Source organism: Arvicanthis niloticus, chromosome 7, assembly GCF_011762505.2.
Source record: "Arvicanthis niloticus isolate mArvNil1 chromosome 7, mArvNil1.pat.X, whole genome shotgun sequence".
Classification (NCBI taxonomy): domain Eukaryota; kingdom Metazoa; phylum Chordata; class Mammalia; order Rodentia; family Muridae; genus Arvicanthis; species Arvicanthis niloticus.
The window spans coordinates 24,558,151-24,702,329 of record NC_047664.1 but is presented as its reverse complement, the minus strand read 5'-3'; positions in this window follow the sequence as shown (position 1 = coordinate 24,702,329).

Here is a 144,179-nt window from a genome sequence, read left to right as displayed (position 1 = left end):
GGTGGGAGAGTGGTAAAAAAAAAAAAATCAAAGAATGTGGTGATAAAAATTCAATCGATAAATTATAAACTGACATTAGAAAAATAAATGACTCATTTATAGCTCTACACACATGCACATACATACACACACACACACACACACACACACACACACACACACACACTGAAGCAAGTATATAGTTACAAATATACATGGGCAAATCCGTAATAGATTACTAACTTAAAATTAACTTTCACACTAATTTGAAGGTAGATTTCAAAATGTTATTAGTACTGTTAATTTAGTTTTTCTGAATAAGGTCTTGTTACGTAGACTAGGCTGTGTTTGCCTTTGTGGTGATCTTCCTGAATCAGCCTTCCTCAGCTGGGACCACAAACTTGCACACCTATGTCTGGATTAGATTAACTATTATATGCACTATTAATTTTTTGTTTCCTTTCTTGCACAGAAATTTTACCCATGAGTCTCTCTCAATAAATAAATAAATAAATAAATACATACATAAATACATACATAAATAAATAAAGTGCATGGGAGAATTGTATAGGTTATATTCTAAGACTATACAAGTTTATATAAGGAATTTGAGCATTCGTGGATTTGAGCATCCAGATAGAGCACTAGGACTCATCTTTTGTGACTACCAAGGGGCAAGTCTACTTATTTTTATAGTCTCATTGTCTCGTTTGACTTTTAGTCACTTTGTCCTATTAGAATCATTTATATCTAAACACATGAAAAATGTTAATGCCCACAATATGATCATGTTTGGTTCCTCTAAAGAGGAGAAGGCCAATAAAATGAGCACCTGGAACATGACATGGTAACGTAAACTTCCTAACAGCAAAGATAAAAAATTAAGATAATAGATACAAGTTTTATAGAGTAAGGAAAACATTTGTGCTTAATTTCATAAAACAAAAATATGTGCCTAAGGAGAACTGACTTCATATTTGTGATCTGAATAGGAAAGGGAATAGAAATAAACTGTCCTTATCCAATCTGCTGTTCTTCCACTAATGCTTCATGGTAGTAGTGCCAATGGATCAAAACAATTGAGTGTCATTCAATTATTTCCTCCAAGATTATTATGTACAATCACAAAACCTGTGAAACAGAATTACTCAGACAATGGCACAGTAAATAATTGAAGGCTATTTTATGTGGTTTCCTCTATTTATAATTTAACATTGTAGTCACCTGTTATTGAAAGTACACTAAGAATGATTAGCTCCTAGCTAGCATGTGTGTTCAGTTTCTTGAATACAGACAGTTATTGTGACAAACTGAACGCAGGCACTGTACCAAGCTCTGTGAGAATACTTCCAATTTTCCCTCCCAGCATCAAATTTTATCTTTGACCTCCTATTGCCACCCTGATCTGCTTAGTGCAACTCATACCTCAGTAAACAAGTCTTAAGTATCTTCATGTTATTTTCATCCCAGTTGAAAGGACTAATAAAATATGGAAGGGAGGGTTTTTCCCCCAAATTTAAGACTACCTAGAAATGGGATTGGAGGGGACAGAATCAAATCTGAAGCTCCAAATACAAGATAGCATGTGGCAAAAGTATACATTTCAAGCAAAATCTACAAGATAGGGAGGAATTTAAACACGGACAGGATGGGTTTGGGCATTAAAAGGTGAATGAGATTGGGAAGGAAGGTAAAGTTTTTGACAAGATGACAATGATAAGAATGACCAGTTCTACAGATAGATAGATTAGATAGATTGAAAGATAGATAGATAGATAGATAGATAGATAGATAGATAGATAGATAGATACATACATACATACATACATAGTTACATAGATAGAGGTAGAAGAAGAGATACACACACACACACACACACACACACACACACACACACACACACATCAAATGTGCTTCAGTGCCAAGGGCTCATTGGGCATTTTATAGGGACAGAATCCTTCCCTGGTCTCTTGCAGCTTTCGGTCCATCTTAATGTTGGAGGAATGAGGAAAGCCCAGCTTATAGCGTGTGTGTGTGTGTGTGGGGGGCAATATTCATATAGGGAGACCTATCAAGGGATGCTTTTACTGGCACTTGGAATCAATGAGTTGTTGACAGAACTCTTTTTTTAGAGCTGGAATCTTGGCAGTTTCACAGGCCTTGCAGTACTGTCCCCAGGAAGCCTGGCAAAGGGCACAAGAATCTTGTTCCAGTTTATTCAGAACAGCAGTTGATTGAGTCTCACATAAACCAGACATCAAATACAAGTCTGAAGATTCATCTGACATTGTCTGACTCATTCCCAAATTTCAACGTTTAAAGGTATCTTTTCCCCTTGGGAAAGAGTTAGTTGGGAAGAGGCTCTGTAAGAGTGTATGTATCAATTCTCTATTATGTTTTCACCAAGTACTTTCACATGGTGGAAGGAGTTGTAGATTTAACAGAAACAAGATTAGTTTAAAGAAAGATAAAACCCCTTGTTTGCTGTTATTGAAAACAAAACAACAGCCAGATTGCATGATACTAATATGTTTTATTTAAAATTATTTTTAAATCTTGTGATTACAACGCCCACTTTTACACAGTCTTAGATTGATTCCTTTAGCTTGCATAATCTGTAAGAAGAAATGAAATGCATCAGAGAAAGTCTGACACTCTAAAAACAAGTACACGGACTCTGTACAAATAACCACAGCAGAATAAGTGATCCATTAAAAGAAATCAAGGGAAATTGTGAAGGGTAAAATTACAAATTCAACACAGTTCTCTGTGATTTCACAAAGAAAAGCAACTGTGCCTTTCGAGGAGTTCAGGGGCTTCTCTGCAGCACAGTGTGAGCTGACACACTTTCTGCATACTTTGACATACAACTGATGTTAGCGTGAAAAGCGGTATGCAGGAAACGCTTATTAAAAATGGGTGGAGACACGATTAAATAAAAGTGGGGCCTAGCAGAAAAATATTCTTTATGGAAGCCCAGATTGATTGTAGCAGAGACACTTTTGGAGCTTAATTCTTTTTGTTCTTTAGAGCAGGAGGTGGGCATAGCATTTCTGCAGAGAAGAAAATGGGAGGAAAAGGGCCTCATCCCCGGATCACCAACCTTTGTTCCTATATCTGCAGAAGTATCACAGTCATGTGCAAAGCTAACATTAGGGGAATTGTGTACATGGTAAAACATGCTACTCCTTATTTCTGAAACTGTTTTTTTTTTTAAATTATTACAAATGTGTACTTTTTTTTCCTTTTCTTTTCTCCACTTAAATTCCGTGAGTGGGACTTAACCAGCCAGTTTCCCTGGTTGTTCTTTTATACATAAGAGCAGATAAGAGAAATTCCTTTGTTCTTATTTATATTTTAATTTTCCTGTCTTTTTAGGTGCCATGTGGTCACAATTTGTTTATTAAAAAAAAAAAACACATGCTTATCTTTATTTGAAATTGTAGAGAAAGTAAATTTCAAAAGTTGTAAATAAAAGCATAGGATTCCCCCAAAGACTAGATTCAAATGAATCTAAAGAGGTGGGTTCTCGAGTAAAGCTGAATCAAGAATAAATTGTCAACTCTGGTGAAAAGTTACCAATCCTGAAGCTCTGTTATAGATTCCTGAGTGAAGTAGCTCAGAATGTCCAGGCAAAGGTGAAAGGGTAGAGATGTTTCCTATTTTCCCAAGGCTTTTCCTTCATTGCATTGTAGGGTCCAGGAGCAAGCTCTCAGCATAAGCTTACTGTTCACCAATCACTTGCTAATAACTGGAGCTGAAAGAGGGCTCTGCCCTAATGCTATTATGTTCAGGAGCCATGATTGATTGTGTTATAGTATGTTTTTGAAACCTAATTACTGTCTGAGTGAGTATCTGTATTCATTAATCTTTAGTCCTGTAAATAAGTAAAATTGACTAAATAACTGGATTTCTCTAATGATGGCTTAGGTTATCTTTGAACCACTGCCTTGCCCTACCCTCTTCAGAGCAGCAAATTATTTTCTTAATGGTAATTGCTCCCCAGTTTTGAAATCAATTTGTAAAAGTCGGCTTATAAAACAATTTTCTGTGTTGCCCTGTAGTTGCTTGGTCCCTGTTCTGTGTTTGTGGTATAATGAGTGTATCCTGTGCAGGGCTCACATCTACTGTGCTCACCCGTGACCTCCATGGTGCACAGGGTCACATCACTTAAAAAGAGTAGAGGCCGGAGACGGTTTGGTTCTGCTTTCACCTTACTGAACTCTACTTCATTCTCGCCCAAATGGAAAGAGTTTCATTTAGCACAGCCTAAGCCATGTGTTCCAGACAAGGCAGTAATTATCACAAAGACAATTTTCATTTCTATTTCTTAATAACCAACACAGCATAGCTAAGGTATGGGATTTAATGATGCATTTTTTTTTTATTCTCTGCTTCCCTTCCCACCTAGCTACCATTTTATTACGCATTAGAATTGTTCCTTAGAAAGCCAGCTTGAGGATTATGTAATGCTCATAAACTCCAAGGGATTTCTACTTCCTGCCAAAATCAAGTAAAATTGAGCAGATGTGCTCTAGTCTCAGAAAAGTTCAAATAATAAAATGGACACAAAAGAAATGATATTTTGGCACAGTGACATAGGCAGCGAAGAACAATGACCCTTGAGATACAGGGTCAGATGAGCTCAGTTCTATTGCTATCAGAGCCTCAGGAAAATCTCACAGTGGTGACTTGGAGAGAGAACACTGTAGGATGAGGCAGCCAGTGATCACAGAACAGATGCCCCAAAAGAAATAGATATACAAAGAGAATTCTAGTGTCCTGTGCAGGGTCCACTTTGAGTATCCAGTTAAAAATAAATCGAAATGTCTGCTTATCAGGAAGATAAAAGGTATTTGGTAGAAACCAGCAGTGCAGGATACTGAAACCTGGTCATAAACCTGTGAATATGGATGCCTGGAATAGGATGATCAGGAAATTATCTAGGTCATGGGGACTTTTGAGCTGAAATGTGAGAGATGATAAGGTAGACCATTGTTGAAGTGAATAAAGAAAATTCCAGCTAAATAACTGCCAGGTAATAGGGCCTTAAGGTGGGTCAGAATGAAGACATTTCTAGAACTGTCTAGGGTCCCACTTGATAAGCATGCAGTAAGAGAGGAGAAGCTAGGCATAATGCAGAGAGGAGCTAGAGTCACACACAGGAACTTGAAATTTCTCAGGCTTTGGACATCCTTCTGAACACAAGGGAAAATACTGAAGTGTTTTCAGTCTGTATGTGAGATGGCCTGGTTCACTTTAAAACACAGAGGTCACCTTGTTGTGATCTGCAGAATGGAGTGTTAGGAGCAAGCAAGGAGGATAGGACATACCTAGATGTAAAGATGAGCAGTGTTGGAAAGGTGAAGGCGGTGACAAGATGAGGGACAAGGAACAGCTGGATTAGGCATATACTTTAGATGCAGAACTGACAGGTCTTGTGTGAAAGCTGAACATGAGAAGGACCTAGCAAACAATGAAGATGGGCTATGGCCCAGTTTGACCTGAGCCCAAGGTTCTTTGCATTGAGTGTTGTCATTAACATGGTGGACACTCACTATGAATGGCATATGTCACTCGTGGTTGGAACATAAGAAAGTGCACAACCATAGACGCTGTTGTCAAAGACACTGGCAGTGGATATACAAAAACAAAGAGTCTAGGGACAAAGTGAGCTTGGGTCAAGAAGTACAGAGTTAGGTCAATGGTATTTGGCAAAGAAGGAGATAGTGTTCTATGAAGGAGGTGGAGTCAAAGGCCCGGAGGTAGGGGTTCACATAGTTGTTAGGGAATAATAGACAAAATAGATGTAGCACATGAGTAAACTATGCAGAGAGTGAAGTTTGAAAAGAGGGTTGTGGGTGGAGCTGAATAGCTAACTAGATTGACTATTTGTGGTATAAAAGTTTTAAATGGAAATTCTCAAACCAATTTATCCTCATCATGGTGTTATTGATTCACATTAGAGAATTAATGTCATATATTACATTCCTCATAGCATCATTTTAAGTAGAAGTTGGGGGTAGCACCATTCATTGGCAAGCATATAGACAAAGTCTGTATTTTCTTACCTCTGACATCTTTTTCTATCTCTGTTCCTTTACATTTGACTCTAAGTAGAAACGCACTATGGGTCTTGACTGTGGGGATTCATCTGCTATCTATGATAGCTGGAACTTTCCTTAGACTTATGGGAACATACAGATTTTGCAAACAGTATTATCCTTAGCCATCGATAATTTTTTTTTTTCTGAAAACTTGTAGTCAACTCCCTCTACCAAAGGGAAACAAAGTTGAGAGACTTGTAAATTGGGCCCTGTAAATCCAAGCCTCTATGTATCCATCCCTGTGGATATAGGGAGGGTCCACTGGGAGAATCTGCTGGAATCTCAGTAGTTGGTGCTGAATCCTAAGGGTGTTACTGCCAATCTTAGGTCCTAACCTCAGGACTGGCTGGCTGATAAGCAGTTTATGAGCTCAGTTGCAAATTGCTTCCAACTGAATCTTATATACTGAAATATTCACCTCTGAGCTTCCAGCTGGGCAGTGAAAGGAAATGAGTCATTTCTGAAAATGTAACAACTGAATCAAGTTCTGCTGCTTTTTTTTTTTCAGCCCAGACTCCAAGCTGTATTCAAATGAAGGAAAATTGGTATCAACATACTTTATCACCACCGTTACTCGCATCAATCTCCTAGTAGACTGAGCTTGTCTAGGCTCTAAATTAGTTTTAAGTTATGAATCATTGGTGCAGTGTGCTATTATTCACACTCTACCTGTACACACACACACACATACACACACACACACACTCACACACACACACACACACACACACACTTCTCAATTCTTGGACAAAGTGCTCCATCCAGTCAAATGATTCCTCCTTCGGTGGGAAAAAGTCAGAACATTTAAGAAAGATTCATAGATTGAAAAATTAGCTTCTGTTTTGAGCCCCATGAACAACATTATTAGTTTTATATAAAATATTTGAACACATGAGTAAAAGGAATGTTTCCACAGATTTTTGCATTTCATATGCAACAGTTCCATTCCCCTGTAAGTGATACATTTTTTCCATCGTACTAGTGACAATATGCAAAGTTCTGACATTTGATTCAGACTATAAGCTCAAGAAGGTCATTATACATTTAGTCCATTATGTAATACAAACTTCTGTTTGCTGGTCATTGTTACACACCATCTAAATCCCTTTATTTAAAAAAAAAAAAAAAAAAGTCTTAAAAAGGACAAAGTCAGAAACCAGGTGCCCAGATCACTTAAACTAGTCTTTTACTAGGCCTTGACCTTGCCATGGGGTTTTCTGCCTCTGCAAAATTGCTGAACCACCTTTTGTCTTTCTCTACTGAGTTCTGTTCCTTCAACATGGCACTGGCAGTTCTTTCAGAAAGTCCCACTTAACTGAATTGACCTAACCTGATGGCCTCCTCTTTAGAGATCACTCCTTTGGCTTCTTGCTGCTTTGGGTTACTAATTATACTCATGTTCATCTGTCCAGCCTTTTAACTAGATGTAGGTAGGTAATGACAAATGATGTTGAGGCAGATGGTATCTACCTCAGAATCTCTAGTCTTCCAGCTCCTATCTGGGAGTTCCTTGTTCCCTTTCCTACATCTGTTAACCTCTGTCCTTCTTGTTCCTTTTCTCATATCTGTTAACATTTGTTGTTCTTTTATCCTTTGGCAAAACAACAGTACTAAGATCCTGTCTGGGGCCTATGACTTCCAGAGCCCTGAGCTTTTGACCAGGCTTTCAGTACTAGGTCTGAATTCTTATATGTGGAGCAGGCTCAAATCCAATCAGAAAGCGATTGGTTACACCAGTAACTCTGTGCTGCTATTGCACTCATGGCTCTATTTTCCCTAGCTCATTACTATCCGTGTGCATGACTGGCTTCAGGATCATTGGGGCCACTTCTCTCTGAGGAGAGGTCTGTATAGCATTTCCCCAAACTATGATGTCTAGTCATCAGGGCAAAAGTTTTACATAATTTTCAACTTTATTTTCTATGTCTTGCTACTAAAATATGTTGTGTTTTTCAATTTAAGATTTTACTACCCGACTCTGATGCCAATAGCCTATGCTGTCTTAAGAGGCTTCTTGGAGTCTCCCTGACCAATGAGTCATAGGGAAGTGTCCTATGTCTGGTACTGAAAAAATGAAAAAATTTCATTTAATAACTCACGTCTACTAGGGGAATCATTTTCTATGCATTCAGGGTATCTGTGGTTTTAATTATATTTTCAATTATCTTACAAAATAGTGGCTTTCTGGAGTTGGCTTTATGTATTCTTAGTTTTCATTAACCAACCTCATCCCTTCTGTTAACTGTTGAGGGAAACAATATATTCCTTTTCAATAATCATTAAGTATCTATAGACTTTCAACTGGATGCCAGATTCTACCCAAGATACAGTAGAGTACAGAACAGCACATGTCCACTCTCTCAAAGACCGTACATTCTAGTGACTAAATAAGTTAACAAATTAGTTAACAAATAATCAATCAGGATATTTAGACTATGATAAGGTAGGTTAAAAGTTGAGAAGAATTTTAAGAAAGCCAACAGACTACAGAGAGAGACTGAGAGAGAGAGAGAGAGAGAGAGAGAGAGAGGGGTAAGAATGTCGCTAGAGATGTTTGCAAGGATGTCAGGTGGCAGCATTTGAGCTCAGGTCTACTTATGACAATTTCAGGAAATCTGGGAGAGAAGTGCTGTATGCAGACTGAATGAGGACCGCTCACACTGTGCTCAGTGTGCATTACAGCGGAAGAGCTTAAGTGAAGTCTGCAGAGAGAATGGGCAACAATAAGTGAAAGATACATTTTGAGGTGGACATACACGGCTCAGAGTATGAATGGCTGTTTGCTCTTGCTTTTACTATTTTGGGAAAAGGGTACAATACAGGGTACGAATCTTAATTGTTAAGGTATATGGACATATAAATTTTCTTCCTAAAATACAAAAGGTTTCTGATTTCTTTTCCTCTTTACAAATTAGATGTTGTATTGTGTCCAATATCAATCTATTATGAATAAAGGTATTCTAAACATCCCTGTGCATGCCTTTGTACTCAGTTGGAACATCTAACCAGGAGTTCATTTGTTAGGATTACTTAACAGATGTCACACAACAGTTTTTTAAAGCGATGGTATTGATCTATACTCTTCCTAAAAATGCAGAAGGGTTATAATTTCTTCATTCTTTACAAACACTTGCTATTATCATTCTTTTTCACTTCAGCCATTCTGTTAGGTATATATGTGTGTAGTTTTCACTGTGGAAATATTGAGGGAGTAGAAGGGGTTTTAATATATTTTTAATACATTCCTACATCTTAGGACCTGTCTTCTAGTAGAATTCACCATTAGGTTATTGATTATACAGTTTGATTTTAAAACTTCAGATTTCAGGCTTCCTGGCTTCCATTTCTAAATTCCAACATTACATTATTTTCCCTGTAAGAGTAAGGACTCAAGTACTTTGGCATGACATCATAAGCTCATTGTCTTTTGAGAATGCAGTATTTCATCTTTTATAGGGTGACCCTATTCCAGGATCGAAGGGAAATTAGAAAACAGGACTTAGAACTTGAAAGAGAAAATTTGAGTGAGCCTCCAGTTTAATGCAGTTTCCGTTCTTGTAGCCAAAAGGCTGTGTAGTCAATACACAGAAGGAGTAGCACGGGTGGGGGAGTGGAGACCGTTGGTCTCATTACACACTTCCTATACCACTGCATCAGGGTGTCTAGGATTTTTGCCCTCGTGATGAAATTAAGGGTGTTATCTTCATTTCCTGTTTTGGAAAATAGTTTGACTTACCAAAAAAAAAAAAAAAGGTTAATTGCATATTGTTTTGGTGAATTAGGTTGATAATTTTTCATATCATAATTAAGCTAATTAGAATTCTATTATATTCCGACAGCTTTAATGAGGTCTTCGACTTGGCAAGGAACCTGTGAGACCAAAAACCATTGCCATTTGTTAAAAGATGGAGAAACCCCGATGACAAGCAGAGTTTCAATTGCATTTCAGTTAATAAGATTTATTCGTTAAGCTGATTATATTGTGTTGCCTCAAGTCTGACAAACTTCTAAAGTTGTCCACTATGTCTCTGTTGCTCTTTCCACTCCTGCCTCCGTCCCTCCTTAGAGATCAGTCTCTGTTTCCAACCAGGGCTCCTGCTCCTCAGCTTGGTTGGAATGCTCATCTGGTTGTGATAGAGCCTGCGGGTTCGGCCAGCAGTTCTTAAAATAGCTTCTTGGCTTATTAAAAAAAAAAAAAAAAAAAAAAAAAAAAGACATTTGGGCAGCTCAGGGTTTGCTCTCCAGCTGCTTCTGGCAACTTGCTTTGGGGGGCACTGTTGCTCCAGTTTGGGAGTTCCAGCCGGGTTCTAGTGAGTGATAGCTCTCTTGCGCAATCTCAGATCTGCACCCCCTGTCAAGTAATCATTACAAATGTTTCACATAGGAGCAAGCTGGCACTAAGCAAAGGTCTGCGTTTTAAAAGAAGCATGGGCCCGAGGGGTGGGGACCACTCTGTCCTGACCATGGCAACATTTTCCCCTTTGACAGTGTAATTAAGTGCTAATTAACTAAATGAGTGTAAATGTTGAAGGTTGAGATAAATATCTACGTCTTCTTAATCTATTTTTCCCTCGAATATTTGATAAAGGAAATTTGGATTTAATGGAGGATATCTGTCATTTTTTTTTTTTTTTTAAGATGGCAAATCTGTTTAGAAGGAACTCGGATACACCAGTTTTAATTTCTACAGGACAAGTTAACAACATATGAATATAGGAGAGGTGCCATAAAATGTGGATGTGATGCTGCAATAATTATGGCAAGGGGGCTTAGTGAAACTACCTTTTGGAAACATCTGCTTTCTGGTTTTTTTCATATCCTGCAGATGTTGCTGAACTGATGAAAAATACTGACAGGAGAATACATTAGGCCATGAAGTCATTTCAATGAATAAAGCAAAGACTAGCTCTTAACTTTCTAAAAAATCTACTTAGAAAAGAACTCTGCTTCCAGAACAGGGAGAGATTACGCCAATAATTGAGAGGGGCCCAGGGCCCTTTAAAAGTGTCAATAGTGATCTGTTCTTGCCAAAGGGGAGACGAGATGCTTTGTGGGGGAGCAGCCAGGGTAATAAATGGGAATCTTTGTAATTCAGGCACTTTCCCATTACCTTCCATGGTGTGATTAGAAGTGAGGCCGAGGAACAGCCGTGGGAAGCCCTTTTGCTTAGCAGTGGAGCAAAAAGCTGCTGAGTTTTGCCCCAACTGCTTTGCCTATCTTGCTAGCCTCTGAGACTGAGCCCTGAGACAGACAGACAGCTCTTGGGTTGGAGCAAATATCTTGGAAAGGAGGTGCTATTTGTGGTCCAGGACAGTCAAAACCCTTCCCAGACAGGAAGTAGCAAGTCAGGCATATAGATGCTGAACTGCCTGGAAAGCAAGGGTTGAGCCTGGGAAACTGCATTTGATGGGGTTCAGTTGCATATGAGATTAAAACCCTGAAATAAATGCAAAAGAACTATTTTGGCCTATACCCTATTTGGCAGGAGGATTAGGAGCCTGAAATAGTCCTCGGGCTGCCTGGGAACTCTGAATCACTCCCATCAGTGATATCACTACTTTGAGTCACAGCATCATGTGTTTAGAAGGCCCCAATTAAAATGTACAAGTATTTTTTTTTTTTTTTTTTTTTTTTTGGGTAACCAACCTGGCAGAGAAGAAGGACATACTTGTATAAATGAACTTGTAAGAGAAGAAAGAAAGAAAGAAAGAAAGAAAGAAAGAAAGAAAGAAAGAAAGAAAGAAAGCCAAAACAGAAACAGCCAACACTTTTTTCTGGTTCTTCTCTGAGTTGACCTTTGATCGCTCACAGCTAGTAGTATCATTTTTTTTTTCTTCTGAGGTGAAAGGACAAATCTGTGCCATATCTCAGGAAAGACCTTGTATTGTCTGTTCTATGGGGCCTGGAGGTCCCTGGAGAGGGATTCTCTCCTGGCCACACAATCCTTCCACTTTAGCCACGATGTATGGGTGACAACAGCAGCCACCTCTCTCCTGCTCTACCGTTTGCCCTGGCACTGGTGCATGGCATATTTCTAACTGGCATTATATAAAGGCTTTGTTTCATCTTTCCTCCTACCCAACCCTTCTTAACTATGCACCTGGCTAATTTCTGATTGTGATTTATCAACTACATTTCTAAATGCAGATTGTCAGGTTAAACTCAATATGACCAGTTCTTGCTCCTTTGGGGGGAATCTTGGCCCTAATGCAGAGTGGTATTTAAAGGCTATTTAGTCTCATTGGCAATATCATCATAATAACTTTTAACATCCATGCCTCTTTCAGTATGAGTGACATAACTCCTCGGCTGTTTTAGTCACTGATCATCTCTTCTTTGGCTAAGAGCAAGTGTGGAATCTGTTGGTCCTCCCAGTGATAATGACATGAGTGAGCAACAAAGTAGGAGGCTGAGGCTATAGGGGAAGAAATAGATGCCCACAGAAACTAAAGCAATTTATTTAAGATCATGCAGCCAGTGAAACTAGAATTCCACTTATTGTAGAACTTTTGCTCAGGACTTTTACTGCACGTATCGAGCAATCCCCTAGTACTACAATAACATTGTAAGAACCTAACTAAGATGAGTCACACAACGGAAATGTCCTTGTGAGGCCCTGTAGATGTGCCAAGAACAGGACAAAGTGGGGAAAATGGAGGTACACAAGGAGGGATGAAACCGGGAGATGAAGTTAGGACTGATTTACCCTTTAAAAAGTGGTTTGAAAAATACCAATAGGTATTTTGTTATGAAATGGGTGCCACAGCTCTGGAAGCTGTGATAAATATTTAAATGTAGTTATACATTTTTTAATTAAAGTGTTATCAGAGCACTTGACGTGCGTCATCAATTCCTAAGACAGAAAGCAGATATCCTGTAAGCATTTTACGAACATTAAACATAAAGCCAACTCTCTTCTACCCAGTGGATCAAATATTGGGCCTCCCTCATGCTAGCAAGTGCTCTACTACAGAGCCATTGTGACTAAAAACACTTGTGAGGACACAGTCTACAGACAAGCCTGAGAGGGTAGGTCGATAGGACACAGGAGACAGCTGAGAACTGTTCAGATTTTAGAAAGAGGTCTAGAAGTCATATTTATTCTGCCATGCAGTTATTGAATCTAAAAATTTAATCATGAAATCCAGTAGGCTTGAAGGTTCTGTAAGCGGTAAGCTGGTCAGATTTCTAAAAGCAAGATGGGACTGAGAGAGGTCATAGGGAATACGATGGGAGGTTGAAGGAGAACAGGCTTCCGGCTAATTAGTCATAGCTGTGTGACCCTGGCCACATCACCATGCCGTCTGTATTTTTTTCCTTCCCCAACAAAACAAGTTGAATGAATTAAATTTTTCTTATAGATCAAAGTTTAATCATTTAGTAAATAATAGTTGTAAGGTATAAAAAGAAAAAAATGGATTATATAATGTTGGAAAAGCTTGGAGAACTGATTGGTTTGGCAACAAATGGGCTGTTTGTTAAATATCACCAGGGAGAAAGGTGGATAGCCCTTAAGGACTGACTATAACTGATATGCCTTGTGGATACCAGCATGACAAGGGCATTTCATATTACTTGCTACATACACAGTGGCCAACTGTGCAGGGGTGAACAGCCATTTCTTACAAAAAAAAAAAAATTACCTTGGCAAATTACATTCTGATTTGACTACCTCAATTTGACTCTGAAAGGTACCAATATTAAACTGAAAATTAAATTAGCCAGCCAATGGGACGCTTTGAAATAATGTGGAACTTTTGCAAAGCATGACAAACCTCTGTTCAGCTGATCCCACTGACTGATAGGGCACTGACGTGCCTTGCCCCCGGGGTGTGTCTGCATTCCTATGAGAATGAAACAAAATAAGTGAGAAGCTTCATCCAGGAGAGACAGCGGAAAGTTCAGGCCTGTCTCACCCTGAAATTATAAATCTGTCCTCCGGCAAAGCTCAGCTTTTCCTTCCTGTCTGTAATGTATTTGATGGCTCAAGAAATGTGCGTTGGTGCAAAAAAGGTCAGTACCAGAATCTTTCAAACTCTTTTTGCTGATCAAGAAGCCATGGAACTCTGACTTTTGGGTCTGTGGGGCCCAGCAGCTTGCCAGCTAGGACTAGTTTCCCTTTTCTCTCTGGAGATTTTCCCACTCTTTGTGATTTGTCTTCCTAGAGGGATAGAAACAAACCTCATTTCTTCTTTTTCTTTCTTTCTTTCTTTTTTTTTTCTTAATTCTTTAAAATGTGCATGATATTTTGCCTACTTCCATGTCTGTGTGCCATGTACATGCCTGGTGCCAATAGAGGCCAGAAGAGGTTGTTAGAGACCCCAGAACTCAGGTCTTCTGGAAGACCAGTGGTACTCTTATCCACTGAGATATCTCTCCAGCCACTAAACCCCACTTACTATTTTCTTGTGCTTTCTAACTGTTGTGCGTGGAGATGCTTTACAGAAATGGGTGAAGTGAATGATAATCAGTAAAAGATAAAACAAAGCACAAGCCTCTTCTAGGCAAAGCCAGGCCACCCGGCTCCCTGCTGTCACTTTTTGTATCTGTCACCTCTCTTTCAGCCTCCCAAAGTTCCTAGTATCAATTGACTGAGGAGTCACCATCCTTCAGTTTCTCTCTTCTGTTTTGCCCCTTGAGATAAATCTGTCACTGTAGAACCTGGTCCTGTAGGCTTAGATTTTTCAAAACCTACTTTAATAAGGGTTCTTAAATGCTTTAACTTTCCTTCTAGCCCACCATCCAGCAGAGATAGTGGAAAGGAAAGGTTAGTAGGGCAAAGTGAGGAGTGTGGACCTCTTTAGACATAGTTCCTTGGAGCGATTCCAAATTTTGTTGTCAGGATATTAGCAGTTCAGTTCACATGAATCAGCAGTGGTAGCTCCATCCACTCACAAATACCATCCATGAATCAGCAATGGCAGTTCAATTCAGTAGAAACTGCAAAGCTTTGCCAATTGGCCTGAGTCAGTAGAAGTTGCAAGAAGCTACCAGAATATCACAAGAAGTCCTTTGGTGCATTATTCTCTATGATGTCATGACAAACGATGATCGGTGAAGAAGGGTAGGTGAACCAATGACACAGCGTCATCAGCAAAGACCAGCAAAGAGTGGCAAGGCAAATCAATGCCAGAGTGTCTTTCACTGTTGGGTTATATTTATAGCCAAACATCACGTGTCCTCTCAAACATGTCCTCCAGAAAAACATCGCATGCCCTTTCATCAGGCACCCTCCAGCAGTAAAACATTCTCTCATAAAACAGTTTCCAGAACAACATCACATAACACAACTCAGTCTCCAAAGAAACCAGAAATTTCCATTTCAAGGACCATTCTTAGCGATAACAGACAAAAGCAATGCAGAGCCAAATGTGTTAGTACACGCCTATAATTCCAAAACTTAGGGGGACTTTGGAGGAAGTATTATTGTGACTTTAAGGCTGGGATTGGCTACACAATGAAAACCTGTTGTTATAAGCAGACAAACGAAAGAAAAAGAGGGGGGAAAGTAACAGCTGGTTCCATTGTGACAGGTTCCAGTGATGTAACTTCCTCTGCATCTCCTGCCTCCTGAGCTACCCACTGAGCCTCATGCGGTCATTGGATACCTGGCCTTGTCTACATAGATTCATTGTATAGATTCATAGAAAAGGCAATTTGTCAGAGGAATGATGACTCAAAGAGCCATACATCTTACTATTATAAAAGAATCAGTAGGAAAATGATGGACTATGAACCAAAGTGTTTAAAAAGTTGTTTTGTTTCAAAAAACTAAGCTTTATGGAGATACAGTCAACCCTATTCATGTATTCTCTCCTTCAGGTGACCATAGCGTGTTGAAGTATTATGACATACAGTGCTCGCCCTGAAGTAGAAGGTCTGGACCTTCATAGGAATCATTTACTGATCAATGTTTCAGAAGATACCACCATGAAAGAGCATATCACAACAGGAAAACAAAACAAAACTATTGCTCTGTTTCTGTCCTCATTGAAAATTCCCACAGGGACAGCTCAGTTCAGCTCTTCCTACTGTTCATACAAACAACTCAAGGGAAGGGTTGAATTTGTGCCTGTAGACTTGCTATCTTCCCTAGGGGGATGAAGAGAAGACTGATGGAGATCCTAAAATCTCTGCTTGTTTCACAATGAGTCATCTGCTTAGCTGTACCAGCTTATCTGAAGTGGAGGCTTGCAGCACAGTTAGCTCCTGTTTTTGTAATCTTTACACTTTCTTCTGAGTCTAGAATGCTCCTTTGCATTCACTTCTTCTCTCTGCTGTCTCTCTCTCTCTCTCTTTTTTTTTTTAAAGACAAGGTCTCTCAGGGTACTCCTAGCTTTCTTGCAAGTTGTTATGAGGATGAGACAGATCCACCTGCCTCTATCTCCTGAGCACTAAGATAAAGGTGTGGACCACCACGTCCAGCTTGTAGTCTTGTAGAGATGCCCAGAAGAGACTCTGTAGCCTCCTGAAAGCTATGAAGAAACCTCCAAAAATGAAGATTCCAGGAGTCATCAGTCCAATTGGGTAGGGTATTCTCTGATGCTTTTAAGTTATCTCAACACAGAAAAAATACTCTATGCATACAAGTTTCAGGTAGGAAATTTCTCTCTTGGTGTTTCCTTCTTAGGGCTTCTGTCCCCTAACCCCACCTGGAGTCATAATCTCTTTAGGATATTTTTTCCTTATTTTTACTGTTTACTATGCATTTTCTAGTAGAACTGATATCACTCTAAGAGTGTCCCAGTACACATCACTGTGAAAGCAAAACCCAAATAACCAGGGTATGACGAGCTGACACATTTAGATATCTTTTCAGCTTTGGGGTATTTGAAGAATACCTAAGAATTGTTGGACAATAAACACGAGACCCCAATTATAAGTAAAATTGGGGGTAATGATTCATGATTGTACTTTTTTAAAAAAACACAACTGTATTTCCTTTTGAATTATCAGATTAGTAGAAACACTAAAGTGATGTTACATTTCAGTAAGGTATTTAGAATAGAGAAGCAAAAAAAACAAACAGAGGGAGAGAGGAAAAGAAAGACACCTGTGGGATGGTCCTGAGAAAGTTCATCTTTCTTTTGGAAATGGTTTCCAAGATTGAATAAGAATTAAACGAAATATTAAAAGTGGATGGACCTTGAAAAGTAGATCATGCCCCTGCAGGTGAGCTTGTTTATTTAACTACCTGGTGATTTTTGGTTTGCCTTTTGGTTTACTTCCGTGCAAAAGGTAATGTCCCTTTGCTAAAACACCTGAGCTTTGCCTCTCTTTTGTCCCATGCTTCCTTATGGACCACTTCCAAACAGAAGGAGGTGTTATTAGCTGGGTGCATAACAGACAAAGACATACAAGGGAGACTCGAGATCTTAGGCTAACAGCAGTCCAGTGCACACAATCTTAGGTAAAAATTTATTTTGAGCCTTGACTGATGCATATGAAATTCTTATATCATAAAGGGCAACACAATGTACCCCAAAATAGGCCCCTGGAGACCTTTGGTCTCATGTTGATACAATTATGTTTTTAATTAATTTCAGTGACCTTCACAGATCCTTTCTATAAGGGAGCCCATAAGGAAGATTGAGACAGAAGAGGGGAAATGTGGGTGCTATAGCAAAGGGAAATTAACTTTCTCAAGGAAATAAATTCAAAGACAAAATCAAAATTACCAGGTCAGCTAATATTCAGGTTATTGAGGACTTGTTGGAGCGAGCATGTAATGAACAAGTTCAGGGTTGGTAGGTTAGCTTAGCAGGTAAAGGAACTTGATACCACGATTGATGACCTGGGTTTAATCAAGGAAACTCACATGGTAGCAGGAATGAACTGATTCTCTAATCTCCACATATGATACCATGACATATACACAGGTCCCTCCATCCTACTAAATAAATAAATACACAAGTAAATGCAAATTTAAACACTTTTTAAAAGAACGAGTTCGGGAAGTGGTTTTGTTTGAATTGTCACTCAAAGGAAATAGATGGTTAGGCTTTATGCTTTCTTATCAATTTATCCTGTGATGGATAGCTGTGCTTGGTTTTACTGTGCATATAATCCAAGAAGGCGATTCTAATTTGCTCAGCAATATCCAACAATTCTTTTTTGAAAAGTCAGCAGTGGTGGAGAAATAGCCTTTGAATACTGTTTTTGAATTATTGTAGATTTTTGAAAAGTGATAAAGAGACTATTTGCAGAGAAAACACTAGCCCAGGAAGAGAGCCCCAGCTTCTGCCTGTTTTGTTTTGAAAGTGGCTTTCAGTTCAGCATGACTAGCAAGATAACCAGGCAAATGATTCATCAGCCTTGTAACTCAGCAGGTGCGTAGTTGTGCATTCCAGCTAAGCAACCATTCATGGCTCACTTCAAGCTGTGACTTTCTCCATGTGGCAAGAACAGGAGAGGAAGGCTAGGCACTCAGTCTTCCTCTTATCTATGCATCCCACATCTTTCCATTCGGTTCTACTCAGGACATCTTTATTAAACACTCATTCTTGGCTAACAGATTATCCTGGCTGCTGGTGGGAGTGAGAGAGCAGGTGTGTAAAAAACGAATAAATGGAAAAAAGAGATTATTCCTGACTCAAGGAATTTTATATAATTACAACGTCTAGTTTTACCTCATAAGAAAATAAAACAAACAAAAAAACTTCGACTAAAGACATATCTAAAAATCAAAAACACAGGATATAACAGTAAATGAAAAGAAATAAATTATCTGAATTAAAATTGTATTCAGTAATTATGTAGGAATAAATGTATACATAAAATTGACTTGCATGCTCACAATATTAAAAAGATACACGTTCAAATGTCAATCCTAGATATCTTTGAATATAGAAGTATTGCTAAACATTTTCTTTATTTATAAAATTTTGCTTCTTTTATTTTTCTTGAAACGAACAAAGTTTACTTTCAACAGGAGAAGTATTTCAAACTTATCAGAGAAATGAGTGGGGGCAGCGTCTATAGACCATCTCTCTACAGGAGAGAAACTTCCCTCATAGAAAGAGTTTTCTCAGAGTTCCAGGGCATAAAGCAATGTACAAATAGGCAAAGAAAACTTAAAGTTTGTCTTTCTGTTTTCTTTCTGTTTGTGTTTCTGTTGTCTTGGACAGACTGTGAACAATGCATTTTCTTTATCAAAATGTTTCCTAATGTATCTAAACATGCAGCTAGTTAGTGAATCTATGTGTACCTAGTAACAACTTTGGCACACCAGATAGGAGGCAAATTTGCCTCTGATCCCTATGGTTAAATGCAAAGTAATCCCCAGATTTGTGGAATTTTTCTACGGTTCTCTTACCCTTAGATGTCAGCTACTTATCAATCTTTAGTAACAAAATGGTAAAAGAGGGGGAGTTTTGGATTTTGACCTGGTATTATTTGTAAAGAATAATAAAGTACTTGTGTGATTTGGAGAGTGTCTGAAAAAAAAAAAAAAAAAAAAAAAAAAACCCTCACGGTCCGAACTTTGGTTTCTTTTGTGCTCTTTGTGAAAATTTGTAAAGAGGTTGCATTTGAAACCTTTATCATTTGGGGGCTGCACCAAGGTATTTGCTGAGCCGTTGTTTAGTTATGTTACATTGAAGTTCGGTTTGCTTAGCACAGTGCTCATTCACTTACTGTTTTGCATAGCCTGTTTGGGGGGAGGAGGGGCTTAATTTTTGTTTTATTTTGGTTTCATCTTTATTTCCATGTTTGAGATGTGAAAGCCATTTGAAAGCATGAGATGGGAAATACCAGCTAAAACTAAATAAAGGATATCTGCTGTTCGAGGAAGGCATCCATACTGTTTGGGTGACAGATTTATTACAGAATAAAGATTATGGTTCTTAAAAAAAACTTGTCTTCCTGTATTTGAATTTGAGAGCTCTGCATTATGCTTTGTGTATATATAAGAAATAGTTTTATAAAAAACATCAAGTTGATCATGTTATAAACATGAACACTTAACAAACCAAAATACACTATGCAATCTCACTGGCCCCTAGGGAGACAAAATCCACTTACTAAGAGTACACTCAGAATTAATGAAACCATTTTTATGTGTCATTTTGTATATTAGTCTGTGTTGATAATGACTGGTTAGAGGTTGAAACTTTGGTGGCAAATGCAATAAACCAGCTAGAGATTCACCTGCATGAGGATCCTCTGGGCTCCAAAAGCAAGAAACAAATGCTCTCTCTGACCCAACATGATTGTCTCTAGAAGAATTTTAACAGAGGTATCCAGTATGCTTAGTTCATGGTAAAGAGTGGTCTTATGGGGAATAATATCAGAAAATGTTCCCATTCCTACAATAAGGGTTGCTTACTCTACACTATAAGGTACTTAACGCTGCTTAATGTTGCAGCATCCCAGAATATGTAAGGAAAGGAATCTGTCCATTAGTGATACCCACTAGGACCAAAGCTCTCAGCATGATCTGAATGACTTCTGTACATGAGTCATTCTGTCAAGCTTGGATTACCATAGCTACTATACTTGTGAATCAATATCAACTATCTCAGAACTGAACTTCATGCAGCATCTACTTAAGCCAAGCCAAGCTAAGCTGAAGGAACACTAAACAACTATTCAAGCATTCATTCTAACAAAAGTTCTAAAAAAAAATATTTTAAATGGTAGAAACACACCTGCACAACCACTTCTAGACATAGATCAACAGCCCAAACCAGTACTTTGTCAAAAACAACAGCTTGAGCCAAAGCCAAATCTGAAGTAGAAGCCAGAAGCAGAATAAAAAAATTATTGCCAGAGATCAGAGTTAGTCCCAGAGGAAGAGCCAAAACAGTCTTCATAAGTAGAGAAGGCAGGAAAGTGACCAGGAACCACAGAGGAACTTCAAACTGCAAGACACCTTTCTAGGAGCTGGGAAACAAATATTAGACACAACAGAAGAAACCACAGCATTAAGAGAATACACCTGGAATACAGGTGTCTTCTCAAGGGAGTTCTGAGGATATAACTTGATATCATGAACAACCAGCCATGGTTGTTCATGATACTTCAAAGTATCATGAAGAAAATGATACTTCAATCATATGACAACTTCGAACATCCATGCCTGATGAGGTAACTTGGAAGAAGCTGGGGAAGAGTTGTCATCTGTAAGGATTTCTGTGAAGAAGGGGGAGCAGCCACTATCCTGGACTTAGTTCCTGTTTGCTGTCTCACCAATCAATGTTCCAGGAACTATTTTAGATCTAATGCTCTGTATAGCAGATCTACTTAAGTTGCAGGACCTCTCACTCTCTATCACACTTTTCCCTTCACAAGGTTGACTTCTACATCACCCACACAGAAATGCTGAATAGAAAACAGTCTGACACACTAGAGGTTAAAAATTAAAGGAATCAAATAAAAAGATCAAAGAAATGTAATACATAGATGTAGCATATTGGGGGTTAAAGAGAAGGTAGAATTTTCATATCTAATTATACTGACAAATTTCTAATATATATAGATGTCAGAAAATGAAAAATATCTGTGATATTGTAAGAACATGAAATCTATAAATTATGCTTATAAAACTCCTTAGTAAAAGCATATATAATATTGTCAATGCAACCTTAACAGAAAAGTTTCCATCTCTGGGAAAAATTAGGTCCTTGCCAGTACAAGAAGCATACAGAATATATATTCAGGACTAGAAAAGACACTGTTCTCATTATTTTATATTTAGGATGCTAAATATACTAAGCAAAGTATATTAAAAGTTTCTAGAGAGGAATATGAAGTCACATATATAGTCAGGCCTATAAAAATAACAATTTAAAAGAAAATTTAAACCCAGGAAAGGCTTGTAATAATGTACTTCAATTTCTGAAGTCTACAACTATAAAACCAGACTAATATACCCAGCAAAGCTATCTGTCACCATTGAAGGAGAAGAAAAACATTCCATGATAAATGCAGACTAGAAGAATTTATGAACATGATCATTACACTACTTTTACAAATAATACTGAAGAAATTTTCAGACTGAAGAGAATAATAAACACGTAAACCAGAGTATATATAAAAAAATAACAAATTCCAGAAGAGCAGATAGGCAAATGAAGATTAAGAAAAGATCATCCTTCCAGTATGTTCCTCTGCCCTGGTATATTAGCGTGTCTGACTTTTTCAACATCCCACAATCTGCAGGTCTCCCAGGAGATCTGTTATAGCCAGGATCACAGGTTTCCCAGGAGATCTGCTCCAACCAAGGGATAGAGGAGGCAGGTCCCAGATAGAGACATCCAGGCCAGTTATCATCAGAGATAACCAGCTTGTGAGAGGCAAGCCCAAGATCATAAGCAACAGAAGGCAATATATTTTAGCACCATCAGAACCCAATTCCTACCATAGCAAGCCCTGAATACCCCAACACAACAGAAAAGCATGATGCTGACCTAAAATCTCATCCCATGAAGATAATAGAGATCTTGAAGGAGTATATAAATAACTCATTTAAAGAAATGCAGGAAAACATAGTTAAACAGGTAGAAGCCCTTAAAGAAGAAACAAATAAATCTCCTTAAAAATGCAGGAAAACACAATCAAACTGGTAAAGGAATTGAACAAAGCAGCCCAAGATCTAAAAATGGGAGTAGAAACAATAAAGAAATCACAAATGGAAGCAACCCTGGAAATGGAAAACTTAGGAAAGAGGTCAGGAGCTTTAGTTGCAAGCATCACCAACAGAATACAAGAAATACAAGAGAGAATCTCAGATGTAGAAGACCCATAAAAGATACTGATACAATGGTTTAAGAAAATACAAAGCATAAAAAACTCCTAACGTAAAACATCCAGAAAATCCAGGAAACAATGAAAAGACCAAACCTAAGAATAATAGGAATAGAAGAGAGCAAAGATTTTCAGCTTAAAGGACCAGAAATCATCTTCAACAAAATCATAGAAGAAAATTACCCCAACCCAAAGAAAGAGATGGCCATAAATGTACAAAGAAGCATGTAGAACACTAAATAAATTAGACCAGAAAAGAAAATCCTCTCATCAAGCAATAATCAAAACACTAAATGCACAGAACAAAGAAAGAATATTAAAACAGGTAATTGGAAAAGGCCAAGTAACATATAAAGGCAGACCTATTAAAATTACACCAGACTTCTCAATAGACTCTAAAAGCCAGAAGATCTAGGATAGACTTTATACAGACCATAAGAGAGCACAAATGACAGCCCAGGATACTATACCCAGCATAGTATAGATGGAGAAACAAAGACATTTCATGGCAAAGCCAAATTTAAACAATATCTTTCTACTAATCCAATAATACAGAGGATTCTAGAAGAAAAACTCCAACACAAGGAGGGTACTTACACTAAATAAAAAACTAGAAATTAATCATCTCACAACAAACCCAAAAAGAAACAGTCACCCACTTAATTCCATCCCCAACAACAAACATAACAGGAACTAACAATCATCTGTCTTTTTAATATCCCTCAACATCAATGGATTCAATACCCTAATAAAAAGATGTAAGTTAACAGACTTGATCCAGCTATATACAAAAACAGACCTCAATGACAAAGATGGACACTACCTCAGAGTAAAACACAGGAAAAAGTTTCCCAAGCAAATGGTCCCAAGGGACAAGCTGGAGTGGCCATTCTAATATTCAAAAAAAAGTTAATTTTTTAGTTAACAAGTAAGATGGGAAGGACACTTTATATTCAGTAAAGGAAAAATATACCAAGAGGAAGTCTCAATTATAAACATCTATGCCCCAAATGCAAGGCACCCATATTCATAACAGAAATTTTACTAAATTTTAAAACACACATTGAATGTCACACAGAAATACTGAGAGACTTCAATACCCACTCTCATCAACAGACAGGTCATTGAAAGAGAAACTAAACAAAGACACAGTGAAACTAATAGAAGTTATGAACCAAATGGATTTAACACATATATATGTTATATTATACACACACATATATAACATATATATATATATAAAATATTTCACCATAAAACAAAAGAATATACCTTCTTCTCAGCACCTCATGGTACTTTCTCCAAGATTGATAATACATGCCTCAACAGATGCAAAAAGATTGAAATAATCCCATGTACCCTATCAGATCACCAAGACTATGTTTAGACTTCAATAAGTCCATTGACTCCATTGCTGGTGAGACTGCAAACTGGTACAACCACTTGAAATAAATCTGGCAGTTCCTCAGAAAATTGGAAATAGATCTAACTGAAGGCCCAGATATACCACTCTTGGTTATATACCCAAAAGATGCCCCACCATACCACAGGAACATATGCTCCATTATGTTTATAGCAGCCTCATTTGTAATAGCCAGAAGCTGGAAACAACCCAGATATCTCTCAAACTAAAAATGGATAAAGAAAATGTAGTTCATTTACACAATGAAATAGTATTCAGCTATTTAGAAGGAAGACAACGTGAGTTTTGTAGTCAAATGGATGAAACTAGAAAATATTATCCTGAGTGAGGTAACCCAGACTCAAAGTACATGTATTGTATATATTCACTAATAAGTGGATATTAGCCAAAAAGTACAGAATACCTAGGATACAACCCACAGAAACTCAAGAAGGTTAGTAAGAGAAGGGCCCAAGTGAGGATGCTTCAATCCTACTTGGGAGGGAGAATAATCCCTCCAATAGTTTCTAGAAATCATGGAAGGCAGAGGATGGAGGGAGCTGAATGGAAGAGGGGAAGGGGAGAAGAAAAGGGGAACATGATTAAGTATGGGGTCAGGGAACAGGAGAGAATCCCTGAGACCCAGCTAAACGAATAGAAATATGTATGCAACCTTGGAATGTGGGAGGTGTGGGAGGTGGGAGGTGGGAGGTGGGAGGTGGGAGGTGGGAGGTGGGAGGTGGGAGGTGGGAGGTGGGAGGTGGTGGGAGGTGGTGGGAGGTGGTGGGTGGTGGTGGGAGGTGGTGGGAGGTGGTGGGAGGTGGTGGGAGGTGGTGGGAGGTGGTGGGAGGTGGTGGGTGGTGGTGGGAGGTGGTGGGAGGTGGTGGGAGGTGGTGGGAGGTGGTGGGAGGTGGTGGGAGGTGGTGGGAGGTGGGAGGTGGGAGAATCTCTAGAAATTAACAGAGACCTGGGAGGTGAGAGACTCTCAGGACTCAATAGGAGTAGATGAAATGCCCAACAGTGGGGAGAGAGAACTTGAAGAGTCCACTTTCAGTAGATATAAAGGGCCTCAAGTGGAGGGATGGGATTGCCAACACACACTCAAAATATCTGACCCAGAACTGTCCCTGTCTAAGAGAACTGCAGAGATAAAATTGGAGAAGAGACTGAGGGAAAGGTGGTTCACTGACTGGCCCAAATTGGGTTATATTTCATGGAGAGACACCAAGGCCTGACCCTATTACTGTTGCTATGGTGTGCTTACAGACAAGAGTCAAGCATGGCAGTCCTCTGAGAGGCTCAATCAGCAGTGGACTGAGACAAACACAGGTTCTTACAGCCAACCACTGGACTGAAGTCGCAGATCCCTAGGGTTGAATTAAGGAAAGGGAGGAAGAAGATGAAGAGGAGGACAACCCCATAGGAGGACCAGCAGTCTCAACTAACCAAGACCCCTGGCAGCTCCGAGGAACTGAGCCACCAACCAGGCAGCATATAGGAGATGTTCCAAGGCCCCTGACACATATACAGCAAAGCACTGCCAGGTCTGGCCTCAATGGGACAGGATGTACCTAATATTGAGAGACCCAGTGAGTGGGAAGGCCTTGTGGGGGAGAAGCATCCTTTCTGAGATTGAGAAGAGGAGAAATCGGATGAGGAATTGTGGGAGGGAAGACAGGGAGAGGAAGCAATGGCTGGATGAAGAAGAAGGAGGAGGAGGAGGAGGAGGAGGAGGAGGAGGAGGAGGAGGAGGAGGAGGAGGAGGAGGAGGAAGAGGAGGAGGAGGAGGAGGAGAAAGAAAGAAAGAAAGAAAGAAAGAAAGAAAGAAAGAAAGAAAGAAAGAAAGAAAGAAAGAGAGAGAGACTGATCAGATCCCGGGTGGCAGCTCTGCCCCCAATCTCACAGAACCCAGAGGAAGCAGGCCTCCCAGGAGCTCAAACCCTGGCAGTATCTTAGGTAAGGAGACAGCAACACCTGCCCCAAACAGGAAGTAACTGGGACCCACTAGGAGCCAGGAAGTCACTCCTGGCCCAGAGCACCTAGCAGATCTGGGGAACCTGATCTAACCCCAGTAGTAATACCCACCCCACACAGTTCTGATACAACCAAGACAGGCTCCACTCAGAGACAGGGCAGGTAGCACTGAGGAGATCCAGATGGCGAAAGGCAAGCACAAGAACATAAGCATCAGTAACCATGGCAATTGGCATGATTAGAACCTAGTTTTCCCACAAAAAAAAGACCTGAAAGTTCCCCATATCACTAGGAAAGTAAGATTCAGATTTAAAATCACTTCTAATAATGATGATAGAGGACTTTAAGAAGGACATAAATAACACTCTCAAAGAATTTGAGGAGAACACAGGTAAACAGGTAGAAGCCCTTAAAGAGGAAACACAAAAATCCCTTAAAGAATTACAAGAGAACAAACCAAACAGGTGAAGGAATTGAACAAAGCCATCCAGGATCTAAAAATGGAAGTAGAAACAATAAAGAAATCACAAAGGGAGACTACCCTGAAGATAGAAAACCTAGGAAAGAAATAAGGAGTCATAGACGCAAGCATCACCAACAGAACACAAGATATAGAAGAGAGAATCTCAGGTGCAGAAGATACCATAAAAAATATTGACACAACTGTCAAAAGGAACGCCAAATGCACAAAGTTCTTAACACAAACATCCAGGAAATCCAGGACACAGTGAAAAGACGAAACTTAAGGATAATAGGTATAGATGAGAGTGAAGATTCCCAACTTAAAGGGCCAATAAATATCTTCAACAAAATTACAGAAGAAAACTTCCCTAAAGAACAAGATGCCCATAAACATACAAGAAGCCTATAGAATGCCAAATAGACTAGACCAAAAAAGAAATACCTCCTGTCACATAATAATCAAAATACCATGTGCACAAAACAAAGAAAGAATATTAAATGCATAAGGGGAAAAGGCAAAGTAACATGTAAAGGCAGACCTAAAAGAATTACACCAGACTTCTCACCAGATACTATAAAAGCTAGAAGATCCTGGACAGATGTCATACAGACCCTAAGAGAACAAAAATACCAGCCCAGGCTACTATACCCAGCAAAACTGTCAATTACCATAGATGGAGAAACCAAGATATTCCACTACAAAACCAAATTTACACAATATCTTTCCACAAACCATTACAAAGGATAATAGCAGGAAAGGTCCAATATAAGGAGGAAAATTATACCCTAGAAAGAGCAACAAAGTAATCCTCTTTCAACAAATCCAAAAGAAGATAGCCACACAAAGATAATTCAACCTCTAATAACAAAAAAAAAAAAAAAAAAAAAAAAAAAAAAAAAAAAAAAAAAAAAAAAAAAAAAAACCAGGAAGCAGCAATCACTGTTCCTTAATATCTCTTAACATTATGGACTCAATTCCTCAATTAAAAGACATAGGCTAATTGACTGGATACGTAAATAGGACCCAGCATTTTGCTGCATACAGGAAACCCACCTCAGTCACAAAGACAGACTTTACCTTAGAATAAAAGGCTGGAAAACAATTTTTCAAGCAAATAGTCCTAAGAAACAAGCTGGAGTAGCCATTCTAAAATCTCCAGCCTGAAAACACAAAGGGAGGGACTCATGGCTCCACCTGTATAAGCAGTTGAGGGTGGTCTTGCCAGGCATCAGTGGAAGTGGATGGCCTTGGTGCCTGAAAATTTGGATTCCCTAGTGTTGGGGAGTTTGAGAGCAGGGAGGCAGGAATGGGAGGATTGTGGGAGCACACCCTCATAGAAACTTCCAGAATTATATGGATTAGACATGACAGAGGCAGGCTGCCAGAAGACTAGATTCCAGAATTCAAACAAAAAATTTTCTTGGTTTTCAAACAAAAAATTATCTTGATACTAAAATTTGTTTTGAGAATTGTATATTGCAGAATACACAGCCTTGGTGTCTCTACTCATCAAGCAAGCTGAGCAGACCTGCTTGAACCTCTTATGTCCTGGAATTCCATCTGGATGCAGTGAAAACAAGGTGTCAGAGGCTTATCAATTTACTCTTCCCTCTGCTCCTCTTCTAATATCTCAACGCCCATAATCAGCTCAAGGAAGTTAATGAAGAGTCAGCGCCCCTATTCCCTGGGCTTGGGGACTGAGGTGGTTAATATTGTGCTGTCTTTCTAGGGAAAGGTAGTGGTTTTGTTGGAACAAGGAGGAATAGCTACGATTTATTGCATAGCCATAACCTATTGGTAGAAATAAGTATAATTGTTATTAAGATGAAGTTACGATTTCTTAAGTGTCACAAAATTTACTTTGATTTCAAATTTAAGGTTTTCATTGGTACGAGCTTCTTATTAATGTAAAAGTGCGATGAATATTGTTACTATCATAGGCATTGTGCTTGTATAACACATTTAGGCATACAAGGCTTAGACCCAGTCCTTCTTTAACTTTTCTAACTGATTTGAGCCTGTGAGTTAAGGGCCTATAGCAACTTCATGGCTTTGAGTTTATTGTTAGGGTGTTTTCTATGTTTTATTTAGAAATAGCTGAGAGGAGTTAACAGACAACAGTCCAGATAGCCTTACATGGATAGTTGGTTTTCAAAACATCAGAAATCCACAGAATTGACATGACAAACATTTCTGTATTAATGTTCATTTTGATTAGAGACCTGTCTGCTCCTGAAAGCTTCCTATCTTGGATTCTAAGAAGAAATTGAGCATCTTTGGAGTTACTCCAGTTGTGGTGAGACAGCCACTAGGCAAGAATTGCCTCTTGTCATCTACAGACAAATCACTGTCCAGAAAAGGACACACTTGCAGAATAGTCGACTGATTGTATCTGCCAAGATAATGTAATCAGCCCTTAATAATTCTGCATCACCAAGTCCTTCAGATGATCCTGGGCCAGATGGCTGAAGATCAGATGCTCCAACGTTTTGTAGTATAGGTACTGTCCAGGTGTTCAGCGGTTTCTATAAATTGGCTAAGTTTTAGAAGCTATGCTTTGTGCTTCCCATAATTTCAGTTAACTCAGTCATTCTAGATTTCTTATGGGGTTGACAACTTGAAGTCTCATAGCCAATCCTGGCTATTTACTTTGAGAGAAAAGATTTGAGAGGATGGTTTTCAGCTGACATTCTTTCTAAAGCCAACAAAAAAGCCAGGTTCAGAACTAAGTCTTTTAGTTAGGAGGGATGACAGAGGTTCTGGTTAGTCAACAAAATGAAGGACTGGGTATTAGGTCTATCTTTTAACCTTACAGATACAAATTGGTGTAGTTATGCTCTAATTGTATTTTGAGAGAAAAGTTATATTTTAACAGGAAGGGTGATATGCAGGAGGAGCTAAGGTGGAAGTAGTAAAGAGAGAAATAGGAGGAGTAAGGAGAGGAGGAGGAGGAGAAGAGGAGGAGCTAGGTGCCTAGAGAAAGAGAGGGTGGGGCCATGGGGAACATGGAGGCGGATGTTCCTGTGTCTCCACCAGTCAAAGATAGTTGATATATCTAAGTTGGGTATTGGGTTACAGTTTTAATTGTATGGGCCTCTTGTTGCTGACCATTAACAAACTTATAAAGCCTTTGATTAACATTTTAAAAATTGTATAAAAGCAAAAAGGAGAAGGGGGATGAAATAGGGGTTCTCTGGGGAGGGGAAATGGGGAAAGGGGATGACATCTGAAATGTAAATAAAATATCCAATAAAAATTAAATAGAAATAAATGACATCTATAGAACATTCTATTCCAAAGCACAAAAACCATACCTTCTCAGGAGCCATGGATCCATAGAGATGAAACAGCATACTATTGAATGATGAATGGGCCAATGAAGATATATGAGAAATAAAAGAATCCTGTAATAAAATGGTAATAAAAATGTAAATATCAAATCCTATGGTTCACAACAAAATCATTCTGTTGGTGGAAGATTACAGCTCTAAATGTCTACAATAATAAATCTGAAAGATCTCAATTGTACAATTTAAGGATACACCACTGTACCTTAGAAGAACAAAAGTGGCCACTGATGGACTATAGAAACTGTATTGTGGAAGCCAAGTTAATAAATTAATTTGTTTTTGACTGTTTGAAGGTGTCAGATCCTTTGGAACTGAAGTTATAGACACTTGTGAGCCACAATGTGGTTGCTGGAAATTGAACCTGGTCCTCTGGAAGAGCAGCCAGTGCTCTTAACTGCTAAGACATCTCTCTATCCCAATAAATTCTTTTTTAATGAGTATCCATTTTATTAGTTCTGTTCTCCTGGAGAATCCTAACTAATACAGAACATTAATACTAAGAAGCAGTAAGCCTGAAGGTTGATTTGCAGGAAGAACATGGAAAAGTTCAAAACTTTGAGCTTGAAAAGACTTTGAAGTGGCATGCAGAGTTTAACAGGCAATTCTTATAGGGCTCTGAGGTACGTGTGGAGTTTATAGGTCTGGTTCATGCAAAAAATATTGAGTGAATTAACATAATCACAGAAAAGCAAATGCTGCTGTTCTTCCTCATGTGTAGATGATTCTTTCTTCCAAATTCTAATGTTGTGTATTAATATGAAATAGTTCTGGATGAAGAGAAACTAGAAGCAGTGCATTGGGAGGGGCATGACAGAAGGGATAGGAGAGTAGGCAATATGAAAGGGAGAAGGAAATAAATACTTGGTTTAAGTGAGAAAAATATGGGAAGATAGAAGAAACGGGGGAAGTATGGAAGAGTTAGTTAAAAGAAAGGGATATAAAAAGCCATATTGAAACTTACTATTTTGTAACCAAACTAAACATAGTTTATTTGAAAATGGCTTAAGGGGACTGGAGAAATGGGTCAGTGGGTCAGTGGTTAAGAGCATGTGTTACTCTTGTAGAGGACCTGGTTTCAGCACCCATGTGGCGCCTCACAATCATTTGTAGTTCTAGTTCCAAAGTATTCACTGTTCTCTTTTGACATCTGTGGGTGCCAGACACACACATGGTGGTGATGCTCATACATACGTGCAGGCAAAGCATTCATGCACATACAATCAAACCAGTAAATAAATATAAAAATCTAAAACAATCTGAAGGGAAATACGCTGCGTATCTGGAAAAAAACTGCTTCTAGAGGTCAGAGATTATTAAACACCCCCTCATGCAATAATAAGTTTACTCATATCATGTTGTTGTTCTGGGAGATCCAGGATGCTCTGCTGCCCCAACAATACAGCTTCCTGCAGTCTTCTTGGTTGCCCCCCAGAAGATGATAAGACCCTCTTGCTGAAGACATCACACACCTCGTTAGCATGAAGATAGAGAACCAAGCTAGAGGTGATCTGGAAGATTAGTTCTCCCCTGCTAGCTATCTTTCATAGTCCCCAAAGGTGCTGTTCAGGAAATAGCATTAATGGCTATACCCAGTTAGGTTTTCTACAAATTTCAAGACAAGGAAAAACATGTATGTATTTTTGTGCAATAGTGGTACTATGGTTGTGGCTGTAAATCACTGCTCTTGATTAAAGGTCTGCTTCACAGGAGGAAACTTATGCTTGTTTCTATAAACCTGATCAGAAATTCATGGCAGTGTGGTCTGGGGGAAATCATAGGGTCTAACAGTGATCTGAATATTGCTGTCAAGCTAAATTAACATAGTGTTAAACCTTCCAAGTATTTATTTGGAGCCGTATACTACTATTTCAGATTTAAACACAGAAGATTCTTGTCAGTGGCGAATGTAGACTCATGGCTGCTTATTAACAAGAATAAGTGACAGATGAGTTCTCAACACAAACCAAGATACTTGTTCATACCCTTTAAGGATCTTGGAACATTGCTGAATTGGGACCTGAAAGAATTTAAGATCTGCAAGATAGGGGAAGAACTACAAAACACCATCTTCTGGGCAAGATGTAACCATTCCAACAACTCACAGAAACTATCAGTGTATGCACCAGCTCTGTACAAGAATGGGCCAGTCAACAGTTGAGCATGGATGAAGGAGGGCCTCACTAACTTTCATCCCTTGATGCTTCATCCCTTGGTACTTGATACTAAAAGATTCAAGGAGCTATGCAATCATTACCTTCAATCATGTACCTATTGGTGACCCCAGCAGACTCCATGTATAGCTCTAAGTTAATTCTTATACAACAAAACTATCTAGCTTTAGAATGCATATGGATATCAAATTAATAAACAATAGAGCTGTGATAGTTGATTTGTCCTAGCTGGGGCTGGGTATCTCTCATATAAATTGAAAAGGACAGAACTAACCACAGCACTAAGATCGGTACAATCTGCCCTTGTCATTCTACTGAGGTGGTTTGGTGCACTTGGATCTCACTAAGCATTAATCACCCTGATGAAGGGATGTGGCTGAAGATGCTTGAATAGTCCACTGCCCAGATGGGAAGCATCAAGGCTTGCCTATGTTCCCCTTGGTTTTCTAGTTTTTGTGGCCCCTGCAACTGTTTCTAGGTACTCTTCAAATGTCCTGTCACATCTCTTGTGAATTTTATGAGCTATTCCTTTCTTTGATTAGTTAAGATTTTTTTTTTGTATTTATTTGTTGGGGTGGAGCCCAACTTTTATGTGCACATGGGGAAGTCAGTCTTTCCTCTGCTGGGGTCAAATTCTTGCAAGCTGACTTGGTACACACCTTTACCAGATGAGCCATCTCACTGATGTTCTTCCTGTCTTATAGGTTGTTCTTATTGTGGTTCTTTTCCTTCACATGGTCTCATAGGGCAGCTTCTACTCTATCATGTTACTTAGAAATTCAAATAATCGATCTCAAAAGCCTACTCATTTGCATGTGGTCACTGGTAAGTAAGCAATATGTATACTACTTAGACTAGTGCCTATCATCAGTTTTGGAGTGACAGATAGTGATACTCTCCCCCAAAATGATTTTCCCAAATCTCTGCCTCACTGTCTCTCTCTGCAGAAATTCAACACTATACCAATAAAGTAAAAAAAAAAAAAAAAATACTAGACTGGTTGTTTTGGTTCTTCCAAGCTATCTGGAATTATGTTAGCCTTCAGATATCTGCTTATTTTGAAAAAAAAAAAAACTAAGCCAGGACAATATTGTCATAATAAAATAGGGGACTAATACATGTACATGAGGCACATATATACACTCCGGCAAAAAACATACACATAAAATAAATCTTTTTTAAAATAGCAGACTAACATCCGGGACTTGTCTCATTTTTTTAAAGTAATAGTTTTAATAAAAATTTCAGAAGTATGAAATAAATCAGCAAACATATTTTTTTTACTGTTTTATAAATAAAAACCTCCGCTCTCTATGACTAGCTACAGATGAGATGACCTCTCAAAAAAAGTTAAGATGCTCTGGATGTAGAGCTGGTGAGTTGGCCTGGGTGGGTATCTTCTGGAAATAATGTACATACCTTTCTCACTTTCTAGATAGCTGCTGGAACTATATGGCTGCATTCAACTTAAAGACTCTGGGGTATGCTTAATAAAAAGTCTATATTTAATATTTTTGTTCAACTTGACTTATAGCAGAACACATTTTTTTAAGAACATGCATCCATCAAATGTTAATTTAAGGTTAAAGAATAGCAAGGAGGAGGCGTGATTATCAAATCATTTAAATTCAAATCTATGACAGGGACTTACAGAGTCTCATAGAAAAAAATATATTTGATCTCTTTGATACTTTTTGTTGCTATGTGTTACTTTGATTTCTTGAGAAATGAGTGAATAACTTTTTAATGGTAGCTTTACATATGATAAGAGTTTTATTTTATGGAAATATAAAGATGATCAACTTTTAGAAAAGACTTCCCGGAGCACAGCTCTAGGAGGTCTCTGGTATGTACTGAAGCACTTGCTGTATGGGTGTCAGCAGTTTTTCTTGGACTTGAAGTTCTAACTTTCACCTCATCAGTCATTTCAAAACTGACAAGGAAGTTATAACTAAGATGGGGAAAAAAGAAACAAAACGAGTTGACCTAGGAGAAAACAACTGCTGTTAAGTTCTATTATTAGCATGAGCAGCTGTTTCTCCTCCAGCAAATGCTCTGGTGACCAAGGCCTCACACTTCTCTTTTCCCAAACACAATAGTAGACAACTTGAGAAATTTCCCATGTAGCCTTACAGTCCATGGCTTGAAAGTAATGCTTTTGTGAACACATTTCAACAGGCACTGAATCTTCTTATTTGATTCTAGGCTTCTACAATGAGTGTTCGGTTTAGCTCAGTCCATCACCATTTGGGTTACTTTTAGAACTATCTAGTTAGGGCTAAAGAAGCCATGATACTTTTCTGGGAAATACAACAACTTAGTATATTTGTATTATTTTGTTGAGCTGAACTACTGTGGTCAAGGCAGAGGATTTTAAACTTAGAAAACATGTGCTTTTTTGGTTGAATATCCATATAGGAGTGATAAACATTTCTTTCCCTTCAAGCACTATTTATGTACTTCTTGAGAAACATGATTGATCACACACAAGCTGGGAGGTAATGATACACTTATGTGAGACCCACACAGAGTAACCCACAAGGAGAAATACCATATCACAATGATCAAGAGTGAGTTCATCGGAGTGTTCTTTTTCCTCCAGGGGAGAATATGTCTTTTAATAACTGAATAATTCATCTATTTTGATTTTTCAGACTAGATTATGATGTGATGTTACTGTAGTAGTTCGGGAAATCAAGTTTGATTTTGTAATATAGTCAAATGAGTACTTTAGAGTGCCATGTCTGCGATCAATAAGGAAGCTGTAACTACATTTACTGTCAGATGATGATATTGATGTAAAAACATAATGGTTGAAATTATAAAATCAATTTCATAATTTAATCAGAAATGTTTATTGATACTGTTAAAGTTGAATTCAATAGCTTCTAGTATGTAGTTAATTTCCTACCTGTCAGAAAAATGTATTGAAATGCTCTTTCTTGAAAATGGAGTTAATTCAGAAGAGAAAGCAGTAAACTTTCATGCTAAGAGAGAGAAGAAATTGTTCTCCAGTTCTTGTTGAAATTAAATACTGTAATCTTTACACACACACACACACACACACACACACACACACACAGTAAAAATGCCCTCTGGCCCCCAATTGGTGGGATAACTGCCCAAGAAATGGCTGAAGAGAGAGAGCTTAATGCCCACTGCAATGTCTTTCTGAAATGACAGTTTATAAATGAATAGAGAGGTTACACTCCAAAGACTGGGAACTTTGATGCTTTTATTCTTCCATATGCTATTAGTTTTGATCTGTTTTTCCACATTATATTGAAATTATCTTAACTGAAACAAAAGTTACTTAAGGGAATGTCTAGGTGTGACTTCTAAGTTTGTAATAAAGCTTTTGTGAATTTTGAGAGCCTGTCTGGATTATAAGAGCTAAAGACCAAACTTTATGGCTTAGTAATTAATTGTGTGTCTGTGTGTTGTGGTAGTAACATAAATTCTAAATTCTGAATGGTTATTCAGAAATTCTCAATTTTCCTATTGTGTAGCGTAGTGACATTTTCTTATAAGAGCATTGAAAGAATTTCAGTAGCTGGCTAAACTATTTTCTGGGTCATTTGCTTGCTATCCTGTCACAGCCTCTACTTTGGAAGTCAAACTTGCATTTTAACTGCCCTTCAAATGGGCCAAGCTCTTTATTTGGCCATCATATAATTTTCCATTATATCACTAACCTGGCACTCATGCCATATGCTGCCCTTTACTTGCATGTTCTTTTTTGGCATGTTGTGTTTCCCAAAGGAAAGTATTGGATCCCCAAAGGCTGGTATTGTGTCAAATATCCCCCAGAACATTAAGCAATTAGATAGCTGCACACCATACCATAGCTGTCCAGTGTCTGATCAACTGAATGCTTCAAAAATTCTCAAGTTTAGAAATCTAGATGCATCATTTTGAATGCAAGCATCTTGGACTTTGATGCATGTTCCTTTAAATTAAATCTTAAGTGGAATTACAGAACTTTTGGAAATTTTCTCATTGTACAAGGGGCATTAAAGTTCAGATAATTCTCAGTATAATAGACATTAATGATCCTTCAATAGAGGAATGGATACAGAAAATGTGGCACATTTACACAATTGAGTACTACTCAGCTATTAAAAAAATAATTTCATGAAATTGTTAGGCAAATGGATGGAACTGGAAAATATCATCCTGAGTGAGGTAACCCAATAACAAAAGAACACACATGGTATGCACTCACTGATAAGTGGATATTAGCCCAAAAGCTCACAATACCTAAGATACAATGTATAGACCACATGAAGCTCAGGAAGAAGAATGAAGATCAAAATATGGGTGCTTTGATTCCTCTTAAAAGGAGTATCAAAATATTCAACCAGAGCTGCCATGGTCAAATCCTCCAGCCTGGGAACAAAAAGGGAGATACTCATGGCTCCACCTGTATAGGTAGTTGAGGATGGCCTTGTCAGGCATCAGTGGAAGTGGAGGGCCTTGGTCCCTGAACGTTCGAACTCCCTAGTGTTGGGGAATTTTAAAGCAGGGAGGAATGGGTGGATGGTGGGGGCACACCCTCATAAAACTAGGAGGAGGAGGGATGGGATAAGAGGTTTGGGGAAATGGGAGAGGGGATAACATTGAAAGGTAAATAAACAAAATATCCATTTAAAAAAACAGATAATGGCTCTGGCAATTGTACTTGAGCAGTCAAAAGTTTTTGTGAACAATTTATTATGGGGATTTCATATAATCCTCAAGGACAAGGTATTGTGGAAAAGGCCAATGAAACTTTAAAAAGATTGGTGAGACATGCTGTTGCTGAGACAAAGAATGATGCCAACTTATGAGCTTGTTGAGTGCCCTGACAAGGGTGACTGGGTAGCTGTATTGGACATTGACCCACCTTTGCTTGATTATATCCGAGATAGGACAAGCTGCCTTGTCTCAAGTTTTTAGACCTTGTGGAACAGAGAATCAAAAAGAGAAATTATAATGTCTCTTGTATTCTTCTTAAAAGTGACCAGCTATTAGGACTCAACCATGTACTAGTCTAGAAATCAATTCAATACTGGAAATAACAGTCTACTTTTGGAAGACTTGATCTGGACATTTTCAGAGACATATTTGGAAGTTAGCTGTAGCTCACTATGATGTTACGATAGCAAGAGATAAAGCTGGGACAGGATCTGGATTGCAAACAAGGGTTAGTACATGTTTTAAGGCTCTTTTAATTGTCAAGCTAAGATTGGTTTTGTCTCTTCTACAGCATTTATTGTAAGTTATACTGACTGTATAATTTCCAATTGTGTTAGTGTATTGAAACCTGGCATGTATGTTACTGGGGTCTATCAACCAGCTTTTGTCTTACTGCCCTGAGTATTAGAAAATCTTGATTCTCTGAAAAAAAGCTTGCAAGTGCTAGAAGAAGTGAGTCAGACTTTAAGCAGAAGTAAGAGGGTAGCAGGCCTGGTTATTGCTGGTATAACAGCTTTAATTTCATTAATTTCTAGCACTACTGTTTCTGCAATAGCATTGACACAAGGAGTTAAGACAACTATTTTTGTTAACCATCTAGCAAAAAAAAATGTTACTAATGTATTGAGTATACAAAAGGATTTATATAGGTATCTAGAATAACAGATGATGCTCTATAACCTATTCAAATTATCTGAAGGAGGTTCAGGGTTCAAGAGTTAGGAGCCATTCCAAGTGTCATGACAAATATCATTGGAGTAGTGTTACTTTTGAAATTCACAATGATTGTCATTATAATTAGAAAAAAGCTTAAAGACACCTGTAAGATATTTGGCATAATCCTAATACCTCTATGGGTGTGTTAACTTTGCATAGAAAGATTATGAACATAAAGAATGTTGCTCTGTTGAGCTTTGATATGGCAGATAATGTCAATAAAATTATCCATGGCCTGAGGTCAGTATTTCCATTTTGTCAAACCTTGGGTATGTCATACATAGCTTGATCAGGCTAGCCCTTCTTGTCCTTGGAATACTTTTGTGTTAAAGTTTGTCTCTAACTACATACAACACAAAGCCCATTGTGTTAAAGCTTGTCTCTAACTACATCAACAGGCTGGTAGCCAAAGTACATGACTTGAAACTGATAATGAACCCCCAGACAGAGTTATTAATTTAACAGGCAGGCAAGTCAAAGATGGGTAAGATTCTGCACAGAGCCTTACCAACCTAAGACAGAAGTGCATTGCTTTTGATAATGCATATTCCATGATGGGTAAGGAAGGCATTATTATCAGAATGACCTAAGACAGGCTCAGTCTTGTTAATGAAATAAAAAAGGGGGAGAGGTGGAGAGCCTTTGGGGCTGCTTGGCAAGAATCTGACATGGGCCAAGGACAAGGAAGTAGGCTTCAGGCAGGAATCTGACATTAGGCTAGAACAAAGAAGTAATTTCAGGTAGGAACCTAAATCTTAGGCTACGACAAAGAAGTAATCTCAAGCAGGAATCTAAATATTAGGTTAGAACAAAGAAGTACTTTCAGACAGGAATCTAAATTTTAGACTAGAACAAGGAAGTAGGCTTCAGACATGAAAATGACCTTGGGCAAGGACAAGGAAGTAGGCTCAGATACTTTGGTCATCCTGATAAGCCTTTAGAAACAGTGATCACAGGAGTGTTCATGTAATTGGGTTTAATGCCTTGCTTTTTCTTTGACTATTTGTGTTTATTGTATTGCTTGTTCCTGGACTATTTGCATCTATTGTATTGCTAGAACTGACCTTAATACATGCATGTAATCAAAATGGTATAAAAGCATAAAGGAAGAGTGGGTATAGGGTAGGGGGTTTTAGAGAGGGGGAATGGGATGACATCTGTTTTGTAAATAAATAAAATATCTAATTAAAAATATATCTTTAAAAAAAAAAGAAAAAATAGAGATCATTGAATTCCTGGCCTCTTGAAACATACCCATTTGTCATTTTACTGTACCATTTTGATTCCTAGGAAGTGAATTTGTATCTGATAAGGATAGAAAGAGGAATAAAGTTGCTTTAAAATGAAAAAAAAAATCCTTTGAGGAGAAAGGAATGCTCCAGAAGTATTGAGAATTGATGTCAGAATACATAAAAGTTCTTATTTAAGTTTATAAGCATTAATTTAGAGCTTTGGGTATGTATCCTTCCTATAAGAGAATTCAGCATTTAACTACTTAAAAACATATACAGTTGATAGCTAGCCATTCTAGTTGTTGTTTTACCCCTAAACTTGAGTGGGTTTTGCTTTCATAACCTCCTTCCCCTTTCAGTAGGGTTGCTCAAGGACCACTCTGAGCCTTCCCCTAATGCCTGACCTTTGTCATTTCTGATGTTTTGACTATATACAAAGTATTTAAATCCAAGTTACTTTGTATCAACTGTTTATAAAAGAAACTATTTGTTTAAGGATGAAAATATCAATATGTAAGGAATTATAAGCCCTCATTTAAAGCCAACATGAATCTACCTACAGGTCCCAAAAAGACTCAAAAGACAAATCCAGTTCTCTCAGAAACCTTCTGATATGTGTCTATAAAAGGAAATAGTTAATCATATGATTTAAGATGACCAAATCAATATGATGTGTCATTGATTCACACAAAGACTGTCAAAGCATGTTTGGTGATAATATCCACTCTTCATTTAATGGTCATCATGTGTTAAACTTTTGATAAGTATATTTTCTCGCATCTATGGAACCTTTAATAACTAAAGAGACTGTAATGATAAAGGTCCATGCACACATCAACTATAGTTCAGTTGTGCCTTTGTTATGATTTACATCCAGCATCATTGGAAAGCAGAATACAGATGATTTTGCATGACTTTTCTCAAGAAACAACACTCTGCTTAAACATGTAGTGAGCCTGCAACTAAATTTGCCTTGAAGAAAGGATGGGACAATGGGACACCCATGGCTCTGTTTAGAGAGTTCCTTTCTATCTGGGTCAACTCCTGACTTCACTAATTTCCTCCACCTTCAGTTAATACAGTTAAAATAAAAAAACACCTACTGTGAGATGCTTAGTTTTAAAAGGGCTGTCATTTTTTTAAAATGCACCTAGGCTTATGGCTTGAATGTGAAAAGCCCCCATAGATTTGTGTATTTGAGTGCTTAGTGGTATTGTTTTGAGGGTTTGTTAAACTCTTTTGAAATAGAACCTAGATAGAGGAAGTAGGTCACTGGGACACAAGCTTAGAGTACCCACAAGTACCCCTGGCTGTGGTCTAGATTCCCCTCTTCTGGACAGATGGAGACAAGGCTAACACATTTCCCACTTCTCCACCACTATAATGCCATGCCTTTACAAGCATGAAACCATGAGAGAAAGTGAATCTGTCTTCCATTGTGTCTTGTCATGTCACTGTGACAAGGAAAGCAACTAGTACATAGATCAAATTTTGACTCACTGTCTAGAGAGACAATTGTCCTTTCTATCTTCTCTAAAGACCACTTATATGTGATGACTAAAGGAATTTTCCACAGCCTGCATTTTGAAGTATTAAAAAGAAATAATTGGTGTCCTCACTCTTAATTATGATACTACAATGGACTACATAGTAGTGTCCCTCAGTTTTATAATATGTACTTAGATATAGTGGTAATTTGATATCTTCATTAACATTAAGGAATATGCTTCATTAAGCACTTAGTACAACACAAAGAGAAACAAATTAGTTTTTAACATCTGTCTACATTCTTAAATTGTTTTCCTTAATACCCAGAAAAGCAAAGCTTACAGTCTGCGGTAACTAGAATGGAGGTATAGCTCATGCTGCCACCTGCCTCATCCTGAAGAGTTCCCCTCCTCAACTCGGGATTTCAAGTCAAGTACAGCAGGGCTCCAGCTTTGTAGCAGAATAGAATTTCAGGAAAAAATACAATAAACTGGAGTTTATGAAAACATTTTATATAAAATTATTTGTTTTCTAACCACATGCTTGATTTCTAGTGCTTAATATTTTCTCCTTTTTAAAATGTGTGTGTTTGTGTGTGTTTGTGTGTGTGTGTGATAGTCTGTTTGCATGTGTGTATGAAGATCACATGTATGAAGTGCCATGAAAGCCAGAAGAGGGCATCAGATCCCCCAGAAAAAGAAGTTACAGGTGCTTGTGAATGGTCACTTGGGGGTGCTGGCTACTGAACCTGGGTCCTCTGCAGTAGTAGCAAACAATTTTAACAATAAAGCATCCCTCAAGTCCCTTGCTTAATGTTTTCCATTCTTTGTATAGTCTAGATATTAATCATCAGTGAATTTATAGTTTGCAGTGTTTCCTTCACTCTGTAGCCTTTCACTTAGCTTAGCACTTTCGCCTTCTTCTGCTTCTCCTCCTCCTGCTACTAGTACTCCTCCTCCGCCTCCTCCTCCTCCTCCTTCTTCCTCCTCCTCCTCCTCCTTCTTCTCTCTCTCTCTCCTCCTTCTCCTGCTTCTCGCTCCCTCACCCCCTTCTTTTTTCTCCTCCTGCTCCGCCTTCGTCTTGCTCCTCCTCCTCCTCCTCCTCCTCCTCTTCCTTCTCTCTCCTCCTCCTCCTCCTCCTTCTCTTGTTCCTTCTCCTCTTCTTGTTCCTCTTCCTCTTCCTCTTCCGCTTTCTCTTTCTCTTCCTCTTCTTCGACAGGGACTCATGTTGCTAAAGCTGGCCCCAAATTTGCTGAGAACTCCTGATCCTCCTGGTTCTACTGCTAACTACAGCTGAGAACTACTGCCATGGATCTTCTTTATTTCCTTTAAAACTTTTACTGACTATCCCAAATCTGAGTGATCCCTGAGGACTTTTGGGAAAGAGATTTAAAGAGAGACCCAGGGCTTTATGTTACTCTCATTAACATTGAACAGTGAAGGTGTCTTTGCCCTTATTTAACATTTATATAGCATGGAGATCAGCCCTCAGCTTTGCATGCACTAAACAAACCTTCTTCTAATTTAGTATGTCTCTCTTTATCCAGGAAAGCAGTGGGTGATATTGAACACTTAGCAAAAACCCAAATATATTTCTTTTTTTTTTTTTTTTTAGGTTTTCTTCTTTTAAAAAAAAATTATTTTATTTACATTATACTTACATTTCACATTTTATCCCCTTACCCCATTCCCCCCTACACCCAGGAACCCCTTATTCCACCCCCTCCTCCTGCTTCTATGAGGGTGTACCCCCATCTGCCCCCCAATCACACCTCCCCAACCTCGAATACCTTCCTGATTGGTGTTCAGCCTTCATGGGACCAAGGATTTGCTCTTCCACCTATGCCCTACAAGGGTATCCTCCCTTACATATATAGCTGGAGTCATGGGTCCCTCCATATGTGCTTCCAGGCTGGTGGTTTAGATCCTGGGGAGCTCTGATTGGTTGGTATTGTTTCTCTCCTCTTGGTGCCAGCAACCCTTTCAGCTCCTTCAGTCTTCTAATTCTCCTTTAGGAACCCTTGATCAGATCAATGGTTAGCTGTGAGCATCTGCTTCTGGATATGTCAGACTCTGGTAGGCCTCTAAGGAGATAGCTATATCAGGCTCCTGTCAGCATGCACTTCCTGACATCCATATTAGCATCTATCTTTGGTGCCTGCACCTGGGATGGATACAAAGGTAGAATGGTCTCCAGAGACCACCTGCTTGAGTTTCTGTCCCACACTGTGTCTTCAAATTTGCTCCCTTGAGTATTATGTTACTCCTTCTAAGTAGGACCAATGCATCCACACTTGGTCTTCCTTATTCATGAGCTTCATGTGGTCTGTTAGTTGAATTTTGGCTATTTCAAGCTTTTGGGCTAATATCCGCTTATCAGTGAGTAAATACCATGTGTATTCTTTTGTGATTGGGTTACCTCACTCAGGATAATATTTTCTAGTGCCATCTATTTACCTAAGAATTTCTCAAATTCATTATTTTTAATAGCTGAGTAATACTCCATTGTGTAAATATACCACAACTTTTTGTATTCATTCCTCTGTTGAAGGACATCTAGGTTCTTTACAGCTTCTGGCTATTATAAATAAGGCTGCTATGAACATAGTGGAGCATATGTCCTTGTTATATGTTGGAGCATCTTCTGGGTATATGCCCAGGAGTGGTATAGCTGGGTCCTCAGGTAGTGCTATGTGCAATTCTCTGAGGAACCACCAGACTGATTTCCAGAGTGGTTGTACCAACTTGCAATCCCACCAGCAATGGAGGAGTGTTCTCTTTCTCCACATCCTTGCCAGCATGAATTGAGTTTTTTATCTTAGCCATTCTGACTGCTGTGAGGTGGTATCTCAGGGTTGTTTTGATTTGCATTTCCCTGATGACTAAGGATGTTGAGCATTTCTTAAGGTGCTTCTCGGCCATTCTAATTTCCTCAGTTGAGAATTCTTTGTTTAGCTTTGTACCCATTTTTAATAGGGTTATTTGGTTGTCTGGAGTCTAGTTTCTTGAGTTCTTTGTATATATTGGATATTAACCTTCTATTGGATGTAGGATTGGTAATGATCTTTTCCCAATCTTTCCATCTTCTGAGATCTTCAATTACTTTCTTCAGAGACTTGAAGTTCTTGTCATACAGATCTTTCACTTGCTTGGTTAGATTCGCTCCAAGATATTTTATATTATTTGTAACTATTGTGAAGGGTGTCATTTCCCTAATTTCTTTCTCAGCCTGTTTATCCTTTGAGTAGAGGAAGGCTACTGATTTATTTGAGTTGATTTTATATCCAGCCACTTTGCTGAAGTTGTTTATCAGGTTTAGGAGTTCTCTGGTGGAAGTTTTAGGGTCACTTAAGTATACTATCATATTGTCTGCAAATAGTGAAATTTTGACTTCTTCTTTTCCCATTTGTATCCCTTTGACTTCCTTTTGTTGTCTAATTGCTCTGGGTACAAGGGATTATTTCAATCTGTTTATATCAGTTGAGGCCTGTTTTGTGACCAATTATGTGGTCTATTTTGAAGAAGGTATCATGAAGTGCTGAGAAAAAGGTATATTCTTTTGTTTTAGGATGAAATGTTCTATAGATATCAGTTAAAATCCATTTGGTTCATAACTTCTGTTAGTTTCATTGTGTCTCTGGTTAGTTTCTGTTTCTATGATCTGTCCATTGCAGAGTGAGGTGTTGAAATCTCCCACTATTGTTGTTTGAGGTGCAATGTATGCTTTGAGCTTTAGTAAAGTTTCTTTTATGTATGTGGGTGTCCTTGCATTTGGGGCATAGATGTTCAGAATTTAGTTCATCTTGGTACATTTTTCCTTTGACTAGTATGAAGTGTCCTTCCTTATCTTTTTTGATTACTTTTGGTTGAAAATCAATTTTATTTGATATTAGAATTGCTACTCCAGCTTGTTTCTTGGGGCCATTTGCTTGGAAGATTGTTTTCCATCCTTTTACTCTGAGGTAGTGTCTGTCTTTGTCACAGAGGTGCGTTTCCTGTATGCAGCAAAATGCTGGGTCCTGTTTATGTATCCAGTCTGTTAGTCTATGTCTTTTTATTGGAGAATTGAGTCCATTGATATTAAGAGATATTTAGGAAAAATGATTGTTGCTTCCTGTTATTTTGTTATTAGAGTTGGAATTGTGTTTGTATAACTATCTTCTTTTGGAGTTGTTTGAAGACTTTTTTCTTGCTTTTTCTAGGTTGTAGTTTCCCTGGAGTTTTCCATCCATTATCCCTTGAAGTGCTGGATTTGTGGGAAGATATTGTGTAAATTTGGATTTGTCATGGAATATCTTGGTTTCTCCATCAATAGTGATTGAGAGTTTTGCTGGGTATAGTAGTCTGGGCTGGCATTTGTGTTCTCTTAGTGTCTATATGATATCAGTCCAGGATCTTCTGGCTTTTATAGTCTCTGGTGAGAAGTCTGGTGTAATTCTTATAGGTCTGCCTCTATAGGTTACTTTGCCTTTTTCCCTTACTGCTTTTAGTATTTTTTCTTTGTTTTGTATATTTGATGTTTTGATTATTATGTGACGGGAGCTATTTTTTTCTGGTCTATTCTATTTGGGGTTCTGTAGGCTTCTTGTATATTTAAGGACATCTCTTTCTTTAGGTTAGGGAAGTGACTTTAATTCTGAATCCTGCTTTTCCGTTATGATGTGGTGTTCAGGACTTGCTGTGGTAAAAGAACTGGGTTCTGGTGATGCCAAGTAACTTTGGTTTCTGTTGTTTACATTCTTGCGCTTGTTTTTCGACATCTGATTAGCTCTAGTGCTACCTGCACTCACTGGTTCTGACTGGAGCCTGCCTTTCTAGTTATCTTGCTTGTGTCAGAACTCCCCAGGGTCCAGGTGTCTCTGTGATCCTGTGATCCTGAGCTCCAGCTGCTCTGGGTACAGTGGCTCCTCTAGGATATCTCAGGATATGGTGTCTCCATGATAGCAGACCAGCTAGCTGTCTGCTTCTCTAAATGTCTCAGGATATGGTGTCTGCTGCTCTGAGTTCAGTGGCTCCTCTAGGATGCCTTGGGATGTGGTGTCCCCTGCACTGCTGCTCTGAGGTCAGTGGCCTCTCTAGGATGTCTCAGGATGCAGTTTCCAGAGGGGAGCAGACCAGCTGGAGGTCTGCTCCAACCACAGGGATCTGGGCGAGGGGCAGAAGAGGAGTGGTTTTCCACAGGGGTGGGGGTTTTGTGCCTGGTGGCCCCTGTGGGCTCCCTGCTCCCAGATGTAGCTCTGGGTTGTAGGGCGGTGGGCGACTGATCTCATCTGCTGCTCTGAGGTCACTGGACTCTCTAGGATGTCTCGGGGTGCAGTTTCCAGAGGGGAGCAGACCAGCTTGGTGTCTGCTCCAGCCACAGGGATCCCAGCGAGGGGTAGAAGGGCCCAAATATATTTCAAATGCTAATTGGTGTTGGCAAACTTCCATTCATACAGAGGATACTGCCCTTTGCAGGTGTTAAATAATTTGCCCAAATCTATACAGCAAATGAGTTAAATATTTCAAATTAAACCATGTCTCTTTAAGTTTTAGTGTCTAACAAAATTTTGCAGGGGTCCTAAAAACTGTTGAGGGGTAATCAGGTCTTTGTTCATTATTGCTTGGCAGCTTTTTACCTACACACTTTCTCCTAGTCTCTCCTTTAGCTATAGGTCAAGCAGTTCATATCCAGAGTTTGAATGTTCAAAATTCACAATGCACATTCCATAAATACTAGGTGATGTATAAATGAAATATATTCACAGTGATGAAGACATATCCTAACTGTGCTCACCAACCTCTCTCAAATCTCCCTGGGGACAGTCCTGGGCTCCAGTGAACTAGGGACCGATTCTGAAGTATAAGCAGATTCCTGGCTTCTAAAATCTCTCTTCTCTTGCCTTCCATATATTTGGGTGGATAAAAAGAGTTCGGTGAAGAATTGGAAATGAGAACAGTTTACCTGGCACAGCCTAATTTCCCGAGCAGAGATAGCTGACCTATTTCAGTAAGATTTTTTAAGTGTGTGTCGAAAGTTGAGATATCAAAATTATGTCACCACTAGCAGCCTAACTATCTAACTAGTACTTACTTCTTGAAGGATATTCATTTGCCAAGTTAGAAACTATAGCTTGAAAGAGATGAGGCAGGAGCTGGGGACATGCCGCTGATGGCAGCGTGTTTATCTAGCATACATACAGTCATGATTTTTTTCTATTACCAAATAAATGGGCATGGTGGTACAAGCAGGTAATACCTGTACTGGGGATGTACGTGTAGCAGGATCAGAAGTTCAAAGTTATGTTGCTGGCTATGTAACAAATTAGAGGCCAGTTTGATTTATGGGAAACTGTTTTAATGACAACAACAATGGCAAAATTAAGTAGATTCCTCAGGACCTCATATCTAGTGTGGGGTAAGCCTCACCTTCTCTACAAGACTTAAAGCAATTCAACCTCAGGGCTTATGCTATGAATCAGTCCCACCCTGATTGCCATCAAGAGCCTTACAGCATTAAGTCAGTTAGTAATGTCCACAATTTAACTGAAGAGCAAAGTGTGTGTGTGTGTGGGGGGGGGGGGCGGGGGAGATATGCATGACAAGTATTGGATGGAGAAGGAAAAGCAAATGCCTTTTCAGGATGCACACATCATCTTTCACCTTTCATGAAGGACTATCAATACATCTTTATCATTTCCATAGATACTGAGCTGAAAACTTCTAAGTGCTGCCTTTCATGCAGCTGTGAAGTAAACAAAGCTTCAGTGATAGACTTGAGAACAGCCTGGTGCTGGTTGTTAAACTCGATGTGGTTGACAAGGTCAAGAAGCCCAATGGAGTCAGCTTCCATATCCTTCCACTTTAAGAATATTCAAATGGAGAATCAATTTTCCATTGGATAGTTAAGGAAATTATGTCTTTTTAAGTTTTTTTTTTTTCTATAAGATGAAGGAAACACAAAGAGACAGGGTAGGTTTTTCATCTGTTCTTGAAACTTCATCACTTAAGCCTCAAAGTTAAACTGGCAGAAGAGTGAAATCAAACAAGCTTGGACAGTCTCTGTAGTCCGTTTCACCATTGTTACTTTTGATTCATCCTGCTTTCAACTTCTAGTTCTATATCTCTGTTGTCCAATTCTCTGTTTTTCAAATTTGGCCAAAGATTTAAAGATTGCTTTGGTTTTTTTTTTTTTAATGTATTTATATATATGTGTGCACAGTGTACATGTGTATTTGTGTCTGTGTGCATATGTCTCTCTCTCTCAGTGTGTGTGTGTGTGTGTGTGTGTGTGTGTGTGTGTGTGTGTGTAATGCAAATGTTTGTATGCCAGGGTGTGCCTATGGAAGTTAGAGGACAACCTCAGGTTTTGGGCCCTGACCTATTTAACATATAGTGTTTCGTTGATATTTTGCTGCATTTTACAGCAAACCTCCATGGATCCTCCTGTTTCTCTCTCCTTCTCCCCACAGGAGTACAGGGATTACAGATGCTTGTTTAACATGCCCAGTTTTTATGTGGGTTCTGGAGATTTAAGCTTGGGTCCTCATACCTTGATTTTACCTACTGAGACATCTCCCTAGGCCTGCCTTGGCTCTTTTAAGTTTCATCTATTCACTCAATACTAAAATGTTCCCAGCTTCTAAGTTTTGGAAGAAAATTCTGTAGACTAGATTTATGATATTTTACTCTCTCCCCCGATACTCTTTCCCCATTTTAGCTCAAGATGGAAGAGAGAGAGTATTGTATTCTGTACTCTGTGTTTTGCAAACAACACTAGCCTTATGAGACCTTGTGCCTTACAGGTTCCCATTAAGTTCTGCCTTCCCTCCCAGATGCTATAGCATTTGTCACAAGCAGAACAAATGACTACATTTTCCCGACTCAATTAACAATGTGAAAAAGGCTCAGCCAGAGGCTAGTGCCTTTATCTTCGCCCTCTGAAGCTGAGCTCACTCTTTGCTGATGGTGATATTTGGAACTTGATGGGACACCAGATGTGCCAGCAGCCTTTCCTTAATGTGGAACTCCTATGATCTGAAAGCTGAGTGGCTGTATTTGCATAGGAAACTGTTCACTATGGCAGTGCTGGGAATATTAAGTGGGTAAGTTCCAGGGAGCTCTGGAGAGTTGAGTCCTTAGCAATGATTTAGGAAGACCTGTTGCAAGCAACTCTAGTTAAATTAGCAATCCGCGCAGTAGATAGCCTTGATATGGGCCTTAAGAGTATCTCTAAAGCCAGCTAGAACTTATGGCTCTGCATTTCCCCGAGTGCTCTAGAGATGGATAAAAAGAGGATGAAGATTCTACCCTAAGGGAACTTACATTCTAGTTATATCAGACGCACACATAAGAACATTCTAAGGTGACATATGAGCAAGGTGAGAGCATGAGGCAGATTGTTGTATAAGCACTGAAGGGAACTAGCAAGATGAAGAAATGTCTTTCTATACATTAAGTTGAATACAACAGAGACATCATTATTTGTTATAACACTGTAATCATAATTTTCAAGGCTGAAAATAAGCCAAAGGTTACATTTCTAATAATAGTCCATTAAAATGCACAAATGGAAATCGACTGTGCCACATTTGTTGGGGAATTAGATGGTTTCTTTTTCCATAAACCCTCTGCATGGTTTGTGCCTGTTGTAGTTTATTATTTTGGACAGCTTCTAAGTGATTAGTGACAAAATTTGTCTTGTCTTCTACATTTGCCAGCTACCCCATTCTCACCAGGACCCTTTATTTTGTAAAAATAATCTAAAATGATGAAAAGAAATATTCAGATGGAATGTGTGTGGTCCACCTGATCATATTTAAAAATATCACATGATCTGAAACTCTCGGCTCTCATGAATCATCTAGCTGCAGCTTACTGTGCTATACTCTAGAACTGTCTCCTTCACAAGCATCACTGGTCTAGGAAGACACAAAAGCACATGGATCATAAACCAATATAGACAAAAAAAATGAGGTACAGTGTAAAACACTGCTCAGGCTCACCAACCATCAAGGAGAGGAAGGATTTGAAAACAGCAGGTAACAAGTCACAAAAGCTGCAGGAATGTCAAGCCTTGGCTAAAGAATCTGACTCTAAAGAAATGACGATGACAGACTACTTTATTTTTCTCTTAAGACCCAGATTATAATATCTTGATTAGGGTATCTGAATGAAGCCCAAGTCAACACTGTGTCACAAGATTACAGTAGTTACTGTGAGGGATAGCAAGAAGAAAAGATAGAGTTGAAATAGAACTGATGAAAATGAACTAAACGGATAAGCTTAATCTTTTAAAGATATTTTTCAGGTGGATTGGATAAACTCTACAATGTTTCCAAACCTGTAGATAAATCTTCTGGTCAATCCTGGTGTCACCGATTACCCTTAAGATTGGTCCTCCACCTCCGTCGTGAAAATATTTCATGGATGCTTTATTTTCTCTTGAAAAGGAGACATGCCTAGGCTTTGGAATTCAGGCTTTCTCATTCCCAGCTCAGAGTGAAGTGTGGTATGTTTGGATTAAACCTTTACTATGGAGATGTTTGAGAATAAAGCTGCAGGGTCTTTTTTTTTTTTTTTTTAATTATGTTTAAAATCACTGGCTGCATGTTGATTGTCTTTCATTCTGTCTGTTCCCTTTGTTTGAATTTATCAAACAGTCACTCTGGAATTATTTCTAACAATTGGGATGACTTCATTTGTATTTGTTTTTCTTTTCTATTAATACATGACAAACTGTGAAATTTGCCATTTGACCATAACCAGGCCATGAAATTTGTCATCTCTCTCTGTAATTTACATGGAGCCTTGGCTCTAGATACATTTCAGTCAGGATGATTGCTTTCTGTCTGATGCAGAGAACAGAACAAAGGAGGAGTGCACACAGTCCGGAACACAAGCAGTTCGGAACAGACATCAGGAGGGATTTCCATGCCTCCACTCTTTTACCGCTGCAAACCCCACTGGACCGCACTGACTGTTGTCCAAGGAAGAAGCTGATGGGATAAGCCAAGGCCCTGATGCCCAATCTGAGAAACAGTGTAATAACATTCTGGAAGAGATTGCTTAAAAGCAGAGATGTTCTGACAAATGGGAAAGGGTTGGATAAATGTGGTGGGAAATATATTGCATAATATTGGTAGTCCTTTGGATATAGTGTCAAACACAAACAGTACAAGAGCTTAAAGTTTGTTTGCAGGCTATTGTTCAAAGAACCACGAATTTCCCCCTTTTCTTTCCACTGCCTCTTCTTGAAAATTGAATTCAAATTAAGTTTTTCTATTTGAGATTCACACACACACACACAAAATGTCTTTTGAACAATGTGTGGTTAAAGTTAGAGTGGGCATTTTTTCAGGAAAGATCCTGCATCTGTTTCTAATGACCTTCTTTCTTATAAAGAGGAGGGAAAGCTTTCCTGCCCTTAGCTTAAAGAATCTCCCTGCCCTGTGCTCCAACAAAAGGAAGAGCTAAGCCTCCCTACACCGTGCTCCCACATCACAGCCTCCCTACCCTGTGTTCCCACAGCAGAGCCTCCCGGTCAAGAACAGGACTCCATTGACCTGTGACTGATTTGCCGAATGTCTGTGGGCTGTGGTGTCTGAGAAGTAAAGTAAAAATTATGACAATAACTAACTGCACACTTTAGAGGAGGGTCACAGAGTATATTATTTTACTGCAGATATGACTTTGCTGGGGTAAAAAAATTTTTTGAACAATAAATGTGACAGTACTTGGGAACAGACATAAGGCTAAAAGGGAAGGGGGTGAGAAGGAGATACCCAAGCCATGGCTGACTACTGAGTGGTCCTATTTCTTCCTGAGCAGAAGGGAAGTTGAATTAGGAAGTCATAGAAGCTGGTAGATTTCACACAGCTGCTTGGTCTTCTGGAGACTGAAAAGAGAGATATAGGCTCTGTTAGAATGTAATCTGTCCTTTCCACCATCTGAGGCCCTCTGGTTTCCTGGTGTGCAGAGTGATGGGCTGAAAATGGACTTACACTTCTAGGACTGGCATCACATGGGAGCTGGTTAAAGACAACCGAGCTGGGCCAGTTGGTTATCTTTGCCTGTATCGAGTAAGGTTTTCACGGACAGCAGGAAACCTCAGTGGCACGTTTAGTAATCATTTTATGGCCTCTTTCACGTTGAATTCTTCATAAACATGTTAGCTTTTGATTTTCTCAAGTCACTCATTACTCCATAAACCACCTGCTTCTGCTGCATTTTAACCTCGCCTTATCTTGCAAAACCCGACTTAAATAAATAGTTGGTTCTCATAATTAGGTAGAAAACAGAGATTAAAAACAAGGAAGAGCACACTGCAAATGTTTTCATTACACACCACTCGCTGTTCAAACACTGATGCTTCCGGCTGCAGCTTTTCTAGCCACACATGCTTTCTTCTTGCTACTTTTGCTCTTCTTACTGCATTTTTGTGTGTTTGTTTCTGGTCATTGTTGCTGATGTGTTTCCTTTCATTTTATTTTCCAGAGTCTTGTGTAGCTGGAATGGGCTGGAACTCAGTGGGCAGTCCAGGGTGACCAGAAACTCTCCTTTTTCTGTTTTGTTTTTTTTTTTTTTTTTTTTTTTTACGTGTGTGTGTGTGTGTTTAGAGACATGGGTACATGGCATATATGTGGAAGTCATCAGGCAATTTGTGGAAGTCCTCTTTCTCCTTCACATGGTGAAGATCTGGAGATCAAATTCAGGGCCTCAGGAGTAGCAGCAAGTGTCTTACTTGCTGAGCAATCTTGCTATCTAACCCTGACAGTGAACTTTTAATCTTTCTGCCTCAGCTAGAATTACAGGTATGTGCCCAGAAAAATCTTTTGCTTAATAGTATTTTAATAAACATAATAATTGTGGGTATATATGTTACAATGTAATATTTCAACTCATGTATCTATCATCTCTCTTTTTTTATTTTTGAGAATAATGGTTGTTAGAATTTTGGAAGCATAGGGAGTTTAGTTAGGTAGGAGGAGTAGCTTCTAATATTCTATACTATAATGAGATAACTAAAGTGGACAAAAATTAATTGTATATTTGAAAATAGCTGCTATAGAGAATGTTTTGATTATTTGTGCTGTGAAACAAACCATGCTAAACAAGAGTCCCAGTATTGGGCTACATGCTAATACTCCTTAGACCATTTTGAATATATCTATACATTTTTACACAGTTGAGTTTGAATTTTGTACTGAAATATCAATACATTTATAATCTTTATCATGTTTCTTATAACATACCTTATTCAGCAGCAAAATTTTTGATAACTTTATATTATCCCATTAGGCAAATACATCCATGTTGCCTTAAGATGCCCATGATTAAACTTTTGATTTCCACTTATTTTTATGGTCATCCTATAACAAGCATGTTTATTTATATGTATTGGTAAACATTTCTGACTCTTTTGTAGAAAAAAAATTCCACAGAGTCATTCATTATTTAGGGAGCTATGCTCCTTATATTATTTAGGGGTGTGGCTTTGACATAGATTAAGAGATTTCAGAGTGTTGTTCTTGGAGTCCTCAGGCAGCTATATGTGACTTCTTACTACTGCCTTCTTCTCCTGGCTGCCATGATGCCATGGAAAAGGACAGAGGGTGATTTATGACTAAAGAAAAACATGAGTTCAATTTTGCTGATGAACACAACAGTACCCAATATCCCAGTGAGGCAATGATGGGGTTCCTATGGGTTGTAATTATCAAAGTGAGATAGTCAAGTGAGGAGGATCTCAGAAAGTGATAGTATGCCGACACCTACATACTCATTATTTAAGGAATTATTGTACAAAGTAGTCTAAGAAAATGTCAGAAGGCCACAGAAGAATTTATGTATGTATGTATGTATTTATTTATTTATTTATTTATTTTAAATTATGCTTGCCCCAGAATCCTTCACAGGCTTGCAGTTCCTGATAGCTCCACCTGCTGTTCTTCAGATCTGGAAGAACATAAATAGCTTTTGGTTCAACTTTTTTTTTTTTTTTTTTTTTTTGAGGTTTCTAACCCACCTTTAATCATTTAGATTCCCGGATAAAAGACATATATAACCTTTATATTTACAATAAGCCTTAATCAGCATTAAAGCTCATCAAATATCTACCCTCTATGCTATTAAAATCCTTTTTAAGAAAAAATTGATAACCCCAAGTTATTACTATGTTTCATCTGGGCTTCTTAACTCCGATTGGCCAGGTCCATGCTTTCTTTTTATTTTTAATTGGGTATTTTATTTATTTACATTTCAGATGTTCTCCTCTTTCCCCGTTGCCCTCATAACCCCCCTATCTTATCCCTCCTCCTCCTTTTTGCTTTTATACCATTTTGATTTCATGCAAGTATTAAGGTCAGTTCTAGGTTGAAGAACTAGCAATACAATAGATGCAAATAGTCACAGAACAAGCAAGACAATAAATACCAATAGTCAAAGAACAAGCAAGGCAGTAAACAGAGACCCTGATCACTCCCGTGATCACTATTTCTAATGGTTCAACTTTTAAGTTGCTCAGACTATAGTATTTTACTATGGCCACCCCAGGATGCTAAAAGTTTTTAAAACATCTCCCACATGTAATCCTAGAGTTTGGGCTAAGCAAGCTTTCTATACATTAACTATTAAAACTCTTAAAGTACTGTCAACTTATATACATTTTAATTAACTATTAATTGATCCATTTTGGAATTGAGTTTTGTGCAGAATGAAAACTAGTATCTGTTTTCATTCCTCTAAATGTAGTGATCCAATTTTCACCGAACCATTTGTTGGAGATGCTGTCTTTTAATCAAAAGTACATGGTTTGTACCTTTATTAAATTAGATAACTGTAGTTGTGTGAATTTCTATCTGGCACCTCAGTTTCATTCATTGGTTTCTATGTTTGTTTTGGTATTTGCACATGCTGTTTTTATTACTACAGTACTTTTTTATAGTAATTTGAAGTTAAGTGTGGTGGTACTCCATGCCCAAAGTGCTCCTTTCATTAAGGAATGATTTCGCTTTCCTCAGATTTCTGTTGATCCACATACAGTTTTTGGATTAATTTTTCTACTGTGAAGAACGATCATAGAATTTTGATTGAGATTGCACTGAATTTGTAGATTGGTTTTGGGAGGCTGGCTGTAATCACAAAATTAAGTCTGTAGATCCATTTGCATGTAAAGTATTTTCATCTCCTAGTGTCTTGTTCAATTTCTTTCTCCATATGGTAAAGTTTTCATTGTAAAGATCTTTCATTAATTTTTCTGGTTAGTTTTATTCCCAGGTATTCATTGTATGTGAGGTGTGTGTGTGTGTGTGTGTGTGTGTGTGTGTGTGTGTGTGCATGTGAGTGTGTGTGGAGTAAATAGGATTACTTCCTTGAATTCATTTTCAGTCACTGGTATATAGGAAAGCTACTCATTTCTGTGAATGTTGTATCCTTCCACTTTGCTAAATGTTCATTAGCTCTAACGGTTTTCAGTGGAGGCTTTAGTGTCCCATATAGAATCAACATTTATGTTGAGGGATACCTTGATAATTTTCCTAATTGTAACTCCTTTATTTCCTTTTCTTCTCTGTTTTCTTTCTGTAGGTAAAACCTAAAGAACTAAATATAGTCCTTCAATAGAGTAGTAGAGTGTAAACTCTGTTCTTATTCATGATCTGACTGAGAATTCTATGAGGGTTTCTCCAGTCAGTATGAAATTAGCTGTAAGTTTTCTGTAAATTATATTGAATATAATATAATTTCTATATGACTATACCCATGTATTTTGAGGCTAATTAGGGCTGTGTCTTGTCCTGAAGGTAAGATTGCCTCTTCACTTCACTCCTCTGTAGGTTATCCCTTCCTTGTTCTTGATATTGTTGTTATTTTTAATAACATTAATGTGTGTATTACCAGCATACAAAAAGGTGTTGTGGGAATATGTAGATAGTATCTATCTATCTATCTATCTATCTATCTATCTATCTATCTATCCACCTATCCATCCATCTATCCATCCATCCACCTACCCACATATGTATGTATGTATGTATGTATGTATGTATGTATGTATGTATCTATCTATCTATCTATCTATCTATCTACCTGTCTGTCTGTCTATCTATCTATCTTCTATCTTGTATACGTAATATACATATACAATATATTATATATATAATGTTAGTGTAAGAGCAAATTTGTACCACCATCATCATTTTTAGGATCTTTTCTCTGTCTCTGTCTCTGTCTCTGTCTCTCTCACTCTGTGTGTGTGTATGTGCGTGTGTGTGTGCGCGCGCTCTCACATGCATGTGCATGTGCACCACTTGAGATGGATTCCAATTTGGTCCTGTCACTGGACCTCCTTTTCCTCAGGCTCTTCTCCATTTTTGATCCTGCAGTTCTTTCAGACAGGAACAATTATGGGTCAGAAAATTTGACTGTGGGATGGCAACCCCATCCTTCCACTTGATGCCCTGTCTTTCTAGTGGAGGTGGACTCTACAAGTTCCCTCTTCCCACTGTAGGCCATTTCATCTAAGTTAATCCTGAGAATCTCTCACCTTTCAGGTCTCTGGTACATTCTAGAGGATTTCCCCCACCTCCTACTTACTGAAGTTGCCTGTTTCCTTTCTTTCTGCTGGCCCTCAGGGCTTCAGTCCTGCCTCCCCCCACAAAAAAACAAAAAACAAAACAAAACAAAAAAACAAAAAAAAAACCTGATCATGTTCTCTTTCCCTCCCTGTCCTCCTTCCCACCCATGTCCCTTTCTCCCTCTGTCCCTACCGTGATTGCTTTCTTCTCCCTCCCAAGTGAGACTGAGACATACTCATTTGGGCCCTTTGGCTTGTTAACCTTCTTGAGTTCTGTGGATTGTATCCTGGGTATTCTGTACCTTTTTTGGCTAATATCCACCTAATAGTGAGTACATACAATGCATGTGTTTTTAGGTCTGAGTTACCTCATTCAGGATGATATTTTCTAGTTCTATCCATTTGCTTGCAAAACTTAGGATGTCCTCATTCTTAATAGCTGACTAGTATTCCATTGTGTAAATGAACCACATTTTCTGTATCCATTCTTCTGCTGTGGGACATCTGGGTTGTTTCCAGCTTCTGGCTATCACAAATAAGACCACTATAATCATAACAGAACATGTGCCCCTGTGGCATGGTGGGGAATCTTATTTTAATAAGGGTTCTTAAATGAATGACCCTCCCTTCTAGCCAACCATCCACCAGAGACAGTGGAAAGAAATAGGAAAAAGAGGAATGTGAACCTCTTTAGAAATAGTTTTTTGGGGGGCAGTTTCAATTTTTGTTGTCAGGATATCCACAGTTCAGTTTACATAATTATCAGCTGTAACTCCATTCACTCACAACCATCATTCACAAATCAGCAATGGCAGTTCAGTCCAGAAGAAACAGCAAGGCTTTGCCAATTGGCCTGAGTCTGTGGAAGCAGCAAGGAGACTCCAGAATATGACAAGAAGTTCTTTGGTGCATTTCTGCCTATGAAGTCTTGACAAGTGATGACCAGCAAAGAATGGCAAGGTGAACAAATGCCACAGCAATGTCCACTGTCTGTTGGGTTAAACGTATGCCTCTTCCAAACATCATGTGTTCTTTCAACGGTTCTAGAAAAAAAAAAATGTGTCCCTTTTCCAGGCAACTTCCATAAAAACCTACCACATATCTGTTCTCATCAAGATATCTTCTCATAAGACAGTTTCCAGAAAAACATCACATAACACAGTTGAGTCTCTAAAACAACAACAACATCAACAAGAACAACAGTTGTTGGCTCCTTTCCAGCTGGTCCAGGCCAGAGGAGAGAGGTCCCAGCTCCGCTGAGCTCTCCAGGGCTGAGTGGGATGGTGAGTGTCAAAGGCCCAAAAGAAACACACTGAGCTGGGAGTCCTGTCGAAGCAGAAACTCCACTTTATTGCATCAGCCTCTCATTTATATAAACTTGGAGCATGGGGGGTGGGGGTTGGTGGGATGAGGTGATATAGGAGGCGGGGAAGAGTGATGAAGGGTATGGGGTGACTGACAGGGCCAATGGCAAAGCGTTACATTGTAACATTAGCAATGGCGGGGCAGAGGCAGGGCCAAACAGGTCTTGCTGGGTCACCCCAATATGGAAGTGACTGAGATAGGTCTCAAAACTTGAGCCAGGCTTAGGCTGTCTCACAAGACCATAGAAACTCAAACCAGGCTTGGGTTTGTCCTCAAGGCCAAAACCAAGGCCAAAATGGAGCCCAACAAACAGCAACAAACAAAATTTCCACTTGAGAAGTCCTCCCTAGATGACACTATCCTGAGCACAGCCTGCTCATACTCCCTACTGTGCTGCCCTTCTAGTCCTAACACTATTTGTAGCTGACATTATAAACTCAGTTGCTATCTAAACGTTTCTGTAAACTCCACCAAAGTTGGGACTTTATGTGTCTAATTTTTTTTGTGTAAAGATCATTCTGACATAAAACAAACAACTCCTAATTCTAGCAGATTTACAGAAAAACTCTTTAAGAAATGAATTGCTGCATTCTGGTTGTATTAAGTTTGGAGTGAAGTCCTGGGTCCTCTTTTCTCCCTGAGTTTCCCTGATGCCTTGAAATTGTCTACAGAGTTCTGGAATTTTATCTACAGTGCATAATTTCATCTGCACTACAGTCTGACTGGATTTTACTATCTCATCATATTTTCCTCCTTTGCATAATGCTTTACTTTTTGTTGCCAAGTTTGATAAAAAACAAAACAAAACAAAAAACTTTCTAGTCTTCACATCATTATCTTAAAAATCTGATGAAATCCATGGTTGTCTACTGTGATTTTTATTACTGGATTATACCAGATTAACTCAGTAGGCCTTGTTGTCCCCTTTAAATTTTAAAACAGCATATTAAAGGGAAAACCAACCAAACAACAACAAAACTTTCCCTCCAAAGTATTTCTCTCAATTTCACTTCTTTATGGCACATTTTACTATTTCAGAAAATAAGTTTGATATAGATGATGTGGTCAGAGCAGACTGACAGATGTTTCTCAGTTGGGTGACAAGCACACAGCCTTGCAAATTTTCAGAAAATGAATGAATCTGAAGAATGCATATAGTTTGATCAAGAATATTTTGAATTATGAGATTGAACAGATGGTTGTGCAGGCAGTTGGTATTAATGATAATATCTTTCTGTCATGAGAGAAAATATGGATGCAGAGCTTTTACCTGAGTGTGTACCATGCTTGAAACCCACCTGTCTCCTAGCTATTTGTTTTATTTTCCTTCTGGGATCAGGATAAATACTATTATGTGTATTTTTAATTGTCTTAAATTTAAACATATATTAAATAAATACAAGGACTCCCAGCCTACACTTATTAAGCACTAGAATTATAAATGCACCACCATTCTAAGCTTAATAGTCTGTCTTAATTTGATAAAGCTGTCAACAAAATTATTCAAGTGTTTTAGAAGAATGATGTTTTATGGGAAATTTGAAGTTGCCAAATGATGCCATTGATTTTAGCAGTGTCTCTGTATGCTCAAAATAATCAATTTTGTGCAATATTTAACAATGAGTGATTTATTAACTCATATTACAAACTATTGTAATATTTTCTGATAAATGTTTTAATGGACCCTGCATAATATTTTACATACGTTAATTAAATTCATATCAAAATTAGATATTGACTTTATTATCTATGCAGCTATCCTAGTCAGACATCAAAATAAGTATTTTTCATTATATATAGTGAGGAATAAATATTTATATCAATTATAGTCATTCTACTTACAAGAAGTGTATAAAACGAAGGCAATATCCTTAATACTATTTTGTTGGAAATAAGATCTGGAAGACAGAACCTTTCAGATGACATGTAATGTGAATGGCATATGGTGCCATGAGGCATCTCATGTTATCTTATCTCATGGGCACAGTGGAAGGTGTCTTGTACAAAGATGTAAGCATTTTTTTGGTATAGTTATATCAGCATTTGGCAAATTTTAGCTTTTTTCTTATTGGATATTTTATTTACATTTCAGATGCCATCCCTTTTCCCCATTTCCCCTCCCTAGAAAACCCCATCTCATGCCCCCTTCTCCTTTTTGCTTTTATAGAATTTTTAAATGTTAATCAAAGGCTTTATAAGTTAGGTAATGCTCAATAAAAGATACTCATACAATCAGAAGTGTAACCCAATACCCAACCTAGATATAGCAACTATCTTAGACTGGCGGAGACTCACAAACATCCGCCTCCATGTTTCTCTCTCTCTCTCTCTCTCTCTCTCTCTCTCTCTCTCTCTCTCTCTCTCCTTACCTAGCTCCTCCTCTCCTTCTCTTCCTCCACTTCTTGCTCCTCCTTTTCCTCTCCTTACTTCTCCCACCTTAGCTCCTCCTATATATCACCTTCCTGTTAAAATACAACTTTTCCCTCAAATAAAATTAGAGCATAACTACACCATTTTGTGTCAGTAAGGTACAAGATAGACGTAATACCCAGCCCATCATTTTGTTGACTAACCAGAAACTCTATCATCTCTCCTAACTAAAAGACTTAGTTCTGAACCTGGCTTTTTTCTTGGCTTTAGAATGAATGTCATCTGAAAACCATCCTCTCATATCTTTTCTCTCAAAGTAAATAGCTAGGATTGGCTATGAGACTATAAGTCTTCAACCTCATCAGAAATCTAGAATGACTGAGTTAACTGAAATTACAGGAATCACAAAGCATAGCTTCTAAAACTTGGCCAAATTATAGAGACCGCTGAACACCTGGACACTCCCTATACTACAAAGCGTTGGAGCATCTGATCTTCAGCCATCTGGCCCAGGATCATCTGACAGACCTAGTGATGCAGAATTATTAAGGTCTGATTATTCGGTCTTGGCAGATATAATCAGTTGACTATTCTGCAAGTGTGTCCTTTTCTGGACAGTAATTTGTCTGTAGATGGAAGTAGGCAATTCTTACCTAGTTGCTGTCTCACCACAATTGGAATAACTCCAAAGATGCTCAATTTCTTCTTAGAATCCAAGACAGGAAGCTGTCAGGAGCAGACAGGTCTCCAATCAAAATGAACATTAATACAGAAATGTTTGTAACATCAATTCTGTGGATTTCTGATGTTTTAAAAACCAATTATCCATGTAAGGTAATCTGGACTGTTGTCTGTTAACTCCTCTCAGCTATTTCTAAATAAAACATAGAAAACACCCTAAAAATAAACTCAGAGACATGAATTTGCTATAGGCCCTTAACTCACAGTCTAACCATCTTAAATAAGGTAAAAAAAAAAAAGTTAAAGAAGGACTGGGTCTAAGCCTTGTATTCCTAAATGTGTTATACAGGCACAATACCTATGAAAGTAACAATATTCATCTCACTTTTATATTAATAAGAAGCTTGTACCAATGAAAACCTTAAATTTGAAATCAAAGTAAATTTTGTACCATTTAAGAAATTATAACTTCATCTTAATGACAATTATACATATTTCTACCAGTAGGTTATGGCTATGCAGTAAATCCTAGCTAATCCTCCCTGTTCCACCAAAACCACTACTTTTCCTAGAAAGCCCAATATTAACCACCTCAGTCCCCAAGCCGAGGGAATAGGAGCACTGACTCTTCATTAACTTCTACAAGCTGATTACAGGCATTGAGATATTAGAAGAGGGGTGGGAGTGGGGGGTAAATTGATAAGCCTCTGATGCTGGGCCTTCTCTGCATCCAGATGGAATTCCAGGACAACAGAGGTTCGAGCAGGTCTGCTCAGCTTGCTTGATGAGTAGATACATCATGGCTGTGTATTCTGCAATATACAATTCTCAAAACAAATTTTAGTATCAAGATAATTTTTGTTTGAATTCTGGAATCTAGTCTTCTGGTGGCCTGCCTCTGTCATGTCTAATTCATATAATTCTGGGAGTTTCTTGAGGGTGTGCTCCCATAATCCTCCCATTCCTGCCTCTCTGCTCTCAAATTCCCCAACACTAGGGAATCCAAACTTTCAGGCACCAAGGCCCTCCATTTCCACTGATGCCTGGCAAGGCCACCCTCTGCCTATACAGGTGGAGCCATGAGTTCCTCCCTTTGTGTTCTCGGGCTGGAGATTTTAGAATGGCTACTCCAGCTTGGTTCTTAGGACTATTTGCTTGAAAAATTGTTTTCCAGCCTTTTACTCTAAGGTAGAGTCTGTTGTTTTCAGTGAGGTGGTTTCTTGTATGCAACAAAATGCTGGGTCCCATTTATGTATCCAGTCCATTAGCCTATGTCTTTTAATTGGGGAACTGAATCCATTGATGTTAAGAGATATTAAGGAACAGTGATTGTTGCTTCCTGTTATTTTTGTTATTAGAGGTGGAATTATCTTTGAATGGCTATCTTCTTTTGGATTTGTTGGAAGAGGATTACTTTCTTGCTCTTTCTAGGGTATAATTTCTGTCCTTGTATTGGACGGAAATTATAAATTTCCTGCTGTTATCCTTTGTAATGCTGGGTTTGTGGAAAGATATTGTGTAAATTTGGTTTTGTCGTGGAATATCTTGGTTTCTCCATCTATGGTAATTGAGAGTTTTGCTGGGTATAGTAGCCTGGGCTGGCATTTGTGTATGACATCTGTCCAGCATCTTCTAGCTTTTACAGTATCTGGTGGGAAGTTTGGTGTAATTTGGATAGGTCTGCCTTTATATGTTGCTTGGCCTTTTTCCCTTATGCATTTAAAATTCTTTCTTTGTTTTGTGCACTTGGTGTTTGATTATTATGTGACGTGAGGTATTTCTTTTCTTGTCTAGTCTATTTGGCATTCTATAGGCTTCTTGTATGTTAATGGGCATCTCGTTCTTTAGATTAGGGAAGTTTTCTTCTGTAATTTTGTTGAAGATATTTATTGGCCCTTTAAGTTAGGAATCTTCACTCTCATCTATACCTATTATCCTTAGGTTTGGTCTTCTCATTGTGTCCTGAATTTCCTGGATGTTTTGTGTTAAGAAGTTTTTGCATTTTGTGTTTTCTTTGACAGTTGTGTCAATATTTTCTATGGTATCTTCTGCACCTGAGATTTTCTCTTCTATATCTTGTATTCTGTTGGTGATGCTTGCATCTATGACTCCTGATTTTTTTCCTAGGTTTTATATCTCCAGGGTAGTCTCCCTTTGTGATTTCTTTATTGTTTCTACTTCCATTTTTAGATCCTGGATGGCTTTGTTCAATTCCTTCACCTGTTTGGTTGTCTTCTCTTGTAATTCTTTACAGGATTTTTGTGTTTCCTCTTTAAGAGCTTCTACCTGTTTACCTGTGATCTCCTCAAATTCTTTGAGAGTGTTATTTATGTCCTTCTTAAAGTCCTCTATCATCATGATTAGAAGTGATTTTAAATCTGAATCTTACTTTCCTAGTGATATGGGGAATTCAGGACTTTCTTTTGTGGGAGAACTACATTATTATGATGCCAAGTATTCTGGGTTGCTGATGCTTATGTTCTTGTGCTTGTCTTTCACAATCTGGATTTCCTCAATGCTACCTGCCCTGTCTCTGACTGGTGACTGTCTTTCCTAATATCTTGGTTGTATCTGAACTGTGTGGGGTGGGTGTTACTACTGGGGTCAGAGCTGGGAACCAAGATCTGCTCAGTGCTCAGGAACAGACAGGAAGGAACCAGTGCTCTGGGGCAGGAGTGACTTCCTGGCTCTTAGTGGGTCCCAGTTACTTCCCGTTTGGGGCAGCATTGCTGTCTACTTACCTAAGATGCTGACTGGGTTAGAGCTCCTGGGAGGCCTGCATCTTCCTGGTTCTATGAGATTGGGGGCAGAGCTGCTTCCCAGGATCTGCTCAGTGCTCAGGCCCAGACTGGAAGGAACAGGCAAACTTCGTCTTAAATAGGTAAAATAAAACAACAACTTAGTTTTTTTGTTCTTATTTTATACTTCTGAAAATACATACCACCCTAGAGAGTCCCTATTTAGATAATATCTATTTAAATAATACCTTGTCTGTGTGTGCAAGTGTGTGTGTGTGTGTCACACTCATGTGTTTGGCATGGGGTATGTTCCATAGACTAAATTGGCAATGACATACTGGGGTAAGAACTGAAGTTACCATAAGTGTTCATGCAGCCAGGAAAGGCATAAATTTAATTATTTAAAAATAAGCCTGGTCCGCAGTGGCCACCCTCATGCTATTTATCTCCTGAGAACAGGAATACCTCTTGATCTTGATTCAGTGCTAAAGATATTGCAATTCCCAGGACTATGGCTCAGATATCAACCCCAAGTATGTCCCTTTTCTACCTGACCTTCAGAGAAATAGGCTGGGTGAGAGACTCTCAATATGTAAATGTAGGTATGCCAGCTGTTGTGGAAGATGATTCTTACAGTAAGTGATTAAAAACTAGTGAATGAAACACATTTTTCTGAGCACAGTGAAAATCAGCAAAGATCACACCTACTATTTCAAGTGCTCAAACAGAATGTTTCAACATTGTAATCTGTATAAAATAGCTTGGATCTGTCCTGCTAAAATATAAGCTTTAAAGACATTCTGCAACTATATACTAATTGTACATATTGTGATTTATTGTGCCATATATTTATATATTGCATTACAAGCACGGTTACTCTCAATTACCATACTCTATCCTCTTCCACTCCCATTGATCCTTTTTCTTATCTCTACTAGTGCTCCTATGAGAGACTTGCTTGTTTGTTGTGTTTCTGATGACTCCATGACATTAGCACTGCTTTCAGCAACTCACCGAGGGGTTGTTTACAGAAGTGCAGGTAGCTCTTTGGCACAGCATTGAAGTTAATGTCACTCCTTTCTGAGCAGCCATTAACTTCACATAGCTCCCCAGAAATAGGTGGGGCCTCTAGACTCCCCTCCCCAACTCTGTGACAGGAGGTTGCCTGGCCAGTCTCATGCAGACCTTATTCAGCCAATCATGGCTGCTGTGAGTTCATGGTTCTAAAGGTCGTCACTCCTGGCAGTTGTTCATCCACAGGACTCTGTCGTCCTCCAGTCCTTAGAGCTTTTCATTTCTTCCATGATGTTTCCTGAGCTTTGGAAGTAGAGCTGATACAGATAAATACTGCTACGTTTGTGCCTTTTGCTCAAGGTTGTCCTTTTTTCTCTGGATGTTCTCACCACCTCCAGTAAATTTTTTAGGTTTTCCTCTAAAAAGTTATTCATGTGAACATTTAGTTAAACCTCAAATATATCTGGATTTTAGGAAACAAGGCATATCTAAGGTGGCAACAGAGAGACCACATGAGCTGCAACCTTGAATAGTTAAGGCACACTGCTGGCACTTGTGACTGGTGATACCTGAGTTTCTTTGCAATGAAACCATATCTCTAAAGTAGTGTGAGCAACTTTCCTTGGGGCTAGGAAAAACTGGAGGACTGTGTGACTCCCATAGTTAACAATGGGCACATGGATTTGGTGTAGGCTGGTAAAATTGCCTCTAGACCAGAATAGCTTTTGACATTTCAGTTACCATTGTAAACAATAAGAATGAGTTATTTAAAGAAACAGAAACAATACCAGGCCTATCTATACAGTTATATTCATGAATATATATGCAAATATATTAATACAAATGGTACATGTATATGAAAGATTTTATGGAATTGTGGAAACTGGAAAGTCAGAATTTGGCACGTGGGTTGAATGAATTGATACTGAAAGAGAAATTGATGTTGCAGTTTATACTCAATGGCACCTTCTTCAGGGAAGGTCAGCCATAACTCATAGTGAGGTCTCAGACTGATTAAGTGAGGTCCACCCACATTATAGAGAGTTATACTTATAATTCTGCAGTTTAAATGGCTGGTTTAATTTGGAAAACACCTTCAAAGAATCATGCTTTGACCTGGGAACTCTGGTTTAGCTAACTTGACACACACACAATAGACTATCACAGTGGGTCACGTTATGCAGCCTAAATGGTACATATTTGCTGTATGTCTAAACCAAAGTATTTTCAGATGGGCAAAGGAGTGATGTGTCAGGAGTGTTTGAATCCTTACAAAACTCTGTGAGGTAATCGATACTCAGAAATCAATACACTAATCTAAAATTTAGCTTCACCAAGCATCTGGGGCCTTGGAAAGTCTATTGGTTTCTTGGAATGTCGATTCTCTTAGTAGGAATATGGAATGATCAAAGTACTGACTGCAGAGGATTATTGGGAACTGTAAATGAATGACCTCATACACAGTGCCTAGTCAATAGAAAACACACAGTGGGCTATTACTATCATAGAGAATGACAGCCCTGAGATTGGAGGTCAAGATGACTGTGGTCAACCTGCCACTTGGGGATTATATTAGGCTGGTCATCTCTGCATGTATACAGCATGGTTATGACCTGATTAAACAAACATGTCCAATTATTATAGTTTTAAGAATCCAAAGTTTTATTGGGTTCCAGTCTTTTTTGGTAATTCCAAAGTCCAATTTTGCCAAAGGAGCATATTATGGCTAGTTTTAGTGTCAACTTACCACAAATTAGAAACACCTGGGCAGTAAATCTTGCCTGAAGAATATATGGGTGGTTTTGACAGATGAGGGAAGACCTAACTTGACTGTGGGCTGAACCTTCTGATAATAGCCCAGTTAAAACGAGTATCATCTTGCCCTTTGCTGGGCTTGCGTTCTTCCTACTTCTGAGTTGATTTACCCAGTCATGACTACTTATTCTTTCATTGATATCAGAAATAGCATTTCCAGGCTTCTATCATGAACTAAGGGCCAGTGACTCTCCAGTAACCATTCAGATTTCTGGCCTGAGACTGGGTGGAACTGCATGAATGACTGAGGCACCCAGGGTCACAGACTGAGTCACTACTGGGTCCTTAGCTCTTAGGTAGGATTCTACCATTGTTATTATTTTAAAGTACTCTTGATAAATTATTATACATATGATATATTCACACACATGTGTATGTATGAACACACATATGTAAGTATACACACACACATATATACTCTGATCCTCTAGAGAAAGTGACTAATAAAGTATTAGAAGAAACTTGAAACTTGTTGTGTATCTTCTTTAATACAATTTCTTTTGATTATCTTTGTTGGGTTGTTATTAGACACAACCATCTTATACAAAAAGTTGCTCTATTGACTATGGGTAAAAAAAAGGGTGGGGCTGCATAAAAGATGCTAAGACTAAGCACAGGTAGTTTAAGATAGCCCAATATGGGGGACTTCACTGGCTTCAGCTTTCTCTGGTTCATCTTTTCATTTCTCAGGGTGCAGGAAATATACCACATAAACAGTGCAAACATACATGGCATTTGACTTCCTGTGATGCTGGTTCACACTGAAAATCAACATGCATTCTGTTTCATTCTAGAGACCCTCAACAAAAATAGCCTGAAACACTCTTCAGTAGTTCATTCTATTGGCAGACAACCCTTGCTAATGGAACTTAGACTTCATGTCACACAGTCAAGGACCTTTGGAACTGTGGTATTCCCAAGTCACAGGGGAGCCATTGGTAAGATCTTTTGCTTTAAGTGACTTCTTAATTAAATATTTTCTTCTGCTGAGATTCCAAGCTTTTCATCTTCATCTTTTAAAAACTGAACTCATTTTCCATTTCAGCTTACACATCACCTTTAACTATTTGATTCCCTTATATGACCAGCCTTGTTTATTGTTCAGTGTATGTATTAGTTTCTTCGCCTGGGGCTTTGGTTTATAAGCAAAGGTTTCAAAACCTTTACACAATTGTTTTTCTGACCTCAGTAGAGTTCTTCAGAATATTCTGTCTAGCTGGAAAACCCAGGGTATCGTAAGCACCACATAGTTATTTTCTGCTTCTGGACTTAGTCTTTCTATTCTGAGTATGGAAAACCAATTAACACCCAAAGCCAATTTTATGCTAACTAGGTTGAAATAGATTTTCCAGTCTACCTTGAAAACAAACAAAAAATCCAGCCCACCACAAAAGGTTATCTAAAGTAATCAGTATAATATATACAGTGTGATTCATAGATAAGCAATATGATTTGCAACTGTTTTGAGTTTGCGTAAAGGTAAAATAGAGACACTTCTGACTATGAAAAGACCCACATGATGTTCCATTGTGACTGACTGATTTACAAATCCTACATCCATGAGATAGTTGGCACCTTGCTCCTATGAATTTGGGTTGTGCAGTCAAAGTGAGAAAAACATTTGCTGCATTGACCTACTCAAAAAATCGTTTCTTTTTCACTAAACTTCTGGGCTTCATATATTTATTTTTAATATGATCATTACATGTAACCCACAAAATAAAAGTCAAATTACCTTGGCATTTATAACTTATTAAATAAAAATGCAGGATCATATATTTATAATTATAGAATTTTTCTCTATAATTATAATTTCTCTTCTTATAAACTAATCAAGTGTGTTTGCCTACTGTTTATGATTTAAGAAAGTAAAATAGTATATGCATGTCCTAGTGTAAATGGGGGAAGTACTATTGATAACTGCAGGACTGAGCTGCCTTCTGTTCGTGACTTGGCCTAAGCAAAGTCTTTATTTCTCCCTTTGGGCTTTGGGGAGCAAGAACATCCTCTCCACCTATTTGCTATCTGAAAATTTTCCTTCTTTAAAAAAATGAAATGGATTTAAAAGTTGGAAGCCTTCTTGGCCAAGAGCTAATCCCAAGGAATTATATGGCTCTAAAGGACATCCTGCTTTTCCCTGACAGAAGAGTCCCTGGGTTTCCACTGGCTTTTAAAACCAAGGGCAGAACAGGCCACAAATCCCTGCTGTGGTCGCATCTAAGCTAAGCTTCTGGGAATGCAGACCAAGACCACCATTTACCCTTTCATAACCCAGCTTCTTCTTCTACTTGTCTGAAGGCTGCAGAGCAGAGCATGTTGGTATCCTAACCCTGGTTCCTGCAGCTCCAGTTTGCTAAAGGCCCCCAGGAATGCTAGCTTGGGTGGGAGTCCCATGGGAAGGGTACAGCAAAGAGTCTTCCTTGAATTTGGAGGAACACAGGCTCCAGATAGAGCTGTGGTCTAGTCAGTGGTTTTCTAACGTTTTTCAGCAGCAAAGCCCTTACCACAAATAAAATCTTACCCTGAACCCTGATATATAAGACAAGGGGAACTGTTCTGACTGAAGGCAAATGGTGTCCACTCCCTCATCTCCCTAAGGATTACAGGGCGACCTCTAGGACACTTTGTAGCTCTGCCAAGCAGTGTGCAAACCACCGGTCTAGTTTGTCCTGAGCAAGTCAGAGCCTCCCATTCTAGCTGCTTGCCACAGACAGCCGAGTTTCTTAGATCAGCACCCTCAAAACAGACCAACTGGCACATAACGCCTCCCACATCCCCCACAAACAGTGTTAAAAAGTGCAACCCTCTCTCAAAAGCAAAGGTCTGGATTAAATACCTGAGGCCAATTTGGTCTCACATTCTAGCAAGCACAATGTGCTGCCCCATTGTAGGGCTAAGTGAAAAGATGAGTCGGCTGTCAGTGCTCAGGATCTCTTCTGAAAACCTTGATTTTCAATCTGTGAACTACAATGTGTTTTGAGACTGTGTTTTGCAGTGACCTGACTCCAGGGGATCTCTCAGGCTTTTCACTGGCAACTTCTGGGGTCTTCGGGCTTCTCTGCAGGTGAGGCTAAGGTCAGTGAGGCATCCAGGGCTTGTCTCTGGATAAGCTCTGCATAGAGCCCATCTTTTTAAAGGAGTTCCTCATGGATCTCAGTCTCAGCTTCACAGACTTGGCCATTGGTCATGATGATGATGGAGTGGGCTGCACAAACAGTACTGAGCCAGTGGCTACAGGGGACAGAGCCCCCGTGCTGGAGTGTGGTCTCCACTACTGCTCCCTTACTGGGTCCAGTAGTGTGGGAATTGGCTCTCCTCCCACCTGCTCCTACCATCCTGATTCAGCTCTGTGGTCACAGGATGTCCACAGTGAGGCAAAGTCCCCGAACACTCCTGCTTGTCACTCTCAGGCTGGCCCAGTTCTTTCTGCACAACACTCAATTGTTTAAGCCCTCACTCAAGGGACTGGCCTGGCCTGGAAGAATGGGGTGTAATCCCAGCACTTGGGAGACAGAAGTGGGAGGATCAAGAGTTCAAGGCCATCCTGGGCTATATAGTGAGACCCCCATCTCAGAGAGAGAGGGGGAGGGACATAGAGGGAGAGAAACAGAGAGGGAGAAAGAGAGACAGGGAGGGAGGGAAGAAGGGACGGAGGGAGAGAATACAAAGGCATGGTCAAGTGTAAATGTTTTATAGAGCATAATATTAAAACAGAATATTACTAGTAATGTCAAAGTCAGGATTTTGTGTGTCTCTGTCTCTTTCTGCTTCTTTGTGTCTATTTCTTTGTGTGTCTCTGACTCTTTGTCTGTCTCTGCCTTTCTCGTCTCTGTCTTTCTTCTCTCATTCTAATCTGGGGAAACGTAATAAATGTTAAAATATTCCCTTTACAGATTCACTGTTTTTATTGTTGTTGTTGTTGTTGCTTTTATAAATTAGCCCAACGGCTAATAAAATCCATGGCCATGAAGTTCAAAAATTATTTTATGCTTCTTTTAATGAGAAATTATCTTTCATATACTGATTCTTTATTTTGATTCTGTGGGTTATAGTCCGTGTGTTTGATTCTGTGTAGATCAATTATTATTATTAATCGACTGGAAGAATGACTAGAATTAATGTCACAAGCTCATCCGTGGTCCCTTTTTCTGACTGACATGGACTGTGAGAGAAACAGTATGTATAGTAGCATCATGAACTGCTCTGCACGACAACATAGCTGTTGTTATTTGCGGAAAGCTTTATAATTTTTGTTAGGTCAAGAAGCTTCCAATTCTTCAAACAATCTTTAAACTTCATTTAATGCAGCAAGCCACAGAAGGATCTGTGTTGAACTTTGCTGCGTGTAAGTCGGAAAGTAATAACTTTTCCCATCTCTTCTATAAGTGACTTGTACCGTGGGACAAATGCAGACCCTTCCCTCAGAAGGGTTTTCTGATATTATACAGTTATATCGAATAAGGTTAGAACCTTTAAAATGTAGCATTTAGTAATATACTGGAAATAGCTGCTTCTTGATTCTTTTAAAGGTCACTGCATTTGCTTTTCAGGCATCATGTTAGCTCAAGCCTCTACTAGTTGAAACTAAGAACATACTTGGCTTTGTGCCTTCCATTTTGCCAAGATTAAGAGTAAAATGGCAGTCTTTCATGAAAAACAAGTGGTGTGTGTTCACTTATGTGTGCATGTATGTGTGCACACACATGTGCTTATAATCTAGGGAGTTTAGATGCCTTCATGTGTTATCAACACCTCTCAATGGTTATTATAGATATGCCCCTGATATTCCAATCCAAAGTAGAGCAAGGCATCTGCTCTCATCAGTCCAGTAGCCAAGCTTAAAAAAGTAAAACAGGAAGAAAATCTGTGGAGGAAGTGATGATTTCTGCACTTTACCCCTCCGTGCATCTTCTTACTATGCTATAGCATGCTCTAAGAGTCCAGTCACGTCCTATTAGCATCAGTTTACAGCTTTGTTGATGTTTCACTAAGGGAACTTATTTATTAAGCCATTACACATGCAAGAAAAAAAATCACCATGGTACTTCCATTAGAATTAGTATTGGCTTGGTGTAGTGAAATGAAAAGGCAGTTCTCACCAACTGATGCAGAGGAAGTGGAGTACACTTGCTGCTCTTGCAGAGGACCCAAGTCCAGTTCCCAGCACCACACTGAGTGGATCACAACCACCTGTGATTCCAGTATCTAGGGGTTGACCTCTTTCTGGCGACTGCAGGAATCTACACTGCATACATATGGTAGACCTACATACCCTCAGCTCCACATATGTCCACATTAAAATATATGAATAAACACGTCATTTTGAAAGCATCTTTAACAATTGTTACCTCAAAAGACTAACTCAGAAAGACAAAGACACATTTTTCTCATATACAAGCCTCAGATTTGTGCGTGTGCAGGTGCGCATGTGTGTGTGTGTGTGTGTGATGTAAATTAGAAGGGGCATGTTTTAGAAGGGAAGGAGAGCTCTTAAGGTATGGAGAGGTTATGACATATAAGTGACATGGAGCAGAACAGGAGCTTTTGTTGGGGGAATGGCAGGAGAAAGGCAGGGATTAGGTGGGCTGTTGGGTAGAGAAACAGATAAGAATAAGGATGTGGTGAGAATTCAGTAATGTGGCCCATTGCTTTGTTTAAAATAGTGCAGAAATACATCTACAGTCCTTGCCAAATACAGAATGCTGCCTATGCTTGTGGACCTGCGCACATACAACTTATTTTGTTTAAACTAAAAAAGGAAAAAAAAAAACCCTTGTATCAGCTTGAAAAGATGCCTCATCATAGGAACACATTTCACTTGGCTTATGGTTGTTTCCTTGTCACAAATTCAGGAGAACCTGGAACAGCTTTGAGTTTTCTACATATTTGAATATATGTGTATAAGACATTGGGGATATATAATATATTTTCTTGACTTATGATTCAAAATGCTATCAGTACTAGAATCTGATGATGTTTCTAGATTCAGACCTCACAAGGATAGAGTCACCAACATCTAGGCTGTAACTGTTCTAGAAGGCGTATCTCCTAGTTGCAATAGACACATTGTATGCAAGAGCAGTCCTCTGGTTAAAAGAGAATTGAAGGAATTGAGAGAAAACTGAATTCTTGGTTGTCATTTGCATTCCAATTTAAACAACAAATTTTAACATTTAAAGTTTGTGAGACAATTGCTCATGTAAACCAGGACTGCAAATTAGGTTATTATTTATCAAATATTATTAATGTTTAAGCTGTGGTCATTTTAAGCTATGATTTTAAGATTCATTATATTCCAGGAACATATAGTTAAATACTTACATATGAAATGATACACTGTGTATTTTGATTCAAAATGTGGGGAAAGGGCATGGCTAAAACCAGAATTTTGCGTGAGTAAACTGGGTATGGGGTGTTTCATAATCCACTGGACTACTCTGTGCTGAAAAGGATGTACTATAAAGGGGAATGTTAAGTGAAATATATCAATAATAAGCATTTGATTTGTTTAAGGGAAGAAGTAGAGCTACAATCTAGACATAGTCCATCCTGCTCTGAGGGTAGGATTCTTTAGGATTCTTTAAGTCTCGTGGTCTACAGCAATTTCCCAAGTAAATACACATGCAGGTCAAACTTCAGTGTTTCTATTTGTAAACAGTTGAGCCACTTCAAGGCCAGGCAGTGAAGGAAACAGTGAGGAGATGACCCCTATCTATTGGAAGCTGGCAATTTACTCTGAGAAATCTTAGTGTAAAAATCTAATTTCAACCATTTTTCTCAGAGGCTAAATTTCATCCCGTTTCCTATTCACAAGGCTCTGTCATTAGCATAGCAAACTAATGAGGAAATCAATTATTTAAAACTGGCAATATTTTTATTATGCCTAATTAAGTGTTTAATCAGAACAGTGTGGCCTGTAAGGCTTTATAAACAGTGTTCTCCAGAAGACAATTGAAATGGCTGCCTGGATCTTTCCTAACCATGTGTTACTCTGACTGAAGAGGAAACTGGAGGCCTAGGTGAATGGGAAGAAGACACAAAGAAGGCAGAAAAAGGCTAACAACCCTTGCCCACTGTGGTGGGTAAAAATTGAGTATATATCCCTCAATAGACTGTTGGCCACACAGAAGGGTAACCACCATCCCAGCTTGAGAAACTTGTTCCTGCGGTCTCTAATGGACGATGAAATAGACATTTAGCAGGTAAAGTAGTACTATGTTTTTTTTCTAGATTCTTCTAAAGTATCTGGATAATTAATTATGCTATTATTTAGGGCAAGTTGATGATATAAATACAAACTAAGCGTATTTTCACTCATTTGACATGTAACAGGCTCATTTCTATTATGTTATTATAAGGTTGAACATCATAATGCTTAACCAGACTAAAACTGAGTCAATGTGAATCAATCAATCAATGCCAGGAAATATCTAAGAGCCACTCAAGGAAACATAAAGTAAACAAGGAAGAAGTAAATTTAGGTAATTGTTCATTAATTCAGTGAATATTTAATTTGCTTACTCATCAGAAACCATTTGAGTCATCACTGGGGGTATAGAGAATAACGAGACATGCATGAGACTTCCTCTCTCAAAACTAGGAATGGACAAACCGGAAACAGCAATGTTGTGGAGTAAACATTGAGAGGAGAGTACTTTTTAATAAATAATAATATACAGGAAAATAGGGACTAGGGAAGTTTCTGAAGAAAAAAATGCCATAAACACACACACACACACACACACACACACACACACACACACACACACACACACAGAGAGAGAGAGAGATATCCAGAGTCTCCCTAGAGTGTGAAAGTGCACTGTAGATAAACATGCATGACCTCTGTGCCTTTCCTTCAAGAGACTGTAAATAAAGAATCTCATGTCTAAGTAGAAGACAAAGATTGTCCCCAAGAAATAATAATTTAAAGTAAAACCTCAAAAATTTAGAATCCTGAACAGATACAACTTATGTGATCCAAACCAAAACCAATATTGGCTTCAAAGAGTTTCATGTTGCTGTGCTCACAAGCTTCTGGCATAGGTAAGCACAGTCCCCCCGCCCCCAGGGAGCTTGCCTTTAACTCATAGTACACACTATATTAAGAAATAGGGGACCAGACTAAATGCTGAAAGAAAAGAAATTTAGCTTAACCAGATAACTAATACTTTCTAAATCAGGATTATTTAGAACCGTAGTTGCTATGTTAAACATAACAAACTTGGTGATGCATTTTGGGTACTGATAACTAAAACAAGTAGCCTTATTGACTCGAAATCTAAAAGTTTCTAGTAATTAATAATAAACGATCAAATTTACAATCTTAACTGGATGGCATTAGCTAAGCTCTTTTAAATAGGTGCCAAAAAATGTGTGGTTAGAATGAACCACAGGAAAAGAAGCTAAAATGTCGAAGACAGGGAAGACTCCGAGAAGTGGCTGCTCTGAAATACTGTGTACATGCAGGAAAAGACAGAAAAGAGCCAGGAGTGGCACTCAGACCCCAGAGCTTCTTCCCAGAGACCAGTTCCTACTTGTACTGGTTAATAGATTACAGCCAATGGGTGTAATTGCTTGTGCCCAGTCTAGGCCCCATTCAAAAACCATGTGTGTTCCTCTATGCTTGTTGTTCATCATGGCTAGCTTACCGGAGATAACTTTAGAAAGTTGGATCCCACCAACTGGTTCTCTTTCTAAAAATTTATTTGCTTTGAAGTACGCAACAACATACAGAGAATGAGTTTCCTTTTGGCATTTTCGTGCATATGTGTCATATGTTCCAATCCATGCTTTTCCCTCCGTCCTTCACCATACACTGCCTATCTCTACCTGCATTTCTGCCAACAAATTTTCATTTCTTTCTCCTTTCTCCCTAACTCTTAAGATATCTTTCTTAATTCTCATGATATGCTTTCAAGTTTCATCACTTACATACATGCACACGTGAATACACACACTCGCACACACACATACATACACAACTCATACACAATTTTTTAAAATGAAATAAAAATGAGGCATTTATAATTTTGGGATTGCCTTTCATTATATAACACTTCCATTTGTTTGCTTTTTGAATTATTTTTATTACACATACCTATTTTATTTAGATGATTTCATCTCAGCATAATGTGTACATTTTGTATCTTAGTCTCCTGTCTGATATGCAGAGGGTCAAGATATTTCCCACTCTGTAGCCATTCTCTCCACTCTAGTGATAGATTTAAAGAAACTTTTCAATTTGATGTAATCCCAGTTGTCATCCCGCCAGATTATTTCCTTCGTTATTATAATTCTCTTTAGAACTCCTTGTTTGTGTCTATATCTTAAAATGTTTTATCTATGTTTTTCTCTAGAAGTTTTATTTCTTATATTGTGACAATTAATCCATTTTAAATAGATTTTTGTGTAGAGTGATAGAAACATATTTACTTGTATTCCTCAACATGTAGAATTCTGTTAATTAAAGATGATGTTTAATTAATTAATTAAAGATGATGTTTTTTCTCAACATGTACTTTTAACAACTTCGTCCAAATTAGATGCCTGTAGCTACATGGATTTATTTCTGGGTCCTCTATTCTAGACTATTGTTTTATATATTTGTTCTAGTTCAGACTGGCTTTGTGTATGGATCTTTCAAAAGTTTTGGATCCTATGGGTGGTTTTGGAGAGAGTTTCATGTGGTGCTGAGAAGAAAGTGTTACCTTTAGTGTTTGAGTGGAATATACTTTAGCTGTCTCCTAGCTCTGTGTGGTTCATGGTGTCCTTAGCTCCGTGGTTTCTGAATTTAGTCCTTGTCCAGGTGATCTGTCTATTGGTGAGTTGGGTACTGAGGTTACTTACTATTGAGACACTATTTAGGGAAAATTAATCTGTTATTTTACATAGTGTATATTTTAATGAAATTAGAGGTGTTTTGTGAGTATAATTTTAGAGTTATAATATGCTCTTGGTGTGTTGTTTTATTGAGTAATATGAAGCTACCATTCTTATCACTTTTGACTAGTTTTATTTAAAGTATATTTTGTCAGTGACTACCCATTTGCTTGGGGTACCATATTTATTATTTTAGCCTAAGTTAGTACCTATTATTAAGAGTAAGGTGTGTTTCTTGGAGGCAGCAAAAAATGAATATTGTTTTCTGGTCCGATCTGCTAATCTGTCTTTTTATTTTTAAAAATAAAGGTCATTAATATTCAAAGTTATTATTTAAAATACGTGTTAATTCCTGACATTTTTGTTGGCTCTGTCTAGTTGTCTTTGACCTCTTTTTGGTTAGTTGTCGGATTGTTTGTGTATTCCCTGTGACCTCTTGGCTATGTTTATGCTTCTTTTAAGAGTGAAATGTTTTCTCCAATATCATGTGTAGAGCTGGTTTTGTAGTCATAAAGTCCTTTAATCTGCTTTATTTCTCCTTCATTTCTAATAGATAGTTTGTTGGGTATAATGGTCATGGCTGAGAAATCATTCAGAATTTGGAATACACTTTTCCAGACCTTCCAGTCTTTAAATACTTCTGAATCATCAGGTCTTATTCTAGTGGAATTGCTTTTAGAAGTGACTCAATCTTCCTCTCATGCAGAATTCAGTGACCTTCCTTTATTTATTTTAAGTATATGTTCTGGAAAGTTTCTTTTCTACAGTTCTGTCTGCCCTGTGTGGCTTGATGGATATTCTTTATGTATATGTAGAAACATGTCTTCTCTGATTTCACTGAAAGTATTCACTTTGCCTTCAGTATGACATCTTTTTCCTTCTGTGACCATAATAGAAAGGTTGGGTCTTTTCATGATGTCCCAAAGCTCTTCCATGCTCTGATTATACACTTTTAGAAATTTATTCTTAACCAGTGAACCCATTCCTCTACCTCTCTTCCAGCCATAAAACTCTGTTTCCCACATAATCCATTCTGATCATGAATCTTTCCAGTGAGGTTTTTTATTTAGCTTATTCAGAGTTTAAGTTTTAGTTTTATCAGCAAATCTATATCTTTATTGAATTCTATTTTTTACCTTATATTGACTTCCTTATTTCATTTATCTCTTTGTTTTTATCTTCTTTGAGCTATTTGGACATATTTGTAATCCTTTTTTTAGATATTGTCTTAGTATTTCCATTGTTGTGAAGAGATACCATGACCAAGGCAAGCCCAACATTTAATTGGGGTTAGATTGCAGGTTCAAAGGTTCAGTCCATTATCATCAAGGCAGGAAACATGGCAACACTCAGGCAGACATGGTGCTGGAGACCGAGCTGAGAATTCTACATCTTGATCAGAAGGCAGGTAGGACAAGACTGACTCTTTCCCCACTGGGAGGAGCTTCAAACCCCATCCTCAGAGTGACATATTCCCTCCAACAATACCACACCTTCTAACAGTATTACCCTCTATGGGCCAAGCATATTCAAATCACTACTGGTACTTATTTATTTTCTGTGCATGTGTGTGAAAGAGTGTATGTGTGTGCATACATGCTAATACATGCCTAATGAAGTCAATAAAGGGGCATTGAATCCCCAACAGCTAGAGTTATAGATAGTTCTTAACTGCCATTTGGGTGCTGGGAATCAAACCCAGGTCCTCTGAAAAAATAGAAAATGATCATAAACAGGGAGCCATCTGTCTAGTCATATATTCCTCATTTTGAATTCTATATCTGAAAGTTTTGTAAGCTTCTCATTGGTGTCCATTATTATGGAATTATTCCTATTTAGAGGAGACATATTGTCTTGAATTTTCTTTGTTTATTTTGTGGTGAGAATTTCACATATGGAGTTAGTTTGACAGAGAGTCTGAACTTAGAGATGATAGCCTAGGGACCACTTACCTGTCCATGCTAGGAGCTAGGAAAACTATAGAGGACTTGGGGTCCCTTAACTGGTCCATCCCAGTAGCTTGGTAGTGAGCAGAAGTATGGGCCAAGTGGGTGGCACCTCATTAACAGGCATTTCACATTATTTGAATAATGCATACACTTGCAAACAAGAGTTTTGTGACAGTGGTTAACAAACAAATGAACAACCAGGAAAGACAGATCTCTAAGAAATGAAGAAAGGGGAAATAACCACTTTATACATTCGATAGTAAAAGCCTAAGGCTGAAGGTCCTCTAAGTGGTTCCTGACTTGGGTGTTTTATAAAGCTGCAGTCCCCTTTCTTATTTTAGTGCTGTTTAGATACTCTGTTGTAGAGAACAAGTAGCGTCCTGATTAAATGTGTGTTTTTGACGTGAACACAGCCACATCTAGGACCTCAGTAAGAGTAGCAAAGCCTTCCCTGGCTCAGAAGGGATGGTAATGCCTTCTTCCGGTCTAAATGACAGCATGTACAAAGAACACGACCATTGCTTTCTCCACCAGTGTGTTTAGGATCTGAAGGCTGCTCCCTTCCAGACACTGCTTCTGCCAATATTAGCTAACCCTGCCTCCTTGTTCAGCTATCTCCAACAACCCTACTTCCTTGATCAGATGTATGTAATAACCTTGCCTCCTTGCTTCAATGTATGCAACTACCCTGTACTCTGTCCCCATTGAGCAGTGTCTAATAAACATGCTGTGCTTCTGGGATGCTGTGGTGTCTCCATCAGAGACCTCAGACTACCTATCTTTTCTGTGTCCTCTTGACACAGAACGTGTCAAGAACTGCTTGGCAGTTTCGGATTCACTTTGTTCTTTTGGGGTGATGCATGTTGTCAATGTAGAACAAGAAAGCATACCCACTGCTGGAAGATATTTGACTATTATAATATTTTGAGAAAATCTATTCGCTAATAAAAATACTTGCTTCTGTTATTGCTCTTTGGCTCATTTGAAGCCGAGGCTCTGTAGAAATGGTGGGACTTGCCCACATGTGCAAGTTGGTACGCTAGCCTGAGATGTAATTGAAGACACATTTCTCCATGGACTGAAGTGTTTTGTTTAGAAATACATTTCCCATTATATTTTTGCACATTTAATTTACTTTTTAGAAATAGTCCCTTTCATGGTTTCTTTTCCTTTTTTCTGAAAAAAAAAATTAATAGTGTGAAAGAAAGTCTGATGTGGTTTGGGTCTGGCTAAGTCAGTTTTGGCCCTCCAAGTATTCATGGATTGGAATAATCATATCCTCTTTACTGGAAACCATTTAGTTTTCCTTTTAAAATTCAGAAGGGCTTCAAAAAATCTTCCATTTTCCTCAAATCTGGGGCAATTGAGAGTATAAATTTCAGTCACAAATCTGTTGGTTTACACACCCTCTAAGCAGATGGATACATGCTTGTGAGGAGTTCTCTTCCGTGAGTGAGGTGATTTTGCCACAGGGTACTGCCCACCATACCCATTTTCTTCTAAGACAGACACGTGTGCTAGAGAATGGCAAAATCAGGATGTGTCCTAGAAAGAAAAGCCACTCAGTCAAGGGATGTCTGGTTTCATCGCTCAGCCCCTCCTCTGGTCAACAGTGCTCCCCGTTGCTGATGCAAACTCAAGCGTGAAGCCAATTTTTATGCTCTAGATGGCAAAAAAATGCAGGCAATTCTAAAGGGTTTCTCTCCCCTTCCCCTGGCAGCTGGTATGTTTACACAGTGGGGATGAAAGGGCCGACATCTGTGTTTACATTGCTACATTGCAGGGTCCCCCAAACCCACAGTTAGGACACATTTATATCTAAGCACCTCTGCCCTAGCATTACAACAGCAGAGTCTTTCAACTTCTCCTCCTCGGAGGCTTTGATCTCCTTGTGCAGAATGGTCTTTGATGAGTTGTGATTGGAGGAGGACTGGGAGGTTTGATACTTACACAGCCCCTGCTTCTCTCTCTACACCGAGCCATAAAGGAACATGACCCAGACCTTTGCATATGGAAACAAGCTTTCTATAAAATCCATTGTGTCATCAGAACAAAAGTTAGTCCCTGGGGTGAACAAAGCAGCGAGTCTCAAAAAACTGTGCTAGTTAATAAGCTTAGGAATTCACTCTGATATCTAATTCCAGGTAGGTTAGACTCTGCTGCATTTCTTATCAGATGAGAAAATTCCAGAATCCAAAGAGTGAGCCTAGCAGTCTGTATTTTTCACAAGACTCATCTTGTACATAGGATTATTTAAGAATATATATTTGGATTTGGCTCAGTTGGTAAAGTGTTTGTTGCATAAGCATAAGGACTAGACATAATTCAGATCTCCAGGAGCTACAGAAAAAGATGCTTACAGCTGCATGTGTATTTACTCCCAGTTCTGGGGAAGCTTAAATGGAAAGATCTTGCAACTTTTGTTCAGGTACTCTAGCCAAAGGTAAGCAACTGAGAGACTCCATCTCAAAAAAGAACAGTGAAATGACTGAGAAAGACACCTTATGTGTCTCTTGCTTCCAGGTGCACAGTCATGAAGATGCACCCACGTATATGTGTGCACACAGAAAAAAATGAGAGATTTTGAGTTCTAAGTTTGGGTGTGCTGTATGTTTCAAGATGCATCTGCATGCAACACATCCTCTAACTTGGAGGAATTGGAATGGTCCTTTCAACTTATCACCATTATGTTGATGAGATGAAGTCATCTTCTTTGGATAAGTGAATGGCCTACTAAAATGTTCCTTATGGTATTTATTACTTCATATGTAGAAACTTTTGGCTTATAAAATGTGACAAAGTAGTTCAGCAGATTAAAAAAATAGAACTAAATAGAACTAAAGCTTTTGAAACATGACTTTGGGCCTGTTGAACTTTCATTACCATCTTTATTGGCCATGATGGTTTTTGCATCTCTACTTTATGTAGGAATCTTATTGAAGTAATTACAGGTTCACATGTAGTCATAAGAAACCATACAGTGGGGGTGGTTTTGAGTCTTTGGTTTACCAACAATAACATGTTGTTAAACAGTCAGACAGTATTACAACCAAAGAATAGACATTGCTGCAATCGACACATTTGGTAAGCTTACCTCCGTTTTGTTTATACTCTAGCTGGATAATAGTGTCTCATTCTATACAGGTTTGAGGGTGCACCTCCACAGGCAAGATACTGAACAAACAGTTCCACCAACCCAAAAGATTCTTGGACTGTTCTGTTATAACCACACCCTTCTCTTTTCTGTCTCTTATCCAAATCTTTGGCAACCACTAATTAGGTCTTTGTTTCTTCTTCTTCCCCTCTCCTTTTATTGAAAATAGATTTTTTTTTTCTTCATTTCTCACATAATATATCCTGACTGGAGTTTTCTTCTTTCTCCTTCTTCCAGTTCCTTCTCATGCCCCATCCCATGTAGGTCCAGTCCCTTTCTTTCTCTCATTAGAAAACACACAAGCTTCTAAGGGATAATAATAATAAAATAAATAAAACTAAACCTAACAGGTCACAATTGGACAAAACATACAAACAGACAGGGGGGAAAAAGCCCAAGAGAAAGAACAGGAAGCATGGGCCTACCCATTTGCAGACTCAGGAATCCTATAAAAACACTCACTGTGACCAATATTATATTCATAAAGGACTTGGTGTAGACCTGTGCAGGCCCTGTGCATGCTGCCTCAGTCTTTTTGAGTTCCTATGAGCTTTGATCATGTTGATTTACAGGACTTTGTTTTCTTGGTGTTTTATACTCTTTCTATCTCTTCTTCTATGAGGCTACGTGAGACCAGAGGAGAGGGATTTGAAGGAGACATTCTGTTTACAGCTGGGTGTTCCAAGGTCTCACTCTCTGCATATCTGGTTGTGAGTCTCTGTACTTGTTTCTGTCTGCTGGAGTAAAAAGCTTCTCTGATGACAGCTGAGCAAGGCTTTGTTCAAGAAAGACACTGACCTGTGAATATAGCAGAATGTCATTAGGAGTCATTTTATTGCTACTTTTATCTTTGCTTTTATTTTTATTTGTTTGTTTCTTTGTTTCTTTTTGAACAGCAGTACTTGATCTTACCCTATCCTTTGGCTATCTAGTCTCAGGTTTTTGGTTACCCAAGCAGTATTGGGTATGGGTTCCATCTTGTGGAGTAGGCTGGAAGTCAAATCTGATACTGGTTGATTATTTTCACAAGCTCTGCACAACTATTGCCCTAGCATTGCAGACCAAAGGCTTTTTGGCGGGGTTTGTGTTTACATTCTCGTTTGGAAGTCTGTGGAGTCCCCTCCCATAAAGACTCTAAAATGTAGATGTGAAAGCTCTGGGTAGGTACCTGCTTGACTTCTCCATGTTCAATGAGTTGTATAGGTGTTGTCTTCAGCATTGGAGCCTTGCAGTAAGTTTCTACAACCTATAGTCTTGTCAACAGCCTGGGATGTTTGGAGAATTTTACGGGATTCTTTTTGGCCAACAACACAATTAGATGTAAACCAATCCCTGGACTAGAAGCTTCATTTAGTGATAAGAGATGTGCAGTTGGGGTTCTGCCTTCTCCACTATTTGGTGATTTCATTTAGACCTTCTTTATATATGTATATATTTTAGGAAGCTTCTATGTAGTAGGTTTCCATTCTGCCCCTCAAATAGCCCTTAATTTCAGTTGTCTCTTTCTTTATTTTCTCCCTTGTTCCATTCTTCCTTCCTAATCTCCAATTAATCCTCCCATTCCAAAACCACAACCATATATCCAATTCTATTTCTCTTTCCTAATGTGATATATCTGTCCCCCAGTCCCTTACTCTATATCTAACCTCTGTGGTTCTCTGGACTGTAGCTTGGTAATCATCAAGTTCACAGCTAATATCCATACACATGTGAAGACACACCACACTTCTCTTTCTTGGTCTGGGTTCCCTCACCCAGGATGAGTTTTTTTTTTTCCTAGTTAAAACCATTTATTTCTGAGTTTCATGGTTTCAGTTTTTTAATGGCTGAATAATAATTTATTGTGTAAACATACTATATTTTTATTCATTCTTCTGTTGAGGGATATCTACATAACTTCCAATTTCAGTCTATTGTGATTAAGCAACCATGAACATAGTTGAGCAAGTGTCACTGTTAGGATGAAGCATCCTTTGGATACATGTCCAAGAGTGATACAGCTGGATTATGAAATAGATTGGTTATGATCTTCCTGAAGAACCAACACACTGAGTTCCATACTATTTGTACAAGTTGCACTCTCACCAGCAATGACTGAGTCTTCCTCTTACTCCATGTCCTCACCAGCATGACCTGTCATTTGTCTTATTGATCATAACCATTCTGATAGATATAAGATGGAATCTCAAAGTAGATTTGATTTGCATTTCCCTAATGTCTATGGGCATTGAATATTTCTTTAAGTGTTTCTCATCCATTTAAGATTTCTCTTTTGAGAATTTTCTGTTTAGATCTATACCCCATTTTCTAGTTGGGTTAACTGTTTTCTTGATATTTAATTTCTTGAGTTCTTTATATATTTTGGATTTAAGCCACCTGTCAGATTTGTAGTTGGTAAAATGTCTTTTCCCATTCTGTAGGCTGCTGCTTTTTCTATATGATAGTGTCCTATACCCAACAAAAGCTTTTCCTTTCTATTTATTAATTGTTGATCTTTTTTGTTTTACCAATAGCTTTTCTTTTTTTTTTTTCTTTTTTTCTTAGTAACTTTTAAAAAATGTTAATCAAAGGCTTTAATTGTTGATCTTAGTGCCTGTGCTATTGGTGTTCTGTACAGACAGTCTTTTCCTGTGCCAAGGAGTTCAAGGCTATTTTCCACTGTATCTTCCATCAGGTTCAGTATACCTGGTTTTATGTTAAGATCTTTGATCCACCTCGGCTTGAGCTTTGTGTGGGGTGATAGATATGGATCCATTTTCATTCTTGTGCAGGCAATCATCCAGTTTGATTAACACCATTTGTTGAAGGTGCTGTCTTTCTTCTAGTGTGTATTTCTGGCGTCATTACCAAAAATCAAATGTTGAGAGGCGTGCAGATTTATATGTGAGGTTCCAACTCAATTCAATTTTATTGGTCAACATGTCTGTTTTGTGCCAATACCATACTGTTTTTTATTACTATAGCTCTGTAGTACTACTTTAAATAAGGAACTGTGGTATCTCCAATGATTCTTTTATCATTCAGGATAGTTTTAGCAATACCGAATTTTTGTGTTATCATATGAAGCTGAAAATTGTTCCTTCAAGATCTGTGAAGCTCTATGTTGGAGTTTTGATGGGGACTGCATTGAATATGTAAATTGCTTTTGATAGGATGACCATTTTTGTTATATTAATCCTAGTGGTCTAAGCACAAGTGAGGTCTTTTCATCTTCTGATGTCTTCGTCAGTCTCTTTCTTCAGCATCTTGGAGGTTTTGTCACACAAGCTTTTCACTTACTTGCTTAGAATCATCCAGAGATGTATCATATTATTTGAATATTTTTTTTAAATGTATTGTTTCCCTTGTTTCTTTCTCCATCCTTTTGTCACAGTTTTCAGACATGGGGGACTAGTGATTTTTGTGAGTTAATTTGGTATCTAGCTACTTTGCTGAAAGTATTTATCAGATGTAGGAGTTTCCTGATGAAAGATTTTAGTCACTTATGTATACTATCACATTATCTGCAAATAAAGGTACTTTGTTGTTTCCTTTCAATGTTTTGTTAACCCTTGAGTTCCTTCAGTTGTCTTACTGCTTTAGCTAAAACTTCAAGTACTATAATAAATAGGTATTGAAAGAGTGACCAACCCTGTTTTGTTCCTGAGTGTAGTGGAATTGATTAGAGTTTCTCATTTCTAAATCATTTCATAGGTGTAACAACAAAGCTATAGTCTGGATATTTTCTTCTTTTTTCCCTTAGGCAATTTCTCCAGGTTGCTGTGTGTAGCAAGTTATTTCATTTTATTGCTAGATAATATTCTGTGGTGGGTTTGGGTCACACTCTTTAGCAGTTCACTCATGGAGGGACTTCTGAGCCATGTCTAGAGCTAGGAAGAAGAAAGCCATTCATAAAGAGTGAGTTTGTTTGCAGGGGTGTTGTTTTTTTGTTTTTTTTGTTGCTGCTGCTGTTGCTGTTTGCATGTGCGTGTGCGTGTGCATGTGTGTGTGCATGTGCGTGTGCATGTGCGTGTGCATGTGCGTGTGTGAAATATAACTTCTTTGCTTTTAGAAACCAGCCTCCTTAACTTTAGTATTTTAAAATGAATCGCCAGCATTATTATCACTATAAAAATTATCCAAGTGTAGTTGGGCAGTGGTGGCACATGCCTTTAATTCCAACACTGAGGAGGCAGAGGTAGGTTGATCTCTGTGAGTTCAAGGCCAGTGCAGTCTACAGAGAGAGTTTCAGGACAGCCAGAGCTGTTATACAAGAAACACTGTCTCAAAAAACAAAAACAAAAATCAAAACAACAGAATACCCAAGACAACAAAAAATCAAAACAAACTAACAAACAACCTAACCAACCAACCAACCAAACAACAACAACAAAAAATTATCAAATAATCCAAGTGAATTTAATTTATTAAACTCTTCTAGAATTCTAAAGACATATTTACAAGGAACAAAATACTTCAACATTTATCTATTATCAAAAGGCTTCTGGTGTTTCTTGCCTTCTCAAAGGGTGTAATTTTATCACATACCATGTTTGTACAGCCTATAGTGGTATGAAAAATTTAAATAATAGGAAATGACTCAATAAAATAATTTTAATGGTTTATATTTTATTATTTTTATTCTGTGAATATGCATCTTTTGCCTCAAGTATGTATATGGATCTTTGGCCTCAAGTATATATATGTACCATGTATGTGCCTGGTACCCAAGGAGTTCAAAAGAGGATTTTTGATGTCATATAACTGGAGTTACAGATACTTATGAACCATCATGTGGATTTTGGGAAGTAAACCTGGGTTCTCCGTAAGAGCAGACATTGCTCTTATTTGCTGTGCCATCTTTCCAGTCCCTCAAATAGATGATTTTTAAAAGTTAATGTGGCCTATTGCTGTGCCTTGTATGACCAACACAGTATTATGCTAAATGCTGGGTGGGTTCAAGAATGCAGAAACTGCTGTATCAACAGTAATGACTGTGCAGCTGGAGACTGCTGCTCTGACTTCGGTGCCCACCGTGGGAAGTAGATGGCATGATTTAGTGTGTAAAGAAATCAGAGGACATAAATCTTAAATCAGCTGGAAAACTTGGGAAATTATAGAAATCTCTGGAAAAGAAAACGATGCTAAGCAGGAAAGGCATCTTAGAAACGCCATGTGGCAGACAGAAAGATAATCATGGTGATCAGGACAGAGGGACAGAATAGGACCAGACTGAGACTAGCTATTGTGGATCAGAAGGTGATGTCCATCTTAGAGTTCACATGTTAAAGCCCTTACCTTTGAGTTGATTGTAAGAGGAGATGGGGGTCTGTGGTGATATGCAGGTCAGGAAAAAAGAATGCTCATAAGAAAGATTAATGCCCTTACAAAAGAGACCCGTCTGGCCCTTTCTCTACAGTTTGGGATTAGGATAAGGGACTCTTAGATTGCAATCATATGAACCTGACTATGCTGAACATTTAATCTTAAAATTCTAGCATCCAGAAGTGTGAAACATTAAATGATATTGACTGTTAATTCTATGTCAACATGTTGAGTCATGTGTATTACATGTGCTCTGTCTTCTGGACATAGAATTTGTGTTAAAAAAAAAAAAAAACAACTAAACAAACAAACAAAAAAAAACCCACCAAAACATCCAATTGGGATTACACACTTTGGGAAGAGTCAGTGTGGCTGTGAGACTGGACTCTTTCAGCTTCAGGACCCAATGACCATTTAATATTTTGCCTGTTTCTGATCTTCTAGGGAGTTTCATGTTGCCACAAATTCATTTCTGAACTGGTTCTTTGACTTAAGCAGGGCCAGTATATGTGTTTTCCCTTGTTGTGATAAAATGCAACGACTGAAGTAATTTATAGAAGGCAGCATATGTTTTTGGATTATAATTCCAAAGAGGTAAGAGTCCATCTTGGAGTGAAGACATGGCTGTCAGCCATATCTCAAGCACAAGTACAAAGCAGAGAGAGCAAACTAGAAGTTAAATGAGGCCTTTAATCTCAAAGCCAGTTTCTAGTGAGTACTTCCTGCAGCAAGTCTGTAGCAATTCAGCCTCTCCAAAGAGAGCTACCATCTAGGGACCAAGTATTCAAAGATCAGAGAGTCTGAGGAATATTTCTCACCCAAACCACTACATCCAGAAACAGGGTTAGAATGTAAATTGATTCCACAGATTTCTTTTTCTCTAGTAGAATCTAATTCACTCTAACTGGGATATAAACTCATGGGGAATTCCACCTGTGGAAAGCATCTGGTGTGACATCCCCATGAGTGATTAGACGGAGTGACAGAGGGAGTGGGCCTCAAACTGAGGGTGCATTGCTCCTTGCCATTTCCTGTCATCCCCTTCTTCTTCTTTATCATACAACATCTGAACAACTCTGCTCTGAAATATGTCTCTGAAAGGAGATAATGGAGTTTTGCTATTGGGTCCGAGGTCCAAGGGAGGGTCCATATCTTTGAAGAACATAGTCCTGAGACTACCATTGAGTGGTCCATGGAAGTCAGAAATCACAAGATTACTGAACTTTCATGCAGACATTGCTACCATATCATATCTGAGACTCCTAAAGAAACCATTTGGAAGGAGACTCATGGAGTACCAGCAAGACTCCACCTCTGTGCTATTGTTAGAGGCATGTTGTAAGGGCATTCATTGGGAAGGCAGGCTGGCAGTGATGAGTCCTGCACATCCTGGCATTAAGGAAACTGAAGAGTGAGTGCCAGTGGCAACGGTGCTTTAGATCCCAGCTGTGCTAATCTGAAGTCCAGCTGTGGAAGATATATCTACCAAATACAAAGAGACAAGACTATGTAGAGGGCTCTGGTGATGGTGCTGTCCCTCACACACCTCCCTACTTTGTTTCCATTTTCAGTCATAAAGGAGCCATTTGTTAATTCGCCTAAAAAGATTCATTTGTTATTTTAGATGCTTGCAGTAAAGAAATGCTCATTGCCCAAGGGCCCCATAATAAAAAGCAAAATGTGTGTAATCCCCAAATACGTATGGAATTTCTAAGACAGACTCACTTAGAGTATTAATGGCTTTAATGAAGACAGGCATCTAACTTAAAATCAACAAATCATTGGATTTGCAGTAAAAGTGTAAGCAATGAACTAATTAATATACTTGCTGATTATTTTCCTAGATAAAGACATTGGCTATTAAGTTTAATGATGCCTCAAAATCTAGCTAAACAATGAAAAAGGCAACCAGGCGATTACTTGAAATCACTTACTTAAAAAGCAGTATCTTATTCCTCTCATCAGAATGAAAGAGATGAAAGCTCAGTGATAGGGGACTTGCCTACAGTGGACAAGGCCCTCAGACTGCAAAATAATGAACAAATGAATAAGTAAGATGAGAAACGCGGCGACAATTCTGTTGTTATTGTTACTTTTGTTTTATCATGTGAGCCAACTTTGTTAGTGTGGATGAAACCCAGCACTCACCACCCTTATTACTCAGGACCCAATTAATTAACAACGACCCTTTCATTTGCACAGGCCTAATTTGGGTGCCCTAATAATTACTCCTTTAAAAGGAGACTCTTGTATGAAAACAGCTCATGAGTAAATCTGAACTCTTCCTTCCTGCTTACTGCCTGATCTTGTTTTAGACAAAAGAACTCCATGGTTTTAACTACGCCCAACCCTTCACGTCTCACTGTGAAAACCCTTGTCATCATGCTCACACATACCATCAAAGTCTAAGAAATACTGCAGTTTATTAAGATGTGGATTTTCAAGCTCAGTGCAAGTGACAGCCTCAAGTTGCTGTATGACTCCAGGCCAAAGCTAGAGACAGTTCTCACATTCCTTGGCATTACAGGGAGAAAGAAGTGCTACACACGCACTGTTGCTTTGTCAGAAACTTAATTCTTCTTGACAGCTTCCACTTGAAGACTATGATCAATCAGCACTCTGGCGCACACATCACCTTGGACAACAGCTAGTCAACAGTAAAGAGGCATCACTACGATATTAGGGGTTTGCCCATTAGACGTGAGAAAAATTACCAACCGTCAATCACAAAGCATTGCCCTAATTAAACAAAGACAAAGGTAAACCCTCTGTGTAATGTGAACTTATCAAAATAATGAAAATTGAAATACATTGTGTACCCAGTTCCTCTTTAACATCAGTCTGAATATTTTACCTAGAATTCACTAGAGAAACATGGCTCCAGTGGTCTCTCATTCTGTGTTCCTTCTGGCATAGCCTCTCCCCTTGTAGGCAGTCAGGGGCCTGTCCTATTTACAGGACTGCCTGTGATTTCTTCTTTAAGTCTTTGTGTGTTTTGCTTTGTTCCCTAGTGTTGGCATATGAAAGTTTCTTTTGATGAAACATTCAGAGAAGTGGGCATCCAGGTTGTACCCTTAGGCAGATACAATTTCCTGCAAGTCACTGGTCTTGATACTATTGGCATATTGCACCTGCAGCCACAAGATGCTTAACCATGTCCCTTAGTAGGGCTAAGGGTAGGGCTTCAAATGTCACATGTGGACTACTGAAAACAGCCCCTGTGTTCCCTTCCCCTGTTCTCTAGGTCTCTGGATTCCCACAGTGAAGCACAAATAGGGCCCAATGCAGTATTAATACAATCAGTACATGTGATTATCCACCCTGCGAAGGCCCAGTTTTATGGTGTTGTGGTTGTTATGCTTGTTGTTTAACTCCGATTTACTATTCATTTTGCATCATTTAAACTTTAACTCCCATATAAGCTTTCACCTTAGTAAACAGGCTGCTAAGAAATCAATGATGTTAGGTCCTGTTGGCAATGTTTGCTGTCTTTCTATCCTCTTTACCTCACCCAACTACCTAACAACCTGCATGTGCCCTGCACCTTATCACAAATACAATACTCTTCTAAGATACTTGAGTCACAAAGTATTTAAGTAGACTCTATTGCCTGTGGTCATCTCTATCAAGTATTTAATGGCTGTGATCACCATTATTGAAAGCACCTGCCTGAAAAATTTCATCCAATACTCAAGTCTAGTCTTAAGTCTCTTGTCTTAACTGTCACTTTAGGACCTGCACAAGAGTGAAGTACCACATGGCATCACATTACTTGTGTATTTTACTGTAAGTACAGCATGCTTTGGTGTCCATAAGAAAAAACTCCTGATAATGCCACATGGTATTACTTTTTTTTTTTTGGGGGGGGGGGGTAAGGTGAGAGCCAACTTCCCCTGCTGATGTCCTCTTTGGTTATGGGGATGTACAGGGGTGCTTGGACTGTCTTAATCATTCATCATGAAGCAGAAATAGTTGACTACCGCAAGCTCCATGGATTGGGTTCAGACACAGCTTTACCATTCTATCTCCAAGCTATTTTGAATAATGCCACTGTGTTCATTTGATTTGTTAAATTGAGCCCTCACTTCTCTCCATCTGTGGCTCTCATCTTTGGTGTACATTTTTCAGGAGCTGAGTTGAAAAAGTCCATCTGCTAAAATCTTAGTGAAGAAACAAATGGCACAGCAGGTTCATTTACTTCACATGTCCATTAATATGTCAGACATATACTAGGTCATTGGAATACTGCAGTGAATAAAGCACCTTCCTACTATTTTTGTGCTTACTGTCTACTAAATAAGATAATGAATAAGTTATCAAACAAAGAAATGTGAAAATAATAGAAATATATAGGTAAAGCAAATTATATATTACCCAGAATATGGTGTTCAAGAAATATAAAATATTATTTCTACTAATAATTTCTACATGAGAATTACATAGTATTTTTATGGATAATACATTCAATTCATATTGTGTAATTATTATATGAGATAGTGGGTGCTATGGTTATTGTTAAATACTCCATCACTCTAAATTAATGGCTTGAAATACTATCAATTGACTTTCAAACTCATAAACCTGCTATTCGGGCAGCACTTAGTAGCTGAGATGTGTCTATTGTCTACCGGAGGCTGGATGGTACCCTGTTGAGGTAGGTCATTAACATGGCTGGTGTCAGTGCTGGTAATTAGCAGGGAGTTCAAGCAAGGCAGTTGGCCAGCAGTCTGGCTTTCTTTTTGCATGAGTCTTGTAGTGAGGCTTCTTGAGCTTTGTCCTGTGTAGAGCTGGGTGGCAAAGACATGTCAAATGGCAGAAAGTGAGAGCTGTGCTTAAAGCTGGGAACGTAATTCCCAGCAGTGTCTTCAGCACCATATTGCTAAGCAGTTAGAGAGCTTTCTCAGCTTCCCAGGAGGATAAAGACTCCTCTGGTCAACAGAAAGAGGGTCAAAGATTTGTAGCTGTCTTCATTCAGAAACAGTATGCAAACACTCCTGTTAATACACATATTCACTTTTTTGACTCTGTGATTTTATATAATCCTGCCATTTTGGGTCCCTAATGGGATAGATCATAATACTGGAATTTCCCAGGGAATTGAGACAGGAATTTTGATTTGCTTGGGAGTACTAGACTTAAGTGTATGTTGTAAACCCCTTGTCTATTACTTCCTCCCAGCCCCAGAAATGTTCCATTCACTTGTTCATTTTGTGCTTAGGCTGTATCCTCTCATACCCTGGGGAGTGGCTGTAAGAGCAGAGTCTCAATGGTCAGACCAGTACACCACTGCTACCCAAATTACATGACACAAAGCTGGAGAAAGAACATGTCACTGTGAATCTGAGACCTCAACTTCAGAGATCGTTGTTCTGTTTGGGGATTTTAGCTGTAGCCCAGGGCCACCTGTGTGATTTTTCTGAGCTATCTTCTCTCTTCCCTGGGAATGGAAGAGGTTTTTAAACACCCGTATTCTTTTCTGCATTGTAGATCCACTGGAGACTTAATTAGTGGGAAATTCTTGAGCAACAATTGATTTGCTAAAACTATTACTCAATCTCAAGTATCCTCTTTTTATTAGAAATACTTGAAAATGAGACACTCAGCTTTGGGTTTTCTTGAGTGAGTTTCCATTTATACGCTAGCCTTAGTGAATTTTCTAATTAGATTGTGTTTGTAAACTACTTCTGGTTGAAATTTGTTAAATTTTTCATTTTACACTGATCTCTTAGGTATTTGTAGATTCAGATAATGTAATTTAAAAATACATTTGATTAGAATTGGCAGCTTTGACTTTTGGGAAAGTGTTTTAAGCCATTGCCTAGGCCTGTGAAAAACTGCTTCATGCTTATTCTAGCTCTTGCTCCATTAGTCTCCTTTGTATTTAGAGAAAAGTTGCAACCATATGTTCCTGATTCAGTTATAATTATCTCAGTCTTAGCTCAGAAAGCTATTGTTTTGCAGGAAAGTTTAGTTTACCATGATATATGTAGATAAGCCATCTTAAGTTCTTTTCTTAAATATGTACGAGTATAATTGCCAAACTTCACCTGAAAATTAGAAAGCTTTCTTACATAATGCTGAATCCTTGGACAGTACTGGATGCAAATGGGTGTATTGCACCAAGTTCTCTTGTGTTTGCCTCTTAGTCTGTACACGTTTATAGCAATGCCATTGGGTCAATAGCCAGTACTTAGCCTGTCTGTAGTCATCGTTGTCTTGGTTTTGCTTAGGTTGTTGGGTACATTCTCTGGAAAGTGAATGATAGAGTTTTAGTTTTGGTTTTTTTTTTTTTTTTTTTTTAATATAATACAATATAGGACTGAATCTCCTGCCTTATAAGTTTAGCAAGTCAGAATTTTCAGCAGCTAATTATGTCAACTAAAGTATTTGTCCAACAGTTACATGTAAATACTCTCATATTAACTGCTATGCATTCAGATAGCATGTTCTAGAAAAGGCAATAATGTTTCATAAAAGGATGATACTGTATATAAGACCTGGCAGCAAAAGTTCTTGACAAAAGTAAAGTTCAAGTGAACATGTCTCAGCATGTGACTTAGAAACAAATTCTTCCTCAAAGGTCATATTAGTGAACTGTGCATCCACCAGCAGGGTCTGGATTCTTCACATGTAACTATTTTCAGTGTGATAATCCAAGGTAAATATAAACAGTCAAAGAAGGAAAAGGGTTGATTTTCATGGAGTTTTCAGGAGAATTGAGTTTACAGTCATTCAAACCATGTAAGTTTGCCAAGGGTGAATGGAGTAATGGGAGACTTGCAACTGCTGTGATGTTGATGTTCTTTGGGGCGCTTGTATTCCCCATCAAAGACTATATTAATTGAAACATTGTTGCTGAAACTATTGTTCATCCAGGTGTAAATTTTCCGATCTCAAAGAATGAGCTAAACTCTGAATTGGCTTCTGGAATCACTACTAGTATGCACCCTTGCCTTCAAACCTTCGGTCCTACCAGAAGATACAGAAACAATCTGTTTTCCATGTGGAAAATAATACTGTTTTTATATCTATGATTGACTTCCATATTTCACTCATCTCTTTGTTTTTGTTCTCTTTACCTATATTCATGTGCTCTTTGAGTTGTCTGAACATAATAATAATCATTTTTTTAAAAATTCTTTGTCTGGGAGTTCTTCCAGGTCATTCTTGCTGGGGTTTGTTACCATAGGAAATGTGAATCAGGGAGAGAAGGTGGGTGTCTTTGTTTTTTTTGTCATTTTTTGTAACTGAGTTGGAAATTTTTCATCAGAAGTAGTTTGTTGTATCTTTCTGTATGAACAGACAGCTTTTCGGGTCAGCACACTAGTCCTCCCCTCTGTAGTCGAATGCTATAACGCTCTATGTCTAATTGTTCTACTTTGTGTAATCTGTGGTTTGGGGGGGGGGCCTTGAACCATAAGAGAAAGCCTGATAAGGCCGAGATAAAAGCTTGAAGCCCTGGAGACCCTGATTGGATGGCTCCCAGAACCAGGCCCCTGTCACTAGCCAAGGCCCCCTCCCCCACCCCCATAGATTTGTGTCCATCAGTCACATAAGGGCAGTGCCCTGAGTCCTTCCATATGTAGATGAGGCATCCCAAACATCTCAGACCAAGACATTAGGAAAAGAGAGTGACCACAGTTAAATGGGCCCAAACCAGAGTTCTCAATGCTAATGAGGTACCTAGAGGCCTGGAGGGCCGGCCATTGCTAAAGCTTTCCTTCCCAGATATTTCTCCATGCAAAAGGTATTTAATCTCAGGCTCACCCTGAGAAGTGGGATATGTTTTTATGTATCTAGTTTCTACCAGGACAATAAACTGTTTGGAACTATGGACTGGCTGTTTCCATCGAGATCAGCAGTGGGGAGCCATGGAGAAGGCCTTCAGAACCGCTATCTAGTATTCCATAGAACGTTTCTCTGTGCTCCCAACACAACTGCCACCAAGCCTGCCACCCATCAAGCCAAGGACTATCTCCTATGGGACCCACCTGAGCTGCCCTTCCCCTCAGCTCCCTTCCTGAGATAGACACTGTCCCCATCCCTTGGGCCCCCAACTCGTTCTCGGCTCTTCCATGACTCCTAGCATCGCCTTGGACATAGCATCTAGGGTGTCCAAGCGCCTACAAACCCCAAGGACCCAGCGTCATCCCAGGCCCAGGGACCCCCAAGCTAACAGTCTCAGACTGTGCTTTCTAACCCCCAGAGTGGTCCCTACAGCCCAACATTCACCCCAGCATTGGCGTGGGATAAGTGTGGTCAAACTCCCCTCATCCCACCTCCCTAAGCAGCCATGTCCTGTGGCAGAGAAGACAGTGGACCACAACCCTACAGCTGTTCAGTTGATAGTTGGAAGTTGAAGATCTTGAGAAGCTGAGTGTGTGGCAGACAGGAAGACCTATGGGATTGGTGTGGGCAGTGCCTACCTGGAAACTGAGACCCCCCCAAAATGGCCATGTCCCTCATATAGTGAAAAGGACCAAGCCTAGTCTGAAACTTGGGGATGGAAGATTCAAGAGGAAACATAGTGATTAGACAGTACTTGGAAGAAAACAAACACAAACAAAAAACAAAAAACAAAAACCTAGCAGGTCTATGGGATGAGGCAGACAAATGCTTATCCACTGTCACAGGGAAGCAGGGTAAGAGAGGAGATGAACTGCCTATATTGTAGGAAGTAGCAGAGCCTACCTGATGGGTGAGAGATGTCACAGAGGAGGGATAGGCTACAGGTTAAGGAGTAGTGGGACCAGCCTGGTAAGGCAGGCAAGAAGATAAAGTCCCAGAAGAGCCAGCCATGCCTATGGAATGGAAAAGGGTGGACCTAGCTGGTGGCCTGTAGGTAGAAGTCTCAGAAGATTGTGGGAGGATGTGTGGACTAGAAAGGATCACATATACATGATGGTGTGAGGAGGGGGAGGGCTGGAAGAATCCAGCAGGCTTACAGGATGGCCTGGAACATAGACCCATGCAAAGCTTTTGAGCACAAATATTTTTCAGGTTTGTGTTGTTTAGCAACATGACAAGTACAAATTGAGAGCAGGAAAAATATTCCAAAGGGGCTGTTTGTGTTCATACTTGAGTGTATGAATAACACAGGCCTATATACCATTCATCTGCAGATACGTCAGGAATTGGTTAGTAATCCACAGAGCATAGCACATAGTGGGATGTATTCTTAGGAAATGATAGCCTCTTCCCATCTGCTGGTAGGTTTTGTCTAAAAAAAAAAAAAGAGAGAGAGAGAGAATAAAATTTCTATATGATAACAAAAAAACCCACATAACCTGATATGGATGACACAAAGTGTGTATTTACATGGATCCCATGTTCCTGAGACAGGAATTATAATGAAGTGATTATATTCTGGGTCTTTCTATAGTGTAGGGTGTTGGGCACACATTAGTCACCTGGGACTACTATAAGCAAACCCCATATTTTTTCCTCAACAAATTCTACAGATAAAAAACATTTAAAATGAGCACCTTAAGGCCAGGAAGAGAAAAAAATCCAACAGAAGTGTAAGTGATTTTCTCCTGGTTTCTCTGGTGTCACAGTAGTCATCCCGTGGGGTTTGAGAAAAGCCACTTTTCTCAAAATTTGGCCGTTATTTCCAGGAAAGATGCAGCAATTTTCAACCTGTAGATTCACAAGCCATGTTATATATAAAAAAAGAACATGAATCTATTCTAAAGTTTTACTCTACATTATATAAAAAGCACTTGGAATTGAAAGGAAAAACAATATAATAGTAGCAGCAGCAGCAGTAATAGTGGTTGTAGTTGGTAGTAGCAGTAAATGTTCCTTTTGCTATATGCTAATATTTGAATGATAAGGGGCTATTTTGGGAAAAAAAGAAGAATTAGTAGATATAAAATTATTTCAGAAATTTCATTCTCCAAGATAAAGTATCAAGTGAAATATCCCAATAGTTTGTATCTATAGAGGAAAAATGGCCATGGTTCTGTATACACATAAGCAGGCTACCAAGCTTATTCTGAAGTTCTACTTTCCTCAGCAGGTTATGTGTCTACATGGTGACAGATGGCCCCAGCAGGCCTTTTGGGGTATCAGTGCCACCAATGTGTCCAGATGGAAAGTGACAAAAGTACTGATTTATGTCTTTTGCATCTCAGATACTTGCCAAAAGGTCCTTCTGGACACCTTTTATAAACAAAGCCACAGTAGCCAGCCAAAGCCTGTGGGCGAGAAAGACATAAGTAGGTTTTATAAATCAACGACATCAGGAAGCCACAGCATGGTTAGTGAGCCTAAAAATACTCGGAAGAATGGATTGCTGTTTTCCTACCAAAATTACTTGGATCAATCAACAAGTATTGATGGTATGCTCCATCTCTGTTTAACAGAAGGGAACAAAACAGCATCTCTTATGCAAATGATGCCTCGAATGAGGAAATGGAACCAGATCACCTAGACCTCATGAAAAAGAAGAACAAATGACCTGGGGCCAGGCTGGACCACTTGGACATGGTGATACCCAATTTTTCTCACAGAATTCACTTTTTATCAACTGAGTTTTCTGCTCTGCCTGAAGACGTTTTGTATAAGAGAGAGATGACATCTTTAGTAATACTTCACAAAGAAGTTGTTAAAGTTTGAATATGGAATAGCTTCTCTTGGGCAATATTTTCAATGCTTATTCCACAGTTTGTGGTACTTTGTTGGGTAACTGTCTCAGTCCTTTTCTGCTGACGTGGTAAAATACCCTGAGTAAAGGGACTTACAGGAGGAAGGATCTATTTAGCTCATGGTTCCAGGTTACACTCCACTGTGACAGGAAATCATGGTGGTGCAAACTTGAAGCAGCTATTCATAATGTGTCCTCAGTGTCAAAGAGGAGTGGATGCTTGCGCTCAGCTGTCTTCACTTATGGAACCTACAATTAGGATTGGTCCTCCCACATCCATTAGTGAAGTCAAGACGACGCTCCCACATACACACAGGCATTCCCAGAAGCTCATCTTCCAGGTGATTCTAGATTATTCCCAGTGGACATTGACAAATGAAGTCAACCATTTCATGGGCTGTGCACCCTTTAGGAAGTAGGATCTGTCTGTAGGAAACAGGTCACAAGAGGCAGGTCTTTGGCTGGAGCCTGACCCTTGGTTTGGGACTTGCACTCTTTTCAGGCTGGTCTATTGTCAGATGAAAAAAGTCCCTTGCATGCTGCTGCTGCTGCTGCTTCAAACTTCATGTATTCCTTGCCATGATGGACTGAAATCCCCTGGAACAATGAATCAAAACAAAGCTCTCCTCCCCTTGTTGTTCTGGCAAGGATTCTGTCGCAGCACACCAAGGGAACTGATATGCAAGTCAGTGATCTCAGTGGAAGGAAAAGGGCGCTGCTTCTCCATGATGTCTGAATTTCATCTCCCTGAGATTTTGTTTTTGAGTAGCATGTGTTGAGCAGTGAACCTAGAAAGGGTGCTGGGAAATAATTTATTCACCACACTCCAGGATCAAATGCTTTGAGGAAGATGAACATGTCTCCTGTGGGAGCAGATCTTCTGAGAAATTGTTGCTTCTCCTAGATTTTATCAAATTTATTGTCTTCCTAATTAACTATTTTAGTCATCCATACCTTAAGTCCCTCAAGCAGCATTTTCATGTCTTTTACAGTCTTGGATGGTTGAATAGTAGTTAATTACAAGTGTCATACAATAGTAGTTATTGAATTATCACTTGTTTTTTTTTTCAACTCAATTTCTTCTAATTCCTTCTATGAGTATAAATGCTTAAGAATGAGTGTATTCAAAGGGACACCATAAACAATGCTGCACAGCCGTGACTGTCTTAGGCCAATTTCTTTCCTCTCTCTTCTGTTCTGTATCTTTCTTTTGGATGTTGGCCAGCACCTATGTAAGCTCTATCTGGAACTTTTCACTCTGGTCCTCTGGATCTGCACCCCAACCCTGATTGCATTCAGCTGCTTTTAAGTAGCATGGCTTCTTTCTTTCCTTTCTCTTCTCTCCCTTCCAGGGAGTTGACAATATTCACAGTTTTCCTGTCTGTTTTTTTTTTTTTTAACTCAAATAAAAATATCCTTGAGGTTTCTTCTACATCTGTTTTTGATTATTTTTTGTTAATAAGACATGATTTTTTTTTTGTTAATAAGACAAAAACCCAAAAGAGGACCCCTAATTTCCCTAGTAGCATTTAAGTGGGACTACAGGTAGCCCTCATGATGGTACTGTGCACCAGACATTAAACTGAATGCTTTACCAAGGCCATCTTTATGCGTCCATACAATAACCCTCTGAGAAGGTCCATCCTTTCTGAACCATAAGAGAACTGAAACATAAGAGAAGTCTTTACTTTACACTAGATCCCAGCATAACTGGTAGGGCTAGGACCTATGTAACAATACCAATATTTTTTATTGCCCATATGGATATGATTACCTATCTTTCATGCTTATCAATGAACATATTGAGTGTTAATTCATCAACACACATTCTTTGTTTTATTGAGGGTCTCATTGTTGCCCAGGTTATCCCAGAACTCATTATATAGCAGAGGATAATCTTGATCTTCCGGTCCCCTGCATCCATCTCTCAAGGGCTTAGAGTACAGGCTTAGATTACTGATGTATATCAGAACAACAATTTATGTGATACTGAGAATCGACCTTTCCGCATGTGAGGCAAGCATTTATTCAACTGAACTACTACATCCCATCTTGAGTTAACATGATTTTTAAAAATACAAAATATAAATATTATTAAAAATATATTATCTGAAAATAATATATTTTCATGATGGTCGTGATGGTCACTTCTGCTCAAAATTAAGGAATCTATACATTTTTCCAAATCTAACTCTTTTGTGAGCCTTCATTTGATTTCTAATTCCACATTTGCAAACATAATAGCTAGTGATATCTATATTCCCATCGTTCTCTCTTATAGTGGAGTCTTTACATTTTTGAGGCAGAAGCTCTCAACATTATCTGGTCACTGGGGTCACAGAAGCTTTAAATGACCCGATGCTGGGCTTCACCAAAGGCTAAAAGCTCCATGGATGACTCCCACATAATTGCAGTGAAAATGTTTGGTTTGACAGGCTGATTTGAATAATTACATTGTGAATATTCTACAGTCATTTTATGTGCCCTATTTGTCTTTAGGTCATCAGACTGCAATGGTGACTTGGATAGTTCCATGCTCATTTCCAAATGCTACCTCCTGACCTGTCTCTAACACAGAGACTGAAACCAAACACTTTTTCCCTCTCACACTCCCTTGCAGCCAGTGGTATCATATACTAAAGTTCTAGCCAAGACAAGAGGGTGACTATCTGTTGAGAGCTTCTGGAAAGCCCACATATCCAGGTGTTTCCAATAACTTTTAGTCTGCATGCCTGCATTTATCTGCACACTTCCACAGACACAGAATGAGAATGTGACATGCCAAGGGTAATTTAAGGAGCCAGGGGAACACTCTGTCTCCCTTGATTGATGTTCCAACCTCTTTTGTTTCCTCATAAAGTCCTTGGAATCTGTATCAAAAGCATTCTATAGAGAAGAGAAAGGTAAAGAATGGGAGAGCCTTAAGGTTTTCTTCGAAACTGTGTAGGGACAATTGGAAATTGTTCATTAAATGCTTGTTGAGTATAATACCAGTGTAGAACACGTGACAGTTATAGGGAGAAACCTAAGGACTTATAGGTAATATAAATTTGCAAGGAAAAAAACTAAATTCAGATCCTAAATAGTTATACTACATAAGTAATGCATTTAGCAACTTTATTATTATTATTATTATTATTATTATTATTATTATTATTCCATGTGTTTGTGTATGTGAGTACAGACGTGAATGTGTTGAGTGTGTGTTTTTGTATGTTATGTGCATGTGAGTACAGATGCACATGTTGAGGTACACTTGTAGACATCAGAGAACAACCTTAGAAGGTGAATTCACTCCTTCCTTGGAGGGCCCTAGAGATCTCACTCATGTCCACCTTTTGCAGTATGTGCTGTCCTTGTACATGTCCATGTCTTTCAGTTACAAGGACATGACTATTGAATCATCTTGTCTCTTTACTAACTTCTCAATGCTTAATGAATATGCCAAATCACATTTTTGTAAACACACCTTTGTGTTTAACTACCATTCCAAGAGATAAATATTTACCACAACCCTAAAGACCAGTTCTCCCTCTAATAACTAGAGTCTTAGCCAAGAATAACCATGAGGCTGTTATTCCTTCCATTTTTGTGGAAAACTCACTGAGTGAACCTGCAAAGTCACCTTTCCTCATGTTTGCACATGCTTTCTACTGAAGTAGGAAATCAAATCTGTACTATGGCACATTTGATTATGGGAAAATGAAAAGAAGGAAATAAAATTCAAAGCAACAAAGCAAAGATTTAAGCTGGCATTACTGTCTAATAATTGAGATACTGGGAGACACTCAATAAGCACACCAGCATTGTTGAAATGATTTAACATTCAAATAGTTGACTGTAAAATATGATCGATGCAGGTGTCATCATTGATCTTTCTTGGGCCTCACTGCTGAAGAATGGGGCTGTAAGATGATCTCAACAAACAATCCTTGACAGAACAGCAAAGGCAACAAGGCACAGGGACAGACAGCTGACAAATGCGGTATGGGGCCATTAAAGCATGTGATGGATTTGCCAGGAAAGTATATATTTGTGCAAGAGGTGAGCTTATATCTCCCATAAATTTGTCAGCTTTGACACAGTGCTCTCTGCTTGGCATGAGTAATGCCTTGCTATTTGCTGCCTTTGTCTGACAAAAGCTCTATCAGTCATTCCAGGGTTATTTACAAAGAAACATGTCTATCAGTTACAAGGACATGACTTTGCTGTTAAAGATAACAAAAGAGGAAATCAAGCAATGGCCTCTCAGCAAGGGAGGCTTCTTCTCCAGACAAGCTCTGGACTGGAATGAATCAGACGGACAGCAATTGGCCAGGCTGGCCCTGTGCCTAGCATGACCAGCCTCAGTGCATTTATCCACACTGATTAGATTAGGAATTATTAATAGCGGACTACAGAGTAGAGCAAAGGGTCATTTAGAGTTTAATTCTGTTCTCAGATAACTTCATTTAGGCTGATGGGATTGTTATTGTAGGGGTTTTATATGTTTATAGGAAACAATATACTCAATAATGAAGTCCTGCCTCCTTCTGCAAGGTCAGGAAAGCTATTGTGTAGCTAGATTGAAGTCTTCACAATTGCGTTAATTAAGTAACCCTGATTGGACTTGGTCTACTCTTGAAACAAATTTAAGCAACTAAAAGCTGTTGAGAATGTATTCTTTCCATATAAATATACAGTAAAGCACGAGAGACCAGAAAGCAGCCCGTGACTGAGTAAACAGAAGAGCTGACACGAAGCTTTTACTTAAGGAAGGCAGGAGCCTGGTTGGCAGATGTGACTTCTTGGCACATAAATACAAACATCTTGTCAGTTTAGGGTTAAATGTAATAGGTTCCTATTTCTTTCCTTGGTTCCAGATGAATATCCAAACACAAGGCCATGGAGTTCATACTGGTGGCCTGCCATGTCTTATCAGTGACTCATCTCTTCAGCAGGCTTAGCTCAAGGCAGAAGATGAGTGTGTAGAAAGAGGCACATAAAGGTCCATGTCTTGGATCTTTCCTAACAGAGTAAGGATTTTAGTGAGGGGAACTTAGTTCTTTCCTCCACTGATTCCACTGGTTTAGATTGCTGTAAGTTGGATGCTGAAATGTGCCAAAAAATAGTGGCATTGCTGTTTGTCCTGAGTTGAAAGACAGCAGTTTGTTCTAAGAGTGTGTAGAAAATCATAAAAGACTTTTGGGGCTCCATCTAAGCCTTCTATGCCTCTCCAATCAGTCCATACACAGGGACAGCCCATGAGAAAAAAACTCATGTGAAATGCAGTCCCTGGTCATCTTTCTAACTCTTCTCTGATTTTCCTCCATGTAGAAGAAGAGCACATTGAGGCAGATCTGCTTTTCTCCAGTAGGAGTATTGGATGCAGATGTCTCCATGAACACAAACTTTAAAGCTATTTCTAGTCTTACTTGTGATTCTCCACTAGGAGTGAGTTTTGTCTTCCATGGGATATTAACAATGTTTGAAGACTTTTTTTTGTTGTTGTTAGTCGTGGTATTTTTTATTTTGTTTTTTGCTTTTTTTTTATTTGTTGTTGTTGTTGTTGCCATACCAATTGGTATCTTATGGATGGAAATCAGGGATACTGTTAGATTTCCTAAAGACAGATGCCCACAAAGAGTTATCTAGTCTAAAATGACAATGGTGTGAAAGATCAGCAGTGAACTGCTTTAAAGAACCTTCAATCAACGAGACTGGTTCTTTAATGGGGTTTCCTTTTTTCAGGGAATGGGGCAGCACACAGTTTCTATATACAAACAAGAATTATGAAAGTATAAAAATAAAAAAGCATATTAGAATTTGAAAAATAAAGTACCTCTTATAAAGGTACTTATTTCAACGAAATCTCTGGAGACAGGAATTTTTGCCTTTTCTTGTAACATGTATCACATCTTTATGGAGAAGCATATCAAGACTTGAAAGCATATATGAAATATGCACGAGGTGGCATGGTATATTGGAGAAGGGGCTGAGCTGACTTTTCAAATAGCTAAATGCAATCCGGCCAATGACTAAACATGAGCTTGATCATGTTATTGAACCCACTGGGGGCTTTGGTCACTGTTTCTGGCCAGACAATCAGCCTGAGAGGGTTTAATATCTTTGGCCATTCCTTATTCTTAGGCTACAATGGGAGCTGAGACAGCATTTGCCTCTATTGCAGGTGCTTCTAGTTAACCCTTCACTTATGCCTTCAATTTGAGTCATTCTGACTTCATATCTGGGTTGGTATAATATAGTCTTGACTGATGTTTTATGAATATATTATATTATATATACACATAGAATATGTACATATGGTCATATATTGCAAGATGCTGACTTCCTGTCTGTTTAAACCATGACTTTATTTGTGTCCCTCATCACAAATTCTTCAGCGGTTTCCCCTAAGAGTCACATATTTGGTATGACAAAGAAGTCCCTTTCTGATCTTCTCAAGAATCTTTTCCTTATTTGTTCCAGGTGCTTACTTTAACTGTATCTTTATTGTTTCCATTATGTTCATATACTAATAGTCATCTTCATGATGGCATATACCAGATTACAGGCTAGTGGTACAACCACCTTCACGGTGGCATTAGGCTACAGTCTTGGAGTACAACTGTAAGGTCATTGTGGGCATTCCAATTGACCATTGTGAGTCACTGTGAAAACAATGGATCCTGTTAACCATCTAAGCTTAAATGAGCTTCTTGAACTTGGGCATGGATTTAAAAACAATTATCTATATTGCTAAGTGATGCTGGAATTTTTATTTTGTTAGCTTGTTTCCTTTGTTTAATTTCTTTAGTAGGCTGGGACATAGATGCAATGTGTAGTTTTACATTCATATATGCATCAATGTATTCTTTTGAGATTAAGGAGATGGCGCAGTTGGTAAAATTCCCACAAAGCAAGCATGAGGACTTATGTTCAGATCATAAATGTGGCGGTACATGCCTATATTCCAGAAGTATGGGGGAAGAGGGATGCAAAGAGGTACGTTCCTCAGGTCATTGGCCAGTCATTCTAAGTAACTTGATAAGTTTCCGAATAAATAAAATATCCTGTCTCAGACACTGAAGGTTGAGATAGAATAAAGACAACCGGTATTTACCTCTGACCTCTACACACATGCACATATATGTGTACATAAAATGTTAACCAAAACATAACATCACACATATAGATATAATATACATACATGCACAAAAATGTCATTTCATCTTTTCCCTTCTAGCTTCAGCATGTATAAAATTAATGTTTCCCAGTTGCTGTTTATAGCATAACTTCCATCTTGCCTTCTCTATAAAAGTTATTTCCTATTATCTTTTTTGTAGATTTCCAAATTCTCACTCTAGCATCTCTATGCAACACTCACTTCAATATTTCCAAGTTTCAATTATGGTTAATGAAATATTGGCGTCACCAATGTGGTGGCTGTCCTTAAGTGTGCTGTTCACTCTCGTGATTTGATTCCTTGTACACTTGCTGATGTGTATTCCTCTCAATCAGAATAATCACCTTTCAAATGACACAATAGGTCCACTGTTCCTCAAACTGTGGACTCTAGACCAGCAGCATCTTTGGCAAATGAGAACTTGTATGGAGGCAGATTATCCTATATACTGGATTGGGAAATGTAAGCCTGGGATCGAAAGCTAGGTATTAACAATCCTTTAGAGGATTCAGATGTGAAAATAAATGTGAGAACCACTGACTTTGTTAACACTGTGAACTGTGAGCAGAGTGTCTGAACTCACATATTTATCAAGTTTTTACTATTTTATACTTATTCCTTACAACTATGGATGGGATAATACTACCATTTGTATGGAGTAGTAGACAGCTGAAATTGAAGTAACACATAGGAAATGCTTAACAAGATGCTGCACCCGCTATGTATTTAAATTTTTAGTTCTTGTTCAAATTGTGCCCCTTATCTAGGCTTAGGACAAACTTCTTGGTGCTCATCTTTCTAGCGTTGACTATGCAGGCCTGCCTCTTTTCTTTAATGTACCTACCACTTCAATTCATTTCTTCCTATGTAAATATATAAATATTTTCTGGAGCTAAATACCAATGATATCTCCTATACAGTTATTTGATTTTGAAATCTAAAGCCAACAATGAACAGACTTAGATTTGGTTTCTATTTTAGGAATAATACAATTTCTTGAAGCCTGCCTGATTTTCTTTTCCTGTGGTGGGAAAGTGAACCAATACTTATTTTGGGGGCTAGTATAGTTAATATGAGCATGGATAAGGGTGTGTTTTTGCCCTGTCTTTAGTGATGGATCATTCTTATTTGTTCTAGGTGCTTCTGAACTTGTTATCCTGTGTGATTTCTAACTGGTGCCAGATTTTGACAAATGATAGCATCAAGGCATAGACCTACCTATTTTCCCTGAGTGTTTGGATGTAATGATTTTAAAGATGGCCACAAAGTTAACGAGTCTTTTGGCTAGGAGTGTAGCACAGGAGTCCTCACTAACCAATCAAATACCTCCTTAGAAAATGGTTGAAGTGGGAAAAAGCAAGATGAACGGGCATGTGTGCATCATATTTTGGGGAATTGAATAGAGGATTTATGGTATTCTCTTTCTTGACATGCTTCACACTTGTCATGTTGGCACATTGAGTTATACTCTGCTGCCCATGGGGCTTTAGATGATGTTTCAGAAACAAGTAATAGATGTGCCTGTGCCTTATTCCTACATTTGCGGCCAAAGATCTAATACTAAAGGCAATGTCATAGCGGACACTGCCCCTATTGACCAGACACAAAGGCACGCCTCTGATCTCTGTACCTTCATTCGTCCTTAGCTAGACACACAGTGACTTTCTTTGAGTAAAGTTACTTCACCTGAAACAACAGTGTAATTTCAAATCAATGTTGTTACTATATGTGCAATTTAGCATGGAGAGCAATAATTGGTGGCTCTGAGGGCAGCCATGGTACAGTAGAAATAACATTGATTAACCATCTTGAGCTTTCTAGTTTAAGCTAGTTTGGCTGTGGACTTTCTGTCCATGAACTTAGAAGAATCTCTTATGAACTTAGAAGAATCTCTCTTGCAAACTTCTTGACCATTTCCCACCAGGGATAAATTTGAGAATTCATTTTGAAAAGCATATTTTCTATATAACTTATGGAAGGAGAGAAGACCACCTAGCTGACTATTCATGTGGCAGTTACAATATAAATGCTATTTACAGTCAGCTCAGAGGAACAGAGCCTTCAAGAGAGCAAGTTTGTACCAATCAAATTCTAAATGATGGACAAATCAAATCTGTCTTCTGGACTTCTGTGTAGGTGCTTTGAGAGTCTTACGTCTATCTTAAACCCATACATCATACTCAAAGAGCCATGGTATATGAGGTAAAAGGTAGGTACACTGCGGTCAGGCTTTGGGACGGGGTGTTGCTGATCTTTCAGTAATAATTCTGCATGAGTCCTTGAAAGATGTGGTCCCAAGGATGGCTATTACCAAGTTTCTGGGTTTATTCAGCAAATGTTTTTAATAGGGACTTCTTGTAAACTTGACAAGTGGCCATCTGTTAGCAGTGAGCAACAGTATGAAGAATTAGGCATTCATGTTCAAGATCTCTGGGTCATTGTTGTATACATTGTTGCTTTATCTGAGTGTCACAAGGAGCAGAAACTTCATTACTTCTAAAGCATCACCTCAAATGACCTATGTCAGTGTTCATTAAATATAGACTCATCAAATTTTAGTAAAAACAGGTAGAAACCATCAGAATAGGAGGAAGAAAAAGCTCTCAGACCATATTATTGCATGAATTGGAACCCTTGCAGACATTTTCCATCACAACTGACTGTATCCAATCTCTAACTTCAATATCACTGAGGCTGTTTAGAGATTGTGTAAGAATATACGTTGTTCTACCAAGCCCTGGTATTAAATACAATGATTCTATAGTCTCTGACAGTTCTGCCCTTCAATCTTTTGCTTTACATACATAGCCCTGAATTTGTATTTTCTAATTGATACCATAGTGCAGTACAAGCTTCATCATCCTCATCAAAGGATCACAAGACAGGGTGGAAGAGGGACACGGCAGGAGGCCAGGATAATGAGGAGATGGCTGTACAGCTCTGGAGCCATCAGTGTCTGAGTGTCATTCAAGCATGTATTCTGGGTTTGTTCCCTGTTAGGTTCATGAACAGAGAATGGAAAACATCCTAATATTGATCTATGCATGCAAATCACAGTGATCTGATTTTTACATAACTAACTCTGCTTTTAAATAATTATCCATTGCCTTATGGAAGAAAATTCTAACAGCATTTAGTAATTCAAAACAAAACACTTTTATTGTTGCATGTGGTTTAGGAATCCTGACACCCATTACCTGAGTCTTCTACTTCATAATTACTTCTTTAAAAATACTTTTATATTTATTTATTTTATTTTATGTGATTGAGTGTTTTTGCTTAAGTGTATATATGTGTAGGTGTCTATGCATAGTTTCGAACCACTGTTATTGCTAGGAACCAAATCTGGGTCCTGGATTAGAAGAACAAGTGCACTTAACTACTCAGCTAAGGCTCTACTCCCACTTCATTATTTAATAGAAGGCAAAAAGGATTATTCTGAATTTTGGAAGATTGTGTTTGCTCACATGGTTAGGAAACAGACTTGATTCCACCTAGAGTACTGAACTGGAAGATTCAATTTCTTATTGGCTTTACCCAGTTCCATGCTTCTGGGCCTTTCCAACAACAAATTTCATCTTCAAAGAACAAACACAAAAGGCTGCCATGGGCCCCATGGTATATCAGCTCTCTAAACTTTATACATTGTGTGCCATTCCCATTGTGGTGGTGGTGGTACTAGGAAGTGTTGTTTTTGAGATGTGATTAGGTTGTAAGGATGGAGTCATTGTGAGCAGTATAAAAGAAAGCTGAGGAAAGTTCTTGTCTTATGCACCAAGGAAGTGATCCTTTACCACACACTGAATCTAATTGTCCCTTGATCTTAGATTGCCTGCTTCTAGCACTGGAAGAAGTATATTTTTATTGTTTATAAGCCACCCACTCTACTGTATTTGGTTAGAGTAACCTGAATGGACCAATTCAAAGGAAATCAAAAGAATCTGTCAGCCACACAGAAGCCAAATCTTTTGCAATCTAATCACAGACATGGCATCTGCTCAATTTCACCTCCCTCTATTAGAGGCAAATCAGTAGGTCCAGTGGCTTCCAGGAGAAAGTCACCGTCTTACAACATGGATACTAGGGAATGGGGGTGGGGAGTGGAGGGTGGCAGCCATATGAGAGGTCTGACTACTTCTGAAAGGGGGACTCCATCTGTTTATTGCTTGTGCTTAGATGATAAGATGATAAGCAGAATCAGGTAATTATAGAGAACCCACAGTTGGAGAAAGTCTGTCTAACTTACATGTTTGCTTTTAAAATGTTTATCTGAAGTGAGTCTAACTTGATATTATTTTTATTATGTTGGGATTGTGATTCTCCTCCATTTTCTAACTGGCTTTCCTCATACATTAACTGGTGCCTGTTGTTATTGGTGAAGCCTGGTTATTGGTTGAGCTTGTGATTTGGCATCACCAAGGACATAGAGTTAAGATTCTGAGAAGACAGAACATCGACCCTCAAATTTGGGGATGCTTAGCTTACCCACCTATGTACTTCATCCCTTCCATTTTCAAACTGCATGTTCTAGTATGTACCTAGTTAGTTCTTAGGTAGTAACAATACAGTTTGAAGATAGAAGGATCGTGGGTGAAGTTGAGCTCTTTAGAATAAATACCCTAAACAAATACTCAATCTATTTGATTAAAATTGCTAGCTGCAAAGGTATTTACTTTCTCTCCATTTTATTAGTACTGTTTTATGACAGGCCCTGGTCATATCTTACCCTCTTATCCTCTCCCTCTATTCATGCTGCAGAAGCCATGAAAATGCAGGTAACACAAAAATCTGGCCATATGTCTCTTCTACTTTAATGTGTTTAGTAATATGAAAAATTGGTGCAGTGTAGAATTGGGCTTTTTAAAGGACATTTTGTTGTTGGTGGTGGTTTGAGGGTTTTATTATTTTTTTGGTTGTTTTGGTTTTTAGTTAAGTTGGGGTTTTTTTTGTTGTTGTTGTTTTGTTTTTCATATTGCTTATAACTAACTGTGCTGTTTGCCACATGTCATTGTGATCATAGTAACTCAGAGGAGGAAAACTCATTTCAACATGCATAGTTACGAGATTTTCAAGACAATCTGGTGGTCAGCCTACTTCCTGGTGACAGAAACTGATTGTTCATATTACAGCATGACCAAGAAACAGAGAATACAAAAACAGAAGCAAGATATCATGGTTTGAATATGCTGGCTTCATAGGAAATGGTACTAATAGGAGGTGTGGCCTTGTTGAAGGAAGTGTGTCACTGTGGGAGTGGGCTTTGAGCTCTGCCCAGTGTGGAAGCTCTAGTGTTAGAAGAAGAGTTAGTTTCTCCTGGCTGCAGTCAGTTCAAACTGTAGAACTCTCAGGTCCTCCAGTGCCCGGACACTGCCATTCTTTCTGCTGTGACAGTAATGTGTTGCACCTCTGAATCTGTAAGCCAGGCCCAATTAAATATTGTCACTTATAAGAGTTGCCTTGGTCATGGTGTCTTGTCACAGCAATGGAAACCCTCATCAAGACACGGGCATTGAGTATAACTTAAAAAGCAGCTCCTTGTCACCACTTCTAGCATCAGAGTCTACACTGAAAGACCAATAGCTTTATAAATAGCACTGGAGAAATAGCATTTAAAACTGGAACCAAAGGGTGACATGTCAGGTTTAAACCATCACAATAAGTGTAGAATATTTTCTGATAAATACTCAAGGATCTTGTATCATGAAGCTGGAGAGATGACTTCATGGGATAAGGAAGTATGTTTGCTGCTCTGGCAGAAAACCAAAGTTCAGTTCCCAGCACCAACTTGCCTGTAACTCCAGTTCCTTCTTCTGGCCTCCTTAGACTTCTGCATACATATGGTGCACATAAAACTATACTTTTACACACAGATACACATACATACACACACACACAGACAGAGAGAGAGAGAGAGAGAGAGAGAGAGAAGTCTTTAGAAAACCAGTATCACTGATTACCATGACTGAGGGAATGTGGAAAGAGAAGCTCTTAAATTATGAACTTTTAGTATTTTTCAGTTTTGTACCATGTGACTGAACTAAAAACAAGAAAATAAAATTAAAACCTCTCTCATGAACAGTTATATAAGAATTTCTAATTCCTAACACAGAAGATTGTCATTGGCCTCTGGCTCATTTCCCACTGCCCATTGTTAGTCACTCCTTGATCCCCTTCCCTGCATGCCACTGCTGGTTCCAACCTCCTCAAGCATGCTTTTCTGTTATCAAACACTTCCAATTGTATAGCAAACCCACTGAGCACAGTACAGGCCCCTATGTGTGGCTCTGCTCTATCTCTGCGCTTGGATCATCTCTCTTCACAACACGATTTTCACCACTTCATCTGTAAACTATCCCCAGGAAGTAATTTGTGATCCCTTCACAGGGTCCCCAGGTACCACCTACATATGTGGTTGCAGCATTGTTGTGTTATATTTTATCAGTCGACAGATTCAAGCTATATACTCAGAGATGCAAGAAACGTAACTTTGGTTGTTTTCTGTAAGTTTATGTTCTTTGAAGACAGAGTTGTCTTAGGTCAGACTCATATGCTGAAATTGGGGATTTGTGGGTTTGTTTGTGAGGAATTTATTGAGGAAGAGAATCCCAGGAGAAACCAAGAAAGGAAAAATCAAGAAAGGGTACTACTTTGGGCAAATTCCCAGAGAGGGATTGTGCAGCCTAGCCCTATAGAGAAACATATCAGAAGTAATTTCTAATTCTGGTTCATGGCTTATTATTTGTGTCTTCTTATAAAACACAATCCACAAGAGTGCAGGAGGTTTTTGTTGTTGTTGTTGTTTGGGAATCTATTTGAAGTAACTAGAAAAGTATCTACAAATAGTAGTCATTATATCTCACTTAAATCATTTCATGATAACTCTCCTGCTGCCTCAACAAATGTAAAGAAGCATCTTTATATATTCATTAGACAGATTATGGTTACTTATGTCTCAAGCACTAGAAACACAACAGTGAGCAAAATAGTTAACAGTCTTCTCTTTAGATATGTGGACGCTTTTGGCTTTCAGTACAATTGGATGTAGAGAAACTTTAAGACCATCCCAACTTAAACTACAGGTACACTGCAGCCTTCTCTCCTAAATCCATCCTGACCTAGAGATGTCAGGTGACAAGTCTCCCACAATCCAGGATTTTCCCCGATGATCTCACTGAGCCTTGGCCTTCAAACACTAACCACAGGATGATGGGGTAGATTCATTTCTACTCTGAGACCTGTTCAAACAGCAGCTGTCCATAAAAGAAAGAGCTATGTTTATCATCTCACTGGCTCTAGCTTTGTCTTCTCATAGGGTCTGTTCTTAGATCTTTCTGAAGGATCACACAGACCAGTTTACATTCGTTCTTTACTTTCTCCTCTTGTTTTATGTCCCTATTTTCTAAGTGGAGACTGTCTTTTTAAGGGTAGGGTAATTGAGGATGAGAAGAGAAGGAGGACGGAGATGAATTCATCGTTAAGTCTCCCTATTGCACATGGTATACCATCTATGTGCTGTGTGTGTAGACCCTAGGTTATATATACATATACATCATATACATACACATTACATATACATATACACATACATATACATCATATGCATATACGCCATATATATATACACATATACATTCCCATTAGAGATGCTTGTAAGCCACCATGTGGTTTCTGGGAATTGAACTCAGGACATCTGAAAGAGCAGCCACTCACTGCTCTTAACCACTTAGCCACCTCTTCAGCCCCCTCATCTTTTTGTTAACTGAATTTTGACCTTATGGTGAGAGAAGGAAAACCTGTCAGGTCCTTAGACCAGGTCTCCCCTCTCCTCCATTCCCTTCCCTTCTCCCTCCTTCCTCCCCACCTCTCTGTGTAGCCTAGGAGCCTGGTCTCAAGCTCGTGTCTTCTGCCTGAATGAGTGTCAGTGTTATCGATTCGTACCATCATACCGGTAAATGTTCCTAATTTTTAAAACTCCTCAGTCCTTAGCAACCTAGTTGGATTTGCTTCTCCATAATCTTAAAGTAAATTTTTTGTCCCCTTCGGAAAGACATAGTATGCTCTCTTCCCCCAGGTAAGTCTCTCTGTTCTGCTTTCCCTGTGGCTGGTATTCTTCCATCTCTTATAACATGCATCTCACCATTTATAAAGGATTTGTTATCTTCCCTTTAAATTGGCATGTGCCCTGTTGCTCACCTTCATCGTTCATTCATTTCCTTCACCAGACAAATGGCATACATGGATGGAGGCCCCTTGGCTATTTACCACTCTCTGTGCTAGCTTGAAGTTGAAGACTTCCTTCTCCCAGTGCTTTCCTTTCCATTCCCGAGTTAAATCTTGTCCGTAACAAATGGTTTCTCAGTAAGCTCAGAGTACGTGGTCCACTAGAGAAAAGATGCTTTTGAAGAAGGTTTGTGCTCTTTCTGAAATGTATTTTAGCATGATTCATCTTCCTTGGGCCACATAACCTCAAAATGAGGACTCTCGTGAACCTTCTCTTCCATTCGTTCTTCAACTGCCTTGCCTTTCTCTCTCTTGTTTTTGCTTCATCCATCTTGGCTCCTGCCATGCCTGTGCAGGCAAATAGACATGATCCTGCTGACACCGGTGGCACTATGGAAAGCACAATATATCTACTGGCATCAAAATATAGTAATGGCAATTCTTCAAAATGACAATCACAGACAGCCTGAGGCAGCCAGGGCTTTTCTACTTGCTGCTTGCCGTAACCGCTAGTGTTTTTCTTTGATTATTTTAAAGCACAGATCACTATATTCTGCTTTCCCAAGAGGTGCTAGTGTGCTGGCATTTAACTCACAGTGTCAATATTCCTGTGGTGCAGAGCAGGTGAGTAGAGGGGTGCTTTGTGCCCCATCTCACAGTCTCTCACAGAGCATGATCTGCTGTTTGCAAACAGTTACTCAGCTGCTTTCCTGTTTGTAATTGTGTTGACAAGAAAAAGGTTCCATTTCTGGCACCATCTCTTAGGCTCCTGAGGTGCCTCGGGCACACAGGCAATGCGGGGGGCACATGCTGATGTGGTTGCCACCTGCCACCTCTTCTGCTTACGTCAGTCCAAAACACCCATCTGTAGTCCATGAGCTGCATCCTAATGAGGCAGCTGCTCTCTGGCTCTCCCTTGGTCTTCTCAACGGTCTCCTGCTTTCTCTCTGCCCCGCACTGGCTCTCCCTTGGACTTTAGGGTCTGCTGTTCCCTCTCAGTCCAACATCCAGGGCACAAACAAGACAGCTACCCTTCGCAGTCTTGGGACAGGCCATGGAAACTCTAAAGTAGAGGACCAGCACTGAGGTTTTGGGGTGGGGGATGTTTTTGTTTTTTTCTTTATCTTCTCCTCTTCTCAGCAGGGGAAAGGAAAGTCTGAGACCTTAATTTTAAATACTGCCCCCAAAACATCAAATTTGGGTGCTACAACACTGACTTAAAATTTAATGTTGTTTGTGCCATTTTAAAAAGTAACTTCACATCGGTGGAGACCAGGTGGCTAGTTAAAGCCGTGATAAACCATCTCGCATGCTCAGCCAGCTATGTCAAATCAGCATCTAATTGCTTACAAAGGAATAAACATGAATGGATTAGTTTTTCTTCTGAAAAATACACTGGAAGGAAAGCACTGACAAAAACAGGCTTGAGTTAGTGTTGTCTCTGGTACTAGGAACAGAGGTTATGAGAGATAACACGAGGCTTCGCTCCGTGTGCTGCTGTGGAGCCTGGTGCGAATGCGCTTTCTCAGTCTTCGCCTTGTGCGGCTGTGGAGCCCAGTGCGCATGTGCTCTCTGTCTTCGCCCCTATGATAGGATGCAGGAGATGCTCGTTTCTACATGTTTTTAAACATGAGCATTTGATCCCCTACTGTTACAACAAATACACATACACACAAACACACACAGACATTCCGAGAGAGACAGAGACAAAGAGAACAATTAAGATCCATGAATCTTAGAAGTCAGCTCCTCTTGGTCATAATGAAGGGTTTCTGCTTTCCTCCTGTGTTCCTTGGAAACATGGGGTGCGACACGGGCTGACCATGCAGGGGTCAGCAACTATCAATCAAGTGGAGGCAAAGTCAGTGAATAAATGCTCAGTCTCGTTTTCTTTGACTCAACTGATGGGTTTTGAAGTATATTTTACACTTTGTTAAATAAAATATCTACTTTGACTATGCTTGGCTGTCTATAAAGGTATCTATTTCAATAGTATACTTTATCTCTTCTTCAGTCTTTAGAATAACCATAGAAATATACCTAGAATAATCATAAAAAATATTTTATCTGTATCTAAACCCATTTCTCAGGTTTTTCTTCAATGAAATCCAAATAATGACATGCAGTATGTTCATTTTTGTATGCGATTCAAAGACAGACAAAATTAAATATTTACAGAGCTATTGTATATAAGATAAGGCTACTAAGGAAAGGAAGAGAGTAATTTATATAAAATTAGTATATGTTTTCACTCTTTGGAGGTTGTTTCCTCAGAAAGACATATGGTGAATTCCACAAACCAAGGCTATTTTTCATGCTGTAGTGTGTGTGAGTGTGTGTGTGTGTGTGTGTGTGTGTGTGTGTGTGTGTGTGTGTGTGTTTTATATCCACCTGAACATCTACTCCATCTGTGAGCTGCTGAGGTTGGTGGAGAATCCGGTGCTGCAGAACCAGACTCAGGAACAAGTCACTGCCATCCAGAAGCATGGCCGAGACAGAAGCCAGCACCAGCCACTCTGGAGCAACTCCTCCTGAGAGACCCATGGAGGCCTCCAGGAGATGAGACTAGCAGCAACATAGGAGTCTTCAGAGCCTCCAGTGTCCCCAGAAAAACTAGAGATGGTCAGGTCTAGGGAAGATGTTTTTTAAAAGTGGACACAGTGAAGGTGGTTCTAATAGGCAAGTTTATAGCCTTGCCTCCATGAAAAACTAATAGATCTCATACTAGTAAGTTAACAGCACTCCTGAAAGCTCTAGAACAAAAAGTGAAAATCATACCAAAAGGAAGTAGATGACAAACTCGGGGCTTACATCAATAAAACAGAAACAAAAATAACTAAGTTGAACAAAACGGTGCTACCTTGAGAAAAATCAATAAGGCTGACAAACGCTTATTCAAATTAACTAAACCATAGACAAAGAAAAAAATTAACCATACTAGACATTGAAAATAAGGATGTAACAATAGACACTAAGGAAATTCAGGGAATCATAAGGACACACTTTAAAAAACTGTAAATCGCCAGGCGGTGGTGGCGCACACCTTTAATCCCAGCACTTGGAAGGCAGAGACAGGCGGATTTCTGAGTTCGAGGCCAGCCTGGTCTACAGAGTGAGTTCCAGGACAGCCAGGACTACACAGAGAAACCCTGTCTCGAAAAGAAAAAAAAAAAAAAAACCTGTAAATCATCAAATTGGGAAAAAAAATCTAAAACAAATAGGTTTCTAAATATATAATCACCTACCTAAGTAAAATAAAGATTAGATAAGCAATTTAAACAGACCTTTAACCCTTAATGAAAAATAAGCAATGATTGAAAGTTTCTTACCAAAATGAACCCATAACTAGAGCATTTTAGCTCAGAATTATATCAGACTTTCAAAAAAGAGTTAATGCCAATACTTTTTAAATTAATCCTCAAACCAAAAGGAAACTGTCCAATTTGTTTTACAAGGCCAGTCACCCTGATACTCAAACCACAAAGAAAGAGAATTGCAGTCCAATTTCCCTTATGAACATAGATAAAATAATTCTCAAGTAAAAGACTTGCAAACTGAATCCAAGAACACATCAAAAAGATCATCCACCATGATCAGGTAGGCTTCATTTCAGAGATGTAGGAATGGTTCAACATGTGTAAATTGATAAATGTAATCAATCTACCATATAAACAATCCAAAAGACAAAAATCACAGCATTATCTCATGAGATGTAGAAAAGGCCTTTGACAAAATCCAACACCCTTTCATGATAAAAGTCCTGGAGAGATTAGGGATACAATGTATCCATCTACACATAATAAAGACAATTTACAGAAAGCCTATAGCAAACATCAATTTAAATGAAGGGAAACTCAAAGCAATTCCACTAAATTCAGAAAGAAGACATTGTTGTTCACTCTCTCCACATCTCTTCCGTATAGGACTTGAAGCAATAAGACAACTGAAGGAGATCAAGAGGACACAAATTGGAAAGAAAGAAAACAAAGTATCTTGATCTGAAGATGATACAATAGTATACATAAGTGGCCCTATAAATTCCGCTGGAGAACTCCTATAGCTGATCTAAACAGAATTCTCAAAAGAGGAAATTCAACTGTCTGAGAAACACTTAAAGAAATGTTCAAGATCCTTAGCCATCAGGAATATTGTGTTCTGCGCACCTCCCACGTCCCTTTTCACCCGCGAATAAGGACGCGAGAGGCAATAGTCGGGTATTACTGCAAACGAGGACCTTACTTCTTGTAACCGTAAAGCGGAAAGACCGAAGAAGCCGGAAGCGGCCTAGCTTAAATACACCCTAGAGTGACGTATTCACTTCTGATTGGCTGTTCGCTCACCACCCAACATTACGCCTCGGGATTGGCCAGTGACTTGGTCGTCTTTCTGCCTTTGCAGCTGCCAGTTAATTGTTTACAAGTGGGAAGACACGAGGCCAGCGCCATCTTAGAATGGCGCATACTGATATACTCAGTACAGCTCCCAACAATATTGAAAGGAAAGATGGCAGAACAGAGCCTGGGGAGCAGTGAAGGATGGAAAAACTACAGGCAGGATCATGCTGTGATCCACGCTATAGCCAAAACATGTTAAAGTTCATGATCCACATTGCTGTTAGCTATAAAGAACAAGGAACTTTCTTTTGTAGTGGTATGGGCAACTGCAGACTCATATGGGAGTCTATGGGAGACATAGAAGGTTTCTATGACAACCTCTTTCCCTCACCCCCTAGCCCCACCTCCCACCAAAAAACAGTCTAGACAGGAAGCCATTAAAAAGAAATCTTAAAAATTATGATAAGGATGATGAAGTATAGCTCTTCACAGTTGATGTTTTCTGTCAGGGGTGGCAAAGGTGAAGGAATCATTTATCTTTAAGGGGTTGGCCAGTAGAAGTTTGACCATACTCTAGTAAGTGTACGGGGAATACAAATTAGACTTGGTATTTTTTCTTTGTTTTGGGCGGGTAAGATAAAATGAGAGGGCAAACCTGGGAGGAATAGCAAATGAATGCAATTAGGGTGCATTGTGTGAAATTTCCAAATAATTGATAAAAAAAAAAAAAAAACATTAAGTTAAAAAATGCTATCAATGAACTGTCAATACTTTGATAGATTAAAATCCAGTAGTAATCAATTCGTTGAATACATAATCATATGGAAGTGTCCTAATCTAACACAGAGCCATGTACAATGAATATATGTAATGTGCATTTTTTAATTTATTTACATTCCAAATGCTGTTCCCCTTCACAGAGCCCCCCCCATCCCCTATCCTTTTCTTCTGGGAGGGTGGCCCCTCCTCAGGTATCCCCTTACCCTGGAGCATCAAGTCCCTGCAGGGTTAGGCCCATCCATTCCCACTCAGACCAAACAAGGCAGCCATAGACCCTGAGCTGCATGTCTGCAATGCATGTTTTAAATTCAGTGGTCTTCTTGAGTACTGAGTATGTTTTATTCATGTATGACATGGCCTGGAAAATAAATGATTCATTGAATTAGATAGTTCAGTGTTGACATGCATGGTGCTATATCAAAATCATTCCATCAATACCTCCAATGATAACATCAAAAATGCTTTGAAATATTGTGAACATTCTGGCTTACAGAGAAGTACGTACACATTTTACAAAGTTCCAATCATTTATATGAAAACAGAGAGAATACCAAATACTGACTGTCATTTTTTTTTTCAGTGACAGACTTGCGTGACTCATTCAGAAGAAAGTCTGCCAAAGGCCCAGTCTGAGGAATAATAGTCTGCATGTTTCATTCATTCTTCCTATGAAGCTGCTGGTTCAGTTCTGTGCACACATAGATGTGCCTTCCATTAAAGGCACCACCACATGTCAGTGTGTGGAAGTGAATTATGTACAAATCCCATTTTGCTCTGGACTTGAGTTAAGATTAATAACATCATTTTCACATCTTTATTAATGTTCTGAGATGAAGCTTTTGTTCCTTGCCATGAATGTGTACTCTAAGAGGAGCCGACAGTGACTCTCAGTGCAGCTTTGTGCCATTGCTTTGCTTGGGGGCCAACAATTTATTGACTGTTGTTACTGCATCATCAGAGAAAACATCCAAAAAGTGAAAAGAGGCATGCAATGTCTTAATACTCCACAAGGAAAAGACTCTAAAATGGCCATGGAAGAAAATAAATAATTAGTTAAAGACCCGAGAATCAAAACGGAATCAGTGCAGGAAACCCAAACTGAAGAAAATTAGAAAACAAAAAATTTAGGAACTAGAACGTGTCCTCAGAGGCAGCAAACATCACCAGCATTCGCAAGAGATGGAAGAGAAAATCTCAGGCATTGAAGATGTGATAAAAGAAATGAGCACCTATGTCAAAGAAAATGATAAATCCAAAAATCTTCAGGAACAAAACATCCAGGAAATCTGGGAAATTATATATATATAAAAAGACCAAATCAAAGAATATTAGGAATAGAGAAAAGAGAAGAAACCAGGTCAAATTCACAGAAAATGTGGTCAACAAAAATCATAGAAAATATCACCTCTATTTAAAAAAAAAAAATGCCTATAAAAGTACAAAAGAACAACAAATAGATTGGACAGAAATCAAGGCTCCATATTACATAATTATCAAAACACTAAACATAATGAGCAAAGAAAGAATATTAATGGTGCAAGGGAAAAAGAGTAAAGTATTCCAGAACAAGGAAGACAAATATGGTATGCACTTGCTTATTTGGGATATTGGGTGTTAAGCCAATGATAATCAAGGTACAATCTCTAGAATCACAGAGGTTAGATATAGAAAAAGGGACTAAAATTTGTACATATATCAAGGTGACTTAAATGAAATCATCAAATAATGGAGCTGACAAAGACTTAACAAGACATTTCTTCTTACCAAGTGAAACTTGCAGAACATGTATTGGGTTACTTACATTTAGTTGAATTGTTGGCCAAAAAAAATTGTTTGGAATTCCCAAACAATCCATACCGTTACCAAAACTATAATTTTCCACCAGAGAACAGCTAATAAACACTATCAGCAAAATGGCTGGATAGCAAATTAACACACAATAATCAGTACCCTATGTGAGAACCAAAGCAAACATGACAAAAAGGAATAAAGGAGGAGGAGGAGGAGGAGGAGTAGGAGGAGGAGGAGGAGGAGGAGGAGGAGGAGGAGGGGAGGAGGAGGAGGGGAGGAGGAGGAGGGGGAGGAGGAGGAGGAGGAGGAGGAGGGGGAGGGGAGGAGGAGGAGGAGGAGGAGGAGGAGGAGGAGGAGGAGGAGGAGGAGGAGGAGGAGAAAAGGAAAAGGAGACAGAGTAAAGAAGTTGAAATAACAGAAACAACCCCATTCATAATTGCCTCAATAAAATGAAATAACTTAGAAAAATACAACAAACGTGTCCTCTTCAATAAAAACTTTAAAACACTATACAAACTGAAGAAAATGGTAGAAGATAGAATGCCCTACCATGCTTATGTCTAAAAGAATATTGAATAAATAGCTACATTACCAAAAGCAATCTACAGATAAAGTATAATCTTCATCAAAATTTCTGTTATTCCTCACAAAAATTGAAAGAAAAAAGTTTTAGAATCAATTTTGAAGCACAGATGTCCTCAGATAACTAAAGAAACTCCAAAGAGGAAAAGGGGCTGGAGATAACACCACACCTGATTTCAGGTTATATTACAGAGCCATACTAGTAAAAACAAGGCACTGGTCAAAAACAGACAGGGAGATCAATGAAATCGAATAAAAATCTAGATATAAGCCCACACAGATACAGCCACGTTTTTTGTTTTGGTTTGGTTTTTGGTTTTTGGTGTTTTGGTTTTTGGTGTTTTGGGTGTTTTGGTGTTTTGGGGGTTTTGGGGTTTGGGTTTTTGGTGTTTTGGTGTTTTTGGTGTTTGGGGGTTTTGGTTTTTGGGTTTGGGGTTTGGGGTTGGGGATTGGGGGTTGGGGATTAGGGGTTTGGGGTTTGGAGGTTTGGGGTTTGGGGTTTGGGTTTTTTAGTTTTTGATTTATGACAATGATGCCCAAACACATGGTGGAGAAAAGACAGCCTCTTCAACAAACAATGCTTTAAAAATTATTATTTGCATGTAGTAGTATGAAATTGGATTTCTTTTTGTTTTTTGTTTTGTCTTGTTTTTGCTTGCTTGCTTGTTTTTGAGACAGAAATTCTTCATGTAGTCCTGGCTATCCTGGAACTAGGTCTGTAGAGCAGCAGGCTGGCCTAAAACTCAGAGGTCTGCATGCCTCTGCCTCCTGAGTGGTGGAATTAAAAGCATGCTCCACCACTGTTTGGCTGAAACTGGATTTTTACTTCTCATTCTGAGCAAGAATTAACTCCAAGTACATTGAATATTTTAATGTAAAATGCAAAAACATGAACGGTTAGAGTAAAAGTAGGAAAAACATTTCAAGACAGAGGCTCAGGCAAAGGTTTTTTGGAGAGGATACCAGCTAACCAAGAAACAAGCTTCTACACAGCAGGAAACAGTTAATCAAGTGAAGACACAGCCTACAAATGTGAGAGAATCTTTGCCGACTTTATATCCAACAGATGGATAATGTCTAGACTATACAAAGAACTAAAAATTAAAAAGAAACCAGATACCTCAAAAAAACATAATCTAGTCAGTAAGTGAGCCAAAGAAATGAACAGACAGTTCTCAAAGGTTGAAATATGAATGGCCAATAAACATGGGGGAAAGTGCTCAACCTCATCAGCCTTCAGAGAAACACATGTTAAAACTACATTGAGATTCTAGCTTACTATGGTTAAAATTTCATTCATTGAGAAAATCAACAGCAAAGACTGACACAGATATGGACACGGGGGGCCAGAATGTAAATTAACCAAGCCACTAGAAGGTGGTGGGATATCAAGGAACTACAACTACATCTACATGGGCTACATGTAGATGTAGCCCAGGTGCATCATGCCACTTCCTTATCCAAGTTAACACATCACAGAGACAGCTGTCACAACAATGTTTACCCAGCTCTCTCCATAATGACCAAGTTGTGGAACCAACAAGAGAGGAATTGATAAGGAACACGTAGTTTGTACACACATGGGGGGTATATGAGCCAGAAAGGATGAAGTTATGTCATTTGTGTGAAAATAGATGCAAATGTAGACAATCGTATTAGGGGAATTATGTCAACCCTCTGGAAGACAAAACACCATATGTTCTCTCTCATGTGTTGCTTCTAGATTTTATACTGTCATATAAAATCATTTGTGTATGTATGTACTAGATTAAAGAAATCGAATTGTGTAGTCAATCAAAAGGACTAATGAGAGAGGAGGGCACAGAGGAAAGGCAGTGGATGGGCACATGCTCATTCAATATCTGTAAGAAAATATAAAAGTATAAAATTAAATTAAGAAAACACCTATGTGGAGAATTTGAGTCAGTTTATTTGGGATTGCTGGGATATATATAATTGTTTAACATATCATCAAGATGCTTCACCATCTTTCACAGAGATTGGACCAGAGCTCATCCATCAGAAATACCAAGCATTGCTCTGGGTTCACTTCTTTCTCAGAGGTGGGTATCACTGGCCTACAGATTAGCGGAATTTAGATAGGGGTGTGATGTTTCTAGGTATTTTCCATTCCTTAGAAGTATTTGAAGCTTAATCAATTTTTCATATTTTTTGCTGTCTATATATACTCTTTGGAATAATATACAGGTTTTTTTTCCATTCTTTGAAAGTGAGTGGCCCACCATTGAGTTTAAAAAGTTCTTTGTAATTCTGGATAACATGTATCTATTAAATATACTTTGTAAGTATTTTCTCATTATATTAGGTTTTTATTTGTATCCTTTGACACTACCTTTCACAGAATATAGTGTTACATTATAAAGAAATACACCTTATCAATAATTTCTTTCATAGGTGGTCTCTTCAACATTGTAGGTAGAAGGTCACCATCAAAACCAATGTTATTTAATGTTCTTACCACACTTTCTTCTGGAAATTTTACTTTTTCAGTTTTACATTTAGGTTTGGAACCTATTATGTGTTAATTTTTATGAAACATATTAAGCTCATGTCGAGTATGTTTTCTAAGCACTCAAATATCTCATTGCTCCAGCACAGTCTGTTGTAAAGACCAGTCTATTACATTACCTTTGCTCATTTGTCACAGAACACTGGACTCTGCTTGTCTCCTCCTGGGGTCTTTGTTCTTAAAATTGGGTAGCATGTCCACTCTTCAACTAAGATTGCGGAGGTAATAGCCTTCCTCATCCACAATTCCAGTTTCAGGGTATCCAAAACCCTAGTTAGCACCAAACATATACATGGTATACATACATATGTACAGGTAAAATATACATAAAACAAGATGAATAGTCTAATAATTAAAAATAATAATCTTCAGAGTTTTAGTTCATCAAAGGTTTTAGCAGACACTTTAACAGTTTACCAATAAAGTATTGTGAAAGAAATATGTACATTGTCATCCTAGTAATTAAGGGAAAGTAACTATTTTAGCTTATCCATTTAAAAATGTTGGCAACTATATGACCTGTGTCAAAAGACTTCATTAGGATTTCCTATTTGGGGACTTGTTGCTATGGCAATGAGTGCTGGTGCTGAAATTTAGTCTGAAATAATTCAGTGTGGCTTAAGTGCCCCAGTTGGTCAACTTCAGAGCATGTAAATACGATTTTTGGATTCCCTAACTATGAGGGCTTCATTTTGTGTTGTGCATTGAGCCAGAAGCTGTAGATGTTTTACCCTGGTTGCTTTCTTCTCTGGTGTTGCCTGACTCTGAAGTAAGTACAGCCTTATTTGGACTCTTCCAGCTCATGAGCTTCACATTTCCCATTTGTTCCTAGAGTAAATACTTCATGTAGATTTCCAGGATCATTTTTAGTGATGCCTTATATTCTGTGTGCCAACACTTTCCATGTTTGGTTTTAAGCCTTGGAATACTGGTTTTGGACTGCTTGTTCAATTGATTTTGGCCTCTCATGGGGCCAAAGTTAATCCAACAACCCACACACAAAAATACTAATAAATTGGTGACTATGTCCCATGACTTAACCATGTGTTTTGTTCACTGAGTATATCTCTTGGGTGATTTTTGGAAAAACAAATTAAAAAGTAATGCATTTCTAAATGAGTATTCATTGCATTTTTGCATTTAATATTTCTTTTCATTGTAACACTTAGAGAGTTGATCCTAATGTTTAATCCAAAATTTCATACTAGTGTTTGCAATAATGTATTCTCATAAATCTCCTCCCATGACTATAGTGCTTTTAAACACACAAGGTTGAGTTTTAGTCCACATTGTAATTATACATGGCTGCCTTTTATTATAACAGTTTGAGGTTGTACAATTAAGAGTTTAATACACCCATTCTGTTTCGTGTTGGTTTTATTTGTGAGCTGTGCTCATTTTTTTAGTAGTCTGATTTGCTTTTTTATTTTGCTTTGTTTTTTATAACCCCTCATTGTTTTAGGCTTGCTCTCTGGAAACAAAATCAAAACAAAGTAGACCTAGTAATAATCACTCACCATCCATGCCTTATTTCCCATGAACTCTTCAATGATGCCGTGACTTAATATTGACTGAAATATTACCTCTTGGGATACTCTGATTCCACAGGAATTTGACAAATTGAGCAAAGCTTAATTTCTGGGATATTTTGGCACCTTTCTTTGAGTGTACAAGTTTGCAAAATTGGCAAGTGTTTTTCAAAGAGAAGTTTCACTCCTTGAGTGATGGCTTTGTTGAAAACCAACTGCTTTAAGACTCTTTCTTTCAGATTATTGCTCATATGAGACTTAAGCAGAGTCCTGGGATGACTGAGTCTTGTGGCTTTTATTATGCCTCTTTTGTTTTTAAAAGATGAGTCTAATAACACGGAAAGGTGACCTAGAACAGTGTGGAACACTGTCTTCAAATCAGAAGCCCCAAACTTCATATTCCATATCTTTGCAATTTACTGGCTATCACGCTACAAACAAATCTTTAACCCAACATTTAGTTTTAATCAAGTGGCTGCTGTGGAGGTTGACTATTTACTGTGACTATTTATTTACTGTGTTGCCGTGGAATCAGCATAATACTAGTTCTGACACTTGTGAAAGGCAGTGCTAGTCTAGCAGGATAGTGTGAGCATTCTCTCCTGATGCTCCTTCCTTCTACTCTGCTGTTTAGTCTATTCTAAATGGGAATATACTAAATATGTAAGAGAGTGAAATGCTTCCTGAATTTTACCAAAGCAATTTCATAGGACTTTCCACTGTTTGATTCTGGAGCTCTATTGTAGACAATTTAGGTCCACTCCCCACAGGAGAAGAGAGGACAGTGGTCCATGTGTCTCTGCAGGTGCATCATCCTCTCTGCCTCTTGTCCTTTCCTCCTCTATGAGCAAGTGTCAGCACATCACTGGACCACACTGACACATTTGTTCTCTCCTATTGTACCACCCTATATACCTAGCCTACTGAATCAGCTTTTGTTGTAATTTTGGCCATTGTCAAATTGTCTGTGCTTTTTTTTTTTTTTTTTTTTTTTTTTTGTATTTCTAGTGTTTTGTATTCCCTGTGTTAAAAAAAAAAAAAAAAAAAAAAAAGATGGACAAACTCGGGAAAATGAGTAGTCTCAGAGCAGTAGCTTTTTCAGTTTGAGCAAGCAGATTAGTGGCTTTCACATTAAGAATCTGAGAGCCACGTCTTTCTTGTCTTTGGTCCTGTGGGTGGAGGAGTAAAGCATTTTTCCCTGAGCTTTGGACTAAGTGGAAACTACGAAACAAAATTACGAAACCAAGCCCCCCGAACTCTGATCTCTCTCCCTGATCTCTGGAAATAGTTCAGTACAGTGGACATGTGCATTCCCAGGGTGGAACCAGTAAGAGATGAGCAGTTGTTAGAGTGCTAGCTTGAAGCTACTGTAAACAAAAGATGCTCATTGTTGTCTTTCTCTATCATTTCTCCCCAAGGAAATCTGATGTTAAATATGAATCCTGCTGACTAAACCCGGACTGGAGACTTTGCATGCATCTGGGGGCAAGCCATCAAGTGGTGAGCTTACCAACAAGGATTCCAGCCATCCGCCTTCATTGCTGTTTATCATGATGCCTGCTATTTAAAAAAAAAAAAAATCTTTAATCACTTAACACTAGTTTTATTGGGCTGTCAGAATGTGAGGGAGTGTGGGTGGGAATTCATTTCATGTCTTGTGGAACGCTGTTTTGGTAAAATATTAGGACAAGTCTATACCTTCCTCCCTTGGAAAATAAGATACAAAACCAATTAAAGTTAAATGATTACTGAAATGCATCTAATTAGTATTAACTTACACACGTCAAGCCGTGATTGGCAACTTCCACTGCAGAAACTTCTGTTTAGTGTTGATAGAGAAGATAATTGATATCGCCCGTGCCTCTTCTTCCCAGACAATTGCTTAGGAAAGCACCTTCACAGCTCACGGCCTTCCCTCCCTTCGGGTCGGTGTACATTTTCCTCAACCTGACAAGATCTGTCACATATTATCCGACAATTGATCACCAACTCCTTGCAAGTCTTAATCTATTGTTTGATCACACATCAAGAAAAATGGCTTTTTATGTCTTATATCTTGGCCATGAGGAAGAAGGAGAAGGCAGGGACATAGGCTTCTGGCTCCAGCTCATTACTTTTTTTCAGATGATAGATGGGTAACTAGGCAATTTAACTTTAAAATGATCTCTCCTCTTCTCAATAAGCAAATGCAAGGAGTTCCTTGGTGCAAGCTAAGTGGAAAGGGAGTTTGACCGCTTTTCCTTTTGTATCTCATAAGAGGTGCCTCTGTCTATGTATGTAGAAGCACATGGGGTAGCAGGTATGCATTCATCTGGTATTTCTGCATCTGCTTCCAAATAATAGGATTTTAAGTGGACACACACGGAGACTAACTGAAACTCTCTAGGATTTACAACACTTGTTATATATAAAACCATTTGAAGCAACTTCCAGTATATAAAGAAATCAGAAGGAAGGAAACACACCCAGGCAGATTATAAAATGGCACAGTAAAATCAATCCCCACTGGGAACAGAATTGCTTCCTTGTTTCCAGTTTGGAGCTGGAATGTTCCACATTGTTAGGCCCTTGTGCTGAAGGCTTGGCTCCAGCTGGCAGTGCTATTGGAAGGCAAATGCCTGGTTAGGAGAAGCAGTCACTAGGATAGGCCTTTGAAGAGGATTTGGGGACCCTAGATGCCTACTCTCTTCAATTTCTTAAATATCATGAGATCAACAACTTTGCTCCAACTCATGTTCTCCACTAAAACGTCTGCCTTCCCTCGGGCTCAGAAAGAACAAGAACGGAGCCAAGCAAATACCATCTGAAATCTCTGAAACTCTAAGCCAAAAGAATGCTTCTTCTTGTTAAGTCAATTTATTCAGGTGTCTCATCGAGGAGACAGACTAACACATTCCCCTGCATAAATCCATTTATGTTACTATTCAAGTTTTTACTTTGAACATATAGTAATATGCATCTTAGTTTTCTCAGGATGGTTCAAAGTCTGATGGAGGATGGAATCCTGTTTAGTAGATTGCTACTCACTATCAGAAACACTTCCAAAGTGTTAGTTAAAGAATGGCTAAAACAGAAAAGGTATGGAAAGATTAGTTTTATGTATGTTTTAGGTCCAGATAACCTTAAAGTATCCAACTACATCCTGTGGAGCAGTTGAAACTACGTTCTCTTAGCAAGTCTTTTCTCCCCATGTTGGTTACTTTTCTCATCGTTGTAACCAAGTACCAGAAAAGATGTAACTTAAGGCAAGTTTGAGAGAATGGAGCCCATCACAGTAGGGAGGACATGGTGGCATTTATGGTGATGGAAGCACCTGTGGCTAGCACTTCTCCCATGTTGCCAGAGCAGGAAGTAGAGTGCTGGGATCCAGCTGGACTATACTGGATAAGTCTCCCACCAACAACAGCTCAATCCCTCCACCATGGCCTCGCCTCTTAAAGGTTTCAGACCTCCCCAGGTCAATTCCCCCAGCTGAATGTCCAGTGTTCACTGAAACTTTGGGGGACATTTCAAATTCAAATCATAGCATTATCTCTTCCATAAAACATTAATTCATCCTAAGAATCTTGTGTTATACATAATCAATATTTTGAAGACACAAAGAATCCTTTGCCTGCCTGAGTAATATGACAGGGTCTCAGATATTTGTAAGGTGTCATAGGAACTCTTAGGACCTAAAAGTATTTGCAAATGCGGCCTTGGTGTCCTCCTGTTTTGAATCTAGCTGTCTTTCCTAGTGGTAGAACTTAGTTATTTAATCTTTTTGTACCTTGGTTTTCCCATTTGCAAAATAAAGATAATTACTTTGTATCACTAACAGGAACATAATTACTATGATAGTTTTTGGGAAAATCCCAAGAATGGCCCATCAGCATTCAGTGCAGGTGACTATTACTCTACCATGAAGTCTTGACCTCTGTCTCGTTTCCACTGTCTCAATATCCCTCTTCCTTCGTCTAAATGTATATTACTATATGTTCAAAGTAAAAACTTGAAGAGTAACATAAATGGGTTCATGGTAGGGGATTGTGTTAGTCTGTCTCCGGGATGAGGCACTTGAAGTTTAGAGTGGGGATTTGCATTTACTTTTCGGAATCTTAAAGCTTGCATTGACTATTTCCCAAATCTTTTGATAACTGATTCTAACTGATAGTTAGAAGATAACTAGTGGGAGCTGAGAAATAAGGTGTTGGAAACTACTCAGTGTCAACAAAGAAACCTAATACAGAGAAACATACGCTTCTGACACAATCAAATCACTCTTTGGATAAAGAGTAGTTTATTTCCATGACTTGGACACAGGAAATGTTGGGGTGGATTTGAAGTCTAAGGTGGATGAGAAAGATGCACTTAGAAACATGATTGAATATTCATTTTTATTGTTTTTATTTCAGCAAATTAAATCTGAATATTGATGTTGCCTAACCATAGCTTGTGTGCTAAATGTGATGATCTGTATAAACACAAATGTTCTATAATACTTATGTTTTATATATATGCATGCATATATATATTTGAAAAGTGGATTTTCCCAGCATTTTTAAAAGAATAGCTATCATCTACCAACACTTGACCTATTGACATCCTTACTGCAGCCAAACAGCATGCAATCTACCTGCCTTTCCTTACTAGAGACACAAAGTAATAAAAACTTGTTGCTTGGGTACTGTCTCATTAGCTCTACAGATGCAGATTTAAACCAATTACACTTTGGCATCATTTATTAAGTTTGAGATGTTTTCCAAAGGCATGTAGAACAAACAGTGAGTCATAGCTAAATTCAATGTGAGTGCGCAGTAGATTCAAATTAGTAGAGGTAAAATTAAATTTTTATGTAGCATAAATGAAATATCTATTTGAAACTTCTTGGGTGACCTTCAGGTTCTGTAAATTCTGCATTAAAACTTCCAACTTGAAAGACATGGGCTCAGAGCCTGACCATATGCATTTCAAGTGCCATAGAAGAAGAGGCCCAGCCAGCCACAGTAAACAAATGTAACTAGTTTGGGAGAAATGCTATTGACAGTATAATTCTAATTTTCCTCCAGCTCCCAGAACAGATGTACCTCCGAGTCCGTAGACTGCAATACTTAACTGCAGCTACTCAGCTGTGACCTTCAGCCCCAGGCTCACTGCAATAAAATTTTCATGCAACCATATGGAAGAATATTTTAATAGAGATTTACTGTCAGTAACTGTCCCAAAGGAGCAAATAAGGAAGCTGTAACATATTGCGTACAGTAAATCAAGGGGACTTCGATGGAAAAACGAACCCTCCCGGAGGCAAGCATCTTTAAAATTACAGGCAACACTTTGTACAAATATGTATACAAAGGACTAGATTTGCGCTTGGTTAAGTATCTCAAAATGCTTTCATTTTGCAGATTTATTTATTTAGAATTTATTTATTGGATTTGGTAAGTGGTAAGCATTTACCTACCAGGGATGAATATGTATGCATCTCCCTACCCTGGGGCAAAACGGAAGTGAGGGAGGGCCACTTTAACTGCAAATCTCATACAACCAGGGAATGTGGCAGGCAGCACAAAGCCCCCCACCCCCAGCCCCAGTCAGATTTACTTCAATCTGGGCTCAGGCATTAACACCAAAGACAGTATTCCAGTAGCCAGCACATTAAAAAGTATAAAATGAGATAGCTGAATAGTTAAAAGTTCAGCTTAAGTAATTGGGGCAAAATACTCATTAAAATTCCCAATAGAGCATTCCAAGCCTCTCCTGAATCCTGAATTATATTTTACCACACACTGAGTGTGTGTGTGTGTGAGAGAGAGAGAGAGAAAACTATTATTCTTTACATTGTAAATCTATGAAGTGGCAATTTTGATCTAAATAGGTCTTAGACTGGTAGCATCTGTAAATCAGATCTCACCATCCATGTGACTCCATGGTACAGGGCCAAGGTGAACTAAGGACCAGGGGTGGTTCTTGAGTGTGCCACATACCACAGAGCTCCTAGTTTCACCCTGACACTCCTCCTTGCTCAGCTTCAGCCTTTACTGTTAACAGCATTTCAGCTTCATCCAGTGCTCCTCTTCTCTACTGATGAAAACTCTCATGTGAGGGACAGTAATTCAGAGATAAATAGACCGAACACTGGGCATGACAGTCATATTTTACAGCAGAGAAAAGACTTAAAGCCTAAAATGCTCATGTGTAGGAGGCATAGTACAAACGTCTCATCCGTGCGTGGTACATAACGGAGGAACATGTCTTGGCATTAAACTAAAGATCAAAATATCCAAGTGACCGTGAATAAAGGAATCGGGTGATAAATCTTTATGTTTTGCTAAATGACTGGGTTGTGGCATTTGACAAAGAGTGACAAGAGAATTTTCATATCTAATAAAAGTAGCTATGTTAGGCATTCCTTTTGTGTCTTGAAGTAGTTCTGTTTCCACACAACACAAGTAAGGCATGCAGAAATCAAATGGGATAGATTACATAGTAGAAAGGGATTATGTGAACCTAAATGGAAATTATAATGCAATAGACAAAAGTAGATGTTCCTTCATGCTGTTAGATTACTGTATAAATCACCCGGCATGACCAGCAACTACTTAGTGACCCATCAAGTTTCTTGGTGTTCCCAATGATGTGTGCTTTTTACATGATTGCATAGCTGAATCACCAGAGCTATGCAATGTAGGTGAAATAAAAGCTAGATATAAACTTAAAATGTAAATGAAGGGTCCCGGCATGGTGGCAATACACATTTTATCCCAGCCTTGAGAGGGAGAGGCAGGTGGATCTTTGTGAATTGAAAGCCAGCCTGGTCTACATAGCAAGTTCCAGGCTAGTCAGAGTTGCATGGTAAGAACCTGTCTCAAAATGACCACCACAATGACAAGAACCAAAACAAATACCCATCTAGTGGAAAACTGCTTAGGATAAACCTCACAAACATCTGTCTTATTTGCTGTCACTAATTTTTGAACCATTCTTTCTGTTTTTATATAGAATGTAATGGGCATCTGATGACAATTTTTTTCCAGGTTTAATTCTGTAAATTTACTAAGAAGAATGTGCCATACCTTCTTTTGTTGATTCCATCTCTAAAACACATGATAACAGAATGCTTATTCATTAAAGGTTTAAGTTTTCTGTCCATCTCTCAGATAACCCAGTGACCCCGCCAGCCAGATTTCCACCTTTTCTGGTAATGGATACAGGGAAATATTCTTTGTCTTTCACCCTTCAGCTTACTCTCTATTTCAGGCAAATCTGTTTCCTCTCTGTGCTCAGTGGATTCCACACTCAATCCCTTCAAATCTTTGAGTCACACGACGACACTAAAATATAGTTACTATCTTTTCTCTACATACTTGTAAACCTTGACTGTCTTCTAAGACCTTGTTCAAAGGTCCCTACACATCAACAAATCCTATCTAACTATTCTAGGCTTATCAGTAAATGTTAAGCCCAAGATCCTTTACACTGAGTAGATGGTATAATCTGAGAACATTGATTATCATTTAATCAGCAGTCCCTGATGGTTAACTTGTTAATATTTGATCTTTACTCTTTGCCTCCCAAAAGAGTACCACCTAGAGACCAAAATTTTAACACAGGGTCTTGGGAAAAAGAAAAGTCGTGAGTGGACATTTCCTAGGAAAACCATAGTCAAGTGTGGTCAGTAGAAAAGGGAGATTTTGCAATAGAGGTGGTTTAACAAGCCAGTTGGAAACTATGTATAATGTGCATACATTCCACTTATGAAACATATGCAAGACTCAGAAAGAGTTCATTCCTTTGTAACAGTTTAGAAAATTTTAAATTATAGGTCTTTAAAACTTAGTGCAGTGCTGCTTTCAAATGAGCAGAGATATGAGATGATTTGTGGGTACCTTGCAAGAAAACTTGTCTGTTGCTTATAAATAAATGCATATTTCTAAGTGCTTGAGAGAGTTCTCTCACTCATGCTAACCATTGCTTTGGGAATTAATTTTGAACTTATAATTGGAAAGCAATATTTTTCCCATAGGGAATATAAAAGGCAATGTCTCCCTTACCTAAAACATTTACAATTTTTGAGTTAGCAATGTGTGATTCCAATCTCTGGTGCCTGGAATACTCACAGTTTGGAGTTACATAGGGAACGGCAGAGATGCTTTTCATTGGCTATGATTTGATAAAGCGTGACTTCTCCAGGTCTAAGGTTCCCTGACTCACACATAGCTCAGCAGTTCTTAATGAATTTAGTTGATGTTGCTTTCTTTTATATTTTATGCTCCCAAATGCATTAAAGTGCAGTGAAGTGGATAATACGTTAGCAGGAGAATCTGAAATCTGGCCATTAGGAAGCAGCTAGTTCAGCCCACTGTGCTAACCTGTGGCAATGACAATTCCAACTCAACCCATGAGAAGACTTAGTTTCTTCAAGGAAAGGGTATTATATCAGCCAGGAAGAGCAAAGACATTTTAAACTTTTTTCTTCCTAAAGGCATTATGATTGTGACAAATAATTATGTGACCTTGCATGCACAGCTCCTTTGTGTGGATGAAATAGCTGATCTATAAGGTAACGTAAGTTTTACTCTACTGTTTCAGAGTTACCGGCCTGAATCATGTTTAGCATCAATCAGATGATTCTGAAGACTAGAAGAATCATTGAGACAAACTGACTAAGTCATGATATAATCATCTATGAGTCAGACAGCCCATCAGATTTCAGCATGAAACCAATCTTCAGCAAGATCTCCCTGACTTTGTCCATGCACACTGCTTCTCAAGTCATAGTCCCAGACCAAAAGTAACAAGATTTCTTTTGCCTTGAAACAGAAATTCACAGCCATAAGAACCATTCTATTGTTAGGTCAGGATGGTGTCCAGTAAAACCAATGAATGAGTGGGAAATGGGATTTTCAGTAACCATCATGAATGTTCTTAATTACAAAACTCTATTTTCCCATAATTTGCTTATTCAATTTTTATCTCTCATGTTAGATAATAATCTGAATCAGGTTAGAGTCTTTGAATATCATTACATTTAGTTAATCTTGAAGACGATGAAACAAACTATGTGAGAAATTGAGCTGGTTTGAACTTCCCTGGACAACAAAAGGACATAAAGTTTCATAAGATGACAATTAGTGGAAAAAATAATTGTATCCTTCAGAGGCACCTAACTTAAGTTTTCAGAAATCGTTGGCTTAGTTATTAAAAATGTTAATCCTCAAATCTTGAATGTTTAATATAATCATCTATTTAAAATAAAATCAATTTCAAGAGGTTAAAAAAATAAAATGAGAAATATAAATAAATGCATGGTAAGAACAACCCTTCCACACACACCCAGTTATTATCAACAATATTTACAAGTATTTGTCATGTGCTCAAAGATATGAGATTTTGGGAAATCCACATAAGCCTTCACTTGTTTTTGTTTGTTGAGTGGCTATGCTGTTCTCTGGGCCAATGCTTTAGAGCACTTACTTCAGATACTGGGAAGACAGTGGTGAACAAAGAAGCCAGGCTGAAACAAGTTCTGTTTCTATGGTGAAGCAGGAGCAAAAGGCAAGAATAGAATAAGAGACAGACACCAGTCAAGGGAGGAGCTGGTTAGCCTAAGGAGTAAGAACTTAATGGCAGAGCATTCTTCCCTTTTTTAGTTTCCCTTCTGTTTAATGACAGGTAAAACTAACAGTTCACTTCACCAAAACCTCATAGACGTGTGTGTGGAAGTGTGTGTAAAAGCAATACATGATCATGCTGACCTTTTGCTAAAATGTGGTGACCAAAAATTTTCAATGTGTGCTCATCGGTGCCAGGTGATCCCTGCAGCCACTGTGTTGCATTTCCTTTCAGATAACCAAAAGTCATAGATAAGAAAAATCCTTGGAAATTCACTCCCAGATATGACACTTTGCAAAACGTCCATAAAGATGCTATGGCCACATTATTGATAGCTGCTGCTTCTCTGTACTTGATGATTGTTTTGTTTGGTTTTCAATCAATCTGTAGAACAGTAATTGGACAGCAAGGTTTCACCTGTTCTTTCACTGTGGTCCATATGCCATAAAATTTGGTAAAGCAATGAGATGTCAGAGTGCTGGAATAATTCCAAAGCACATGACTTAACAGGAAACTGGTAGAAATTCATAGACCAATCTATTAGTTGGATTTGTCAATAACATAATAAAAGGTATATACACATGTAGGCATTTTCATCAAGTATCTTATACCAACTATAACTCATTGGTGGATTAACTTTTTCAACTTTTTTCCAGATGTGTAGTGAAACACAGAGATCCCCAGAAGGCTAATTGTTATATTTTCTTGCAGTTATATGAATATCCTGTAATGTGGCTTGGATCTGATATGTACCCTATTGGATCAAGCCTTGAATACTTGATCCATAGCAAGGCTACTTTTGAAGATGAGGTCAACTTGTAGGAAGGAGATCATTAGGGGATGGCCTTTGAAGGTTATATCTGGTAACTGGATCTTCTCACTCTCTGTCTCTCTCTGTCTTTCTCTGTCTCTGTATCTCTGTCTCTGACTTCTACTTCCTGCTCTAATACCATGAATAGGCCCTGCCATGTGCTACCACCACCACATACCCAGCCACTCCATCCTGTTGGTTCTGGATGCTGGGCTGTAACCCCTTGTACTGGTACATTTTTGTCAACCTTACACAAACTACAGTTACTTAGGAAGAGGAAAGCCAGTTGACAAACTGACTGTATCAGATTGGCTTGTGGGCAAGTCTGTGGAGCATTTTCTTGATTACTGATTGATGCAGGAGGGCACAGCCCACTGTGGGTAGCACCATGCCTGAAGAGGTGGGACTGGCCTATATCAGAAAGGCACATGAGTAAGTCAGGAGAGAGTAAGCCGGTAAGTAGTGTTCCTCTATGGTCTCTGCTTAGTTCCTCCCTCCAGGTTCCTTCCTTGAGCCCTTGCCCTCCCTTCCCTTCACGATGGACTGAACACTGTAGGATTAAATAAGATAAGCTGTTTCCTCCCCTAAGTTGGTTTGGATCACGGTGTTTATCTCAGCAACAGAAAACTAACTAGGACACTCCTGAAACTGTAAGACGAAATAAAGCCTTCCTCCCTTGTCTTGTTTCTGTCAGATGTTTTGGTCACAGCAAATCGAGTGCCTTGAAAATTTGAAATTATGCAGAGGAAGAAAGCAACAGATGTAAATTTGTCCTGGTGTCAAAGAATGGGTGCTTCTTTTCAGGGTAGGGGATGTAGAAACATTGTCATTTCCCTATTTCTGTGGCTACAGCATCTCATGGAAAGTCTTAGGTCCTATATCTGTGAGGGTCTGGGGTGGTAGATAGAAACTGGCTTGATATGTATGTCTCTATGAGATAAGTTGGGGTCTTAGCATTTGTGGAGACATTCTGTATCCTGAGGACAACAATTAGCTCTCTGTATTCTCAGTCAAGTTATTCCGTAAGCTACATAAAGGCAATGTTTGCTTTCTAAGCCTTCCTCCTGCTGGCTTGATATAGCTACATACAAAGCTCTGGAGAAAATTCAGGAACTCACGTCTCTAGAGCTCTGCTAGGTCATAACTACTTTGGCTGAGAATGCTGCCTTATGGTCTTGAATTGTTTTAAGCTTACATGTCTCTACTAGAGGAAGTAACAATGTCAAATCCTATCTTAGGACAATGGGGAACAGAGAGATCGCACTCACTCAGGATGCTGATCTCTGAAAAGCTACATCTCTCACAGTTTTACCTTCCCCACCTAGAGGTGAACAGAGAGAACACTGAACATGGTTGATGTTTGACAGGCCACAAAGTCCAGAGAAATTTCTGAAATGTTTCATTACAGTTTTATCGGTGGTTTTCATTTGACAGAGGTCACTTCTTTTTATGCTATCCATTGTTTTCCAAGAGAAATTTCACAAAGAAAAGTCCTTATAAGAGCCCCAATAGAAGCTTGTGTGATGAAACAAAAGGGTTTTGTTTTGTTTTGTTTTTGTTTGTTTGTTTGTTTGTTTTTCCCTTTTGGAGAGAAACTCTTTCTCTGCCCGTAGGTCTGCCAGGGAATACAACACAATGTATAGTTTCCCAGAGCTAATGACTATCAAGACCAAGTTTAAGTGGCCCAAACTACTACATTTGGCTGTCAGCCCAGAAAGCATAGTTCAATGGGACCTTTTTTTGGAATAGACTCTACATCTAGAGGCTGGGGCCATTTTTTGCCATTTATTTAGAATTTTTATATTCACCAACTATGGGACCCTCCCCACTCTCTTCTGTCTTCAGGCTATGATTCTTCACTAGTCTCTGCAGGCTTTAGATTGTCTGTGGTGCATATTGTTCAATCAATGATTATCTGCAAAGGAAAAATGGAAGCATGCAAACAAAAAACTCATATTTAAATCTGAGTAAAAATACACTTTTTCAAAAAAAACAAGTATTAATATATCACAGCATAAAGCAGGTTTACTTGTGAATATGATTATTCTGAGAATATATGTGATTTCAGGGCACTGCTGTTTGAAAAATAATAGTTTAATCCATAAAGGGGACAGAGGAGTTAACAAAATGTGACAGTTTTCTATAGTGCCCTGGACAAGCCCATTGCTATATTGAGTCCTTCCTGACTAGAAGAATCTCTTAATAAATGGAAAGTCATTGTTATGATTAAATGGAGGAGAGAAATATTTTGTATCCCCCAGTCTAGACAGATCTGGTGAGGTTTTCTCCCAGGTGTGTAGCATTCTCCCAGAACCTTTTCTCACCATCTCAGTGTCCTGCTCAAAACACTTCCAGAGTTCTTGTCACAGGAACTTGTCTCTTGGGTTCTCTGTCTGCTTACTGTTAAAAATGTTCCTAGGTGTTTTTCCCTTCTAAGGATGACTTGTCATTTCTGATATATACTCTCAATTGTTTTGTTCCCTTGTCTCTTGTCCATTGCTTCTCTCCCATTGGGCACAGTAGTCCCCAAACACACTCTCCACCACTGCTTGTCAAATATCACTTTTCAACTTTGAAAATACCAGAAACCTCTGGCTGCGGTCACCAAGGCATTCCCTTCACAGATGCTCTCTGCTTCATTGGCTGTGCCTAGGGTGACTCCCCCTGTGAAGTAGATGGTTCCCTGAGATAGGCTTCCAAGGAAGCATTGTGCATCCTTGAATCTTCCATTCTTCTGGGCAAAGAGCTGTGCATGCTGCATGCTCCACACAAATACATTACAGTCGGTTGGTGTCATTAATAAGCAGATAGGTGCATAAAAAAAGCTTGGTAGAGAAGTATTCTGCAAGAGAGTTGGAAGCATGCTCTTGTGTCAGAAGAAATAATATTATGAAAAGGGCCATTCTATGAAAAGAAGTCTATGATCAAAAGAATATTGCAGGACGTATCATTTTGCCTGATTTCAATATATACTACAGGGCTATAGTATTAAAATTTGTATGGTGCTAGACAAAAACAAATATCAGTGAAATAGGAGACCTAGATATAGGCCTACATAACAACAACCACCTGGTTTTTTGACAAATTTTGAAAAATTTTGTAAAAATATTTACACTGGAGAAAAGATAGCATCTTCAACAAAGAATCCTAGGGAAAAAAATGGGTGTCAACATATAGCAGAATGGGTGTCTGTGGTGGTTTGCCTTGGTTTACAACTTCATTTGACCTAAAATTAACTAAAACTAATGTTTTAAAGTGAATGTGAAGGATATTCTTGATGAGATTATTTGAACTGGGAAGACCCAGCCTAATGTGGGTGGCACATTCTGGTGGCAGGCCAAGGAAAAGCACATGAAGGAAGGATGCTTTGCTTTCTGCATGTGTGAGTTCACTCCTGCTGGCTAGATGAAGCTCATTTTCCCCCTCATACTGCAACCTAGCTTCTTTGGGCTTCCAACACGGATTGAAGACCACAAATTCTCCAGGAATCCTTCCTGGCTTTTGTGTCTGTGTGGTACTTTCTAGGCAGTTCTCTCTGTGGGACTGAGCCTAGAATCTGGTTTTTATCCAGTGTGAGACAGTCACTGTAAGACTATCCAAATCATATCAGTAAACAACTTGAATAAGTCCTGTTCTAATACATATTCACTCTGTGGATTCTTAAACCCTAAAGAATTCTCACTAATACAATGTATAGTGCTTCTCCCAGAAGTCATGGTTTTTATAATCACAAAACAACAAAAAACTCAGTACCAAGGATGCCTCTCTATGAGTTGCTACGGTTGAAGAGTTCCTAGAAATCTCAACAAAGAATAGTAGATATTTTCCTAGCTCTTTATTACCCAGGAGAACTACATGGTAAGACCCTACTGTTGAAGAACCATGTACTTGCTCTATAAGAAAATCAAAACTTAATTTAGAACTGAGTTGGAAGTTAATTTCTTGCTTGGTTGTGTTCACAGTGTCATAAAGTGCTCTGTATTGTGCTAAAGAAGAAAACACATCAGTGGCCTCACCCAGGTATAGACCATGTTTTCTATAATAATGACCCAACATAAAAAATATGCCCACTGGTACAGTAATGGCACCACCATAATTGGAGTAATCTGATTGCTTTTTTATTAGATTGCAAGAACTTTTCATGAGAGTAAATACAATTCTGGTACTATAAATCTGTCCAAAAGCCTATAGCTCATAAGGTCATGCCCCCCCCCCAAAAAAAAAAAAAACATACTACCATTGTTTCCCAAATTGACATGTTTTCAAAGCTCCTTGCAAATATTTATGTTGGTACCCATAAACTTGTACCATTTCAGGATGGAGCAAAGAAGCTCCCTTTGGCAAAGGGTTCTAGTTAATGAAAGGACTAATTTTTTTTTTCTCCAGAGTATTTTACTCAAACAGTATGGAGTACATGTTCTTCAAAGTAGACCATAGGACTTGATCTAAAATAGGTCTCATATAACCACAGAGAAACTATGAACAAACATAAGTAACTTGAAATGACTTTTTGTATTCTATTGGTGTGCAAAGGGGTAAGACAGGAATAAACAGCAAAATAGACAACAGAAAACATACAGACACATTGAGTTGAAACAGCTCACTAGTGAATACCAGATATCTTAGAAAAGAATTAAAGACAAAATTGAAAAAGTCCTTTAGTTGGATACAAATGAATCATGAAATTATCAGAACCTATGGGATTTAATGAAGGTTATCCCTAAAGGGGTACATTTACAATTCCAAACACCTAAGTTAAAAAAGCAAGGAAGATTTCAAACAAGTAACTTAACAATATATCTTAAGGCCTTGTAGAGATGTGAGCAAACAGGTATAGGAAAAAAATAATGTCAGGCAAAAAAAAAAAAAAAAAAAAAAAAAAAAAAGAACAAAAGCAACTACTAAACAAATAATGATATAAAAAGCTGGTAAAGTAAATAAAAGATTCACCAAATAAAAGCACTAGTAGATGTAAACAGTTGATATTAGACATGAAAAGAGAGTAGTTGATAGAAAGATCACGATTCCAAAAACCCCATGGGCATACCTCAAAAACTGCACCAATTCAGAATATATGAAATAAGTGTGTAAATTTCCCAAACCAATTCAAGATGTGCCATAAACCATCAAGGAGAAGCTTAAAACTAGCAGGTGATTGTCTTGAGATGGTTCTGTGATGGACTATAAAGTTTATGACAGATTTGATTCTTTTTATTATTTTTTTCTTTTCTTTTATTGGATATTTTCTTTATTTACATTTCAAATGTTATCCCCTTTCCTGGTTTCCCCTCCTGAAACCTCCTATCTCATCCCCTTCCCCTCCCCCTGCTTCTATGAAGGTGTTCCTTCAGCCACCCACCCACTCTGCCCTGGCACTTCCCTATACTGGTGCATCGAGCCTTTACAGGACCAAAGGCCTCTCCTCCCATTGATGTCCAACAAGGCCATCCTGATGTCCAACAAGGCCATCCTCTGCTACATATGTGGCTGGAGCCATGTCTAACGCGCCCCCCTGAGCCTTGCATCCGTGGGAGAGAAAACACGAGACGCAGAGATCAGGTAGTTACTGCAAAACGAGGCTTTAATCTGTCTCACACACGTGGGGAAACGCGGAGAGGCGCGGAAGGGGAGAGCTGAGGAAGGGGCCTGGCTTAAGTACAGTCTAGAGTGACGTATTCACTTCTGATTGGCTGTTCACTCACCACCCAACATTCAGTGACTATGGCACGCCTCTCAGCCTAGCAACTGCGCAGATCAATGTAGCGCCAACTTGGGGTGGCAGATTATATTGCGGCTCCTAACATCTCCCCCTGTTTAAATTATTAATATGAAACAGCCTTTTGCCTATTAAATGTAGCACCAATTAAGATTCAAACTCAAACCCGATCAAGCAAACTCCATCTTGGGGGAATAAGCGATCAAGAGCTTATAGCCCGAAGATTTTTCCTTACCCTTCCAGGTGCAATGGAAACCAGTCCTCTGGGTGCTAGGGCTAAGGAGATATAAAGAGAATTGACACCCATTCCTGTGCAATGGAGTATAGCTCCCAGGAGTGCAAGGGCTGTCAACCTATTATTAGGTACCACAATTATTTAGGCAAGAGCTGGCTGGACTTAGACCTCTCATCTAACCTAGTGCAATGGGACGAACCCCTGGAGTGCATAGACTGAGAGGGTCTCTGTCATAGGCTATTTTCTTAGCCTAGATAGTCAAATTTCAGGGAGAGACTCTTGCTCTAAGGCTGTGAGTGCTTAGGCTTTAAGCTACCTTGTCACATTTTTGTTGGGCTTTGAGCTTACAAACCAACCATCTATGAATACTAATTCACATCATAGGGCTGTATCAAGCAGGCCTATTCACACTCTTTAGAAAGAAAGAAAGAAAAGGGCAGAAGAAATTTAAGAAGTAAAATCTCCACGGGAAACAGGTTCCATCCGCACTCCATCAAGGCTGGAAATCCGGATTTGCAATTGCTGCTGTATCTGGTCCAACTTCCCATTCCACTTTCCTTTTAAATAAGCAGAAAGATTATGGCTTTAAATAAATGCATCATTCACAAATCTTAGAGGTGTAACACCTGGATGTGGGTTGCTGACACACAGCTTATTTGAACCACATCCGTGAGCTGCTTCACATGGGCTTAGAGCCAATCAACTCTTTGATTGACCAAGGTCTCTTTTAAGTCTCCATAATGATGTACTGAGATGGGCACAAAGGTAGGCACATGTACAACCAAGGCTAGGTCTAGTGATCCATTCCAGCATTGTGCTAAAAAGCATGTAACATTCTTACAATCCAAGATATCAGAATTATTCTGAAAGTTGGATAACATAAAGAAAAATGAAGGGTCTACATACACCAACACCGGTTGTGTAGATGCATTTCCAAACACCTTATTAATTTTAAATGTTATTCAAATGGCTAGAGATATTAAATCTTGTAGCCGAAACATTTTGCACTTTATGAAAAATATTTAACAAGACAAAGGCAGATATACCCCTTTTTAACATTTAAAACAGTGGCTACAACACATAATTTAATTGTGTTGAAGCAAGATAAACTCAAGAAAATATACATATGATTTAATTTAGGACTTGCATCCCTTTGAAAACATTAAATAAACAGCCATGTGTACTCTTTGGTTCATTATGTAGTCCCTGGGAGCTCTGGGGGTTCTGGTTGGTTGATATTGTTGTTCTTACAGGATTGTAAACCCCTTCAGCCAAATGACTAATATATTATCAAAGACGGGCAGTAAGAGACTATTGAACACACAGGCCTAAACGGTACACCTATATGATGAATCCCATGGGCAGCCCAATATCTAGGGAACACCACGGAAGAGAAAATGAAAATAATATTATGATGCAGAGAATGGGAAGAAGATATTTCCCCTGTCAATGAAACACTGATAGGTATATATGCCATATAGTAATTCCTATTATTTAGACTTCTTATTTTGAGTTTATAGTAAAAAGAATTATATTTCAGATATTTTCAGAACTGTTGGGAAAAAAATACCTCCAACTTTTCTGTAAAACTTACCACTTGGGAAAATAAACAAAATTGAGTTTGGAGAGCAGGAGTATTGGCTCAGTAGTTAAGAGCACTTGCGCCTTCCAGTCTGGGCCAGAGCACTGAGCAGATCTTGGGTGGCAGCTCTGTCCCCAACCTCCAAGAACCCAGAGGAAGCAGGGATCCCAGGCGCTCGAACTCAGGCAGTATCTTAGAATACACAGCCTTGGTGTATCTACTCATCAAGCATACTGAGCAGACCTGCCCAAACCTCTGATGTCCTGGAATTCCATCTGGATTCAGTGAAGACACAGCATTAGAGGCTTATCACTTATTATTATTATTATTATTATTATTATTATTATTATTATTATTATTATTGGCTTATTACTCTTCCCCCCAACCCCTCTTCTAAAATCTCAACGCCCTTAATCAGCATGAAGAAGTTAAAGAAGAGTCAGCGCCCCTATTCCCTGAGCTTGGGGACTAATGTGGTTAATAATGGTCTGTCTTTCTAGGGACAAGTAGTGGTTTTGTTGGAACAGGGGGGATTAGCTAGGACTTATTGCATAGCCATAACCTATTGGTAGAAGTCTGTATAATTATTATCAAGATGAAGTTATAATTTCTTAAATGGTACAAAATTTACTTTGATCTCAAATTTAAGGTTTTCATTGGTACGAGCCTCTTATTAATATAAAAATGAGATGAATATTGATACGCTCATGGGCATTGTGCCTGTATAACACATTTAGGAATACAATGCCTAGACCCAGCCCTTTTTTAACCTTTTTAACTGATTTGGGACGCTTAACCTATGAGTTAAGGGACTATAGCAAATTCATATTTTTGAGTTTATTGTTAGGGTGTTTCCCATATTTTATTTAGAAATAGCTGAGAGGAGTGAACAGACAACAGTCCAGGTTACCTTACATGGATAGTTGGTTTTCAAAACATCAGAAGTCCATAGAACTGATGCTACAAATATTTATATATTAATGTTCATATTGATTAGAGACCTGTCTGCTCCTGACAGCTTCCTGTCGTGGATTCTAAGAAGAAATTGAGCATCCTTGGAGTTACTCCAGTTGTGTGGTAACAGCCACTAGGCAAGAATTGCCTCTCTCCATCTACAGACAAATTACTGTCCAGAAAAGGACACACATGCAGAATAGTCGACTGATTATATCTGCCTAGACAGAGTAATCAGTCCTTAATAATCCTGCATCACCAAGGTCTGTCAGATGATTCTGGGCCAGAAGGCTGAAGATTTGATGCTCCAGCGTTCGGTAGTATAGGGGCTTTTCAGGTGTTCAGAGGTCTCTATAAATTGGCTAAGTTTTAGAAGCTATGCTTTGTGCTTCCCACAATTATAGTTAACTCAGTCATTCTGGATTTCTGATGGGGTTGAAAACTTACAGCTATTTACCATAAGAGAAAAGATTTGAGTGGATAGTCATCAGCTGACATTCATCCTAAAGCCAGGTTCAGAACTAAATGTTTTAGTTAGGATAAACGACAGAGGTGCTGGTTAGTCAACAAAATGATGGACTGGGTATTAGGACTATCTTGTACCTCACTGGTACAAATTGGCATAATTATGCTCTAATTGTATTTTGAGAGAAAAGTTTCATTTTAACAGGAAGGGTGATGTGTAGGAGGAGTTAAGGTAGGAGGAGTACTGAGAGGAAGAAAAGGAGTAAGAAGAGGAGAAGGAGGAGAGGAGAAGCTAGGTGATGAAAGAGAGAAAGAGGGGGGAGACAGGGAGGCAGATATTCATGTATCTCCACCAGTCAAAGATAGTTGTTATATCTAGGTTGGTCAGTGGGTTACACCTCTGATTGAACAATTCCAGACTTATAACGCTTATGATTAACATTATTTTTAAAAAAATGTATAAATGCAAAAAGGAAAAGGGGGCATGGGATAGGGGTTTTCTAAGGGGGGGGATGGGGAAAGGGGATGGCATCTGAAGTGTAAATAAAATATCTAATAAAAAAATAAAAAAAAATAAAAAACAAAAAAAAAGAGCACTTGCTGCTCTTTCAGAGAACCCAGTTTTAGTTTCTAGTATCCACTGGCATATCACAACCATCTACAGTTACAAAGCAATCCAATGCTTTCTTCTGACCTCTGAATGCACCAGGCAAGCATGCAGTGCATATACAGTCACACAGGTAAAACATTTTTTTATAAAATGCTATGAAAATAAAATAAAAAAATGCTATGAGAATAATTTTCTTTTACAGACTATATAAACACTTTTATGTAGAA